This window comes from Phyllobates terribilis, unplaced genomic scaffold (genome assembly GCF_046119375.1).
Source record: "Phyllobates terribilis strain yellow unplaced genomic scaffold, ASM4611937v1 Scaffold_8__6_contigs__length_399053987, whole genome shotgun sequence".
NCBI lineage: Eukaryota > Metazoa > Chordata > Amphibia > Anura > Dendrobatidae > Phyllobates > Phyllobates terribilis.
The window spans coordinates 282,689,512-282,803,563 of NW_027362768.1; the positions used below are offsets into that span (position 1 = coordinate 282,689,512).

A 114,052-nucleotide genomic window follows, 5' to 3' on the forward strand; every position below is an offset into this window, starting at 1 on the left:
TGCATACTGCAAAGAGGACTATGAGGGGCCCATTATACTGTATGGAGGACTATGTGGGGCCCATCATACTGTATGGAGAACTATGTGGGGCCATTATACTGTATAGTAGGCAAGGCTCATTATACTGTATGAAGGACTATGTGTGGCCATTATACTGTATGGAGGACTATGTGGGGCTCATTATACTGTATGGAGGACTATGTGGGGCCCATTATACTGTATGGAGGACTATGTGGGGCCTATTATACTGTATGGTGCACTAGGTGGGGTCCATTATACTGTATGGAGAACTATGTGGGGCCATTATACTGCATAGAGGACTATGTGGGGCCCATTATACTGTATGGAGAACTATGTGGGGCCATTATACTGTATGGAGGACTATGTGGTACCCATTATTTTACACGGTGCACTAGGTGGGGCCCACTATACTGTATGGTTCACTAGGTGGGGCCCATTATACTGTATAGATGACTAAGTGGGGCCCATTATTTTGCATGGTGCACTATGTGGTGCCATTATACTGCATGGTGCACTGGGTGGGGCCCATTATACTGTATGGATGACTATGTGGGGCCCATTATACTGTATGGAGAACTATGTGGGGCCATTATACTGTATAGTAGGCAAGGCAAGGCTCATTATACTGTATGAAGGACTATGTGTGGCCATTATACTGTATGGAGGACTATGTGGGGCCCATTATACTGTATGGACGACTATGTGGGGCCTATTATACTGTATGGTGCACTAGGTGGGGTCCATTATACTGTATGGAGAACTATGTGGGGCCATTATACTGCATAGAGGACTATGTGGGGCCCATTATACTGTATGGAGAACTATGTGGGGCCATTATACTGTATGGAGGACTATGTGGGGCCCATTATACTGAAGGGAGAACTATGTGGGGCCATTATACTGTATAGTAGGCAAGGCAAGGCTCATTATACTGTATGAAGGACTATGTGTGGCCATTATACTGTATGGAGGACTATGTGGGGCTCATTATACTGTATGGAGGACTATGTGGGGCCCATTATACTGTATGGACGACTATGTGGGGCCTATTATACTGTATGGTGCACTAGGTGGGGTCCATTATACTGTATGGAGAACTATGTGGGGCCATTATACTGCATAGAGGACTATGTGGGGCCCATTATACTGTATGGAGAACTATGTGGGGCCATTATACTGTATGGAGGACTATGTGGTACCCATTATTTTGCCTGGTGCACTAGGTGGGGTCCATTATACTGTATGGAGGACTATGTGGGGCTCATTATACTGTATGGAGGACTATGTGGGGCCCATTATACTGTATGGAGGACTATGTGGGGCCATTTTACTGTATAGAGGACTATGTGGGGCCATTATACTGTATGGAAGGCAATGAAAGGCTCATTATACCGTCTTCAATGAAAAAACACAAAAAGAATTGTCCTAAAGCCAAATTGGATATAATTCCACACCAAACCTAAAAAAGGGGGTGGACAAAAGTATTGGCACTGTTTGAAAAATCATGTGATGTTTCTCTAATTCGTGTAATTAACAGCACCTGCAACTTACCTGTGGCACCTAACAGGTGTTGGCAATAACTAAATCACACTTGCAGCCAGTTAACATGGATTAAAGTTGACTCAACCTCTGTCCTGTGTCCTTGTGTGTACCACATTGAGCATGGAAAAAAGAAAGAAGACCAAAGAACTGTCTGAGGACTTGAGAAACCAAATTGTGAGGAAGCATGAGCAATCTGAAGGCTACAAGTCCATCTCCAAAGACCTGAATGTTCCTGTGTCTTCCGTGCGCAGTGTCATCAAGAAGTTTAAAGCCCATGGCACTGTGGCTAACCTCCTAGATGTGGACGGAAAAGAAAAACTGACGAGAGATTTCAACGCAAGATTGTGCGGATGGTGGATAAAGAACCTGCCCTGCAGTCGGAGGGTACAACAGTGTCAACCCGTACTATCCGTCAGCGTCTGAATGAAAAGGGACTGTATGGTAGGATACCCAGAAAGACCCCACTTCTTACCCCGAGACATAAAAAAGCCAGGCTGGAGCTTGCCAAAACTTACCTGAGAAAGCCTAAAACGTTTTGGAAGAATGTTCTCTGGTCAGATGAGACAAAAGTAGAGCTTTTTGGGAAAAAGCATCAGCATAGAGTGTACAGGAAAAAAAAAAGAGGCATTCAAAGAAAAGAACACGGTCCCTACAGTCAAACATGGCGGAGGTTCCCTGATGTTTTGGGGTTGCTTTGCTGCCTCTGGCACTGGACTGCTTGACCGTGTGCATGGCACTATGAAGTCTGAAGACTACCAACAAATTTTGCAGAATAATGTAGGGCCCAGTGTGAGAAAGCTGGGTCTCCCTCGGAGGTCATGGGTCTTCCAGCAGGACAATGACCCAAAACACACTTCCAAAAGCACTATAAAATGGTTTGAGAGAAAGCACTGGAGACTTCTAAGGTGGCCAGCAATGAGTCCAGACCTGAATCCCATAGAACACCTGTGGAGAGATCTCAAAATGGCAGTTTGGAGAAGGCACCCTTCAAATATCAGGGACCTGGAGCAGTTTGCCAAAGAAGAATGGTCTACAATTCCAGCAGAGCATTGTAAGAAACTCATTGATGGTTACCGGAAGCGGTTGTTCGCAGTTATTTTGGCTAAAGGTTGTGCAACCAAGTATTAGGCTGAGGGTGCCAATACTTTTGTCTGGCCCATTTTTGGAGTTTTGTGTGAAATGATCAATGATTTGATTTTTGCTTCATTCTCTTTTGTGTTTTTTCCTTGCAAGCAAATTAAATGAAGATAATAATACCAAAGAATTTGTGATTGCAATCATTTTCAGGAAGAAACTGAGTATTATCTGACAGAATTGCAGGGGTGCCAATACTTTTGGCCACCACTGTATGTGGGGCCATTATACTGTATGGAGGACTATGTGGGGCCATTATACTGTATGGAGGACTATGTGGGGCCCATTATACTGTATGGAGAACTATGTGGGGCCATTATACTGTATGGTACATTAGGTGGGGCCCATTATACTGTATGGTGCACTATGTGGGTCCATTATACTGTATGGTACACTATGTGGGTCCATTATACTGTATGGAGGACTATGTGGAGCCCATTATACTGTATGGTGCACTATGTATGGCCATTAAACTGTATGGAGGACTATGTGGAGCCCATTATACTGTATGGAGCACTATGTGGGGCCCCATTATACTGTATGGAGGACTATGTGGTGCCCATTATACTGTATGGTGCACTATGTGGGTCCATTATACTGTATGGTACACTATATGGAGCCCATTATACTGTATGGTGCACTGTGTGTGGTCATTATACTGTATGGAGGATTATGTAGAGCCAATTATACTGTATGGTGCACTAGGTGGGCCCCATTATACTGTATGGTGCACTAGGTGGGGCCCATTATACTGTATGGTGCACTAGGTGGGACCCATTATACTGTATGGTACATTAGGTGGGGCCCATTATACTGTATGGAGGACTATGTGGGGCCCATTATACTGTATGGTGCACTAGGTGGGGCCCATTATACTGTATGGTACACTATGTGGAGCCCATTATACTGTATGATGCACTATGTGTGGCCATTATACTGTATGGGGGACTATGTGGAGCCCATTATACTGTATGGAGGACTATGTGGAGCTCCATTATACTGTATGGAGGACTATGTGGGGCCCATTATACTGTATGGTGCACTATGTGTGGCCATTATACTGTATGGAGGGCTATGTGGACAGAGCAGGGTTACACATAGTCCTTCATACAGTATAATGGCCACACAAAGTGTTCCATACAGTATAACAGGCCCCACATAGTCCTCCATACAGTATAATGGCCACATATAGTCCTCCATACAGTATAATGGCCACACAAAGTGCTCCATACAATATAACAGGCCCCACATAGACCTCTATACAGTATAATGGGCCCCACATAGTCCTTCATACAGTATAATGAGCCTTGCATTGCCTACTATACAGTATAATGGCCCCAAATAGTCCTCCATACAGTATAATGGGCCCCACATAGTCCTCCATACTGTATAATGGGCCCCACATAGTCCTCCATACAGTATAATGGGCCAGACATAGTCCTCTATGCAGTATAATGGGCCCTGAATTGCCTTCCATACAGTATAATAGCTCCACATTAAAAAAATAAATCATCACCTCTTCCCGCTGCTCCGGTAGCAGCAGTGAACGCCCTGAACCTCAGCACAGCAGCAGGCGCATTGTGGTGACGTTATCGACCCCGGTGCACTGAGATGTCAGAAGCAGAGCGAGAATGATGGCAGAGGGAGCATCAGTGGACGGCTCTCTTTCATCGTTGCTTTCAACTGTATCGGCATTCTGTGTCGCAGGCCAAATACACTCACCCTACAGGCCAGATTTGGCCCGGATCCCAGAGGTTGACATGTGTGCTTTAGCCCATATGAAAGACCAATATTATAAAGCGGTTATCTGGAACATTGCTTATTTTGTCTCTATGGGGCTAAGAACTGACCAGGAGGTTGTTGGCAACTACCTGCCAGTCCTGTCCGGCAACACTCTCTGCCGGTTCACAGCAGTCACGGACCACTTTTGCCAGCGATTCTCCTGCTTCAGGTGACATTACTTCTGCTGCAGAGGCTGCACTGCTAATGTTATGCTGATTGATGGTCCGCTCCCCACAGCCTACTGCGGAGAGCCAGCTATCAATCAGCATGATGTCAGCTGTGACGCCCCATCGACAGAGAACACTGGAAGAGAAAGAGCTGCTTTGTTGACGTTAGGTAAAAGTAAGCTGGTTATCAACCAGCTGCCACAAGTTCTGAACCCCATACAAAATAATAACCAAAGTCCAGATATCCCCTTTAAAGAGTAGTAATAGTTCGAAGACCTATAAAGATTTTGCATTGGGGCCCAGATGCCTCCACTTACGCCACTGGGTATAGTATTTTCTTTTGTCGGTGGAAGCTGAGCAGGTCGCCATCATTGCTTGATCACTGCCCTCTATATGCCAATTGCACGCAGGGCATATGTGAAGACCTGTCTTAGAATGAAGATAAATGTAGGCAATGCAAAAGGATTGACCTGTATCACGGTTTAGCTTTCAAGGGGTGAACACGAGATTATGTAGGTCAGTCTTATGTTTCACCTGGTTGCTCTGGGTTTTTATTACTGGTAATTGCATAAGGCGCACAATATATACACACCAGCACAAGGCAGACCGAGGCATAAAGCATCTGCACAGTGATAATGATGGGCGCTAGATTCAGCTGCCAAGCTTCTCTGTACTATGACATTGTGTCCTGAGACCAAAATCTGTTTTCACATGCCCAATCCTTGTATCTCAGACAGCTGTTTATTCACCTGTAAAATAAAAATGCATCCCCAGCCAAGTATGCATGTTAATGGTGGGGTCAGGTGAAATAGTTATTTCACGTGTATGGCCAACTGTAGGCCTTTATAATGAAACTCTGCATCTACGTACCCCCAGAAGAAGGCACAGCGCCGAAACGCGCGTAGGGGTGACGGTACCTGGACTGACACACTGACAAATACACATGTGAGTAATATGTATCCTCTATTTACTCTTGAATGCTAAATGGATATATTTTCTCTTTCACTTAGTCATGCACTGTGCACCTTAGTGGCTCATTGGAGCTTCTTTGACATTTTACACGTTATCAACTGGGTTATGGTATATGTTTGACATATCCATGCTTGTACCCACCCCATTTAGTGACTCCTAATACAATCTTTGTACCATGTGGTTGTTTCAGTCCTCGGTATTTTTCTTATAGCTTACTACCAATGTATTTGTGCCGTTTTTTCACTATGTATGTCATTTTTTAAACTTTGCAATAATAATAAACTTTGTACTTCTTGCATATTAATATTCTGGTACGTCATTTTTTCTATATGAGCTATCTACGTATATAAGCAGAGTACAAATAAAAAAAAAAAAACACTGAAAACTTGGCCAAGAGCCACCAATCTCCAAATTGCAGAATGCTATAATCAGCACCCAGTAAAGTCTAAGGTTAAATTCCCCTATGATTTTTTGATGCTGTTTATTTTTTCTACTCCAAAAATGCAGCGTCTTAGGCTATGTTGACACGTTGAATTTTTGCTGCGTTTTTTTAATGTAAATTTTAAGCTGCGTTTTCCAGTACCAGCAAAAGCTTTCAGATTTCAGAAATCTCACACATTGGGTTTTTTTCCTGACTGATTCGGAAAATTGCAGCATGTCACTTCTTTCAGAGTTTTTGCAGCGTTTTTTTTTTCACCCATAGAAAGCAACGAGTAAGTGCAAAAACGCAGCAAAAGTTGCATCATGTTTTGTGATAGGGCACTAACCTTTATCAGCATGCGCAAGAGACAAATGTACCTGACAAAAATGCAGCAAAATCTGCTTTTTTTGTAAGAGCTTCTTTAATGCAAAGACAGCAGGTTTTGCTTCAGAAAAAAAACGCAGCAAAAACGCAACGTGTGAACATAGCCTTACACTTCCAGCAAAGTGGATGGGATGTATAGAAATCTCCTGCTCAAAGTGCACTTGTTTTACACTGCGTAAACTGACCTGCAGTGCGTGTTTCAAATCTGCAACATGACAACTTCTCTTGCGAGTTTTATGTGCAGATTTTCCCTATAGAATTGTATTAGATGCCGAAAATCCGCAGGTAAAAAATGAATATCCATTTTTAGTGCATTTCCGCTGCGGAAATCCTCTAAAGATGCATGTGATCTAAATAGGACTGTATCAATACAGTTTTGTCTAAGCCAAATACCAAAAAATATCAAAAATGAAGCAGCTTTATTTAAAATAGGACATACCAAAAAGAGAATAAAAATGCACAGTCAAAAACACGATAAAAATGCAAGTGACCTAGTTTACTCATTGTGGGAGCATAGCCCAAGGGGCCGCTCTGTATACACCTTAATCAAATGTGCAGAAGTTTTCTCTGGTTACATTCTGTGTATAGCTGACAAAAAAAGTTGCTTTTGTGGAAAAATATGTTCAGAATATAGTGCAGTGCGGACGCGCCCAGTGCCGGTGTATGGAGGGACTTCATGTACTTCAATACCGGCTTTCTGCACATTAAGCTTTAGGCAAGGTTCAAACAAGTGCATTTTACGCCATGTGCTGACTGTAGCAAAAGTAATGAATGGGAGAGTTCGGATGAGTCTTTCCTCATATGGAGACAGTGTCCGTGTGGGAAAAAAACAAGCTATGCAGCAGCACTAGTGTCTGTGGTTTTACAGAAGGAACTTGCCAAAAGAACTCAGAGTTTGTAAAAAATAACAAAAGTGGATTCCATACTGACCTGACACCATTTTTATGGCATCCGTTTTTTAACAAATCAATTGCTAAGATTGCATCAGAAACATATTATGTTTTCAATTGCGGAGATAAAAAAAATGGATGGCAACTGTGAAAGTGACATATGGAAGAATAGTAGTCCATTTTTTGGGTTGAAGAACAGATGATTTTTCATACGCTCTTCTCAACTCTGGCTTTGGCAGGAAATAAATCTCGCTTTTTACATCTGGTCATGTTGTGTGGTAATTTGCATTTATTTTGACAGGACAAATAGTTCTCAAAATGGATTAGAAGGGGATACGGTGTCCTTTTTTTCTGGCTGCCAATGTAGGTCACTTGCCAGAGGGATGTGATAGCCCCTTTAAAGCATGCTGACATTGATAATGACCACTGGGAGAATGTTGCTTTATCGCTCCAATTCTGATTTTGGCTTACAAATACTGATGTAAAATTCTCACCAAATACTGAATGTGTAAATGTTGCCTAAGCCCACGGCCCCACTATCAGTATTTGGTCAGTATTTTTTCTCAGGAGTGGGAGCCAAAACCAGGAGTGGGGGATAAATGCAGAGTTGGTGACTTGTTTCTATTATACCTTTTCTCTGATTGTTCCTCACCGGGTTTTGGCTCCCACTCCTGAGAAAAAATACTGACCGAATACTGATCAAATACTGATAGTGGGACCATGGCCTAATACTGCACCTCAGTCTCATCCACATGATAGTGGATTAAATAGCAAGATAAACAATGCAAAAGCACAAAAGGGTCTTATCCAAGTATTAAAGAGAAAACAAAAGGGTATGGGGTGCTCACCTTAAGAGGTTGTGTGAGACACAACACCTAGAAATACATAAATCACAGCCTCTGCAGCTTCCAAAGAATATATATATAATTGTGATAAGGCGATGAAAGTATCCTGCGCTGCTGATAAATGACAAGCCACGATGAAATGAGGAATCGTTGGTTTAATGTCAACGCGTTTTGGAGTCATTCCAACTCCTTCTTCAGGACAAATCACAAATAAAAAAGTTTGTTTATTTGTGATTTGTCCTGAAGGAGGAATTGGAATGACTCCAAAACGTGTTGACATTAAACCAACAATCAGTTATCAACAGCACAGGATACTTTCATCACCCTTGGCACAATTGGATTAAATAGCAGGTATGGACACTACAAAATGTGCGGAGCTGTGTGTTGTGAACAATGAAGAGGCCATAACACATGTTGGGCTGCTACAGCCCCTTCAATCAGCTGATCAGTGGCGTTGATGGGAGTCCGACCTTTACCAATCTGATTTTAAGGACCTGTGGATCATTCATTAATATAAAGTAAACCCTTTTATATTGTGGCCATGGTGCTTTTTTTTTTTTTTTTTTTTTTGCAGCAATGCCACACCATTTTGCCATGATTTACAAGTCGAAACAAAAAGGATTCATTTTACCGTGATCACTGCCACAATGTGTGAATGCAGGCTTAATTACATTTCTTGTGCTTAAGCATAATTATGAAGTATTTTTATTAAACGTAATTATTATTAATACTAACGTACAGTAATCAATGCACTTAGACTGGGAAACAAGCCAAAGACTACATACAAGTAAGCTTTTTGCTTATGTATACATAGGGTAATTATCATTATGAACACTAGTTGATTGATAATCATGTTACCTCAATGGACCAAAATCTGGGCATCAACTTATGACAACTACTTTTCTGGTGGCATCTACCCTGGCGTTGAGCTGATGACCCTCCCTTTTTGGTTTAGCGGTTGGAATTCCCATGGCGCCCTTTGATGTACAGTAAATGGTGGACGAAGCCAAAATGAGAAGTGTTCTGACAAATCGAGGGGCTTTCTAAATTGATGGCCACCCTCTCTGCTGATCAGATCAGATGCCCATACCCAAGATGGATTCCTGGACTCAAAGGTGAGGAGCAGGTCAATAAGTTTCTTAAGAGGTTAATTAGTCATCACAAGCAAGAATGGAGAAACCTTTGCTCCCTTTTCAATAGACACATGTCACCTACACGTGAGGGCGGCACCTAACCCATCCTTCACGACTGATCATACAGCTCGCTGCATATGCCTCCTCTCCGCAGCGTTCATGGATCAAAATTCCACATACATTGCTGTAAATGAACTCGTTCTAATTAATGCATTTCCAGTTAGTAAGTTCCTTGTTTCATGCATCTCATCCAATAAGTGTCAGTTCTCCAGGATTATTCAGAAATACGCACATCTACTGTATATATCTATAGATAAAAAGGCCAACCTTTGAACATTCAGCGCAAAGTGATGACTTTTTTTTTTTCTTTTTTTTTAAAGGTCTACAATGTTTTCTGAAGAACTGTCAGAACGAGGCCTGGCTCACACATTCATTTTTTTAAGCCAAATTAAAGAGTAGATTTAGAAAAAACGTTTCCTTTAAAAATTTTCCCTGCATTTTGAATTCTAAATACAGGGCACACACCCTATAGATCATGTAAAAACATATTTAGACCAGTCCCTGCCTAACCGTATCAGCAAAAGCTCGACGTAAGAATATACCTCAAGGCTGGACTCACATACACATTTTTTTTTGCTTTAGCAAAACAGTGAGAGGCCCAGATGGCCCCTGGGTTCCTGCACTTAGGCCACATGTGTCAAACACTGGCCCGCAGGGTGATTATATTTGGCCTTCGACACCAGAACCACCACCCCCATGTGGTGCCATTATTCTGCATGAAGGACATTGTGGGGCCCATTATTCTGTATGGAGGACTATGTGGGGCCCATTATTCTGTATGGAGGACTATGTGGGGCCCATTATTCTGTATGGAGGACTATGTGGGACCCATTATACTGTATGGAGGACTATGTGGGGCCCATTATACTGTATGGAGGACTATGTGGGGCCCATTATACTGTATGGGGGACTATGTGGGGCCCATTATACTGTATGGAGGACTATGTGGGGCCCATTATACTGTATGGAGGACTATGTGGGGCCCATTATACTGTATGGAGGACTATGTGGGGCCCATTATACTGTATGGAGGACTATGTGGGGCCCATTATACTGTATGGAGGACTATGTGGGGCCCATTATACTGTATGGAGGACTATGTGGGGCCAATTATACTGTATGGAGGACTATATGGGGCCCATTATACTGTATGGAGGACTATGTAGGGCCCATTATACTGTATGGAGGACTATGTGGGGCCATTATACTGTATGGAGGACTATGTTGGGCCCATTATACTGTATGGAGGTCTATGTGGGGCCCATTATACTGTATGGAGGACTATGTGGGGCCATTATACTGTATGGAGGACTATGTTGGGCCCATTATACTGTATGGAGGACTATGTGGGGCCCATTATACTGTATGGAGGACTATGTGGGACCCATTATACTGTATGGAGGACTATGTGGGTGTAACGGGTCTGGGAGGCGGAACCTCTGAGCAACTTATACAAGGGGGCGGTCCTTGTAAGGAAGCGGGTGGCTCCCAGGGAAGACGGGCAGGTAGTCACGGCAAGTGACAGGGACAGTCTCTGGGTAGAAGGGCAGGTAGTCACGGCAAGTGACAGGGACAGTCTCTGGGTACAAGGGCAGGTAGTCACAGCAAGTGACAGGGACAGTCTCTGGGTAGACTAGCAGACAGGTAGCAGGTGGACGCTCCCAGGTGAGCGGGCAAAAGTCTCTGGACGGGCAGGTGGTCACAGCAAGTGACGGCAGAGCCTCCAGGTAGGCTAGCAGGCAGGTAGCAGGTGAGCGCTCCCAGGTGAGCGGGCAAGAGTCTCTGGACTGGCAGGTGGTCACGGCAAGTGACGGCAGAGCCTCCAGGTAGGCTAGCAGGCAGGTAGCAGGTGAGCGCTCCCAGGTGAGCGGGCAAGAGTCTCTGGACTGGCAGGTGGTCACGGCAAGTGACGGCAGAGCCTCCAGGTAGGCTAGCAGGTGAGCGCTCCCAGGTGAGCGGGCAAGAGTCTCTGGACTGGCAGGTGGTCACGGCAAGTGACGGCAGAGCCTCCAGGTAGGCTAGCAGGTGAACGCTCCCATGTGAGCGGGCAAGAGTCTCTGGACTGGCAGGTGGTCACGGCAAGTGACGGCAGAGCCTCCAGGTAGGCTAGCAGGCAGGTGGCAGGTGAGCGCTCCCAGGTGAGCGGGCAGGCTGGTCCATAGACAGACTGACAGGTATCGGAACGCAGACCGTCGGACCGCAGGCTTGCAAGCAGGTAAGCGGATATCAGGCAGGTATCAAGCAGGAATCCGGGCAAGAGTCTCTGGACTGGCAGGTGGTCACGGCAAGTGACGGCAGAGCCTCCAGGTAGGCTAGCAGGCAGGTAGCAGGTGAGCGCTCCCAGGTGAGCGGGCAAGAGTCTCTGGACTGGCAGGTGGTCACGGCAAGTGACGGCAGAGCCTCCAGGTAGGCTAGCAGGCAGGTAGCAGGTGAGCGCTCCCAGGTGAGCGGGCAGGCTGGTCCATAGACAGACTGACAGGTGTCGGAAGGCAGACCGTCGGACCTTAGGCTTGCAAGCAGGTAATCAGATATCAGGCAGGCATCAAGCAGGAATCTGGCAGGTGACTGGCAGGTAACAGGCAGGAATCTGGCAGGTGACTGGCATGTAACAAGCAGGAATCTGGCAGGTGACTGGCAGGTAACTGGTAACGGGACCTGAGGGCTGAAGCAGAGTGAAGGCTTTGCAACAACATTGCTCGGGCACCTCCATTTTGGAGGAGGTGCCTTATATATGGTGAGGTCCTCCGGCCATTGGCCGGGGACTCCTTAGGACGGCGTGCGCGGCCCCTTTAAGAGAGGGAGAGCCAGCAGAGCGGGAGGAGGACGCCGGGAACGGAGCGGAGAGGTGAGGGGAACAGCGTCCCTGCCTAGCAGGAGGCAGGGACGCCGACGCTACAGTGGGGCCCATTATACTGTATGGAGGACTATGTGGGGCCCATTATACTGTATGGAGGACTATGTGGGGCCCATTATACTGTATGGAGGACTATGTGGGGCCCATTATACTGTATGGAGGACTATGTGGGGCCCATTATACTGTATGGAGGACTATGTGGGGCCCATTATACTGTATGGAGGACTATGTGGGGCCCATTATACTGTATGGAGGACTATGTGGGGCCCATTATACTGTATGGAGGACTATGTTATGCCCATAATACTGTATGGAGGACTATGTGTGGCCCATAATACTGTATGGAGGACTATGTGGGGATCATTATACTGTATGGAGGACTATGTGGGGTCATTATACTGTATGGAGGACTATGTGGGACCCATTATACTGTATGGAGGACTATGTGGGACCCATTATACTGTATGGAGGACTATGTGGGATCCATTATTCTATATAGAGGACTTTGTTGGGCTCATTATACTGTATACTGGTTTGTCCAAATTTTTCATTTTGGCACCTCTCTGTGTTTGAGTTTGACATCCCTGACTTAGCCGATCATATACACTGCCGTATATGTTAACACTACCATAGGCCCGCATTCACAAAACCAAGGCCAAAATAGCGACCTTTTGGCTATCTACCAAAAAGTGTATAAAGTGTGGAAGCATTACTTTAGAGTAAAAGTTCCCTATGGTAGATGAGAGGCACAGTACCCATATAGATGGTGGCCACTGCCAGGTGCACTTGTTTTACAATGTCACTAAGAAGATTGTGATGGTAGCCTGAAGAGTAGGGATCAGCGGACCTGTGGAAATTTGGGTTCTGGAACCCGATCAAACTTTTGGTCCAAAGTTCAGTTCTGGTAGCAGTACCCGAACTTCAACCTGAACCCCACTGAAATCAATGGGCACCCGAACTTTGAAGCTGGAAAATATCTTTCATTCTCAAAATTCTCAATTCATGGGTAAAATGTGTATTCAGTGAAGACAAATTGTTACATTACTGAGATAGGAGATGGCAGTTGGTGTTGATAAGATTCTATGTGGGCGGGAGGATGAGGGAGGAGCTAGAGGCATAACCCCTCCTTTCTCCTAGGTCCTCCCTGTACAGAGAACCTTATAAGTACCAACTGTCATCTCCTATAATAGTAAAGGGAATGTGTCTTCACTGAATACAGAATTTACCTGTGAACTGAGAATGAATGGTCAGTCCAGGAGGAGAAAGAAGCCGATTTCTCTAATGAAGTATATGACAAGGTTTCTTATTTTTATGTGGACTATTTATGAAATAAAAATTAAAATGATGGTTACACTTGAAGCTCGTGGATCTCAAAGGATTTAGACCGCATTTGATCAATACACGATAATTAGATATGCACAGTCTGCGATCATTAACACTGACTTATTGATAGTTAATATACAGGCAGCAAGGACATTTCAGTATACATTAATGGCTAATTTAGAAGGGCCAATAACTGGAGAACGAGCGTTCATAGGAACGATCGGCTTGTCTACATCTGACGAAAAGCAAAATTCTTGTTTGTTGGGTGTCATATTTGTACGGATGCAAAAAAAATCATCACTATCAGCAGCACATCAGCCAGTGTAAGCAGTGTATGTGCTGCCACTATCACACTCTATGGGGACAAAATGGTTGTATCTGTGATCTTTCTGCCCCATCACTGTTGCATTGTCCTGTGTAAACACAGCAGTAAATTACAGCCGATCAGTGATGTTTAACCGTTTATATGGGCCTTAGGCTATGTGCCCACGATGCAGAAATGCTCCGGATTTTTCCTGAGCGTTTCTGCATCTCCCTGGCAGAAAAAACGCATGCGGATTGTACGTGCAGATTGTACATGCGGATTGTACATGCGTTTTTCCTGCCAGGGACATGCGGAAGTGAAGCGTTCTTCACTGGCATTTCCGCATGCGGGTTGACAAGCGCTTTCCAAGCAATTTTAGCATCACTTGGAAAGTGCTTGACAACTTGGTCACACTATATAAATCCATGCAACCGGCAACCGGCATGGATTTATATAGTGTGACCATAAAGAATGGTAAAAAATAAATATATACTTACCTTCTGATGGCCCCCGGTGTCCTTGTTTTGGCTTGCCGGCAGCTCGCGGTAGACTAAAAGACCTGCCGAAGTCAGCGGTCGCGTGACCGGTCACATGACTAAATGACGTCACTGCAGGTCCTTTAGTCTACCACGAGCTGCCGGCAAGCCAAGACAAGGACACCGGGAGCCATCAGAAGGTAAGTATAATATTTATTTTTTATTTTATTCTTTTTTTTACAGGTTCTATGGTACCCGGGTCCAGAGGAGAGTCTCCTCTTTTCCAGACCCGGGTACCATCCGCACATTGAAACGCATGGAATCCGCATGTACAGATCCAGTGATGCGGATTCCATGCGTCCCAATGCAAGTCAATGGCAGCAAAAGCGCAGAGATTCCGCAAAATAATTTTTTTCCGCAATGATAATCCACAGCGGAAATTTCCGCAGCATGTGCACAGCACATGCGGATTATCATTGGGGTACATGGCAGGCCTTCTACCATGAGCTTTTTAAGCGTTTCTGCGGCGGAATTGCCTCTGCGGAAACGCTTAAAAAATGCATAGTGGGCACACAGCCTTACAGAGATTATTAAACCAGGGAGGTGATTGAGGGGGGAAAAAAGAACAAAACTATGTTTTGCGAGCAAAAAGAAAAGTAAAAATAAATAAAAAGTAAATAATAAAAGATAAGCAATATGCAGTTTGTGCGCTATTTATTACAGCCATGATCTTGGTTCTTACAGAGTAGACTTCATTAAAAGCAAAAAAAAAAAAAACTTTCAGCATGTCATGGTTTTACGTAAAAAATGTGGAGGTTTGGATGAGAAGACATCCACTGATAGCTGAAAAGGTCAGAAGGGCTCAGCTGTATCAATTTTTGAATGCAAAAATGATGAATAAAATGTCAGAACTTTTGTTTGTTGCCTTTCCTTTCTATTGATGGTTACCTTTACCGGTGGGGCAGCCGAAGGCATGTGGACTACATAGAATTTACTTGTTTTTTAATTAAGAAGTTGAGCATTTCTCTCTTGGATACTATGCAGGTCTGGATTCATTTCAAGGTCTATTTTATACCTAAAGAGTTCGACCATCTTGCTGGTCATATCGCCATACACAACAATTTCCGCCTCTGGCATTTGAGATGTGACAAATACCAGAGCACATAAAGTATGTAGCATTGAATTCTTTTTATTAAGTTTTTTTTGGCTTATTAAATAAAAAAGCTAAATTGAGTTCTTTTTAGATATCATTGGTAAAGACAGAAATAATTAGTCACATGCGTCACTTCTAGAGTTAATGCAAGAAAACCTCTTTTGAGAAGTCCACCCAAAAATGTGTTCGGTCTTTTCGAAGAAGATGGCCATAATATTTCTTGTCAAGCAGAGAATCTGGTGTGGATAAAGAGGTGGGCTTCGCAAGAGGGTTCATTATTAGTGATGAGCGAGCACTAAAATGCTCGGGTACTCGTTGCTCGGGTCGAGCAAATAGGAATACTCGTGTGCTCGACCCGAGCAACGAGCCCAATGTAAGTCTATGGGAAACTCGAGCATTTTTCAGGCGGCTCCCCCCAAGCGGTCTGCAGAGGACCTAAAAATTGCCCAAATCGATGGGAACAGTGCTCAAGTGACATGGGAACAGCATGGGGAAGACCCCTGGCAGCATCTCTGACTCCCAGGTCACTGCTGTCAACAATGTTGTCAGAGTATTATGCCACTTTTACGGACTCACAATAAAACATACAAAAACAAAACCAAAATGGATTTTCCTGGGAAATATGTTAAGGAACATCCTTTCCAGGGTAATGACTTGTATATAAGGCAAAATAAATAACCAAAAATAAAAATACTACTCCACACCTTGGGCTATGTTCACACGTAGTGTTTTTGATGCGTTTTTGCACTTTTGTATTGCTTTCAACCAAGGAAATGCATTCACCAGGAAATGTCATTTTAACATTTTACAGCCTTATCTGGCCATGTGGTGTGTGACACATCATCAGACACATGCATACAGTGCTGAAAAGACATGGGAACAGCATGGGGAAGACCTCTGGAAGCATTTCTGTCTCCCAGGTCACTGCCTAAAAGTGTGCCCATCATAAGTGATCCTTGGCGCATGCGAAAATGCCTCCCGCCATGCACCTGTCATTGCAGACTTGCAGCAATCACCGTCCACGTACTTGTCCCATTGCAGCGTTCAGTTGGCCCTACCCCATTCCTTGGAATGCAAGCGCAAGTATGCAGCCAGCCACCCACCCCCCCACAGGCTGCAATACTATACTGCCAAATTTTTGACAGCTGCTTGCACTTGAAATGTGGCCTTGTAGGCTTGTGGAGGCGGAAGCTTTTCATAACCTCATGCCGGCGGCGGCCGGGTGTCCATACTCGGTCCCCAGCCGCCACTGTTTCTCCCAGTGTCGTCTCCGCCTTCCACAAGCACGGGTCCCACAACATTACCCGTGCCCTCCCCAGTGCACTTACTGGGAAGGACCGCCTAACCACAAAGCTTTTCATAACCTCATGCCGGCGGCGACCGGGTGTCCATACTCGGTCCTCAGCCGCCACTATTTCTCCCGGTATCGTCTCTGCCTTCCCCCACGCTTTTCTTAGCCAGGGCTGCTTCTCGGCAGGGTTGGACCGGCCCACCAGAGAACCGGAGACCCCTCCGGTGGGCCCTGGCTTCTCCTTCAGGAGAGTTCATAGTGCCGAGGTGAGGCCATGATTATGATGGAGGCCACCATCTGCTTAGTTTTCTGTTACTTGGAATGCAAGCACAAGTATGCAGCCAGCCACCAACCCACCCACAGGCTGCAACACTAAACTGCCAGATTTCTGGGCAGCTGCTTGCACTTGAAATGTGGCCTTTTAGGCTCGTGGAGGCAGAAGCTATCCACAATCTTATGGCGGTGGCGACCAGGTATCCATACTCGGTCCCCAGCCGCCATTATTTTTCCCGGTATTGTCTCCGCCTTCCACAAGCACGGGTCCCACAACATTACCCGTGCCCTCCCCAGTGCACTTACTGGGAAGGACCACCTAACCACAAACACGTGGACAGGTGAATGTGGCCAGGGATGGTACAGAGCCAGTCCACAGCTTTTTTTGCTGAGTTGTATTTCATCACAGCCATATTCTTTAGCTTGGTGAAAGGACTTGGGAAACCATATCTACCCAGCTGTCATTTCTCCCAGGAAGTCCTCTAAAGCTGCTTTCACTTGAAATGTGGCCTTTTAGGCTCGTGGAGGTGGAAGCTTTTCATAACCTCATGCCGGCGGCGGCCGGGTGTCCATACTCGGTCCCCAGCCGCCACTATTTCTCCCGGTAGTGTCTCCGCCTTCCACAAGCACGGGTCCCACAACATTACCCGTGCCCGCCCCAGTGCACTTACTGGGAAGGACCGCCTAACCACAAACACGTGGACAGGTGAATGTGGCCAGGGACAGTACGGAGCCAGTCCACAGCTTTTTTTGCTGAGAGTTGTATTTAGCTCGGTGAAACGACTGGCATAGAGGGAAAACGTATCTACCCCGGCTGTCATTTCTCCGTCACCAGGTTCCCCCATTGTCACACACGACCATGCCTGGCTGTATGTTCAGCGGTGAGAGCCACAGATCAGGCTGCTGTGTTACAGCTTTCAACAACTCTGCAGCGCTGGGCGGTTTGTCAATTAAGCATTAAGCATGTTATCTTCAGCACAGCCTGTTGCCGCTTGGCCAAGGCAGTGCTGCAGTGCTGTCATCTTGTTTTTTTACGTTATTTTTTAAGACAAATGCATTCACTGGGAAATGCCATTTTAACATTTTACATCCTTATATGGCAATGTGGTGTGTGACACATCATCAGACACATCCTGTTTTATTTATGATGGAGGGACCCTGAAAGTCATAAAGCCTATTTTTTATAGGGCCATCAGACGGCCCTTACTATTCTTAAAAGGCCAGCAGTCGGCCCTCGCTGTTGTTAGAGAGCCATCAGCTGGCTATGCTTTGTTGTTCCCATTATTAACAAGTGGGTCTATTATACTGTTATTGCGTATCCAGTGACTGCAAGGGCTGTCAAAAATTTGGACGCAACCCAATACCCCTTTGAAGAGACATAGAGGAGGGTCTCAGTAAAAAAAATGTTCCCATTATAAAGGAGCGGGTCTCCTATAGTGGTAATGCCCATGCTGTGACTGCAAGGGCTGCCAAAATTTGGGAAAAACCCCACTAAGAAATTAAAGACACATAGAGCAGGGCCACAGTAACGACAAATTCCATTTAGAAAGGAGAGAGTCTGCTATACAGTTATAGGGTATGCAGTGAGTCCAACGGCTGACCAATTTTAGGAAAAACCCCACTAAGAAATTAAAGACACATAGAGCAGGACCACAGTAACAAGGTACAACATGTTCCCATTAGAAAGGAGAGAGTCTGCTATACAGTTATAGGGTATGCAGGGAGTCCAACGGCTGACCAATTTTAGGAAAAACACCACTAACAATTTAAAGACACACAGAGCAGGGCCACAGTAACAAGGTACGACATGTTCCCATTAGAAAGGAGAGGGTCTGCTATACAGTTATAGGGTATGCAGTGAGTCCAACGGCTGACCAATTTTAGGAAAAACACCACTAAGAATTTAAAGACACATAGAGCAGGGCCACAGTAACAAGGTACGACATGTTCCCATTAGAAAGGAGAGGGTCTGCTATACAGTTATAGGGTATGCAGTGAGTCCAATGGCTGACCAATTTTAGGAAAAACCCCACTAAGAATTTAAAGACACACGGAGCAGGGCCACATTAACAACGTACAACATATTCCCATTAGAAAGGAGAGGGTCTGCTATACAGTTATAGGGTATGCAGTGAGTCCAACGGCTGACCAATTTTAGGAAAAACACCACTAAGAAATTAAAGACACATAGAGCAGGGCCACAGTAACGACAAATTCCATTTAGAAAGGAGAGAGTCTGCTATACAGTTATAGGGTATGCAGTGAGTCCAACGGCTGACCAATTTTAGGAAAAACCCCACTAACAATTTAAAGACACACAGAGCAGGGCCACAGTAACAAGGTACCACATGTTCCCATTAGAAAGGAAAGGGTCTGCTATACAGTTATAGGGTATGCAGTGAGTCCAACGGCTGACCAATTTTAGGAAACACACCACTAAGAATTTAAAGACACATAGAGCAGGGCCACAGTAACAAGATACGACATGTTCCCATTAGAAAGGAGAGGGTCTCCTATACAGTTATAGGGTATGCAGTGAGTCCAAAGGCTGAACAAATTTAGGAAAACCCCCACTAAGAAATTAAAGACACATAGAGCAGGGCCACAGTAACGACAAATTCCATTTAGAAACAAAAGAGTCTGCTATACAGTTATAGGGTATGCAGTGAGTCCAACGGCTGACCAATTTTAAGAAAAACCCCACTAAGAAATTAAAGATACATAGAGCAGGGCCACAGTAACAACAAATTCCCATTAGAAAGGAGAGAGTCTGCTATACAGTTATAGGGTATGCAGTGAGTCCAACGGCTGACCAAATTTAGGAAAAACCCCACTAAGAAATTAAAGACACATAGAGCAGGGCCACAGTAACGACAAATTCCATTTAGAAAGGAGAGAGTCTGCTATACAGTTATAGGGTATGCAGTGAGTCCAACGGCTGACCAATTTTAGGAAAAACCCCACTAACAATTTAAAGACACACAGAGCAGGGCCACAGTAACAAGGTACCACATGTTCCCATTAGAAAGGAAAGGGTCTGCTATACAGTTATAGGGTATGCAGTGAGTCCAACGGCTGACCAATTTTAAGAAAAACCCCACTAAGAAATTAAAGATACATAGAGCAGGGCCACAGTAACAACAAATTCCCATTAGAAAGGAGAGAGTCTGCTATACAGTTATAGGGTATGCAGTGAGTCCAACGGCTGACCAAATTTAGGAAAAACCCCACTAAGAAATTAAAGACACATAGAGCAGGGCCACAGTAACGACAAATTCCATTTAGAAAGGAGAGAGTCTGCTATACAGTTATAGGGTATGCAGTGAGTCCAACGGCTGACCAATTTTAGGAAAAACCCCACTAACAATTTAAAGACACACAGAGCAGGGCCACAGTAACAAGGTACGACATGTTCCCATTAGAAAGGAGAGGGTCTGCTATACAGTTATAGGGTATGCAGTGAGTCCAATGGCTGACCAATTTTAGAAAAAACCCCACTAAGAATTTAAAGACACACGGAGCAGGGCCACATTAACAACGTACGACATATTCCCATTAGAAAGGAGAGGGTCTGCTATACAGTTATAGGGTATGCAGTGAGTCCAACGGCTGACCAATTTTAGGAAACACACCACTAAGAATTTAAAGACACATAGAGCAGGGCCACAGTAACAAGATACGACATGTTCCCATTAGAAAGGAGAGGGTCTCCTATACAGTTATAGGGTATGCAGTGAGTCCAAAGGCTGAACAAATTTAGGAAAACCCCCACTAAGAAATTAAAGACACATAGAGCAGGGCCACAGTAACGACAAATTCCATTTAGAAACAAAAGAGTCTGCTATACAGTTATAGGGTATGCAGTGAGTCCAACGGCTGACCAATTTTAAGAAAAACCCCACTAAGAAATTAAAGATACATAGAGCAGGGCCACAGTAACAACAAATTCCCATTAGAAAGGAGAGAGTCTGCTATACAGTTATAGGGTATGCAGTGAGTCCAACGGCTGACAATTTTAGGAAAAACCCCACTAAGAATTTAAAGACACATAGAGCAGGGCCACAGTAACAAAGTACGCCATACTCCCATTAGAAAGGAGAGGGTCTGCTAAACAGTTATAGGGTATGCAGTGAGTCCAACGGCTGACCAAATTTAGGAAAAACCATACTAAGAATTTAAAGACACATAGAGCAGGGCCACAGTAACGACAAATTCCATTTAGAAAGGAGAGAGTCTGCTATACAGTTATAGGGTATGCAGTGAGTCCAACGGCTGAACAATTTTTAGGAAAAAATCCACTAAGAATTTAAAGACACATAGAGCAGGGCCACAGTAACAAGTACAACATATTCCCATTAGAAAGGAAAGGGTCTGCTATACAGTTATAGGGTATGCAGTGAGTCCAACGGCTGACCAATTTTAGGAAAAACCCCACTAACAATTTAAAGGCACATAGAGCAGGGCAACAGTAACGACAAATTTCCATTAGAAAGGAAAGAGTCTCCCATAGTGTTGGCCTATGCAGTGAATGCAAGGGCTGCCGAAAATTTGGAGACATTTCAATGCCCCTTGGAAGAGACGTGGAGGAGGGCCTTATAAAAAATGTTCCCATTAGAAAGGAGCGGGCCTCCTATACTTGTAATGCCTATGCACTAAGTGTATGGGCTGACAAACATTTACCCCTGGAGGGTATACATGAACATACTGTATACATTTTTTTTTTTACCGGCATCATAAACACCCTTTAAAAAAATGATGTGGCTGTTGCATCACGGACCACGGTTACCCTGGTGTTATGGTGGTGGAGGATGAGGAGAAGGAGGAGGACAAGAGCAAATAGCCAAAATCAGGAAGCGTATACCCATGTGTGGGTGTGAAAAGGTGCATGGGAATACTCGTACACCTCCCAAGAAAAGACACTGGATTTGAGTTTATGTTACGCTGCTATCATTCGGTGGAGTTGAGAAGTCTGGCCCAATCCAGTCCTTGTTCATTTTTATAAGAGTCAGCCTGTCAGCATTTTCAGTTGACAGGCGGATGCGCTTATCAGTTATAATTCCACCAGCGGCACTAAAAACCTGCTGATAAAATGCTGGCGGCAGGGCAAGCCAGGACCGCCAAGGCATTGAGAGCCAGTTCATTCCACGTATCCAGCTTGGATACCCAATAATTATAAGGCACAGTGGAATCACGGAGGACGTTGGTACGGTCTGCAAGGTACTCCCTCAGCATCTTCCCAAACTTTGCACTCCTTGTGAGAGTACCCCGCGCCTCAGGGCCTGTGCGATGGGAGGGTCTGAGAAAACTCTCCCAGAACTTTGACAGTGTTCCTCTACCTCAGCTGGATTGAAGTTGTGTCTCTCTCACCTGTACTCCTTGGTTGTCCAACGAAGTGTGCCCTCTGCCGCCAGCGTTTTCAGATGGGAATTTTTTTAATAGTTCCGCAACAAGGGCCTTCTGGTACAGCCCCATTTTTGTAGACCTGTCCACCTCAGGAATAAGATATAAAATTCTCCTTGTAGCGTGGGTCTAGAAGTGTCACCAACCAGTAATGACTGTCACCCAAAATTTTGAGAATGCGAGGGTCATGGGAAAGGCAGCGTAACATAAACTCAGCCATGCGTGCCAGACTATTAACAGGCAAGACTTCCGTGTCCTCACCAAGAGAATGACTGACCATGCTCTCCTCCTCCTCCTCCTCCTCCTCCTCTCTGTCCTCTGGCCATCCACGCTGAACAGACGGTATGACAGCTGTGCAGGTAGTGCATGAAACTAGCTCCTGTCCTTCCTCCTCCTCCTCTTCCTCCTCCTCCTCTTCCTCCTTGTCACCCATTCCACGTTGGGATGAGATGAGGCTTGGCTGTGTGTAATCACTCTGTATGGTTCCTTGCTCCATCTCATCGTGCTCCGCCTGCAATGCATCCTCTTTGATTGTGAGCAGAGAGCGCTTCAGAAGACAGAGAAGCGGGATGGCGACGCTAATTATGGCATCATCGCCGCTCACCATCTTGGTGGAGTCCTCAAAGTTTTGGAGGATGGTACATATGTCTGACATCCATGTCCACTCCTGAGGTCTTATGTGTGTTGTCTGAACTGAATACCGACGGTCTTGTTGATGCTGGTACTCAACAACTGCCCTCTTCTGCTCACAAATCCTTCCCAACATCTGCAGTGTAGAGTTCAAATGCGTGGGGACATCACACACCAGTCTGTGAGCCGGAAGCTGCAAACGCTGCTGAAACATGGCAAGGGCGGCGGAAATTGAACGCATGGTACGTGTGTGAGCTCGCCTCGCCTCAGAGCCGCCACCAGGTTCCGGCCATTGTCACACATGACCATGCCTGGCTGTAGGTTCAGCGGTGTGAGCCACAGATCTGCCTGCTCTTTCAGAGCTGTCCACAACTCTTCAGCATTGTGCGGTTTGTCACCTAAGAATATTATCTTCAGCACAGCCTGTTGCCGCATGGCCAAGGCAGTGCTGCAGTGCTTCCAGCTTGTGACTGATGTGGTCATTTCAGAGATGGAGGCTGAAGAGGAGGAGGAGGCTGAGGAGCAGGAGCTGTTGACCGCAGGGGCAACCCTGATTGACCTAGGGCCCGTATTCCTAGTGTCGGGAGGACGTGTTCCGTCCCAAGGTCCGACTGGGTCCCGGCTTCCACTATGTTAAACCAGTGTGCCGTCCCTGCCCACAAGCACTTGTCCACATGTCCGTGGTTAGGTGGACTTTCCCGATAACTGCGTTGTTGAGGGCACGGCTAATGTTTTGGGACACGTGCTTGAGTAATGCAGGGACGGCACACTGTGAGAAATAGTGGCAGCTGGGGACCGAGTACCGAGGGACAGCTACCATCAGATTGCGGAATGCTTCCGTCTCCACGAGCCTAAAAGGCAACATTTCGAGCACACGCAGTTGTGAAATGTGAGAATTTAGTAGTGTGGCCTGTGGGGCGTTGGCCGCATATTTGCGCTTGCGTTCCAAGGACTGGGGTATGGACAACTGAATGCTGCGCTGGGACAAGGACATGGACGTGCTTCCTGATGCTGCTACTTGAGAGTGCGCAACGACAGGTGCAGGGCAGGAGGCATATTCGCATGCCCCATGGACAGGGGATTGGCTTGCATGCACACCAGCGGAAGAAGCAATGGTGCCACCTGCAGACACTGTTCCTGGACCCTCGGGTTCAGCCCACAAAGTTGGGTGCTTTGCTGCCATGTGCCTGATCATGCTAGTGGTGGTCAGGCTGGTCGTTTTGTCACCCCTGCTGATGATGGCCTGGCAGGTGGTGCAAATGGCCTTTTTGGGGTTATCGGCAGAGTCTTTAAAAAACAACCAGACTTGGGAAGACCTAACAGTTGTACTGGCAACTTCCTTCGTGTTGGTGTTACGGGGAACGGTTGCCTGCCTTCAGTCTGCGGCCACCACACTGCTTCTTCCTGCCTGTCGGGGTGCTCTGCCTCCCTCCCCGTGTGCTGCTGTCCTCGCTCCGCATGTCCTCCTGCCATGTTGGTCAGTTACTATATCATCCACCACCTCGTCTTCCACTTCTGCATCCTGGTCCTCCTCCTGATTTTCTGGCAATTGTGTCTCATCATCGTCCACCTCTTGTGACACTTTCCCTCCATCGCCTTCGTGTGACCGTGGCTGCTCAAATATTTGGGCATCGCTACACGCGATCTCCTCTTGCCCCACTTCCAGTGGACCAGGCGAGAGTCCCAAATCTATAGATGGAAAAGTGAACAGCTCTTCAGAGTGTCCAAGTGTGGGATCATTTGTCTCCGGGCACTCGGCATGGTGGGAGGAAGGAGGATCAGGGTGAGGAATATGCGGAGTTTCAAATACCTGGCCTGTAGGTAAGTAGTTTGAACAGAAAACGGCTGTGAATTGCTTCATTGACACACTAAAGGAAATTTTTAATGGATGCCAGAAATGGCAGTATTTTCTGACAACGTATATGTGATCCGTGTGATGGAGAAAACAGAGTTTTAAATAGCTGGATTTCTAGCGCTGTAATATGGAAAGGACCTGGCTGCATTCTGCAGTGCCAACAAGCAAATGGCGCAGAAAAACTGTGTTCTCTGGATTGCTTTTGAAGCAAATAATGAGGATTAAGATCCAAAAAAAGTATTCCTGGCCCCTGAGACCTGGGCCTTTGTATAGAAATATCTAACAGCAGCACAAGGCAGAATTGGAATGGAGCCTCTTGTCCTATGTGCACTGCAGTCTGTTATATACTCTGCCTGCCTGATATCTCTGCATATGGATTAGTTAGTCCTCAAAAGGACTGTTTGTTAAGATGGATATGTGTAATGTACGGTTTTTCTCCCTACACTACCTAATACACAAGCAAATCTCTCCCTCACGCAGCAGCAGCTCTCCCTACACTGTCTGATTCCGGAGTGACTGTGACGAGCATGGCTGCGCCAGGTCTGATATATACCTGATGACGCTGTGCGGCCAGCCAATCACTGTAATGCCACAACCAACATGGCTACAGCATTACAGTGCATGGCAGGCAATCCTTGCATGTTGATTTGCGCTCTAAAGAGAGCCAAACATGCAGGGAGGGGACCCGAGCTCCCACCGAGCAACCCAGGAAATACTCGGCGATGGCCGAGCATCTCGAGCAGTGAGATGCTCGGGCGAGCACCGAGCAGTAGCGAGAATGCTCGCTCATCACTATTCATTATAACTGTATGTAGGAAGAATCTGACGTCACACTGAACTATCACTTAAAGGAGTTGTCCAGTCTCTTGATCACTGTATGTGACTGCAGACTTCTGATTCCTTACAGGGCACACACCTCACGCTGTCAGGATTCTCTGGTGCCAGCAACAAGAGCGGAAGTTCACAATCTGAATAGAAGTGCTCAACTTCGCTCAATTCACTTGTATGGAATGAGGCCAGCATGTCTAGTTGGCACGTGACCACATGTATGCAAATCGCCCGCTGTCTCCAGCAACACAGGAGAGTGCTGAGAGCATGCGGTGTGCGCACTGTAAGGATTCAGTAGTCTGCAGAGTTTTATCAGAAGACCAGAGAACCCCTTTAAAGGAAAATGGTCATTAAATATGAAGTCCCTAAAATCCTGCATCACTGGATAACACTTTGTAAAATTAATACCTCCTCTATGATTTATTACTGATAGTGACTTATTAGAAGTTTTAGAAATGTAGTAATCAAAACAATATATTTTTGCAACACTACTACTAGTCTTTGAACCTCTTTGTAATGACGCCCTAAGGTGAACCACTGTTATAAGGAATGGCACATATGGGCAGTTTCAGCCTTTCTGAAAACAATTTAGAACATAGCATGCTTCTGAAAGGCTCAGTCTTGTTAGACCACACGTACAAACATGTTAGAACTGTTTTCTAGACAATCATCCATGACCTAATTATATGGCACTTTGCTGCCCTCAACATCAAAAATTATCAGAATTTTACTGTATAATATCAAACATATACCAGAAATATTCCAAGAACAGAATTCTGGGCAATGGTTTCCCTAGGCAATTGCTAGACACTTCCCAAGCAGTCCATTGTTATGGTCTTTTGTGGGCATTCTTAGGATATTCACGCTGCTGGGAACATCCTGTTCTGCAGGACAGACCCGCTCTTTGATCCAGGCTTTTAAAAGGTACACTAATCTCTCTCTGATCCCTTAAGCTGTAAACAGTTAGTACTGTAGGGGTCAATTAGAAACTAATTTAGAAGGAACCGGTGTTCAATTAGCATGGAGGAGACATTGGACTACAAAAGCAGATCATCAAATTGGGCCATGTGTTCTTTACTACTCATTAGGATATTGTGTTAGAAACAATAAGCATCTTTTTATGTATCTTTGTTGTAGATTTCAGCAGAATTATCAGCATTCTGTGGGAGAATGAATGGTTTTACTTACGACACACAACAACCATTATCTACATCATCAACTTGGAGGTTAACCAAAAAACTAAACAAACCAGAGAAATCAGAAAATACAGTATTAACATGCTCTAACAATGAACACAGCACCAGCTGCTATCTATCCACACAGTCCCTTGCACGGTATAGGTCTGCAGCTGTTGTATACTCTTAACAGCTTATACTTCATCTATTAGGCCCAGATTCTTAAAGAGGTTCTCCAATAATGTAATAAAATGCCCCATTGCGTCATTCAAATGGCGAGCCGTCCTAGTCACGTGTCAGGACAGACTGCAGTGTGAAGAAAACACAGCTCCCGAGAACGGTGTCTCAACTGACAGGGGAAATGTATCAAACACTCCTACTGGATCTACCAATGAACGGATCTGAGAGGAGAAGAAATGTCTTCTCAGCTGATTGACTGTGTTCACCCAGAGGACTGAGGCTGGAGGAAAAATCCTTTGTGCTCAGTCAGTCAAGAATATTTATTTCTTCTCATGTCACAGCCCTTTTCCTCAGATCGTGGAGGTGAGTGTGCTTACGATACAGTTCTATCAAGCTGAGACACAGGTCTCATGAGCTGTGTTTCTTTAGAATGCAGTATTTTAATACGTGACTAGGATGGGCTGCCGTATAGATGAAGTGTCGGGGCAATTACATTCTTCGAGAACCCCTTTAATCAGTCCAGAACTCCTCTATGTAGTCAATGGCTTTGCAAAAATATCCACAGTCGAGTCCTCAGTTAAGCAGTGTACATCCAGAAGTCCTAATTCTTGAAGATCCCTCAGAAAATAAAACTTCACATCATTGAGCTTGGTTCTAGATTTAACTCTTTCTATCTGCGTGAATGTTAGATATCCTGGACTGTCAAACATAGATTCAATTTCTTCCTCTGCAGCCTTCATCAATTTATTTGCTTTCCCTTTTGAGAATAGGAATAAGCCTTCCAAGGATGTGAGGTCATATACATTGATTGTGCTTGCTTTTTATGAAAGACTTACAGGTGGTTTACCTTTGTTTTCTCTTGTTGATGTCTTGGTTCTGGATCTGTATTCAGTTGTAACTGCTCACTTGTACTGTTTGGGCTCACTGATTTCAGTCATTTGCTCAGAAGTAGTCTGATCACTGTCAGTTTTCTCTTCTATTTGCATTTCCAGTGTAATCATCACATTATCTTTCAGTTCTTCAGCAAAAGTAATACTGTTGCTATTAGTAACTCAGGTGGGTTATGGATTTTGTACCCTTTGCTATTGTCACTGTATCTGACAAAGATTCTGTCTACGGCTCTGTTTTGGAGTTTGGTGCATTTTTCTTCTGGAATATGGACATGTTCTGCAGCCAAGAACTCTCCTGTGTTTTGGCTTCTCACCGTACCACATTTCACAACATTTTTTTTCCACAGTTCTGAAAAAGTTTGTTTTGTAAATAAGTTGCCGTCATTGCGACTTCACTCCCTATATTTTTCAGGAAGTACGTTACCTGTCAGCACACATCTGATCTTTTCAGTAAGAGTTCTTCCTTTCAGATGCCCCAATTATCTTTCGTGTGTATAGTGTAGTCTTTTCATGTTCTATCACGTTATTGTAGATAGTCTTTTTGTTTGGAGACCTATGACTTCACCTCCCTTATCATTTTGAAGAATGAGGGGCTACCTCTGAAACTTATTACTTCTCAGTGAAACATGATATTTTAGTTTTTCCAAAACGACACTCTTGTTTTTCATTACATGAAAGTCACTGCCTATCTTGTATAGTCATCTACAAAGGTCAATACATACCTGCTGCCTTCGGGTATAGGCAATTTCTGCTCTGATTCTCTTTAGTAAGTGGTGTCCTTTGTAGAGTTACATTTAATTGAAGCATTCAGATCTTACAATATTAGGACCTGTGGATATTATAAGATCCTTTGTCAGGTTCCGTTTTTAATTTTTTTGCATATTTTCTGGAAATCTTTGGCCCAAATGTCTATACCACATGTGAGTACAGTAATTGTGCTAATCTATGCAAATTCGTCCCTGTTCCTTTTTACACTTGTTGTCTATTAATTGTAAAGTCCTTTAACTGTCAAATGCTTTAGGCTATGTGCCCACGATGCAGAAATGCTCCGGGTTTTTTCCTGAGCGTTTCTGCATCTCCCTGGCAGAAAAAAACGCATGCGGATTGTACATGCGAATTGTACATGCGGATTGTACATGATTTTCCTGCCAGGGACATGCGGATGTGAAGCGTTCTTCACATGCATTTCTGCATGCGGGTTGACAAGCGCTTTCCAAGCGATTTTAGCATCACTTGGAAAGTGCTTGACAACTTGGTCACACTCTATAAATCCATGCAACCGGCATGGATTTATATAGTGTGACCAGAGAGAATGGTTAAAAAATAAATATTATACTTACCTTCTGATGGCCCCCGGAGTCTTCATCCGATGCGTCCTGGCTTGCCGGCAGCTCGTGGTAGACTAAAGGACCTGCCGACGTCAGCGGTCGCGTGACTCGTCACATGACTAAATGACGTCATGGCAGGTCCTCGAGTCCATCGCGAGCTGCTGGCAAGCCAAGACAAGGACACCGGGGGCCATCAGAAGGTAAGTATAATGTATATGTTTCAATGTGCAGATGGTACCCGGGTTTGTAGAAGAGGAGAATATCTTCCGGACTATAGTACCTGTAAAAAAAAAAAAAAAAAAAAAGAATAAAATAAAAAATAAATATTCTACTTACCTTCTGATGGCCCGCGGTGTGCTTGTCTTGGCTTGCCAGCAGCTCACAGCGGACTCAAGGACCTGCCATGACGTCATTTAGTCTTGTGACGGGTCACGCGACCGCTGACGTCGGCAGGTCCTTTAGTCTACCGCGAGCTGCCGGCAAGCCAGAACGCATCGGATAAAGACACCGGGGGCCATCAGAAGGTAAGTATATATTTATTTTTTACCATTCTTTCGGTCACGGTATATAAATCCATGCCGGTTGCATGGATTTATATAGTGTGACCAAATTGTCAAGCACTTTCCAAGTGATGCTAAAATCGCTTGGAAAGCAATACAATGCTATTGTCTCTATACAGTCCCTCCACAGTATAAGCCTACAGCTGCTGTGTATACATCAAGTGCAACTTTGTTCTCTGGACCAGCAATTCCCAATCTTTCCTGAAAGTGAGGAGCCCTCCTAACAGGGATCAGTCATTGATATTACCAGAGCTGTGAAGTTGGTAAGCCAAACCTCCGACTCCAACCTCCGACTGAGCCCAGCCTCACTACTGAGCGTGTACATAAAGCGCAGCACAGATTCATCTCACAGCCTCACTACTGAGCATGTACATAAAGCGCAGCACATATTCATCTCACAGCCTCACTACTGAGCATGTACATAAAGTGCAGCACAGATTCATCTCACAGCCTCACTACTGAGCATGTACATAAAGCGCAGCACATATTCATCTCACTGCCTCACTACTGAGCATGTACATAAAGTGCAGCACATATTCATCTCACAGCCTCACTACTGAGCGTGTACATAAAGCGCAGCACAGATTCATCTCACAGCCTCACTACTGAGCATGTACATAAAGCGCAGCACAGATTCATCTCACTGCCTCACTACTGAGCGTGTACATAAAGTGCAGCACATATTCATCTCACTGCCTCACTACTGAGCATGTACATAAAGTGCAGCACAGATTCATCTCACAGCCTCACTACTGAGCATGTACATAAAGTGCAGCACATATTCATCTCACTGCCTCACTACTGAGCATGTACATAAAGTGCAGCACAGATTCATCTCACAGCCTCACTACTGAGCATGTACATAAAGTGCAGCACAGATTCATCTCACTGCCTCACTACTGAGCATGTACATAAAGTGCAGCACATATTCATCTCACTGCCTCACTACTGAGCGTGTACATAAAGCGCAGCACAGATTCATCTCACAGCCTCACTACTGAGCATGTACATAAAGCGCAGCACATATTCATCTCACTGCCTCACTACTGAGCGTGTACATAAAGCGCAGCACAGATTCATCTCACAGCCGCACTACTGAGCATGTACATAAAGCGCAGCACATATTCATCTCACTGCCTCACTACTGAGCGTGTACATAAAGTGCAGCACATATTCATCTCACGGCCTCACTACTGAGCATGTACATAAAGCGCAGCACAGATTCATCTCACAGCCTCACTACTGAGCATGTACATAAAGCGCAGCACAGATTCATCTCACAGCCTCACTACTGAGCATGTACATAAAGCTCAGCACAGATTCATCTCACAGCCTCACTACTGAGCATGTACATAAAGTGCAGCACAGATTCATCTCACGGCCTCACTACTGAGCATGTACATAAAGTGCAGCACAGATTCATCTCAACTAACAGCCGAGATCCTTAGATCAGGAACTGAACAGACATTTATAGGACATTTCATAACTTTCCCAAATTCTTATGAAAAAATTGACAGCACATCCTGCATTGTACTACTGAACCCAATTTCTTATATATTTAGGAGTCGGAGTTGGTCCATTTTATACCGACTCCAACTCCACAGCCCTGGATATTACACTAAAAACCTGTATACTGAACTCCACTGCACAGACCCTCCTATATGGTTACGTAACAAAGGATGAGACCTAATGAAAATGTAGATTGTGCTATCCTTGTCTCCAGCATTTACAGTCAGGAGATGGTTGACTGTTCATGTCGTCCGGTGAGTTTGACATTTATCCAATTAAGGCTTTGTGAATTTTATTTTGGTCACTGTGTTCTCATCCTTCTCACTTCCCATTGTCTACACTGACAATTTTCATGCATTTTTGCATGAAAATTCAGAAATCCTCACTAACTCAGCATGTATGAAAAACTACTGATGCCCACAGACTATTTAGTCCAAATTCAAATGCTGCATTTTAATATTGGAAAAGTAGAAACAGTTTTCACATCAACCATCTCTCTTCCCCAGGATCTATTTGTACCACTTTAGAAATAATGAAAGAAAAAAAACTTTCAGAAAAGAAAAGTTCAGTTTGAAAACTTTACGTGATGTACACCGCTTTATGGAGCCAAATAGGAGAAAATACTTTGTTTTATTGATGTACAAAGATAAAAAGATTGGGATGATATTTCCATTGTTTATTTAGTAAAGAAACAAAAAAAAAAAAAACCTTTTTCACCAGCAGAATGGTCAATAATGTGCTTTTTAAGGGTACGTTCACATATAGCGTTTTTGATGCCTTTTTTTTCTGTATGAAAATTGCAGGTTATAGTTGAAAAACCAGAGCGGGTATAATGCACAATTTTTCAGTACCAAGCCATTTTGATCTCATTGGGGAAAAGCTGCACTAAAAAAACCTGCAAGAATTGAAATGCCGCATTTAAAAAAAAAAAAGCAAAACAAAAAAAGCACCGGGTAAATGAGATAAAAGAAAGCTCTTATTTTGCTGTGACTGTAAAATACTGTTTTTTTTTTGCATAAATAAAAAAAAAACACCAAACACTATGTGTGAACAAGCCCTAATGTCTCTGCATGAAACAACAAGGGATAGAAATACAGAGAAAAGTAGATCTGAATATATCACACAGAACATGCAGAATCTTCATTACAAAACAGAACAGATATATTATACCCAAGTGCAATTTAAAGGGAATCTGTCAGCAGGTTTTTACTATATAATCTGACAGCAGAATTATGTAGAGACAGAAGCACTGATTCCAGCAATGTGTCACTTAGTATACTGGGTGTAGAAGTTGTGATACAATCCCCATTTTATCTGCTGCAGATCTAGCAAAGCTCTGAATGCTGAGCTCTGTATAACTCCGCCCACACCACTGATTGACTTCTCTACCAGCGCTAATAATAAGTAATGACTTAGAGCCACTGGGAACCAGCGTTGGCAACAATCATAGTTTTATGATGAATTCCTAAAAACGTAAGCAAGTATCTTGGGTATGTAATTACCGGTAACTTACAATTGAAATGCAGTAGAAGGTGGGTTATTGTTTTCTGGAGTCAGGTATCTGAGGCCAAGGTGTGAATTGCTGTCCTTTAACTTGTGCACAGATACAAAGTACAACCTGCACAGTAAACACGCTGACTACACTGAACGGATGCTTGGATGATCAGCTTCCCTGACATGTCCAAGTTATTGTAGTCCCTTATAATATAACCATCCTGGAGGATCTATTCTTAGAGCTTTGTGTTGTGCCATTCCTGTTACTATTAATTGATATTAAAGTGAACGGATCCCACTGTGGCCCAGCAATCTTACATAACATTCCCTGTGTGCATCCAGTAATAAAAACTGTTCAATGACTAAAAGGGGTTGTCCAAGGTTAGGCCGGATTCAAGTCCATGTTTCAAGGACCGTGTTGCCCGGACTGGCCGCTGGTCTCCTGACTTGAACTTCACAGCCTCCTAGGTATATATAGGGCTGACAATGTCAGGTCAGGAGACCTGTGGCCAGTCCGGGCATCATGGTGTGTACTTGGGCCATGATACACGGACGTCGGAATTTGGCTTTACACAAAGGATCTGCTGCATTTCTCCAAAAACAGTACTACTCTTGTCCATTAGATGTATCTGGTATTATAAAAAACAGTTCTTTTCACTTTTTTGGGGAAATAAGCAGCAATACTAAACGCAGCCCATGCACATGGATGGCACTGATTCTGGGGAAAGAAAAACAAAAAAATAAAGAGCTTTATTTTCTAATTCAGTACAATCCTTTAAGCTACTTGGGTACCATAGAATCCTAATTGTTCAAGAGTTCCTATAAAAGTGTGATATGAGTGTTCCCAGGACATGATATGTACACCTTGAAGAGGACCCACAGGCACCATGAATCAGACACTGACAGCGCTATTGCAGCCAAGGATGTCTTACTCTGAAAAGCTGCGGAGTTTCAGATAAAACACATTTAAAAGCCGGCTGTGGACTGTGTCTCGGCTGACTAGTCCAAGGCAGGTCCCCAGATACATTCTGCTGACCTGATCAGTTTGTGCTGCCCATGGTTCTGATAAGTTCTCTTTAATTTTTTAAATGGTTAAAATTAGAAAGTGCTTGTAAAATCAAGCAATTCTGCATTTTACCTAATATTAAAAATCCTTTCCGATCTCAAAAAAGGGGCGATTTTAAACTTTATAAATTATCGGCCACCTCTGAGGTCTTATCAGAAGTGGACGGTTTCCTAGGAAAGGAGCTTGTAAGCACTTTGATATACAGGTTTCAACCGCAGTTCTGCAGCTGATCTCAAAGATGCCTCTACTTGCAGCATGGGAGAATGCACAGATCAGATTCAATCATCAGGGGCGCACCGCCAACCAATGGCAAGCAAGCAGGAAGGCAGGAGAGTCGTGCGCTCCTGAAGAAAGACGACGATTCCTTTATGTACTATGTATGCATACCTCATCCACCGACGTAATGGATGCAAGCAGGCACCACTGTCCATGTAGTCAAGTACCGCAAGATCATCTCTGGGACCGAAATTGCAGTCTAGTGGCCCATTCAGTGGCTTGTCAGTAAACTTTATTCATAAAATACAGAGAACCCAAAAAGTACTTTGCATAGTAAGTACACTCATACCACTAAATGTATAAGAGGCAAAAGTTAGGGTGTTTCATGCTGGCTAAAGGGCTCTCCATCAATAAGACTCTTCCCATAATAAGATTAGCCATTTTTTTCATCAGGTATAAAGATGCCATTATATAGGGTCTACTTGCATGGAAATAGGGGTACTCTATATCAGCTGGGTATTTAAAGCCTGATAGGCCATAAGTGATCCCTTACACATTAAACACAACACAGCGGTCAGCATACATCACCCACATTTCAATACTGCTATAACGGCATAAGCAAGCTGCCAACCAATGGAGTGACCATGCAAACACAGAATATACTGTGACAAGATACAGCAGAGCAGAGGAGTTAGAGGAGAGGGGGAAGGTTGGAGATGTTCAGGCCGGTAGTATAGATGGATCCGTTGCTGCGATTAGAAACCAGTGGGTGCCGTACCTGCTGGTGACTGCAGCTGACAGAGGAAAAAACAAGGGTAGTTTCCAGCACAACCAACTGGATAAAAAAAATATCAGTTTATTGAATCAAGTTATTCTATGACTAAGGTTTTTAATTTTTAATGGACTTTAACGTGATTCAATAAACGTATATTTTTTTATCCAGTTGGTTGTGCCATGAACTACCCTCGTTTTCTCTCATATAGCAGTAGTGGCGCTTTCAGGTCTCCATATCCTGGAAATTTGCAGTACAACAAAGCCCTCGTTGAAAAGGACCAAATCAAACTTTATAAAGGATCTATAATAATAATGTTTGGTCCCAATACAGTTTGCATGTTGTCGGCAGCACATCCGCCTTTTACATGAGGAAGTGTGCTGCCTACGACCATTATTATTAGACCGCAGAATGTCAGTCAACAAGCAAGCATTTCCATAAGCCAACGATCAGGAATGAGCACTCATCAACACTCATTCGGCAGATATCAGTCCATGTAAAAGTGGGGTTTAGCTTTTTTTTTTTTTTTTTTGGGGGGGGGACGGGACGGGACACCACCAATTGGAGGGATAACCCTTTTAAAAAAAGTGATTGTCAGGTAGTGGAGAAGTACCAAGTACGCTGAACCAGAAGGAAAGCAAAAAAGAGACCCTGGGGAAAACAACAGCTATTTGGAGCGGGTGCAAAGGAAAAGTGGAGTAGTCAGGCTCCAACTTTTAATTTTCCAAAAGGCCTCTGAAAAAAATCTATATTGAATCTGACGGGGAGGTACAACTCCATTTTTGGCTGGCACTCATTATGATAAATCCCCCACCATAGTGTTGGTGTGATTAGCATGAAGCCATCAAAAAGTGAACGTTTGAGTCAATGAAGAATGAGCATTTCATACAAGTAACTTTCATAAGCGTTCATCATAGAAATCCCAAAATCTGCCATAATAAAGTAGACTTTCACTACAGTTCACCGCTTCTACATGAACCACCACTCGCCATTCTTTCTTATACTTTGGCACTTCACTTACTGTACCTTAATAATTCATATGATCACTTCCATTTATGTCCCTCATTAACACAAGCAAGAACAAGGACCATACTCCTCTCACACCAATTTTAGGATACCCAAGCCCTTGGCGGTCAGCCAGATATTCCTCTCCACTTCCCATATTCATACATGATCGGCCTAGTGTGCATTTACCTTCAATGGGTAAAAATCGGCTACCAGATAAATTTGGCATCAGTTTATCTCTCGCAGGAACAAAATGCCTGGGCATCTGTAATTTCAGCATTCTCCCCCACCCCCCCGAGTTTCTGTCCCCCAACACTTTGCACTTAGAGGAGAGTCCATACACTATATAGTCGGCAAGTCACATAGAAGTAGACAGGTTCAGCCGACATATCTATGGTGTGTGGATAACCATTCCTAACTGTGCACCTATCAAATTCATAAAAAAAAAAGAGATTATACACCAGAAGAAAAAAATTGTAGAAAAAAAACCCCAAAAAGCATCTTTACGAGTGTGTATTCACATTGTGCAGTAATAAGGTGTTTTTTGTGACTGTACATAGACTTTCTGGCTCTCGCCAACCACATTCCATTGGATTAAATTGGTTGAGAGTCCTGTATAAACCTGATCATTTTGCAGTTTTCGGTAACTGTCACATGCCAAGTGAAGTGTACAGAAGCTACAGCAATTGTCGTTTTTGCTTGTTTGTGTAATTACAGACCAGAAATGAGAAGCTTTAAACTAGTGTAGAAGAAAAGTGAGGACGTTATCCTTTATAGGCCATACACATTAGAGGGAGGTTGCCCAATTCCAGCAGACAATATAATGTGCGCCGGGAAACATCTGACTCTAAAAAGGTCGGCCATGCTGGATTTCAACAAGATCAATTTGTTTGTTGCTAAAGGTGTTTTTGGCAGCAGCTTAAAATCCATTTACACAGGAACGCTTGTTTCCTGATAATCATACAGTCTAAACAGGAGTCCAATCACCTGGTGAACAAGCAAAATGCTCAGTCGTCAGGTGAAATGATCTTTTGTGCTGCTATTGTTCTCGGCAGCACATCGTTCTGTGTAAACAGGACTCGTGCTGTCGAAAACAATGTGCACTTAAAGTGAACCTGTCAGGTCCAATAATTTTATTATCCTGCAGATCCAGGGTTAATCTGCGGGTTAACAGCATTATGAAGGTACCTTGTCGCTGTACGGAAAGTGCGGCACCCTTGAAAAATGTATCTTTGTTTCTCCTGTGAGCTGCCGGCTTTCAGTCGTGCATCCGCGTCTGAAGCAATTACAGTCACCTGTTACCTCTCCTCTTTTCAATTACAACACAGTGACGGACTGACTTATTAGGAGAGTACGGGGGTAACGAATCAGGAGGAATATCTGTTAGCCAAACAAGCCATCTAATTTGTGGCAATGGGGTAAATCTCCACTATAAAATGAAATTATTAGGGAAATGAATACTTACACACACAAAAACAGCAACAAATGGGGCACCCCGTACCACATGTTTGCACTTGCTTACAGTGGGGTTGGTGCCCTCAGACCTCAAAAATCATGTGCAGCTCTGGCCGGGCACATCCATGGGCAACGATGATGATGTACCATTTGTGCCACTCCCTATAAATTCCCCCATACACATTAGCCGTCAGCTGAACGATCGTTCATCCACTAAAACTCTCCCCCCATATAAAGGAACGCTCGGCTCTGGCAAGTGCTCTTGTATTCTCTAAGAGACAACTCAGGCAGCGGCTTTTATCCTGGAGAACAAAATGATCGGCCGTTGGATGTCAGACGTGCCAAACCCTCTTAGACTTGTGTTTTCGGGACTGATGGTTTGATGTGTTGCCCTCATCTATTTAGGGCACACATGTCAATGGAAACAATGTTCTGACCTGATAATGTTGCACTCAAATAACCACCTAGTAAAATGATATTCCACTGAGGTCTATATTCTTTACAATTCCTTCAATATTATTTTTATGTAAATTTGAAAAATGGATGATATTTAGAAGATTTTATCCGAGTGACCAGGCACCGATGTGCAGGATATCAGTATATCGAGTAGATACCACTTCCGAAAACTGAATTGCCCCAATGTGCACATAACTCTCATAACATTATCCCCCGACATAGACCAAATACTGAGGAGCCTTTTAGACCAGTGCAGGAAAAATGTTGACTTTTACTGACAAAGGGATTGTGACACCACTACCTGATCAATCAGGAAAGGAAAAAACAATCGAACAAAGAGAAGAGTAATAGAGCCTTCCAGCGTCAATATAAACCCATGGGAATTTTACAAATATTGAACTCTGTTCACAATCATCTTACATGTTTCAATAAGAGGATTTTTGGTACTCACAGTAAAATGTTTCTCATATCCTTCATTGGGGGACACCGGAAACCATGGAAAATCTGCTGCTACCCAGGACTAAGGGCGGTTTCACACGTCCGTATATTTACAGTACCGGAAAAAACGGTAATGGAGATACCGGTGTCCGAGTGTGTCACACGTGTGGCAACCATGTGCCGCATCAGGATCACACATACCGGCACCTGGGAATCAGTGTACAGTTAGCGCTGTGCCCAAGCGCCGGGTGCTGAACACTGCCCTCATCATTGTCCCTTGCTCATGCTGTGATCAGCACTAGCAGGGACAATGATGAGTAGTATTCTGCTCCCGCAGTGTCCCTGTGTAAAAATAAGAAAAAAAATAATAAAATCCTTACACTCACCTGTCTGGAGATGTCCCCCGCTGTAATCCTCTGACGCTGAGGAGCTGGGGAGAATGAGCGGGGCCCTGCAATGAGCGGAGCTCACTGACTGACAGGACACCGCTCATGAGCTCAGCGCAGCTCCAGGCCCGCTTGCTGGATCGGCTCATTCACCCCGGCTCCTCAGCGTCAGCGGATTACAGCAGGGGACATCTCCGGACAGGTGTGCATAAGGATTTTATTATTTTAATGCTTTTTTTTAAATTTTTTTACTACTCCCAACATTGTCTCTTGCTGGTGCTGATCACAGTGCCGGCAGGGGACAATGATGAAGGCAGCGTTTGGCAGCCGGCGCTTGGGAACAGCGATAACTGTACAATGATTCCCAAGCGCCGGTACGTGTCACACTGATGACATGCGGAGGTCATCCGTTTGTGTTCAGCGTGAGACACTTTTGCGCACCGTGCATCCGGGAAAAATACGGACATGTCAGCGTGTGGAGCACACAAACACATGGTCCGTGGAAACACACTGACATGTACACAAACCCATAGATTTGAATGGGTCTGCGTGTGTCAGTGTCTCCAGTACGTGTGGAAACTGTCACCACACGTAACGAACACACTGACGTGTGAAAGAGCCTTAAGAAAAAAGTCGGCTCCTCACCAAGAAGCTACACCTGGCTTGCCCACACCCAGCTATTCAGACAGTACAAGAAGAATAACAAAGACCACCCGAACAAGTGAGGTTGCCGTGTCCCTCAGTGGAGGCTATGAGAAAGACTTTACGGTGAGTACCAAAAATCCTCTTTTCTCAGACGCTTCTTTGGGGGACACAGGAAACCATGGAAGGTCCCAAAGCAGTTTCTGGGGTGGGAAAGTTAATATGAATAGCTGGGTGTCGGCAGGCGAGGTGTAGCCTGTTGTGAAGGAGCGAACTTTTTTTGTTAAGATGCATTCTTAGTTCCAGCCTCCAAGTGGCCCCAGATTTCCCATGGTTTTCTGTGTCCCCCAGTGAAGTGTCCATGAAAACTTGTTTAACAGTTCAACTGCAGACACCCCAACTAGAATTAAATGGGATTAAGGCTTTTCATTTCAATTTGGCAATCACAGAGTAAACACAGTAGTAAGAAAGTTGTCGAGCTGTTCCACTCCAACAGGTTCACCATATATATAATGCAGTCAGGAAAAAAGTTAAAATTATTTTTCCGTTAATGGGGCCTAAATCTGGAATATATGGAGATGCCGCATTCAAGATAATGCTGCAAACGTCATAATTATCAATACATACATAGAAACTTTTGGATCAGGGAGATTCTTTCTTTGCAATAATGTCTTTGGGCAAATTAATACTTTTATATTCAACATATAAAATGGAGTAACGACCTTTAGTTACTGATATATTGTTTGATGGTAGCTATCCAGCTTTTCGAATCAAAGCTGCATCCCATGTCTTGTATGAGTGACGTGAATACTTCTAGGCTTCACTGTGATCCTGCCAACCCTTATTCTTCAGCGCCTTCTGCCAGATTTTGCATAATGAAGGAGTATTTGCCAAAGTCAGAGTCGCTGGGCTCCAGTAACATGTCTTTACGGGCTTTGGAAACTTTGTATTGCAAAACTTTCCTGCGTTCATGCCACTCCGCCAATTCTTCACTCCCGTGAGCAAAGGGGCAGTTGTTTTCATGTGGGCAACTCTGCGTCTCCTCATACCTAATGGGAGATAAGACACAACCCTCAATACGGACCAAGAAATGTGGTCTTATAGTTCCTGGCAGAAATTTTCGTAAAGGTAAATAATTAGAGATTGGTGGATTGATTTGAAGGACTCTGGTCCATCAGTCAAGGTTAGTAGTCTCTGGCGGATAGAAAGGAGGCTTAGAAAGTCTCTTACCGTCCGTGATCCCCGGTGCGGGTCAAAGTTATCATTACGGCGTGACGCACCAACGACGTCATGCAGGTCCGGCTAATCAAAAGCCATATTGAGGATTCCGGAAGGTAAGAGATTTACGAGCCTACCGTCCAGCGGTCACAGACTACTGACCTGGCCGGTGGACCAAAGCCCTGTTAATTAATTTATTTGCCTTTATTTATCTCTACAAATAATGCTTGCAAAAAAAAATATATTACTTACCCGCTAAAGTCTCTGCTGATCCAGTGCCACCTCTCGGCTGCTCCCCGGAGTTCTTTACTGACATTTTCTCTACAACACATGACCGCTGCAGCCAATCACTGGCCTCAGCGGTCATGCTGCAGTAAACAAAATGAGACTACTGTGGCCTATAGTCCAGGGAGCAGTGGAAAAGGGACGCTGCTCCTTTAACAGGTAAGTAATTCCTACTTGGGCATTTAAAATAATTTTCTTAATTTTTATTTTTTAAATGGACTGTCAGCATAGAATGACTGTTCAAACCAAATACAGGCACTCGGTGCTTCACGGCGGGGCCAAACATTTAACTACACCTTCCCACCGGCTTGTTTTCCCTCTATCCCCCCCCCCTCTTTTTTAAATGACAGCTCTGGCTTCATAGAGCCAGAGAAGGGCGGCAATAGATGGAAGACAAGCAGGTGGGAGGGTGTAGTTAAATCTTTCTCCCCGCCATGATATACCGAGTGCCTGTGCTGGGTTTGAACAGTCATTCTGTTCTGACATGAGTCCCTTTACGTCTTTCCAGAAGGACATGACATCTCCGTTCTTTACTGGAAACTAAGGGCCCCCTCATTTTGGAAACTTCAGGGGCCCCAGAAGGGTAACTCTCATAGCCTGTATGAAAGGCTATAAAAAATAATAAAAAAAATAAACAGCCCCTTTAAATATAGTGACAGTTCTTCATTTTGCTGATCCTGCCATAAAAGTACATTGCTTTGACTACCTCGATATCTAAGTGTGTGGTTATAATACACGGGGCACTATTGCTTCCATAGCATGTGATAGATCATTACCTGTGACAGGAGAGCCAAGTGTAACGTCCCGATATCCAGCACAGCAGATATAATGTAAAGGAGATTTCATTACTGAGCTCTCACTTTTGTTTCAGGGGACATACATTGCAAGAAAATGCAGAAGCTGTGTAAATTTCTAAAAGGCTTCTCCACCGACCTACAAATCCCTCAGGATCTCACACACGTCGCCTCGAGTGCACAGAGTAAGCGCACACTCACCTTTCACAAAGCTTGAACTCCCCAGCTGGAAATCGATATTTCCAGGAACTCTCTTCACCCTCCAAGGTGAACACACGGTCCTTATGCTTCTCAGACTGGATGTGTTTCTGCCATTGCCTCTCGCTGTTGCTGTTCTTGCCGCAGAGATAACAGTGGAAGCCGGCCTGTTAGGAGAAAAGAAGCGGGGAAGACGTGAAGAGCTTCCACCTGTGACATCTCCACTCCGGGCTTTGGTGTGGCACGGGAGACCGTCCCCTGTGTCAGCATGTGGCCAGTGCTTTGTGTGTATGGGCCACGCTGATGGGCTCATTTTAATAGCAAATGTTATTGTCAATGTTGCCTGTGACACAGAAAAGGAACTGGCTAATCTATGACATTGAGCTAATCATTCAGCCCCCTTCTCAGTTATCTGTGCATTACAGATACAGAAGGTGGTTGGCTTAGCTATTGTAATAAGCCCACCATCCAGCCCCCTTCTCAGTTATCAGTGCATTACAGATACAGAAGGTGGTTGGCTTAGCTGTTGTAAAAAGTCCGCCAGCCAGCCCCCTTCTCAGTTATCGGTGTATTACATATAGAGAAGGTGGCTGGCTTAGCTATTGTAATAAGCCCTTCAATATAAGTCAGCCAGCCCCCTTCACACAACACTGGTCACAAGCGGACACTGACCATGCCCTCCTGTGCAGTGCCAGAGCCGGAAGTGGAGAGGTCAGGACTCGGGACTGGAGCTAACATCTTACGATAAGGGGATTTTCACATTTATTAAAGGGAACCTGTAAGTAAAAGCCCAGGTGATAATTAGCATGTGAAGCATGTGTCTGCCACAGGTAGCAGTCATCAGTGAAAGGGGTAAACAATGTTCTAATCCTGCCGCGTCCTGTTCCTTTTCTAGTCATTGGGGCATGGCCCAGCGCGGAGCAGTCCGAGCTGTTCTCCAATCATGCCCACTGTTCAGATGACTGACGTCCTGCTCAGCGGGTTACTGATCTGTGAAGCACCGTGCCCAGCGCCATTATTGACAGACACATGCTCTGGATGCTAATTATCATCTCTGCTTTTACTCACATAGGGAATCCTGACAGGTTCCCTTTAACATACTTGAAGGTGCCCTGATTGCAAGATATCAGCTCCAGTCCCAAGTCCTGACAGACCCAATCCCGGCTTGGACTGTGGACAGGAGAACATTTTCAATGTCATTTCTCGACCAGCATTGTGTGAAGCCAAGTTCAATAGCTAAGCCAGACCCCTTCTCGGTCTATAAAGCAGCTTTCACTTGAGAAGGGGACTTCTTAAAGGGAACCTGTCAAGTCCAGGGATTCCCTATGAAAATAAAAGCAGAGCATGTTAGCAGTGATAATTCTTATCCAGAGCATGCATATGTGTGTCACAGGTTGGGCTTGCTAAGGTATGGATTTATAACCAGCCAGCCCCCTTCTGACTACATGTGGCATACACATATGCATGCTCTGGATAAAAATTATCACCGCTAACAAGCTCCGCTTTTATTTTCATAGGGAATCTCCAAACTTGACAGGTTAGCTTCTATTTTGCACACATTTCCAGATAATAATATCACCCCCCCATCACACTCCCAGGACAGTATTATCAATCCACACTGCATTCCTCATCGTATTCCCTGCAAGCCACCAGCCCGGAAGAAAGATCACATTACCATAAGATCTGCGTAATCTGTTGGCATGACAATCTGCTTCTCGGCTTCTTTGTGCGGTCCGGCTGCTGCTGCTGCAGCCATCTTTCCAGCTTTCTCTGCCGGGGCATTGTTCTTATTACATAAGTCGAAGACCAGCTGTAGATCCAGGACTAAAGAGATTAAAAAAAAAAAAAACAACTCAAAAGGTTAAATGGATTGACTCCCTTTATACGATGCAATAGGAAACGTGTTTTCCCTCTCGGCTGAAGAGCTTACTCTCTCATTTAAAGGGCTAGCACACATTCCCACTCGCTCACCTTTGTTCTCCTTCATAAAAGTCCAGATGTCTTTTTCCTCCGTGTAATGTGCAAACGTGCAGGGTCCATTGTACTGGCACTTCTTGCCGTTTTGCACATGGACGCAGATCTGCGGCACAAACAAGAAGTCTTTGGCACCATGACACAGAGAAGCTTTGTGACAACGGGCAGAGATAAAGCGAAGAGGAGATCAAGACGAGGTTAGCGCTTGCGAAAATACCCCGAGGTAACAGCCATTTTTAATAACCTGGATCAAGGTGTTATTACCTGATCTAAAGCATTTTTGTATATTCCGCCCCAGCCTGCCTAACCGGATGCCAGGCTAGTCATTAACCCCTTCAGGACAGCTCGATTTTGGGCCTTTAGAGTGAAATTTTTTTTTTTTCGTTCTACATTGGCTCTAATGCATCTTTACATTGCGAGGGCGCTAACACTTTTATTTTTCTGCTGATGTAGCTATATGAGGATTTGTTGTATTTTTGTTTTTCAATACTTTTTTATTAAGTTTTAAAATTTTTCAAACAAATGAACAAAGATTTACAAAAAAGAAATAGCTGGGGAAGATGATAGGGGGAAAGGAATTGAAGGGAGAAAGAAAGAAAAATTTTTAATAAGGAAGGAAAAAAAGGGGAGAAAAGGACAAAGGAAAGTCAAGCTACTTGTATTTTTTAATAGCACCATTTTGGGATTCTTTTTCTTTTGAGGTGGGGAGCAGGAAGATGCAAAAAAGAATAGCAAATCTGCAATTTTTGTGATTTGCCTTTAGTGTTTATATCTTAAAACTCGGCAGGACCGCAAACGATTCTGAAAGAAAAGCAGCTGCATGGAGACCGAACCCTGTCAGAGACAACCAGACTCCCCATACAGAAGGCAGAGATGGTTTAGTACGGTCTCTGCCTTCTTGATCGCCAATTATACAGTGCAGAATGAACAAACACCGCATCTGACTGCCTGGAGGGAGCAGCAGCTGCAGGGTCCTAGCAGACTCAGATCAGCTCAGGATGTAGGAGGGGAGGAGGCTGAACGTGCGCTCTAAGAGGCTAATATGTCAGCCCCAATGAAAAAAAAATCTGGACTGAAATCTTGAGATACCCCCAAAAAATTATTTTATGACCTTATGTGGGGTAAGTACACGATGTGTGAAATAAGTTAAAATAAATGAATGAAAAGCAAAATTTTAAAATAAAACTAAATAAAGAAAACCAAAGCCAGTCCAAATTGCTGTTTCTAGACCGGCCCACTGTGGCCCGCTTTGGTCTTTAAAAAAAAAAAAAAAAAAAAAGTTAAAATCAGGCACAAACTTCAATTTGTCTTTTATATCCCAATCGCTATACACAAAAAAAAAAAAAAAGTTATGAATATAAAAAATGAAAAGAAAAATTAGGACCCAAGTATCAGAAAAAAAGAAGGCAAAATAGTAAAATAGTTTGAATAACCCCACCAAGAAACAAAGTGCTCTTAAAACTCAATATACGAAAAAATATGATAAAACAGCCCTGTATTGAACGGATTAAATTTAGTCTGCCGGTTACACAATCAAGGAGGTATCAAATTAATTTAATTTCTTCTTACATTTTGCTACATGGGACATTCTCCATTTTCTGAGATGCAAAACTAATTCTGAGAATGGAGTTGTGCGAGGGCTTGATTTTTGCGGGATAACTAGCTATTTTCATAGGTATAATTATTGGGTACATATGCCTTTTTTAAAGAGTATTACACAAGGTCACATCAAGTATTTAAATCAGATAAGACCTTAAAAATTAACGTTTATTGATATTGCCTAAAAGGTCAAAAAAACTTGACCCACAGAATACCAAGCACACAATACACAAAAAAGAAGAAAAAAAAAAACAGAAAAATGTCATAAGAACATTTCTGGTTGCTGTACATGTGTAGGTCTAGCTGGTAATCTAGACTGTCCCTAGACTCACCCTTCCTACCAGCGGAGGATGGCACCCTAGGGGGAACGTTGTGGCGCCCCCGCTCCTCGATGGCTTACCCTGATTATCCTTGTCATTAAGTGGAATCTATAAAAGAAGACCCCATTTCCATACAGAGATATACCTCAACACTAAAGGGAGAGTGTAGGTTTTGCAGCAATCAGACAGATGCCATAATGATTAAACAGTGAAAAACATTGTGGCCATACAATGATATAGGTGGTCACACCTATCTGAATCAGACTAGATACCCCCAATAACTAATGCATAGTAAAAATAAATAAGGTGCTTATAAAGTGCAAAAGTGAATAAAGTGATAGAGACTACTCTAAAATTCAAGTCTGATCCCAAATGTAATAGGCGGGAGGGGCTGTTACAGACCTCTATTAAAAGGTATCAGACATTTTTAAAAGAAAGGAAACAGATTCAATTCCAAAGAGACTTAAAAGCATTTGGGGACAAACAAGCGTATAGTTTCCAGCAAGATAAACGACAAGAGGTATCATCCTCTGACCTGGACACATCCAACACAGATAGATCGGATCCCCCCCCCCAAAGGGATTAAACAATACAGGGATGGATCCTCAAGACAGAGATGGAGGAACCCCAGGGGCCACTTTGGGAAAAGAGGAGGGTTTAGAAATGTAGAGCAAAATCTGGGTTCAAACTTTCCCAGCTCTATGGGTGCATCATCATCTGGACAGTCTACCTCTTTTTTAGAGTGGAGTGTAAAGACGGGGTACAATCTAAGGACCAAGTTCAACTAGATAGGGGACAGATTGTCAACCTGTCCTCCCATATCATTTCAAGAGAGGAATACAGGATGTTACTCAAGGGATAATCAGGGACCCTAGGGTAAGCCATCGAGGAGTGGGGGCGCCACAAAGTTCCCCCTAGGGTGCCAACCTCCGCTGGTAGGAAGGGTGAGTCTAGGGACAGTCTAGATTACCAGCTAGACCTACACATGTACAGCAACCAGAAATGTTCTTATGACATTTTCTGTGTGATTTTTTTTCTTCTTTTTTGTGTATTGTGTGCTTTGTATTCTGTGGGTCAAGTTTTTTTGACCTTTTAGGCAATATCAATAAACATTAATTTTTAAAGTCTTATATGATTTAAACATATGCCTTTTTGATCACCTTTTATTCCATTTTTTGAGTCATGAGGGCCTAGGTGTACCACCCACCACTTCAGGCCGCTGATCAACTGGATGAAAATGTACTTCATGGTGTGAGAACCAGCTCCTAACCATGATGTACATTTTCGTCATTCGTCAGGAACAGGATAAAAGAGTTATTCCGCCTAAAACGCAGAACTTACCAGACTTCTTAGAGGAGCTGTCCGGTCTTTTGGTAAAAGTCTGCAGTCATTCTATGTGACTGCAGACTTCTGAATCCTCACAGAATGAGCACCACATGCTGTCAGGATTCTCCGGTGTTGGTGGCAAGAGCTGGACCGCAAGTGTCTGATTTGCCAGCTTCTGGCCACTTTCCAACTAGACTTGGGAGGCCTGGCTCAATACAAGTGAATTGAGCAAGGCTGTACACATCTAGTCAGAACGTGTCAGGAAGTATGCAAATCACATACTTGCGGTCACACGACCGTTCGCTCGTCACCGGAGAATCCTGACAGCTTGGGGTGTGCACGCTGTGACAATTCAGGAATCTGCAGTCACATGGAATAACTGCAGACTTTCAGCACTCACCTAATATCTATATTCTCAGTAATAAAAGGGGTATTCCAATATGGACATAGAATAAGCCATAAATATCTGATAGCTGCAGCTTTCTGTAATTTCTGCAGAGAGTCAATACGCCGTGTACTCAGAACAGCACAAAGTGTGCGTGGTGCTTACAACTGAAAGGCACAAGCTTGATTTTCACCAAAATATGAACGGAAAATCAATGCATTAATTCCCATTTACTAAATTGTGCAAAAAAATACCTCATATTGCTGAGGAAAAGAGCGGATGGATGGAAGGGCTCTGATGGGAACCCATTTTTTTTTGGCCTTTGACATCACCAACAACACTCGCTTATCTTTCGTCCAGCTGTAAAATAGCAAAGAAAGAGATCAGTTTTATGGCAGAATTAAAACGGGTTATCCGAGACTTCAAAATTTCTCCGAACAAATGGATAGTAAAAAATAGGTGCAACTTACCTCTCCAATCCTGCCTCCTCTGTAATGGGAAGTCTCGATGTCCCATCTACTCAGTCACATGACTCTGCAGTCAGTCACAGGCCGCAGCGGTCATCCGGTGACTGAATGAATGGGACATCATCACTTCCAGCCCTGTAGGAAACCAAAAGAGCAGTAGGGGATTGGAGTGGTAACTAAAACCTTATTTTTCATTTAGCATGGCCATGTGAGGTCACCCGGCAGATGAATGGGTGTTTGGGTTACCCTTCCAAAAATAATTTACATGTTCTTTGAATGCGATGACAGAGTCATTACTGATTAAAAAGCATAACCCGAATGTCTGTGATGTAACCGCGTCCAATCATTAATTGCAATGGCTCTTGGCATCGTACCTATGTCTCGCTTTGGCGGTGCAATACTTTCCGTCACGATCAGCTTCGATCTCTCGACCGTTGCGCAAGCACTGCCCGCAGACGAACTTCATTTTCATATCCAGTGGTTTGGGAGGAGGCTGCCGAAGAAAGAAGACAATGGCAGCACGGGAACATAATAACACGTCGTGGCGCCAACAGTAAAACTACTGCGTGCCTGACAATACTTGTATAAAAAATACATCAAAGCAGTTTAATGAGAATGAAAGTCAAAAGTAAAAGCACCCGAGGAAACAGAAATTAGGATTTCATTCAAAGTAACGCTCATCACTCCGACTTGTTGTGCTAAATTGTCTGCATGGATTAATTAACCCCCTCCTGACATGGCTAGTTTCTGGTTTTTTTTTTTTTGCATTTTCTATTATTGATCTCCTCTTTCCAAGAGCCATAACTTTTTTTATTTTGTGCGTTAACGATGGCTTATTGACGAGGTTTTTATTGATACTATTTTTGAGGTAGATATGATGTTTTGATCACCTACTATTTTTTAAACGTTATGGCGGCCAAACAAAAAAGTAATTCTGGCGTTTAGATTTTTTTCTTTTTACGCAGTTTTCCGATCGGTTTAATTAACTTTATATGGTCACAGATCAGATTTTTAAGGATATAGCGTGCCAAAATAGAATTTTTTTTTAATGGGGGAAAAGGAGTGTTATTAGAGCTTAAATACATTTTTTTCTCACATTTTTTAAAACCATTTTTTCTTTAAATTGTCACTATTTGTTAGTCCCCTTAGGGAACTTGAACCTGCGATCGCTTGTACTATATACAGCAATACCACAGTACTACTGTTTACAGTAAAAATCACAGTATGAACACCAGCCAGAAGCTAGCATCGTGACAAGCACGTGGTCTTCAGCAGAACCCCGGATGTCATAACAACCCAGACAACTAAGATAATGTCACGGGGACGTCGATGGGTGCACAGAATGACGCACCCCCTTGACAGCGGCATTTAACAGTTAGCCTCGCTCAGCTGTTAGAGGAAGATGATGGCTGAATACAGGGTGGATAAAAATCAATGTTTTTTTTTTAAAAAATCAAAAAAATCAGATTTTTTTGATTTAAATCGGATTTTTTTCAATAAACTGCTTTTTGAGGAAAATATTTTACCATCCAAAGGTTCTTCCATCATGAGATAAAGCTGAGTTGTTTAACTCAGTAGAATAAAGGCTGTATATGTGTAACATTCACAATGCCATGCTCTTCCAGAGGTTTCTGTAGGATTAGTGGGCAGTTTCTCTCCTATATTATCACAGACGCTCGCTTTACTTACGCAGTTCTCAAAACTGAATTTGACTCCGCAGAGGTCCCAGCCTCTTCTTCACGGCAAAAATGTTACAACATGAACAGAGTTGAGAAAAAGACCTTAATCCTATTGTTCTACAAACCTATGAATACAGAATCAACCCCTTCAGTGCCAAGTCCAAGAAGTTAGACAATATGTTTCTGATTGTTTGGAGTGGAATAGATCTGCACAACACAAGAAGAATGTGAATCTAAGTGTGAGGAGGAGGAAGGGCAAGCAGACAAGAAAATGAAAGTGAAACTTTGAGCACAATACTGCAGCATAGTCACAGACAGACAAGTCTGGATCTGTTTGTGTGTACGATCTGAGGTTTATTACATTCTTTCCTTATAATGGCAGCAGGCCGTAAAAGAGACCCAGTTTGGGAATATTTTAATGAAGCTCCTTCGCCTATCGGTAAGGCAGGCATGCGTGCAAAATGCAAACGATGCAACAAAGAGATGCAAGGCCTGGTGGCGCGAATGAGGCAACATCATGAGAAGTGCGGTGATGAAGATGACCAAAGAAACACTTCTGAACAGGCAGGATCTGTTGGCAAACATTTTTATTGAATCCTATTTCTAAAGACTGAACTGTCATGTGTGAGAAAAATTATATTTCTTATTATTACTGCTTGTTACTGTCATTTGGTACAGTTATGAAGAAAAACAAATATTCCTTTTGGGGCAGGGGCAGTGATGTGTTGTGTACAATAAGCAGAAATTGTATAAACAATAAAATAACAGCATTGACTTTTTTTTGTTTAGGGGAATTCATGGATTCTGGAAACTATCCACCTCCAAGATCACCATCATCCTGTTCTACAGTTTCAGAGTTATCCATCCAGGATAATGCTTCATTAGCAGCAGCATCATCATCAGACACCCACAGCCACATATCACCATCACCCAAAAGGAAGAAAAAACCTTTACCTCCTGGAACCACCATAGATAGGTTTGTGATAAGAACTACCTGATTAGAAAAAGAGTTGATTGATGAAAAATTGCCCAGTTTATTTATGCAACGAACTCTTCTTTCCGTCTGACTGAGAACCCACATTTCATTAATATGGTTCAGTCACTGAGACCAGGATACAGTCCACCCAGCAGAGCTGATGTTGCAGGGAAACTGCTGGATCAAGTGTATGACAGAGAAATGGAGCAATGTGCAACAGCTCTGGAGGGTAAAATTGTTAACCTAAGTATTGATGGGTGGAGTAATGTCCACAATGATCCTATTGTATGTGCTTGTATAACAACAGAAGAAGTTAAAGTCTTCCTTGCACAAACAACTGATACGTCAGGAAATGCACACACAGCAGAATACTTACAAGAAGTGGCAGTAAAAGCTATAACAACATGTGAACAAAAATTCAAATGTCTAGTACGCAGTTTGGTCACTGAAAATGCTGCAAACGTATCCAAGATGAGAAGAAATTTAGAAGAGCAGGGAGGGAATACAAAGCTGCTAATAACATATGGTTGCAGTGCTCATTTGCTGCACCTCTTAGCCAAAGACTTAAGTGTTCCAGAAATAAAGGCTAATGTTGTTGAAATTGCTAAATACTTCCATAATAATCATTTTGCTGCAGCAGCTCTGAAAAGGATGGGTGGAACCAAGCTAACGCTCCCACAAGATGTTAGATGGAACTCTGTGGTGGACTGTTTTGAGCAGTATATCAAAAACTGGCCTATTCTGATGACACTTTGTGAAGAAAATCGAGATAAAATAGATGGCACTGTCACAGCCAAAATCCTCAACATTGGGCTTAAGAGAAATGTTGAACATATGCTGAGCTTCCTGAAACCCATCTCTCAAGCTTTAAACAAAATACAGAAAAATAGCTGTTTTATTGCGGATGCTGTTGAAATTTGGAAGGAACTGAGTGAACACTTAAAAACAGAACTACACATGGACAGAATTAAATTACAAGCAGTAAACAAACGAATGGGACAAGCACTGACTCCAGCTCATTTTTTGGCAAATATTGTCAATATCCAATATCAGGGTCAAAACCTAAGTGCTGAGGAAGAGGAGTTAGCTATGACATGGGTATCCAGCAATCATCCATCTTTAATGCCAACTATAATAAACTTCAGAGCTAAGGGGGAACCATTCAAGAAATATATGTTTGCTGAAGATATTTTAAGGAAGGTCACACCAGTAAACTGGTGGAAGTCACTTAAGCTCTTGGATTTAGAGACTGTTCAAGTAATGATTTCACTTTTAACAGCACTAGCTTCTTCTGCAGGCGTTGAAAGAATATTCTCTTCCTTTGGACTCATTCATTCTAAATTGAGAAATCGGTTGGGACCCAATAAAGCAGGAAAGCTTGTTTTTCTTTTCCAGATTATGAATAGGAACAAAGAAGAAGATGATGATGAAGATGACGACGAGTGAGCTACAGAGGACAGCAGGGACAGTAGTATTTAAGTTTTTCATGTGTCGGCTGGGCTGACAGTCTAAGTTTCTTAAAATATATATATATTTTGTTTAGCCAAATTAGTTAACAAACATGGATGTTTGTTTAAGCAAATAACTTATGCTGTAATGTTGTTATTGTTTCAGTTGAATAAATCTATTTAAATTGTTATTAAGGTCAGGATTATTTTTCTCCTTCCTAAGTACAACAGAACAGTGGTGTCCAAATATGAATGATTAACCCATTAAACTGGGGAGAAAAAAGTAATATAAAAAGTGATTCTAAAAATCTTCATCTACTTGCATGTTAAAGTAAAGTAGCAAGAACTAGTTTAGGTAGAAACTTTGATTTAAATCACTGATTTAAATCAAGCCTTACTGACTAGTGATTTAAATCGTGATTTAAATCATGATTTAAATCAGTTAGATTTAAATCAAATCCACCCTGGCTGAATATCACAGCCATCATCTGCCGGCAAAGATGGCAATGTCTGAGAGCCAAAATAGGACATAGCTGTATGTCGGTAAGGGATTAAACATGGATTTAGGGCTTACTTTTTTGAAACATTTAAAATTCATGGAAAAAAAAACATTGTGTCCCAAGCATATATTTTTTTCTAAGGGGGAATGTTTATCCTTGTGGAAGGTGCCTTGATGGCATAAGGAGACTTCTACCATGCAATGATCGTCTGGGAAGTTAAATATGCATAAAGACTCTTCAGAGAAGAAAATGGCAGGATCTCCAATGGCACCTACTGGGGATAGGAATCCTAAAAGACAATATTGACCCTTAAATAAGCTTTGGCACATGACTTTGAATAAAATGTCTGGTTTGGCTTATTATCCTCAGACACTTGTTTTAGGGTTTCGCCCCCTCATCAGTACAAAGCAAGAGATCCACCACCACAGGGTTCGTAAGGATATCCTACCCTTATGATGGACGAGTGATAGCAAAACAACCAGAATTATATCTTCAGTACTGGGTTGATTTTGTATACCATTTAGTATCTGATATGAGGGAGTTGCTACATACCGTACCTTACTGAGCATTAGGCCGGTTAGTTATATTTGTAAGCTTTATTCAATAGGCTTCATAGTCTCCTACCTTAGTGCTCATGTATGAACATAATATATTTCTTGGTGGTGGTCAGTAGTAATTTGCAATTTGTGCACTATTTATTCCATGCAACCTTTTGGTGCTTTCCTTGGCATTATTCAACAGGATCAAGCCAGCTACCCATGCAGTCATCGACAGTCACTACATGGCAAGACTGATACAAGTCACCAATTGTCCAAACAATTCTTTGGCACCAACATTTTTTCCACTTATTGGTTCGTGTAATGTGCCCCAGTGGTCATATAACGCACCATAATTTGCTCATTTGTTGTTAATCTTCTATGCAACCATAAAAATCACTGTTTCTGGGCATTACCTCCGAAAAAAGGAATACGCTGAAAAGGGGAATAACGAAGGATCACTCGTCCCGAATCGTCATTGCCCTATTTGTTAGTAATATGTATTTGTATTTATAGCAATTATTCTATATATTGCACGTTACTGGGTACACATGTACATTTTGGAGGGTATACTTTGACTTATTTACTTCTTGGCTTTCTTTCCAAATATATGTGCGCTTGTTTGCATGCATATATATATATGGTTACTTATTATCATTTTATATTTTACTTATTGCAGATACTCTAATTATTTATAACACGTCAGGTTACCAAGTCTCCCCATTTAATTTTTCCTACCTGTCATGTTTCAACATTAATGTATATGCACTTATTTCAGTTTTTTTTTATGAAATGTATTCTTTTATATTTTAACACAGACAGGTGTAATGGATCGTTCAGAGCGCACAGGCTGCCATTGTTCTCTGCAGCGCGAGTCCTATTAACACAGGACAATGCACTGTCGAGAAGGATAATATTTTGTGTTAATCAAAAGAACATTTCACCTGATGAACAAGTGTTTTTGCTCATTTGTTGTGATTGGCAACTTGTTTAAACTGTAAGATTAGAAAATCTCATTTTCTCCCGGATGCCACTTTCAGTACTGCGGCCGGGCACCTTCATAACATTATTAACCTGCAGATTAACCCCCATATATGCAAATTTAAAAGAATCTGTCAGCAGGTTTTTGCTACCTCATCTGAGTGGAGCCTGATGTAGGAAAAACGACCCTGAATCCAACAATGTATCACATAGATTACTGGGTGCAGCCATTCTGACACAATCAGAGTTTATAGATGTAGCAGAGCTGAGAAAGCTAACCCCGCCCACACCAGACTCTTTATGTACAACGTCTATAGACAGTGAGCTGCTCATCATAGGAGGGGGCGGAGCCAGACTAGCAAGCATGTGCTGCTGTAGTCCAGCAATGATAATCACCAGGTGATAATACCTTCAGTGTAAGTAAACAACAGCACACAGCCTGACATATGACACATCATTGAATTCAGTGCTTTCAGTGCTGTCCTCAGATTCTCTTTAATAGCATCATCTGACCTGATAGGCTCCCTTTAAAACAGTACAGACAGAGAATAAAAATACGATTGATATTTTAATGTTAGGCTGATTTCTGCCCAAAAGGTTAATATGTAATTAAGGTTATAGGTTGAATGTGTCAGCACAGGGTGACCTCTCTGTGCCAGCAGAGATCTGCGCCAGGCAGATAGTTAGTTAGGAACTACCTGCATCTTAGGTCTTAGAAAAAAAAAATTGTATATAGTCCTGGATAAGCCCTTTAAATACGTTTTAATGTGATACGTTGTTTCCTACATAAGCAGTGTCAGAAGGATTAACATGAATTACTTTTATTAAAAAAGCAAAAAAAAAACCAACACATTCTTAAAAGGGGCTCTGTCAGCATAAAATGACTGTTCAAACCAAGCAAAGGCTTTTGGTGCTCCCGTGACATGGCCGCATAGTTCAGTGCTTCTTCCCAACTATGTTTTGCTTCCATCACAGACATTAATAGAAAAACAGTATGTGGGAAGCTGCACTGAACGGTGTGGCCATCCCAAGAGAGTACTGAGATCCTGTGCTTAGTTTGAACAGTCATTTCTATGCTGACAGTGAGCACGTTGTAGATTTGTCGTGTTCTTTTCTGCACAGATTTGTCACAAAACCTGAAGGGTTTCCTGATGCCAGCAAAGTGAATGGGAATCCTGAAGTCTCATGCACACGCTGCTTATTTATGACTTACAGATTTAGATCTGCAGCATGTCAATTCTTTCAGTGTTTTTGCTGCAGATTTCACCCATACTAATAAGTGGGGGAAAATCTGCAACAAAAACGAATGCAAAAAAAAACACATCAAAAAGATGCCTATTTTACGCTGTGTATTTCCTGCCTAGAGATGCAGAAACTTCTTTATATAGAAAAAATCATTGTATTGTGTGTTATTAAACACAAATACAGAGCATATTGTCACGCATCATGAGAATAGCCTGGTCTCAGATTTTGGCACATGTATCATACAGATATGTTGAGCACATATAGTTTTGATTAATTTCTATGGCCTCGTAAGGGTTTTTGCTATTTTGCTACCCTCACTCAAGAATATTCTGATATCCGTTTCCTTGTTTCCTTGCCAGGTGAACCAATATGGGTGTGAAGGAAAGGTGTTCACAGTCCGGAGGGCAGAAATCTGAGAATGAAATGTGTAACTTCCCACCTGGCAGGTGTTACGCTTCATACAATCTGTAATAAGCACTTTCCCTAATAAGTATAACTCAGAAAAATAATACAAAGAGGTAAGGGTGCGGTATTCCGGCAGAATCATACAGGACCGCGATAAGTCAGAGGGGAGGTGTGCAGAGATCCACACAGTGCATTGAAAGAAAAATCAATATATCTATATATATCTGATGCCGATCTGCTTGTCTTAATTGGCTGCAGGTTGGTACAAAATAATTTCCTGGCAGAAGCATTTTTTTCAAGACATTCAATGACACGTATGTATGTATGTATGTAGTGTATGCAAGTGACCATCTATCAATATAAAGGAAATATGATCACATGAGAGGTCTTTCATTGTTCTTTATTTTAGTTCTTTGAAAACTTACCTTGGATTTCGGTTCTGCTACTTTCCACATGCGCTCAGATTCCAGCACTATTTCTTCCTGGGTAACACCTGAAAATCAGGTTAAAAAAATAATAATAAATAAAAACAAAAAACACAACTTTACGGTAATGATCAGAGCTGAAATTTTTAGTTTTTAATTAATTTCTAAGGCTACGTCCCCGCAGTGAGTTTTTCACACTGCATATTTTCGAAAAAGATTAACAAGTAACCTATTTTACTGAATGGGTGTAGAGAATCTACAAAATCAAAAACTCCCCAAAAGCTCATCGTGGGAATGTAGCCATAAAGACAGGATTTTTGTACTGTCACGTAAACTTCCTATCGAGACCTATTTTATAGACTTGCTATCCACCATCCTTTCTTGTAGGACTTTGGTTCACACAAATAAAATATTGTGTGACATCTTCACACATCCATAAACGGATGACAGCAATAATCCACAGGACCCCCGATTGATTGATGCAATAGAGAGAGATTGATTAGAAGTGCAAATAATCATGTCCTCAATATTGCACCTGGAGTTTTTGGTATCATTTGCAATCTAAGATTATGGAGTTTTAAATTAAATCAAGTGAGGGGGAAAGACTGCAAGTCCAAGTAAGATGCTATTGCAAGTAGCGGCCGCCCACAAATATCAAATATGTGGTGATTTATCCTAATTTAAATGGGAATGTTTGGTGATATCAACTTCCTGTTTGTGGCACATTAGTATATGGGAAGGGGAAAACTTTTCCAGATGGGTGGTGACCATGGCGGCCATTTTGAAGTCAGCAATTTTGGATCTAACTTTATTTTTTTCAATGGGAAGAGGGTCATGTGACACATCAAACTTACTGATAATTTCATAAGAAAAACAATGGTGTACTTGGTTTTAACGTAACTTTATTCTTTCATGAGTTTTTTACAAATTTATTACCACTTGTAAAATGTGTTCAAAGTGCAGCCCATTGTGTTGGATTGTCAATGCAACCCTCTTCTCCCACTCTTGACACACTGATAGCAACACCGCAGAAGAAATGCTAGCACAGGCTTCCAGTATCCGTTGTTTCAGATGCTGTGCCCCAAAAGTACACATATTTGGTATCGCCGCGTCCGGAACGACTTGACCTATAAAACTGTCCCACTTGTTAGCCCCTTCAGTGAACACAGTAAAAAAAAAAAAAAAAAAAAAGAAGCAAAAAAATGTTTATCATCATACCGCCAAACAAAAAATTAAATAACACGCGATCAAAAAGACGAATATAAATAGAAATGGTACCGCTGAAAATATCATCTTGTCCCGCAAAAAACAAACCGCCATACAGCTCCATCAGCAGAAAAATAAAAGTTATAGCTCTCAGAATAAAGCGATGCAAAAAAAATATTTTTTTCTATAAAATAGCTTTTATTGTGTAAAACCGCCAAAACATAGAACTATATAAATGTGGTACTGCTATAAACGTACTGACCCGAAGAATAAAGCTGCCTTATCAATTTTACCACATGCGGAACGGCATAAAAAAAATTCTGGAATTGCTGGATTTTGTTTATTCTGCCTCTCAAAAATCAGAATAGAAAGCGATCAAAAGATGTCACCAATAAAAACGTCAACTCATCCTGCAAAAAACAAGCCGTCACATGACTCTGTCGGCCAAAATATGGAAAAATTATAGCTCTTAAAATATGACGATGCAAAAACTAGATTTAGCAAAAAAATGCATCTTTTAGTGTGTGACAGCTGTCAATCATAAAAACCCGATATAATTCTAGTATCACTGTAATCGAACCTACCTGAAGAATAAAGTCGTCTAATCACTTATACCGCACGAGGAAAAGCGTAAAAAATAAATTCTAGGGTTAAGATTGTATTAGGGTTAGGGTTGTGATTTTTTTCAAAAGTAAAAAAAAAAAAAAAGATGACGATATGGCGACTAGTGTTGAGCGCAAGTGCTCGCTACTTGAGTTTGCATCGGGTGCTTGGGTATGCATTGAGTATCGCGGGTGCTCAAGTGACATGCTCGAGTCTCTGCCCCATATGCTTCGTGGCCAAAAAAACCTTGTGGGAATTGCCTGCCATGCACGAGGGATCCCCGCATGTTTTTTTTTGGGTGTCTAATAACCATGAAAAATCCGAGCGAGGACTCGAGCATATCCCTCAAGCACGCGCGATACTTGGTGCATACCCATGTACCTGATGCAAACTCAAGTAGCGAGCACTTGCACTCAAAACTAATGACAACTTATTCAATATGATGACCTGATGTTATCAAATTCTGTGTCGTATCTCTGGATTCAAAATGTTCACTATACCCCTTGATAAAATCCTTGAGGGGTGTAGTTTCCAAAATGGGGTCACTTGTGGGGGGGGGGGGGGTTTCCACTATTTAGGCACATCAGGGGCTCTCCAAAAGCGAAATGGCATCCGCTCTCAATTCCAGCCAATTTTGAGTTCAAAAAGTCACACAGTGCCCCTTCCCTTCTGAACTCTGCTGAGCGCCCAAACACTGTATTTTCCCCACATATGGGGTATTGGTGTACTCAGGAGAAATTGCACAACAGTTTTTGGGGTCCATTTTCTCCTCTTACCCTTGTGAAAATAAAAAAATTGGGGCTAAAACATTTTTGTGGAAAAAGTTTGATTTTTTTATTTCCACGGCTCCATGTTATAAATTTCTGCAAAGCACTTGGGGGTTCAGGGTACTCACCACACATCTAGATAAGTTCCCTGAGGGGTCTAGTTTCCAAAATGGTGTCACTTGTGGGGTATTCCACTGTTTGGGGACATCAGGGGCTCTCCAAACGCAACGTCCGCTAATTATTCAAGCAAATTTTACAATCAAAAAGTCAAATGGCGCTCCTTTCCTTCCGAACCCTGCCGCGCGCCCAAACAGTGGTTTTCCCCCACATATGGGGTATCGGCTTACTCAGAAGAAATTGCACAACAAACTGCATGGTGCAATTTCTCCTGTTACCCTTATGAAAATGCAAAATTGGGGGATGAAAAACATTTTTGTGGGAAAAATGTGAAAATTTTATTTTCACGGCTCAATGTTCTAAACTTCTGTGAAGCACCTGGGGGTTCAAGGTGCTCACCACACATCTAGATAAGTTCCCTGAGGGGTCTAGTTTCCAAAATGGTGTCACTTATGGGGGGTTTTCCACTGTTTAGGCACATCAGGGGCTCTCCAAACGCAACATGGCGTCCGCTAATTATTCAAGCAAATTTTACATTCAAAAGTCAAATGGTGCTCCTTCTCTTCCGAGCCCTGCCATGCGCCCAAACAGTGGTTTTCCCCCACATATGGGGTATCTGCGTGCTCAGGGGAAATTGCACAAGTTTTGCGGTCCATTTTTTCCTGTTACCCCTGCGAAAATAATAAAAAATTGGGTCTAAAGTAACATTTTTGTGAAAAAAGTTAAATGTTAATTTTTTTTCTTCCACATTCCAAAAATTCCTGTGAAGCACCTGAAGGGTTAATAAACTTCTTGAATGTGGTTTTGAGCACCTTGAGGGGTGCAGTTTTTAGAATGGTGTCACTTTTTGGTATTTTCTGTCATAAAGACCCCTCAAAGTGACTTCAAATGTGATGTGGTCCCTAAAAAAATGGTTTTGTAAATTTTGTTGTAAAAATGAGAAATCGCTGGTCATCTTTTAACCCTTATAGCTCCCTAATAAAAAAAAAATTTGGTTCCAAAATTGAGCTGATATAAAGTAGACATGTGGGAAATGTTATTTATTAACTATTTTGTGTGACATATCTCTCTGATTTAAGGGCATAAAAATTAAAATTTTGAAAATTGCAAAATGTTCACCAAATTTCTGTTTTTTTCACAAATAAACGCAAGTGATATCGAAGAAATTTTACCACTATCATGAAGTACAATATGTCACGAAAAAACAATCTCAGAATCAGGGGGATCCATTGAAGCGTTCCAGAGTAATTACCTCATAAAGTGACAGTGGTCAGAATTGTAAAAATTGGCCCGGTCATTAACGTGCAAACCACCCTCGGGGGTAAAGGGGTTAAAGAGGGGAGCTGAAAGGTTTATGTGCCAGGACCCAGGAAGGCATCTAAAACTTTAAATATGGAACTTAAATTAAAGAGAAAAGCGTCGTTCTCGCCTTAAAGGGAACCTGTCATGTGAAAAAAAATGCTATTAACTTGCAGATATGGGGTTAACCTGTAGGTTAATAGCATTCTGATGCCATGCGGCCACTGCACTGTAATCCACACCGCTGGGAGGAAATCAACTTGATCCCTTTCAGAAGCCTCCAGCTTTCAGTCATAGAGGCGTGACTTCAGTCATCACTCAGCACATAGTGAGCAAGTGGCGGAATACACCCGGGCACTGACTGATAGCCGACTGCCCAAGTCATCCATGCAGAGCCAGTTGTCAGTCAGTGGGAGGGGGGGGGGGGGGGGACATGGTTACTGAAGCCACACCTCTATGACTGAAAGCCTGAGGCTGCAGGGAGGAATAAAGTTCATTTCCTCCTGGCAGCAGGCAACTGCACGGCTTCAGAACATAATTAACCTGCAGGTTAATCATGTTTTTTCATGACAGGTTCCCTTTAAAGCCTCATTCAGACGTCCGTGAAACACGGTCCATGTAGACAAATCTGTTTTCCACTAATGGAGGATATTTTGATGAATCCTTTCTGTAAGAGATGAAAACCTTTGGTTAAAAAGTCAGACCCCACATCTACTTTGTGCTAGCTCAAAGAAAATTCTAAAAGGTCAACCTGTGAGAAAGTCAGGGTTACAACAGAACAGGAGGAACTAGGACCATTTCATGGGGATTAAGCCATTACCGTCTGATAAAGTATTCCAAATAAGAGGACTGTCTGAGTTTGGGCGATGCATTAGCCAACAATGCTCGGAGGCTTGTAAGGCTAAAAAAGCCTACATCAACATGTATATTCATGATTATAGACCTGTTGCCCAACCAAGGGCGCATCTCATAACAGCCGCTAAGTTACACACTCATAAATTAGGTTAAATGAAACCTCCCAGGAATTCTGTTTGCTGTAATTGGAATATACTGATTTGACTAATGTACGGACAGAATCAAGAAGAAGTTTTTATCAGACATTTTTTCAATGATTATGGTAAAGTTGGACATAACAAAGGTCTTGGAAATGTTATTTTGACAAGGTCTATCCAGTCCATAAAATAGAGGCATGCAGGATTCCACAACTATTTCCTGGTTAACTTTTGTAATGACTTAAGATATAATAATTATAGGTTTGCCATCAACCTGACTCCTAAATAGGGCAAGGCATCTGTTGTCCAAGTAGAAAGAAGATCATGCCAAACTGGTTAAGCCCCTACATGATACCAAGTGTGGCTTCTGTTGGGTTTGTGATAAGTAAAAGCAAAAGGGAAATTCACACTGACAGATTATGGCGAACAATTGTTCCTAGGATAATCTTGAAGACTAAACAGGCTGCCTATCAAGCGGTGAGCAAGCGAAACGTTCTTTCATCAGGTGAAATGATGTGCTGCACAAAAGATAATCAGTCTCGGCAGCTCATCATCCTGTGGAAACAGTACCTGAGCTGCCGAGAACAATGATATCTTATGTGTATAGAACGATCTGTGTGTAAACAGGTAATTAAAGGTTGCTGATCGGCAGTATGAATAAAATTTAACAAAATGGGTCTGAAAACTCGAAACTTTAGGATCGGGATTATAATTAAATGAGGAGACGCTCCTCTATCAAAAGCTTCATCAGAATCAAGGCTGACAAGGACAAGATGTTTTAATCTTTTTCTGCAATAGTTGCATAATGCCACCATTGCAGATCTAATGTTATGTATGACGGAGAGGCCAAGCGCAAAATTAATCTGGGAGGTTTACAATCTCCGACATTATCGATTAAAGGCTAGTGGCAGCAATTTTAGCTAGAAGCTTAAAAATTAACATTATAGAGAGAGACTGGTCTGTATGTCCAAGGAGGCCGGGGATCTTTCCCTGGCTTGGATAACAAGGAGATGCAGGCTTCATTGAAGCTCTCTGGAATGGTTTTGGTCTTAAAAATCTCAAGAGCGAGAGGAGTTGTTGGGAAACTAAAGGCTTTTTCACATTTTGCCTTGTGTAGTTGTAAACATTTTAAGAGATTATGTCAGCACAGAATGACTGTTCAAACCAAGTACAGGTGCTTGGTGCACCCTTGGAGTGACCAAATATTTAAGTGCACCTTTCCAACTATTTGTTTTCCATCTAACGTCGCCCTTCTCTCGCTCTATAAAGCCAGAGCAGTCAATCAAAGAGGAGTGGGTGTGGGAATACAGAGAAAACAATTAGGTGGGAAGGTGCACTTAAATGTTTGGCCACACCAAGGGTGCACGGAGTGCCTGTACTTGGTTTGAACAGTCAGTCATTCTGTGATGATAGAGTCCCTATAACTGCACTGTGTTATTTACCTCTTCGACTGAGATTGGCTTATTAAGAGTTTTTCTTTGATCAGTAGTTAATCTAGCAGGATTAACCTATTGGAGAAAAGCTACATCATCATTAAGGGAATCTGGTTGAGGGCCATAGAGAGTCCCTCATTTCTGAGCTACATGAATTATCGACTGCAGAAAGCAGCTTACAAAGTGTTACTCTCTGGAGAACCCAGCACAAATACAAAGGCTGCCCATGGATTTCAATGTGCTCAGCATAAAACTTAGTTTCCCGAGTGATATAATTGCAGGGAACTGGAGGGAAAGTCAGGTTCTCCCATTTATCACAGCTGAGGTCCCAGCAGCAGGACACCTTCTGAGCTTTGCAACAAACATGGGATTGTGAAAAGTGGAAAACGACTATTACGGCAAGTACCTGACTGTCTTTGCAGCATCCAAACACACAGCTCAACATGGCTGTGAGCAAAATTGCAGGCGTCTTCTTGATGACAACCATAACGGACTTCGTGACGGCATACATTCATCTGAAAGCGAGAATGATTTGGCCGAATTTTGCTGTATTTTACAGTGCTAGAGTTTAGCACATGGACAAGACACCTGTAAAGGGAAGGCAGAGGGGAAGAAAACACAGTATCATAGCGCAGAACTTCCATTACATACAAAAAAAGGATTTCAAGTTTTGTAAAAATAATCTCAATTTTGGGAATAAGTTAATTACAATTGACATTACTTTCGATTCTTATGAACATTTGTGTTTCTACAGGTGGCCGAGTGTTCATATGGCGCGGGGCGCAGATTTTGAAAATGGTGAGAAATGAAAACTAGTATATTAGAGAGATACCCGGGTATGTTAGTGGGGAGAACTGTGTTTCTATTTTATTACACTTGCTTTATCAGTCCAGGGATCAGGTCTCTTATAAAACTCTCTTATACACAGGCGTCCTGCGATTGTGCAGGCTGAACAATACAAAAGGACGTTTCTTCATGCCATCACTGACTACGCAGGGTATAAGCAGGGTATACCTCCTTTAAGCAGAGATAATGAGAAACTTACTTGTGGTCAGAGAAGCTGTGCTGATTACTGGGATTTGTGCAGACATCTGGGTTCTCTGGATTTCTTTTGCTGATAATTTGAGGTTTGCTGTCAAAACAAGCCTGTGAAAGCAGAGAGCAAGAAGACATCAAAGAAGCAATCTCGACAAAAATGTTCTCTGCTAAACATGTATGCAGTATAAAGTGCTTGTATTAAAATATTTACATATCACCGTCTTCGCCAGTTTCCAGCACAGCTCCGGTCCTCTTCTGGGTCACACGACTCTAAATCAGACTCGCTGGATCACACCAAGTCTATGGAGCCGCTTTCTGAGTCTCCAAAGACTTACACTGATGGAAGTAGCACTGCCCCACACCACAGTCCCTGTATGAGCCAGCAAACAAGAGGTGCGCTCAGATGACCCAGAAGAGTACCGAAGCGGCACAGGAATCCAGAGAAGACAGCGATTGGTAAGCATACTAAAACCACTACACTACATTAAGAATCAGACTATTTTCAAAATTCTTTGTTCTGTGGTCTATATACTGATGAGAATTTTTTTTACCTAAACCACCGGTTAAGCAGTTAGGAGGATTCAATACATATACCACTAATTTTTGTTTAATTCTCCAAGTCAGCTCCGGCATATACAGATATTTTTTTTGTTAACGCAAGGAAGAGGTCTACCACTGATTTCCATTGCGAGATGGTTGGTAGTCTTGATGACGTCCAATGTCTGGCCACACATTTTCAGGCTGTAAATAGGACCTCAGTTAGATAGATTATCCTAAGTCTTTTGGTATTGTTCAGGGTCAACAAACAGTAGAAAAGTCTTAGGGTCACCTGTGATGAGGCTTTCCATGAGGTCGCGTAGGAACTGAACGACTTGGGCACAGTATCCCCTAATCTCTAACCAATTCCACAGAAGTTAAACAAAAAAAGCGTTCCTGGGCCCCTGTGACATTTGGGACACTCATCAGGGAACTCTATACCCTGTGCAATATGGATGTGTATAATACGTATGGTGAAGAATTTATAATTGTGTGGCTCTTTCAGTATAGTCAGGTGAAATATGTTCAGGGACTTCCAAGGCTCTCAGTGATCATAGCATATCCATCCAAAATCTGTCTCCCACTTGCTTTTCATCAGGTTGTGTATTGGGTCCGTGCTCCTTGACAGCAAAGGGCATGTAAACGGGATATAAGCCCAGATCAATGTGGATCCAGTAGCACCTGGACAAAGGGGAAGTCTCGCGCAAGACATGGGGTGGACCCGGGAGCAAGGTCTGAAGGGCATGTCGTAATTGTAGGTAGCGGGAAAGTAATTGTTTAAAAGGTTTAGCTCTTCTTTTAGAGTCTGGAAGGGTTTAAGGACCCCAGCCATAAAGATCTGGCTGAGGTAGATCAATCCTGCCCTTTCCCACGTAGGACCCCATTCCAGAGTTGACAGTTCAGTAAGGGTTTTATTATGCCAAAGTGGGGGGACCAAAGCAACCTCCGTATTACAGACCAGACCATAAGGGCCTTCCTGAGAATCGGGTATTGAGCAGAGTTGACTCATGGGGTCCACGTAGAGAAGCAGAGTAGCACTTGCAGTGGATGTGAGATCTACGGGTTGTAGGGACAGAAGATTTCCACAAGGGCTTGCAACAAATCCCTCACCCACCAAGGACAGATGAGAAAGCTGGGCTGCCCAGTAGTATAATTTATGGTCTGGCAGTGCAGCATCTTCTCACATCAAGGGGTCTGCACTATCAGACTTCAGATCCTGGCCCTATGGCCCTTCCAGATAAAAGGTGAATTAGGGGTTGAGTCTATCAATCATATTAGTGTTTACATATGCTGGTGTTTGTAGAAGGATGTATAGCACCCTTGGCATAACAATTAGGCTGGTGGGGGCCAAAATTGATAAAGGCAGCTTCTCCCATCCCTTTATATTAGTGTGAATAAATGATAGGAAAGGAAGGTTATGCAGGTCATAAAACTCTCCTATATCGCTTTCCCAGGGAGTGCTTCTTTAAACACGTGTAAACTCAATGGCTTCGGTTCATTAAGGGGCTTGCAGGAATAAGATGTGCCGAATTCATTAAGAGGCATACATGTTCTCAGTGGCATGAGCAACCATACGCCTCACCAAAGAAATGCTACTCCAGTCAGGGATTGGGGTCATATTTCTGGATTAAGAAACATCACCACACCACAGCCCACCGCTTACCCAACTCCATCCTGTTATGCTAGAGTAGCTACTCACTCGGGATAATAGGTAATGCTTAAAAAAACTGCAATTGACCCTGCCGGTTCTTGTACACACTAGAGATCCTGACCCCGCAGTCCCTAGTAGTTCCTGCGTGAGCAGAGATTGCCTTAACCAAAGACTAGATGATGGCAACTAGGACCTATGCTGCCTGAAAGGCCGTTGAGGGCTTCATATTCCTCCTAAAGAACCGGAGAGCAGAGAAGAGTGCAAATTACCTACAAAAAGGGAAAGTATGCTGAAAAAAGGAAAAATCCCAGAGTGAGTAAAATAAACCACGATATACAAAATAAAGAACGTACTGTTAGATAATATGCTGCCTACTTCCTAAAAGGAAACAGAAGGTAGGTGCACAGTACAGAACAGAAATAGCAAAGAGTTAAACCCTAGATAGAATTTCACTGAATGGTTTAACTACAGCAGAATGGCTGAACATCCAAAAGAGACTATCACCAGCAGGGTAAAGAATATAAAGCTGCACCCGAAAGGTGATAGGGCAGACAAATGAAAACAACTGTGTAATGCTAAACAGACCGCAGCCTGAATAACAGAACCTAAACACACGAAGAAAAGGTGTGTCTGCATTGGATCGGCAGACAGATAAACCGTCCACAAAACACAGTCTCAAGGGTTCGAACCCAGAATCGTGACATCCATTTTGGTGGAGTTGCTTAAAACTAAATAAATAGTCACATAATTATTTCACGCCAAAGTGTTTTACGTCACTGCTAATTATACTTAGCTATAACTTTGGAGTGGAAGATGTGAAGGCCATTGTTAGGCTTCCATTTGCCACAGCAACCAGCAGCGCACAAACACACAGTCGTGTCACAGGGGTGCCAATAAGGTACTAAGGAAGCCCCCTTCCTCTGTCCACAATCCAAATGCTGCGATAGCTATTGACCGGGGCATCTAGATCGTTAAACGGTTAGGACCATGTGCTGTCACTGGCTCTGGCTCTTGCATCAGTTTTATGAAAGAGTTGACACTCTCTGCCAAGGGGTTAAACAAAAGGACATTTTCTGATGATACTTTCCTTTTAACCCCTTTACCCTCGAGGGTGGTTTGCACATTAATGATCAGGCAAATTTTTACAATTCTGACCACTGTCACTTTATGAAGTAATTACTCTGGAACGCTTCAACGGATCCCCCTGATTCTGAGACTGTTTTTTCGTGACATATTGTACTTCATGATTGTGGTAAAATTTCTTCGATATCACTTGCGTTTATTTGTGAAAAAAAATGGAAATTTGGCAAAAATTTCGCAATTTTCAAAATTTTAATTTTTATGCCCTTAAATCAGAGCGATATGTCACACAAAATAGTTAATAAATAACATTTCCCACATGTCTACTTTATATCAGCACAATTTTGGAACCAAATATTTTTTTTTTTTTTACTAGGGAGCTATAAGGGTTAAAAGTTGACCAGCGATTTCTCATTTTTACAACAAAATTTACAAAACCATTTTTTTAGGGACCACATCACATTTGACATGACTGAGGGGCCTTTATGACAGAAAATACCCAAAAGTGGCACCATTCTAAAAACTGCACCCCTCAAGGTGCTCAAAAGCACATTCAAGAAGTTTATTAACCCTTCAGGTGCGTCACAGGAATTGTTGGAATGGGGAAGAAAATTGTTTTTATTTTCGCAGGGGTAACAGAAAAAATGTACCCTAAAATTTGTTGTGCAATTTCCCCTGAGCACGCAGATACCCCATACGTGGGAAAAAAAAACACTGGGCGCATGGCAGGGCTCAGATGGGAAGGAGCGCCATTTGACTTTTTGAATGTAAAATTTGCTTGAATAATTAGCGGATACCATGTTGCATTTAGAGAGCCCCTGATGTGCCTAAACAGTGGAAACCCCCCATAAGTGACACCATTTTGGAAACTAGACCCCTCAGGGAACTTATCTAGATGTGTGGTGAGCACCTTGAACCCCCAGGTGCTTCACTGAAGTTTATAACATGGAGCCGTAAAAATAACATCTTCACATTTTTACCACAAAAATGTTTTTCAGCCCCCAATTTTGCATTTTTATAAGGGTAACAGGAGAAATTGCACCATGCAACTTGTTGTGCAATCTCTCCTGAGTAAGCAGATACCCCATATGTGGGGGAAAAACACAGTTTGGGAGCACGGCAGGGTTCGGAAGGGAAGGAGCGCCATTTGACATTTTGAATGTAAACTTTGCTTGAATAATTAGCGGACGCCATGTTGCATTTGGGGAGCCCCTGATGTGCCTAAACAGTGGAAACCCCCCATAAGTGACACCATTTTGCAAACTAGACCACTCAGGTAACTTATCTAGATGTGTGGTGAGCACCCTTAACCCCCAGGTACTTCACAGAAGTTTATAACATGGAGCCGTGAAAATAAAAAAATCTAACATTTTCCACAAAAATGATCTTTTAGCCCCAATTTTTTTATTTTCACAAGGGTAAGAGAAGAAAATGGAACCTAAAACTGTTGTGCAATTACTCCTGAGTACACCAATACCCCATATGTGGGGAAAATACACTGTTTTCGCGCACGTCGGGATTCAGAAGGGAAGGAGAACTGTGACTTTTTGAACGCAAAAAGGAGATTTTTGTGTACTTACCGTAAAATCTCTTTCTCTTAGCCTCAAATTGGGGGACACTGGACCATGGGTGTTATGCTGCTGTCCACTAGGAGGCGACACTATGCATAATCTGAAAAAGATTAACTGTGGCTCCTCCTCTGCAGTACACACCCCTGGACGGCGTCAGCCTTCTCCAGTTTTGTGCAAAAGCATTAGGAGGAAAGTAACATGGATAACATAACCATGCCTATAAGAAGGCAACTATGTACGAGCTCAAAAAACAATATGAGAACTCAACATAATGGCCCGGAACGGGCGACAGGGTGGGAGCTGTGTCCCCCAATTAGAGGCTAAGAGAAAGAGATTTTACGGTGAGTACACAAAAATCTCCTTTACTCTGTTGCCTCATTGGGGGACAAAGGACCATGGGACGTCTATTGTGTAGACGGGCCCCTACAATTAGGGTACCACTGCCTGCAGAACACATCTACCCAGGCTCGCGTCTGCTGAGGACTGGGTATGAACCCTGTAGTGTTTGGTAAACTTGTGTAGGCTAGTCCAGGTAGCTGCCTTACACACTTGTTGTGCCGAAGCCTGGTGCCGAATGGCCCAGGAGGCCCCTACCGCACGTGTAGAGTGTGCCGTAATACCTGCTGGAAGAGGAGAATTTTTTAGGCGGTAGGCCTGTTGTATGGTGGATTTGATCCACCTGGCAAGGGTAGCTTTGGAAGCTGGCAGACCCTTGCGGCCGCCTTCCACAAGAAGGAAAAGAGAATCAGACTTCCGGAAGGGTGCAGTCCTAGACACATAGATACGCAATGCCCTGACAAGGTCAAGCGTATGCAGAGCCTTCTCCACTCTATGAACAGGGACCAGACAGAGGGATGGCAGTGAAATTTCCTGATTGAGGTGGAAGTTAGACACAACCTTAGGAAGGAAGGATGGGACCGTACGGAGAACTACCTTGTCCTGGTAAAAAGCCAGGGAGGTCCGTCTGCAGGAGAGTGCTGTCAATTCAGACACCCTGCGTAGCGAGGTGACTGCCACCAGGAAAACCACTTTCTGGGATAGAAGGCGGAGTGGGACTTCCCTAAGGGGTTCAAAGGGTGTTTCCTGCAATGCTGTCAGCACCACATTGAGGTCCCACGTTTCTAGTGGTCATCTGTAGGGGGGGACCAATCGGGAAACCCCCTGAAGAAATGTCCTTACTTGCGGCTTGTTAGCAATGCACCTCTGAAAAAGCACTGAGAGAGTTGACACCTGGCTCTTAAGGGAGGCCAGGGACAGTCTGGCCTCCAGACCCGATTGGAGAAGCCCAAGTACCCTGGGGAGATAAGGGAATGGGGTCTGGCCACGAGATTCGCACCAGGTAAAGAAGGCTTTCCAGGTAAGGTAATAAATCTTAGAAGAGGTTGGTTTCCGTGCCCTGATCATGGTTCCAATGACATCCGGCGAGAACCCTGACTGGGTTAGAACCCAGGTCTCAATGGCCACGCCGTCAAATTGAGGGCCCCTGAGTTCTGGTGGTAGAACGGGCCTTGTGACAGAAGATCCGGGCGGTCGGGGAGACGCCAGGGTACGTCTGCTGTGAGCTGTACGATGTCAGCGTACCATGTACGTCTGGGCCAGTCCGGTGCGATTAGGATGGTTGGAAATACCTCTTGCTTGATCTTCCTCATCACTCTGGATATCAGGGGGAGAGGTGGAAAAATGTACAGGAGCTGGAACTGGGTCCAGTCCTGAACCAGGGCGTCCGCTCCTAGCGACCGCGGGTCGTGAGTTCTGGCCATGAAGTTGGAGACCTTGGTATTGAAGTAGGATGCCATTAGGTCCACGTCCGGAGTCCGTAAGCGATGGCAGATCTGGCGAAAAACTTGGGGATGGAGAGCCCACTCTCCTGAGTCCATTCCTTGCCGGCTGAGGAAGTCTGCTTCCCAGTTGTCCACACCCGGAATGTGGACCACAGAGAGAACCGAACCTGTGTCTTCCGCCCAGTGGAGAATGTGTGTCACTTCTCGCATCGCCTGGGCACTGCGGGTCCCTTCTTGGTGATTCACATATGCCACAGCCGTGGCATTGTCCGACTGTACTCTGATGTGAGAGGCTGCCAGTAAGTGATGGAAGGCTCTCAATGCCAGGAGGATGGCATGAATTTCCAAGATGTTGAAGGGCATGGTCGCTTCCGCTGGGGACCACTTGCCCTGTGCTCTGTGGTGTAGGTGTACCGCACCCCAACCCGTCAGGCTCGCGTCGGTGGTCAGAACCTTCCATTGACCCGTGAGAAAGGATCTCCCCGTTAGTGAGGTTGGCTTGAGCCACCAGTGGAGGGACCTCTTGGTTGACGACGTCAGCTAGAACTCCCTGTCGAGAGAAAAAGGGTTCCTGTCCCATGACTTGAGGATGGCTAGTTGGAGAGGCCTGAGGTGAAGCTGGGAAAATGGGACCGCTTCTATTGCCGCCACCATCCTGCCGAGGACTCTTATGGCAAACCGGAGAGATCGAGGGGGTTTGCTGAGGAGAGTGCAAACGCCTAGACGGAGAGGCAGTGCCTTGTCCTTGGGAAGGAGCACTAGACCCCTGAAGGTGTTGAATAGCATTCCCAGGAAGGTCAGAGACTGGTTTGGGGTTGGTGATGACTTTTGTAGGTTGACTAACCAGCCCAGGCGACTCAGAGTGTCGATTGTGATTGAGACGCTGAGCTCGCAGTCCTTGAAGGTGGGAGCCTTGATAAGGAGATCGTCCAGGTATGGAACGACTACTATGCCTCTGGAGTGCAGGACATCCATAGTGGCTGCCATGACTTTGGTAAACACTCTGGGAGCCGTGGCGAGTCCGAACGGGAGAGCCACGAACTGGTAGTGGTCCTGGTCGATTGCGAACCTGAGAAATCTCTGATGGGCGGGTGCAATTGGTATATGCAGGTATGCGTATGTCTTGTATGTCTATGGAGGCGAGAATTTCGCCCTTTTCCATGGACGCAATGATGGACCGAAGGGACTCCATGCGGAAGGGACGTACCCGTACATATTTGTTGAGCTGTTTTAGGTCCAGTATGGGCCGTACGCAGCCTCCTTTCTTGGGGACTACGAATAAATTGGAGTAGAACCCTCAGAAGCGCTCGGCCGCGGGGACCGGTACTATGACACCTGCTTGAAGACGCGAGAAGACCGCTTGGCGGAAGGCACAAGCTTTGGCTGGCGGTTTTGGGGGAACAGAAAGAGAGTCTGTTTGGTGGGTTGGAAGTGAACTCTATCTTGTATCCCGAAGACACTAGTTCCCTGACCCACCTGTCTTCTGTAATAGGCAGCCAGACTTGATGAAAGAGCAAAAGTCGGCCGCCTACAGGTGGGGTATCTTCCGGAGTCCGTGAGTCATGATGAGGAGGAAGTCTGAGATTTTCCTCCTTTGAACTTTGACTGGCCTGCTTTTGACTGCCAGGTCTTGTCCAACTTTTGCGTCAACCGCGAGTTGTCCCTGCGTAGGGAGCGGTTGCTATTTTGTGCAAGCCGCGAGACGGACCAGCCCGAAGAGTTCCGAAAGGATCGGAATAGAGTTTGGTTACGCTTCTTGTAAGCGCGTTTGGGTTTTAGTTTGGGGAGAGAGGTACTCTTACCGATGGTGGCATTGGATATCATCGTGTCCAACTGTTCACCAAAAAGTCGACTACTGAGGTAGGGGAGGTGCGTGAGGGACTTCTTTGAGGCGGTGTCTGCTTTCCATTCCAGCAGCCAGAGGATACGCCGAATCGTGATGGTGTTTCATGCTATCCCCGCTGCACCCCTTGCAAAATCCAGAGCTGCATGAAGCATGTAATCTGCTACGACTGCTATTTGAACCGCTTGGTCCTACAGCTCAGGAGCAGATACTTGGAGGCCAGCTTGTAAATTTTGGGCCCAAGCCAGGATGGCCTTGGCAGCCCAAACTGAAGCGAACGCTGGAGCCAGGGAGGCCACTGCGGCCTCGAAAATTGAACGAGCCATGCGTTCTACCTGCCGGTCTGCTGTGTTCCTGAGGGTTGAGCTATCTGGCAGTGAAAGGAGTGACTGTGCTGCTAGCCAAGAGACTGGGGGATCCACTTCGGGTGGATCTGTCCATTCCTTGGTGGTCTCCTGTGGGAAGGGGTACCGCGCCTCCAGATATTTGCGATTGGTAAACTTCTTCTCAGGCTGTGAGAACTGCTTTTTAAGGATCGACTTAAACTCTGGGCGGTCAAAGAAGACCTTAGGCGGCTTCAGAAGTCCTTCAAAGGAAATCTTGTGTTGTGGTTCCTCCGGGGGCAGATCAGAAATGTCCAGCACCCGATGGACGAGATTACGTCCTCAACTAGCGCTGTATTGCTAGGGGAGATTGGGATCAGAGACCCTTCAGTTTCCTTGTCTGAGTCGGAATCACAGATGCCTTCCGAATCCTGTGTATCGCTAAGGCGTCTCCTGCTGGGTGAACCAACCAGGGTGGAGGCCTTCTCTGGTCGGGGATCGCTGCGGAGAACTGCATCGTCTGTCCCTGGTAGGGGACGGTCTAGATGACCTGGAACTACTGTGTCTCGCCCTAGAAGGGGATGACCGTGTGCTATGGGATGACGCAGATAAACGTGACCTGTGGGTCCGCTTGCGTCCTGACCTAGACGTGGATGTGCGCGGGTCGTCATGTCCCTGAGTCGAGCCTTCCCTTTGCTGGGTAGTGTTCATAGCCGAGGCATGACTCTGCAGAGCCTGAAGAAATGTGGAGGTTAGGTTATCTATAGACTGCGTCATAGATTGCGACGTCTGAGTGACCCATTCCGGCGTGGCATTAGACACCGAAGCATTGGCAGGGGCTTCTTGGGGCTCTGGCACAGTAGTCTGGATGCAGTCCTGGCAGTGCGGGCACGTGCTGCCACTTGGGAGAGTATTGCTGCAGGCTGTACAGAGTGCATAATAGCAGTCCTGCCTGGTTCTCTTGGACCTTGAGCCCGGCATAGTGCACTGGAGTGGCTATGCAGAGGGTCCTACAGGGGTGGCTATGCAGAGGAGCCTGGACTCACAGCCGAGGAAGAACTCCAGCTGTGATCTTATCCCACCGGTGTGCCCCTAGGTCCAGCGCCGAAGATCCACAGTCCTGTGCCCCCCCGGAGACTGGCTGGCCTTCCCTTATCCTGCAGCAGATAATGGCCGCTGGAGTAAAGTTAAGAAAGAAGGGGGGCGGAGAGCTGAAAAAGGCGGCAGAACTGTGTGAAATTGCGCCCTTTCAGTCTCGATTCGCCCCCTCTATGACACTGTAGAGTGTCATATTTGTCATACGTGGGGCGGGCCGGGGAGAGGAGGAGGCGGCTTCGGCTAGGCCGAAGCCTAAATTAGATGCCTGATGCCCAAAGGGACTGCAGGCCGGCGTGGAAGTCCGGGAGGGGGTCGGATCTGAACCGGACCCCACCGGATTTAAGGGCAGGATAGCGGTGGGGTATAAGCGGAAGGGGGGGCCCTGTGAAGAGTCCCCCTGAGGCACGGTAGAGGTGGTGCTGCCGCAGAAACAGGGCGCAGGGAGGCCTGTGCCTCTGTTGTGTTCTACCTGCGCTCCCCCCGGCCCCGACAGGAGCCCACAGCAGGGCTGGGGTTCCTGGATTCAGCCGTAGTGCTGGCTGCTGGGAGCTGCTGCCTGTACGGGCCCTACCTGAGACGTTTCAACCTAATACCCCCGGGGGGGGGGGGGATTAGGGAGGTGCTGTTGTCACCATCAGGGGGCTATATCCTCGCCTCGACCTCAACCCAGAAACCAAAAGGAATTGAGGAAGGAGGAGGGTCTCGACTTCGAACCAGCACTCGAGGGGCTGGTGAAGGAGCGACATGGGGAATAGCCATCTCAACTTCAACCGTGCACCCCATAATAAGGGGCCGAGGAAGGAGACATGCCGGGAGTTTCGCAGTAGACCCACTTTTCTTCATCTGTAATCCTGTCGGTGAAAAAGGAGTAAAAGTTTTAGGTGTGCCTCCTATGCGACACTAAGCAAAAACTGGAGAAGGCTGACGCCGTCCAGGGGTGTATACTGCAGAGGAGGAGCCACGGTTAATCTTTTTCAGATTATGCATAGTGTCGCCTCCTAGTGGACAGCAGCATAACACCCATGGTCCAGTGTCCCCCAATGAAGCGACAGAGTAAAGAATTTTTTTGTATCGCTTTATTCTGAGAGCTACAACATTTTTATTTTTCGGATGATGGAGCTGTATGGCGGCTTGTTTTTTTGCGGGACAAGAAAGATGACATTTTCAGCGGTACCATTTTTACCGTTACCGTGTTATTACATTTTTTGTTTGACGGTATGATGATAAAGCATAGTTTTTTGCTTCGTTTTTTTTTTTACTGTGTTCATTAAAGTGTGACAGTTTTATAGGTCAGGTCGTTGCGGCCGTGGCGATATCAAATATGTGTACTTTTATTTATTTTTTTTTCATAATAAATAAATATTATAGGTACAATATATTTTAATTTTTACTTTCACTTTTTGCAGCCTGATAGGCTGTATAGCATAGAGAGCAGCAGCTCCCTATGCCGTGTAGCCTGTCAGCGCTGCACACAGGGTAGCCATTACTTAGGTCATGCACTGCGCATGACCAAAGTAACTTCCTGCCTCATGGATGTTGTCATGACGACATTAGGTCGTCATGACAACATCCGGGAGCTGCCGCAGACATTGCTGGATTCTGGAGAGGAAGTGAGTACCGGCGCTCACCTCCCCCTTCGATCACAGCATTGTGGGGGTTAATGTGCTGGGAGCGGTGCGGGACTGCTCCCTCCACATAGCACTGCGTGTCAGCTGTGACAATCAGCTGACACCCGGCGGCGATCGTCCCGCATCGCTTGTGTGTGGGCGCAATTGCATTATGCGTAATAGTATGTAGCTGGTCCATAAGTCCCAGGGCACAGCTACGTACTATTACTTACTTGGTTGGAAAGGGCTTAGGCTATGTGCCCACGATGTAGAAATGCTGCATATTTTTTCCGCTTCTCCCTGGCGGAAAAAACGCATGCGGTTTTTACATGCGTTTTCCCGCCAGGTTGAAGCGTTTGTCAAGCGTTTTTGCATGCGGGTTATCAAGTGATTTTAGCATCACTTGGACAGTGCTTGACAACTTGGTCACACTATATAAATCCATGCAACTGGCATGGATTTATATAGTGTGACCAAGTTAGTTAAAAAAATAGAATAAAAATAGTAAAAAATAAAGATTATTAAAGATTGTAATTACCTTCTGATGTCCTCCCGGTGTTTTCTCTGCTGTGTCCGGTGTCTTGGGCAGCTCGCGGTGGTGTGAAGGACCTGCGGTGACATCATTGAGTCAAGTGTCAGGTCACATGACGTCATGGCAGGTCCTTCACAACACCGGAACCCATACAGCAGACCAGACGGAGGGGAGAAAACACAGGGGGCCATTGGAAGGTGAGTATAATCTTTATTTTTTATTTTAAATTATTTTTTTAACAGGTTCTATGGTACCCAGGTCTTCTCCAGACCTGGGTACCATCCGCACATTGAACCGTGTGATATCCGCATATGCAGATGCAGTGATGCGGATGTCACGCGGTCAAATGCAAGTCAATGGCGGCGATTACGCAGCGTGTCCGCAAAATTAATGGACATGCTGTGTATTTTTCCGCAATGATAATCCGCAGCGGAAATTTTCGCACCATGAGCACAGCACATGCGGATTATCATTGGGGACCATGTGGCATGTATTACCAAGCGTTTAAGCGTTTTCGCTGTGGAAATTCCGCGGCAAAAAACGCTTGAAAAACGCATAGTGAGCACGCAGCCTTAAAGAGCTAAAAACCTTATAAGCTAGCAGTGACCACGTACAAAAACTTTTAAATATAGGTTCAATATTCTACCTGGCATAAAAAGGTGAAGATACCCTTCTGCTCATGCAAAAAGCGAGAAACACTTCCTGGCTTCACCAATCCTGGCAGCTGGAAAAGCTGCTCTCGATGTAGTGCTCCCTTCCGCTCCTCATTCCACACGTCAATCTCTTCTTGATAATATGCAAACGTGCAGTTATCGCCATATTTACAGTCCTGGCGGCTCTGGATGTCTGCAGCAGGGACAGAATCAGTTACTGTTAATGCTTGACATTTTTATATGACGTATAATAGAAAATGTACACTTCTGTGTATTTACTACTTGTAAGTACAAGAGCTAAAACTGCATAATAATTGACCTCCAATCAGAAGAAAATTAATTCAAGGAAATATTTCATTTAAACAGTTTTCCAATATATACCTGTCAATTACTTTTGGTTTTCAAAATCACTGATTACTGACATTTACTTGTAAATGTCATTGTTAAAGAGGACCTGTCACTTGCTTTAAAAAAAAAATTAAAAAAATGGAGTTAAATCCTCGAGCTCTTCAGATTCTGTAGTTTCTTTTTGCTTTGCGCTCCATCAGAGATAGTCACATTTCTTTCTTCTGGACCTCAATATATGAAATCTCTGCTTTGCAGCCCAACCGGGATCTACTAGAAAGTCTGGTCTTGGAGCATGAGCCTTCAGCTCCTTCTTCCAATCATAGCTCAGCAGCTAATCTAGCAATCTCAGACGCTGCCGAGCTGCAATTGCCATAATCTGGGAGGAAGGGGTGAAGACACGCACCCCCAGAGAAGACAGTAAAAATGCCAAGTTTGGCAGCAAAGCAGAGATGTCACATAATGTGCTCCCAAACAAACAAATGTGAATATTTCTGCAATAGAGCGATGCAGTCCCAAACTTTAAAAAAAAAAAAAACAGAATCAGGGGAACCCAGGGATTTTTACAAGTTATTTAAATTTATTTTTTTGTGCAAGTGACAGGTCCTCTATAACTACCAAAGTATACAAATCTGCCTGGATCATAGATGGACACAGCTGTACGGCTCGTTACAAGACATCTGGGCAGATATGAATCTTCTGGAACTGAAGATTTTGGAAATCTTAAAACCATAAGAAATTGATACAGAAAGTATATTCGTTATTCTCATTTGGTTTTTCAAATAATTTTTTGCTATCCATGATACAAGGATTTATTTTTATGTAATTTTAAAATTTATTATTTCTTTTTTTTGTGATCTCTATTTCTCTGGAACTTCATTGGGGAACACAGCAAGCCATGGTTGTGCTGCTGCTGCCACCAGGAGGCTGACACGAAGAAAAAAAAAATGTCAGCTCCTCAGCAGGTTACACCTGCTAATGGCACCAAGTTAAAGAACCACTCCAGCTTTTTCTTTTATATTTCACCCGCTGGAGTAGTGCTGAAAATACAAAGTACCCTCCCCCCCGTCTGATACTCACCTTGCGGAATTTTCATCTGTTTTCGTCGCTGCTCCAGTCGTCTCCTGCAATTTGTGACCTGCCGGCTTCTCCAGTGTTTCATGGAGCAAGCTGGAGGTCACTAACCAATGCAAAGTCTATGAGAGCCTCCTTCTGGCATTGAGAGCTTGTGAAGTAGCTTCTGACTTCCGGCCAGCCAGAAGCTGCGCTCACAAGCTGGTGCGGCAGGACGGGAGCAGCACCGAAAAACGGTTAAGACGCCAGGGGCAGGGGACTTGCGTTTAAAGCATCACTCCAGCGGTAAAAAAAAACAAAACGCTGGAGTGGCGCTGTAAGTTTTAGTTGTGTCAGAAGGAAGCAGACAAAGGCGTGAAATCCAATCCGGTTTCTCCCTTTACACTGTGTTCCAAATTATTATGCAAATAATGTTTTCTCAGATTTTCCCAAATTACCTATATGAATTGCAGTCATTGTAATTTTCCAGTCAAATAACTATTAGAGTACAATTGAAAGGTTTTTGTACAAACTGCCTATGATAACAGTATATTTTTAAAAAAATAAAAAAACTCAAACTGCACTCAAAATGCATGTTCCAAATTATTATGCACAGCAGAGTTTTCAACCTTTTCATTTTAATAAAGAACAAAAAAATGGTCATTTTTGAAATTATAAGCATTAGCAGGTTGAGGCTGTGTGCCCACGTAGCATTTTTCAAGCGTATATGCTGCGGAATTTCCGCAGCGTAAACGCTTGAAAAACGCATGTATATCCGCACCCCATGGTCCCCAATGGGATTCCGCAAGTTCTATGCACATGCTGCGGATTTTTCCGCAGCGTTTATGCCGCGTTCAAAAATCCGCAGCATGTCATTTAATTTTGCGTTTCCGCAAGCGGAATTGCCTTTGTCCAATGCATAAAAAACGCAAGGCAATTCCGCACGTGGAAAACGCGTGATAAACGCGCGAAAAATGCGCGATAAACGCGTGCGGAATTCCGCATGCGTTTTTCCGGGAGAGGACTTGCATTTATGCAGCAGAAATTTTCTGATTCATAAATGCAACGTGGGCACATAGCCTTATTACAAACTGAAATCAAACAGTTTTCAACTCAAAACTTTATTCTAGGTGATGTTACATCTGCACATAGGACCCCTTGTTCGAAAGGAGCTTCTGAACTCTCTCGTCCATTGAATTTGTCAGGTTTTGGATGGTTTCTGCTTCCAATTGTTTTGCATGAGGACAGAATACCCTCCCAGAGCTGTTGCTTAGATGTGAACTGCCTCCTGCCATCATAGACACTCCTTTTGATGATGCTCCAGAGGTTCTCAATGGGGTTGAGGTCAGGGGAGCATGGGGGTCACACCATAAGTTTGTCCCCTTTTATGCCCATAGCAGCCAGAGATGCAGATGTGTTATGTGCAGCATGAGACGGAGCATTATCATGCATGAAAATGATCTTGCTGCGGAATGCACGGTTCTTCTTCTTGAACCATGGAAGGAAGTGCTGTTTGAGAAACTCAACATACATTATGGAGTTCATCTTTACCCCTTCAGGGATCCTAAAAGGGCCGACAATCTCTCTCCCCATGATTCCAGCCCAAAACATTACTCCACCTCCTCCTTGTTAGCGCCGTAGCCGTGTTTGCATGGGGTGTCCATCAACCAGCCATCCTCCACTCCATCCATCTGGACCATCGAGATCATTTCATGCATGATAATGCCCGGTCTCATGCTGCACATAACACATCTGCATCTCTGGCTGCTATGGGCATAAAAGGGGACAAACTTATGGTGTGGCACCCATGCTCCCCTGACCTCAACCCCATTGAGAACCTCTGGAGCATCATCAAAAGGAGTGTCTATGATGGCGGGAGGCAGTTCACATCTAAGCAACAGCTCTGGGAGGGTATTCTGTCCTCATGCAAAACAATTAAAGCAGAAACCATCCGAAACCTGACAAATTCATTCAATGGACGAGAGAGTTCAGAAGCTCCTTTCGAACAAGGGGTCCTATGTGCAAATGTAACATCACCTAGAATAAAGTTTTGAGTTGAAAACTGTTTGATTTCAGTTTGTAATAACCTGCTAATGCTTATAATTTCAAAAATGACCATTTTTTTGTTCTTTATTAAAATGAAAAGGTTGAAAACTCTGCTGTGCATAATAATTTGGAACATGCATTTTGAGTGCAGTTTGAGTGTTTTATTTTTTTTTTTAAATATACTGTTATCATAGGCAGTTTGTACAAAAACCTTTCAATTGTACTCTAATAGTTATTTGGCTGGAAAATTACAATGACTGCAATTCATATAGGTAATTTGGGAAAATCTGAGAAAATATTATTTGCATAATAATTTGGAACACAGTGTATTTTTGTCCTAATTGTTTTCTTTTTTCGTCCTCTCTCTTTTAGGTTGGGAAACAGAGCGGAATGGTCTCTCTGTTACTCCACATAGAGCACAGTGCTGAAAAGGTGACACTGTATCCTGTCTGGTCTGGATGGCATGACCCCATTCCCCTACACAGTCACTTTCAGGTGACCAGTCGGATGGTCATGCCCCGGTTTCCTGCCCACCACAGGGAAGCGAGTTGCATGACATGAAGACAGAGCTCAAGGTCCCAGCTAAGATGGTTCCTGGGACCTCAGAAGACTGTCTCAAAGACTTCTGCGAAGATGGACCCAGAGCCCCCATCTTCAGGGCACAGGTGTATTTCCAAACTACGCATGCATCGCAGCACCGCATAGCATAGGACTCCTCGCTTCCAGGGACTCTTGAATCTGGCAGTTGGAGGTTCCTGGCCCCATCCCTCCTTGTCCACTGGCTTCACCCAGGCTTCCAGTGAGAAATGCGGCGCTCTGTGAACTCCGTTGGGCTTCTGCAATAATTAATCCCTGACTTCTATGCAGCCTAGCCGGCCTCAGCAAGCCACACTTTCTCCATCCAATCAAATTTGCACGAGTTCTTCTCACACGATGAAAGGTTCTCGCCAAGTGAGAACACCCTCTGTACGGTGTCAGCACCTCCAGTCAGGCATTCAGCCGTCTTCAGGACCGAGTAGACTCTGCTGTTCACTGCAGGAACAGAGACTGCTCCGTTTGGTAGATTCTCCCTCCTCCTGGTACCTCTATTTCTATCTCTTCTTCTACCATGCCTAATCCCAGAGTGGACTGTGCACCACAACCTGTCCAGCCTCCCCTAGTCATGCACTCTGCATGTGCCTCTTGCAAGGGCAAATGTTTCCAGTGACCGATGCACACGGAAATTCTATATCAGTTTCCTCAAGAATTTCTCAGCACAATTCTCTTTCAGTGGACCCCACTGGTGTCTCTACTATACAAATACAACTCTTACACTTTCCGCAGGAGCATCTCTCAAGGGCCCTGCAGATAGACATATTGAGCCCTTGATAAGTCTGCCTTTGAAGCCGCAGGCTCAGCACTGTGTCCAACCTTTGCCTATACCTGGGTCTTTAAAGAGGTCACAGCTAAGCCAGAGCATGATTTCAGGCGCCCCATTCACCGAACCGGTTGATCTCACCAACCAGAATGCTCACGCAGGAAAATATCTTTTTTGCTTCTCTCAAAACCACCGACTGCTCTGCTCAAGCGTCAAGCAACATTCTGGCCATTCGCAGGGTTGCAGCTAAGTGAGTGGAATGCGAACTCTGCATCCAGAAAAAAAAAAAAAAAAAAAAAAAAAAAAGGTGGTCAGCAAAAAAGATCCTCCAGACCAAGATCCAACAGACTTTCTGCAGCATGATGGGGCGCACCCACCTGGGAATGCTCTCTGGGTAGGAGGCTTCTGCTTCCGGAATGCATGGGTCTCTGCAGTAAATGCCATCTGGGTCAGACAGCTCGTTTCTCTGGATACAAAATAGAAATTTCCTTTGTCCCACCCAATCGCTTCTTCAAATCTCATCCTCTACGGACTACCTCCTTGGCTAACAGTTTTATTTCCAGGCCATCTCTTCCCTTCACCAATCAGGCATTATTGCTCCTGTTCCAAGAGCACTTCAGAGGATTTTATTCAAATATTTATGTCGTACCCAGGAAGGACTGCTCCGTCCGGCCCATGCTGGACCTATAACTACTAAACAAAGGGGGGGTCCAAAAACGCCACTTTAGGATGGAGTCTCTTCATTTGATCATAGCCTCCTTGGAACCAAGGAATTTCTGTGCTCAGTGGACATTCAGGATGCCTACCTTCACATCTCCATCTTTCCAGGTCACCAAAAGTTTCTCCATTTCACAGTCCATCAATTTTATTTTCAATTCGTAGCTCTTCGCTTTAGGCTGGAGATGGCATCCAGGGTATTCATAAAGATTATGGCCACGGTCATGGCCATCTTGCATGATACAGGGATCAGAGTCATGCACTACCTGGACAATATTCTTATCTCCTACCCTGGAGCACTTGTTTTGGACAGATTGTCTATGAACCAAAGTCATCTCTGATTCTTGTGAAGCATTTAGTTTTTCTGGAGATGTTGTTCACTCAGTCAGAGAAAAATTCTTCCTTCCTGAGGAGAAGAGGTCTGCTCTCCAATATGGCATCCGCTCTCCAAGGTGTCCCTCTCTATTCCTTCTCCGATTCTGCATGAGCGTCCTGGGCAAGATGGTGGCTGACGTCAAGGCAATCCCTTTAGCTCTGTTCTATACCAAACCCCTGCAGCTCATCCTTCTTTCTCTCGAGGACAAAACGGTGTTCTCATTGGATCACCTGATCTTTCTTCCTCCACGAGTCAATCAGTCTCTAGTCTGGTGGAGGAACTCTCCCCTCAATCACTGCAGATGCTCTTTTCTTCCAATTCATTAGTAGATTGCAGTGACTGACACCAGTCTTCTCTGTTGAGGGGCGATCTTTCGGAAGCTTACCGTCCAGGGTGCTGGAAGACTCACGAAGCCCTACTTCCCTCATCAAAGTCCTAGAGCCATTCGCCTGTCCCTCCTCCATTGCCAGGATCAGATGTACAGTGCAACAATGCCACCGCCATATCCTTGCATGGTCGAAACAAAAAGTCCTGGCAATCTCAACAGTCCACATACCTGGAGTGGCCAACTGGCTGCAGACTTCCTAAGGGCTAGTTGTAGGAGTGTGGTCCCTGTACTTGGTTATCTTCAGCCAGATCTGCTTATGTGGAGGGGGTGGGCGTGGGGGACGGGACACTCCAGACATCGACTTGATGGCACCCAAACTGAATCACAAGGTTTCTCGGTTTGTGTCTTTGAGACCCAGCAGCTACCGCAGTTCCCTGGCTTTAATGGACAGGAACGGAGCAAGTAGTGTCATGGCCACTTATCAAACTTTATATGTGGCGATTAGGAAAGCAATAAGCCAAGCCTATGGAGAACATGTCTCTGATGGCGTTCTGCAGCTGTAAGTTTTCTGTGCAGTTGCAGGCTTTGCATAATGCTCAGAAATGCCCTTGCAGGAACACATGTGGGCTGGAAGATTTACATCACTTATTGGTCTGCAAGCTGGCAATGGGTTACTGCTCTAATCACAGGGAAACCCATGCCACAGTATTTTCCAATGGTCCAAAATGGCGATTCCTCAAAATTTGCAGCTAGATGTCACAATCTAGTAAAAACTTGAGACTCATTTAAAAATTCTATGGAACAGACTTCATCTTTGCAGACGCCCCACTTTACTAAGTTGGAAAGAAACATTCTTTTCTTACCTTTGCACAACATGAAGGGACCAGAAAAATTGACTTTCATTGGCCTCTGCCGGATTTTTAACCAGGCATTGTTTTCAGAGCTCTTCATTCGTCCTAATAAAATGTCTTTTTTACATTTGTGCTCTAATTTCTCTTTGTAGGCGAAATCGAGAGCCTTGGGACCTGTGAAGGAAAAAGAAGCATGAAAACGGGCATTAAGATAATCAGAACACGACCCAGCCGTCCTGGAACCTTATCACCTTGTATACAGTCTCAACGTACAAGCAGAAATATCAACGTTATTATTATCAAGAATTCAGGAATAAATGAATAAGTGAGTTAGGCTGTGTAATATAGGCAGAAAAACAATTAAAAACTAGTCAGCATGAGGCCGGGAAAAAAAAAAAAAAAAAAACTTAAGCCCTGATTCATCATTTTTTTCCAGTCATTTTTTGGATCTAGTATTTATTTTTGCACTGGCGGATACAAAATGTGAATATCCCTACAATGTTGTGACGCAGCAAAACGGAAAAAAGCAGCAGAATTATGGGAGCTCACGGATTTTTACAAGATATTTGACTCAATTGTTTTTTTAGCAAAACAATCTCCCATAAGGAGACTTGAACATGTAATACAATGCATTATCCAACTGTCGACAGTCTATCGATAATAGGCTGTCAGCTATCGACTGATAGCCTATTAGACGCTGCCTCCGGTGTGATATTATAGGGTGAGGCATATAGTACCCCGCAATCTCGTTGAGGAGCCGATGGGCAAAGAGTGGGATCCCTCTGTGTATCTTCTGACACTATTGACACCAGCATCTGAAAGGTTGAAGTGCTGGGATCGGAGCAATATCTGATCCTAGCACACAGCAGAAGCTCAGCTCTGAGTAACAGATGGCAACTACTGTGGATCGTAAAGGCACAATTCCTGTGCCCGTGCCACCCCTGCGCCATAACTGTAAGGTCACTATAATGGTAGGAAGCATGGTTAGGCAGTATTTCTGCCTCCTTTAAAGGGGTTGTCCACTATCGGAAGTAGTTCCCCTTGTAAAATAAAAAGAACAGATACTCAACTCCAGCATCGGCGCCTTTCCAGCCATTTAGGTGCAGTCTCCTGGGGTTTGCATGGCATTGTTTTGCCACATGAGCCCTGCAGCAAATCAGCGGCCACTATTGGGCTGCTTCGCTCTCACTTCTTGAGTTTGTCTAACGTTTGTGAGAAAGCAGAAGACCAAAAAGGAGATTTTTGTGTACTCACCGTAAAATCTCTTTCTCTTAGCCTCTAATTGGGGGACACAGGACCTTGGGTGTTATGCTGCTGTCCACTAGGAGGCGACACTATGCTTATCTGAAAAAGATTAAGCGTGGCTCCTCCTCTGCAGTATACACCCCCGGACGGCATCAGCCTACTCCAGTTTTGTGCAAAAGTAGTAGGAGGAACGTAACATGGATAACATAACCATGCCTATAAGAAGGCAACTATGTAAGAACTCAAAGGAAAACCAATACGAGAACTCCACTTAACAGCCCGGAAGGGCAACAGGGTGGGAGCTGTGTCCCCCAATTAGAGGCTAAGAGAAAGAGATTTTACGGTGAGTACACAAAAATCTCCTTTACTCTGTTGCCTCATTGGGGACACAGGACCATGGGACGTCCCAAAGCAGTCCCTGGGTGGGAAGCAATGGACGAATATTGTGTAGACGGGTCCCTACAATTGGGGCACTGCCGCCTGCAGAACACGTCTGCCCAGGCTCGCATCTGCTGAGGACTGGGTATGAACCCTGTAGTGTTTTGTAAACGTGTGTAGGCTAGTCCAGGAGGTTGCCTTACACACTTTTTGTGCCGAAGCCTGGTGCCTAATGGCCCAGGAGGCCCCTACCGCACGTGTAGAGTGTGCCGTAATGCCTGCTGGAAGAGGAGAATTTTTGAGGCGGTAGGCCTGTTGTATGGTGGATTTGATCCACCTGGCAAGAGTAGCCTTAGAAGCTGGCAGACCCTTGTGGCCACCTTCCAGAAGGAGGAAAAGAGAATCAGATTTTCGGAAGGGCGCAGTCCTAGACACAGATACGCAGTGCCCTGACAAGGTCAAGCGTATGCAAAGCCTTTTCCACTCTATGAACCGGAACCGGACAGAGGGATGGTAGTGAAATTTCTTCATTGAGATGAAAGCTGGACACAACCTTGGGGAGGAAGGATGGAACCGTACGGAGGACTACCTTATCCTGGAAAAAAAACAGGAAGGGCTGTCCGCAGGAGAGTCCCGTGAGTTCAGACACTCTGCGTAGTGAGGTGATTGCCACGAGGAAAACCACTTTCTGGGATAGAAGACGGAGTGGGACTTCCCTAAGGGGTTCAAAGGGTGTTTCCTGCAATGCTGTCAGCACCAGGTTGAGGTCCCACGCTTCTAGAGGTCTTCCGTAGGGGGGAACCAATCGGGAAACCCCCTGGAGAAATGTTCTTACTTGCGGTTTATGAGCAATGCATTTTTGAAAAAACACTGAAAGAGCTGACACCTGGCTCTTAAGGGAGGCCAGGGATAGTCTGGCTTCCAGACCCGATTGGAGAAAACCCGAGTACCCTGGGTAGGGAATAAGGGAGTGGGGTCTGGTTACGAGATTCGCACCAGGTAAAGAAGGCTTTCCAGGTACGGTAGCAAATCTTGGCAGAGGTTGGTTTTCGTGCTCTGATCATGGTTTTAATGACGTCTGGTGAAAAACCTGCCTGGGTTAGAACCCAGGTCTCAATTGCCACGCCGTCAAATTGAGGGCCTCGTGACAGAAGATCCGGGCAGTCGGGAAGACGCCAGGGAACGTCTGCTGTGAGTCGTACGATGTCGGCGTACCATGTACGCCTGGGCCAGTCCGATGCGATTAGGATGGTTGGAACTCCCTCCTGTTTGATCTTTCTCACCACTCTGGAAATCAGAGGGAGAGGTGGAAAAATGTACAGGAGCTGGAACTGGGTCCAGTCCTGAACCAGGGAGTCCGCCGCTAGCGCTCTCAGGTTGCGTGTTCTGGCCATGAAGTTGGAGACTTTGGCATTGAGGTGAGACGCCATTAGGTCCACGTCCGGAGTGCCCCAACGATGGCAGATCTGTTGGAAGATTTCGGGATGGAGAGCCCACTCTCCCGAGTCTATTCCTTGTCGGCTGAGGAAGTCTGCTTTCAAGTTGTCTACACCCGGAATGTGGACCGCAGAGATAATGGAGCTCGTTTTCTCCACCCAGTGAAGGATGCGTGTCACCTCTCGCATCGCTCTGGCACTGCGGGTTCCCCCTTGGTGATTGACATATGCCACGGCCGTGGCATTGTCCGACTGTACTCTGATGTGAGAGGCTGCCAGTAAGTGATGGAAGGCTCTCAACGCCAGGAGGATGGCACGAATCTCCAGGATGTTGATGGGCAAGGTTGCTTCCGCTGGGGACCAATTTGCTTGTGCTCTGTGGTGTAGATGTACTGCACCCCAACCAGTCAGGTTTGCGTCGGTGGTCAGGACCTTCCATTGACCTGGGAGAAAAAATTTCCCTTTTGTTAGAGAGGTCCGGTTGAGCCACCAGTGAAGGGACTTCCTGGTTGACGACGTCAGCTGGAACTTCTTGTCGAGAGAAGAAGGGTTCCGGTCTCATGACTTGAGAATGTCTAGTTGGAGAGGTCTGAGGTGAAGCTGGGCAAATGGAACCGCTTCTATTGCCGCCACCATCCTGCCAAGGACTCTCATGGCAAACCGGAGAGATCGAGGGGGTTTGCTGAGAAGGGTGCGAACTTCTAGACGGAGAGACAGTGCCTTGTCTTTTGGGAGAAGCACTAGGCTCTTGGAGGTATTGAATAGCAATCCCAGGAATGTCAGAGACTGGTTTGGGGTTGGTGATGACTTTTATAGGTTGACTAACCAACCCAGGCGACTCAGGGTGTCGATTGTGATTGAGACGCTGAGCTCGCAGTCCTTGAAGGTAGAAGCCTTGACGAGAAGATCGTCCAGGTATGGAAAGACTACTATACCTCTGGAGTGTAGGACGTGCATGGTGGCTGTCATGACTTTGGTAAACACTCTGGGAGCCGTGGCGAGTCCGAACGGGAGAGCCACGAACTGGTAATGGTCCTGGTCGATTGCGAACCTGATGGGCAGGTGCAAGCGGTATATGTAGGTATGCATCTTGTATGTCTATGGAGGAGAGATATTCTCCTTTTTCCATGGATGCAATGATTGACCGGAGGGACTCCATACGGAAGTGACGTACTCATACATATTTGTTGAGTTGTTTTAGGTCTAGTATGGGCCGTTCCCCTCCTCCTTTCTTGGAGACTACGAAAAGATTGATGTAGAACCCTTGGAAGCGCTCGGCTGCGGGGACAGGTATTATGACTCATGCTTGAAGAAGCTATGAGACCGCTTGGTGGAAGGCGCAAGCTTTTACTGGCGGTTTTGGGGGAACAGATATAAGGAGTCTGTTTGGTGGATTGGAAGTGAACTCTATTTTGTATCCTGAAGACACTAGTTCCCTGACCCACCTGTCTTCTGTAATAGGTAGCCAGACTTGATAAAAGAATAAAAGTCGGGCCTCCTACAGGTGGGGTGTCTTCCCGAGTCCGTGAGTCACGATGAGGAGAAATTCTTAGATTTTCCTCCTTTTGATTTTGAGTGGCCTGCCTTTGACTGCCAGGATTTGTCCGACTTTTGTGTCGGCCTCGAGTCTTCCCTGCGTGTGGAGCGGCTGTTATTTTGTGGTGGCCGTGAAACGGACCAGCTGGAAGAGTTCCGAAAGGACCGGAAGCGAGCTTGGTTAAGCTGGTTATAATTGCGCTTGGGTTTCAGTTGGGGAAGAGAGGTACTCTTACCCCCTGTGGCATTGGATATCATCGTGTCCAAGCTTTCACCGAAAAGTCGACCGCTGAGGTATGGAAGGTGCGTGAGGGACTTCGAGGCTGCGTCCGCTTTCCACTCACGCAGCCAAAGGATACGCCGAATTGTGATGGCGTTTGATATTGCCCCCGCTGCACCCCTTGCAGAATCCAGAGCTGCATGAAGCATGTAATCTGCCACAACTGCTATCTGAACTGCTTTGTCGACAGTTCAGGGGCAGAAGCTTGGAGGCCAGTTTGTAGATTTTTTGCCCAAACCAGTATAGCCTTGGCAGCCCAGACTGAGGCGAACGCGGGGGCTAAGGAGGCCCCTGTGGTTTCGCAAATTGAGCGAGCCATACTTTCTACCTGCCGGTCTGCGGCATCCCTAAGGGTTGAGCTATCTGGCAGTGAAAGAAGTGTCGGTGCTGCCAGCCTGGAAACTGGGGGGGTCCACTGCTGGCGGGTCTGTCCATTCTTTGGTGGTTTCCTTTGGAAAGGGGTAACGGGCCTCCAGAAACTTGCGATTGGTAAGCTTCTTGTGACACTGAGAATGGTTTTGTGAGGATAGATTTAAATTCTGGATGATCCAAGAAAACCTTAGGTGGTTTCAGAGCTCCTTCAAATGAAATCTTATTTTGTGGTGTATGGACGAGATTATGTCCTCAACTAGCGCTGCATTGCTAGGTAGGATTGGAGTTAGGGATCCATTAGTTTCCTTGTCTCTTGTCTGAGTCAGAATCGCAGATGCCTTCTCACTCCTGTGTATCACTAAGGTGTCTCCTAGGTGACCCAGAATGGGGGATTTCTCTGGAGGGGGATTGGTGCGGAGAAATATCTCGTCTGTACCTGGTAGGGGACTGTGTAGATGACCTGTGACTACGGTATCTCTCCCTAGACAGGGATGACCGTGTGCTATGGGATGACTCAGATGAGCGTGAGCTATGGGTGCGCTTGCGTCCTGACCTTGACATGGATGTGCCTGGGTCAGTATGTGACGGAGTCCGGCTTTCCCTTTGTTGGGTAGCATTCATAGTCGAGGTATGACTTTGCAGAGCCTGAAGCAATTTGGAGGTCATGTTATCTATGGACTGTGTCATAGATTGTGACATTTGAGTGACCCATTCCGGCGTAGGATTAGACACTGAAGGGTTGGTAGTGGCTACTTGAGACTCCGGCACAGTAGTCTGAGTACAATCCTTGCAATGCGGATATGTGCTGCCGCTGGGAAGAGCATTACTGCAGGCTGTACAGAAAGCGTAAAAGCAGTCCTGCCGGGTTTTCTAAGACTTTGAGCCCGGCATAGTGCACCTGGAGTGGCTATGCAAAAGGGCTAACTGTGCAGAGGAGGATACAGAGTAATAAAATTCACAGCTGAGGTAACTCAAGACTGTGAACTTTCCCCACCAATGTGCCCCTGTGAACAGCGCTGAAAGAGCCCGGTCCTGTGCCTCCCCGGAGACTTGGCTGGCCTGCATGCGTCCTGCAGCTTGATATGGCCGCCGTAGCTCTTCTCCTGCTTGCAGAGATGAAGGAGAAGGGGGGCGGAACGCTGCAAGGGTGGCAGTTGCTATGGAGATGCGAGCCCTGCAGCCTAGATCCGCCCCCTGTGTGACACCGCAGTGAGTAAAAATCGTCATCCGAGGGGAGGGCCGGGGGGGGGCGGGGCGGGAAATGGGCGGTGGCTTCGGCTAGGCCGAAGCCGGGGTGTAAATTTATTTTCTATGCCCAAAAGGGCTCCAGGCCAGCGCGGTAGTCCGGGGGGGGGGGGGGGGCATAAGTGGACCCCCCCCCCGGATTGAAAGGCAGAATGGCGGTGGGGGCATAAGTGGAAGGGGGGCTCTGAAAAGAATCCCCCTTAGGCGCTTAAGATGAAAAGCTGCCGCAGGTACAGAGCCTGTGAAGGCCTGTGCCTGTATGTGCCATGGCTGCCTGCACTCCCCCCGGCTCCTACAGGGTCCCGCAGCAAGGCTGGGGTTCCTGTATTGCTGCTGGTTCTCGGCTGCATTGTGCTGGCTGGTGAGAACCGCAGTTGCTGCCGTCCAGGCCCTACATGATGGTGTCTCAACCTAATACCCCCAGGGGGGGATTAGGGAGGGTGCTGCTGTCACCGTCAGACGGCTTTTTTTCCTCGCCTCAACTTCGACCCAAGACTGGAGGAATTGGGGAAGGAGGGGGGTTTCTCAACTTCAAGCCTGAACCCGAGGGGCCAGAGAAGGAGCAGCATGGTGGCTACGCCATCTTGACTTCAACTGTGCACCCCTAGAAGGTGGCAGCGGAAGGAGCCATGCCGGGAGTCTCTTAAGAGACCCTCTTTTCTTCATCTGTAATCCCGTGCTGAAGCGAGGGACGAGTGAAGGTCTGAGGTGTGCATCCTATGCAACACTAAGCAAAAACTGGAGTAGGCTGATGCCGTCCGGGGGTGTATACTGCGGAGGAGAAGCCACGCTTAATCTTTTTCAGATAAGCATAGTGTCGCCTCCTAGTGGACAGCAGCATAACACCCAAGGTCCTGTGTCCCCCAATGAGGCGACAGAGTAAAGGCCGCTGATTGTCTACAGACCTCACGTGACATAATGCCATGTAAACCCCAGGAGAACCGGCGCCGAAATTACTGGAAAGGTGCCGAAAAGTCAGTATTTGTTATTTTTATTTTACAAGAGGGATTATTTAATGCACAAAAGTGTTATCCAAGTAGTGGACAACACCTTTAAGCCTCAATATAATAGTAAACCATTGGAGTGGTTTAGGTTAAGTTTTTACCATGTCATCTTTATAGGTAAGCAAGACCAGATTATGAAATCCTGCAGGTTTGCTGTATGAGCTGTACCAAGAATTCACAAGAAGTTACCTGCACCGCGCTCAACTTCTACACTATAAAGCGAAACCCAAGAAACATGGAGTCCTCCAATCCACGGGACATCTTACCTGTCCTCACATAGCAGGATAGGCAGCCTTGTTTGAAATCGTAGGTTTGTGCTAGAGGGTTTGGCAATAAGGGCGGCAGCGCAGCAATCTTGCTCAGTCCGGGATCTGTTTTATGTGCAAACAAGTGGTTTACAGAGTTCACAATAGGCTGGAATAGAAGTAAATCATTTACAATTAGAAATTCAATACAAAAGGCAGTTAAAGGAAGACAGCTATCTAGATGTCTCCTCCTATGGGACAGCTAAAATATCTCAAGAGCAGAAAATGTACATATAAGCAATAGAACAGCATCTAGGCACAAGAACAGGGTCTAAAATAAAAAAAAGGATTCTTGTATATGCTACAGCTTTTATAATGCATGAAAGGCAAAAAGTGAGTTGTTTTTTTTTTCTCCGTTTTTTATTTGGCATTTTAACTCTTAATCTTACCACCCTCCACGGAAGCACTCGCAGTGAAAAAGCGAGATCTCACTCTTTCCACTAACCCAGTGCTGCTACACACACTCCCTGACAGAAGTTATGTCGCTTATCCATGTTATGTAAATGAAAGCTTATAACCTGACGTTAAATTCATCTATTGGTTTTATAAATTACTCTTTTGAAAGCTGAAACCCTCCCAAATTTGGTTTAGGTTAAGAAAATAAATTGGCATCAATGCTGAAATATTGATCATTTAATGAACACAGAATGGTCAGATTTTGGTAAGACAAAAGTTTTGTCGCCCACAGAAAGTAATGTGATATTCAAACAAATAATTATCTTAAAATACAAATATATGTTACATAACATTGGTGAATGAAGTTCTGGTGCTATTAGAATCATATTTAATATTTTGTGTGACTTCCATGAGCTTGAAGGACTGCATCCATGCGGTTCAACAATGATTCATACAATTTATTAGTGAAGTCATCAGGAATAGCAGAGAATCCAGTCTTACATGCCTCCCAGAGGTCATCTAGATTCTTTGGTTTTGTCTTCCAAGCTTCCTCTTTCATCCTACCCCAAACATGCTCAATGATGTTCATGTCTGGTGACTGGGCTGACCAGTCCTTGAGCACCTTGATCTTTTTTGCCTGGAGGACCTTTGTTGTAGAGATGGATGTATGAGATAGAGCACCATCCTGCTACAGAATTTGACCCTTTTATGATTTGGAATGTAAGAGGTAGCTAATACTTCTTGATGTTTTAGGCTATTGATATTGCCTTCCCCTTGCAAATGTTTCGCACACCCCCATACTGAATGTAACCCCAGACCATGATCTTTCCACCACCAAATTTAACTGTTTTCTGGGTGTATTTTGGATCCATACGGGCTCCAGTAGGTCTCCTGCAGTATTTGTGGCGGCTGTGGTGTAATTCTACTGAAGATTCATCAGAGAAATCCACCTTCTGCCACTTTTCCAGCGTCCATCTGTTTAGCCAGCTGTGGGACTTTGCATATGCCACACGTTTTTTGTTTGCCTTTTGTTTAGTGCTGGCTCCAGGGCACTGATTCGACCATGGAGGCCATTTCGAGACAGAATCCTACAAACTGTTCTAGTTGACACAGGGACTCGAGGTGACCAGGCCTGTTGGAGCTCTGCTGCAGTGGAAGAGCGGCTTGCTTTGGATTTTCTAACCAACAAACATTCCTCCTGAGCAGTTGTCATCTCCAGTCTCTTCAAATCTTTTTTTAATTCTTTGTAATAGACGCTGAGACACATTAAAGGTGCCAGCTACCTCTGCAGTGGATCTGGTCTTCAGCCTCTTGATAATGAAGGCTTTGGTCGCAGGGTGGATTTTTGGCATGTTGTCAGAGCTCAAGTTGCAGTTCAAGTGAAGGTCTGGGGTGCTGGGTTTCTTTTTATACACACCCACTAATTAACCGATCATTTACTGAGCACTGGTGAGAATGTAAACTAGGATTGGGTGCATTATATGACCAGGCGACAAAACTTTTGTCTTGCCAAAATCTGACCATTCTGTGTTCATTCAATGATCAATATTTCAGCGTTGATGCCAATTTATTTTCTTAACCTAAACCAAATTTGGGAGGGTTTCAGCTTTCAAAAGAGGAACTTATAAAACCAATGGATGAATTTAACGGCAGGTTATAAGCTTTTATTTACATAACATGGATAAGCGACATAACTTCTGTCAGGGAGTGTACTCTACCGTTTGGTAACAGCTCAGTAGAAAGTGGAAAGATCCAGATCTCGCTTGTTCACTGTGAGAGCGGTCATGGAGGGTTTTTCCTGTCTACATGCCGGGATCCCACAACCCGGAAATTCAAGCCAACTTTCAGTCTGGCCCCGTCTCCATAGAGTATTATAAGCTGTGTAAGTCGACATTTCACTGTGCTAGAAGTCTGTCTTTTCTTGACCAAGAGGGAGTTGGGCTGTTTTTTCAGAGTAGATAATAAATTCAGGATGAAATGGAAGAAGAAGTGGCTCATAAGAGGAGAAAGAAGCTGATTTCTCTGATAAGATAAAATACAATGTTTCTTATATTCACCTGTGCTATTGATTTATGTAAAGTTTGTTGAAAAAAGCAGTTCTATTTTAAGGAGTTTTAGCCTGGGCTATTAACATATAAATGTATAATTAGACCTACCTTTTGCTTCTGGGTTGTTTTGACCAATACAGGCTCCGCATGCTTGGTATCTACAACATAGAAAGCCAAATTTTTTCCCCATTATGCGTCAAATAATTTAAATCTACAATTGATGCCATAATGGATATGAGGTCTTACCGTTCACAAATGTGTCCAAACTGTCCAGTGTCTCTCGCATAGTCTCAAAGCTGTCCAGTGCATCTAACGAAGGAGCAAATGAAGGTTTCAGCGGTAATACTGAAGGCTTCCGAGGATCTAGCAAACCAAATGAGGCTGGAGGTAGAGGAGATGGTGCAGGTAAGCCTGTAGTACTCAGGCTGGAGAGAAGTGGGTTTCCAGTGGGAAATACTGGGATCAGCTGGGGAACCTTCTTGGAAGCCTGAAACAAAAAAAGCCAAACCAATGCATAAGATTATAGGAGTCTAACAAGCATACTATGGTCTTCTTATTTATTGCCATACCATCTCAAATTCCAGGAAAGAGTCCAGCTCATCCCCAATAACATCACAGTCCAAGTCATTCACATTGTTGGTTACAGGAGCCACTGACGGAGAACATGTCGCCGTTTCCAAGTTATCGTTTTCATAGGTGATGCCCATACTAGATGGAAATACTTTTGAATTAGGTAGATCTGGAACAGAACAGGGACAAATATCAAAATACATAAGCTTACAGAAATACAATGACAAATAAGCTAATCCAATATTCCACAAGGATGAATCAATAATTTGATCATAAAGGCAAAGAATATTAAAAACTTGGACATAATTGGATGGACTTCCAAAGGTTTGTCCGGCACCGCTCACCTCGGTGTCAGGTGGTGGAAGGCAATGAGAATGTTGTATTTGCACACAACTTGTGAGACGTGATAAGGACTGACAGGTATAGTTCACCTCTCCGGTCCGAAGTGAGCAGAACCGAAAAAAAACTTTTTTTATATACGGAACTAATGAAGAGTGCTGACACTTTCCAGATGTCCTCCAGAATTGCACATTTGCTACCCTAAATAAAATTTGATCTTAGAGGGTACTTGTCAGGTGATGCATGCTTCCCACCCATGGTCAGCAAGGATCAGGCACTGGCTGTAGCATTTCAGCCAGGTATGTTTGACTCTGAAACGCTGAGGTGTTTTAGAGCCACCGGGAACTGAGACCGCGCTGTAGACGAGTCCGACAGGTCCCCAGCGGCTTCTCCCCGCCCGCTGCCAGTGACTGACAGGTCTCTGCCTATATATGCATGTAGGAAAGGATCTGTCAATTCAGAGCAGCGGTCAGGAAAAAGCCACCAGGGACCAGCTAGACTAGTGTTTCCCAACTCCAGCCCTCACGGCCCCCACAGGTCATGGTTTCAGGATTTCCTTAGTATTGCCCAGGTGATGGAATTATTATCAAGACATTATACATTGCCATATAATCTCTCATCTGTACAATACTAAAATCCAGAAAACATGATCTGTGGGGGGCTGTGAGGACTGGGTTTGGGAAAGACTGACCTAGACTATAGGCTTCAGAAAAAGGAGATTTGGGGTACTCACCATAAAATCTCTCTCAGATCCTTCCTTGGGGACACAGGAGACATCCCAGAATTAAGGTACTCTGACACCTTTCACAGTTTAGGGGGGATGTGGGTACTAGCTTCCTATGTATTTTGGGGGGCAGTGTAACACTTGTCTGAATCGAGGTGGGGTTTGAGGAACACCTGTGAAAGGTGTCGGAGTAGCTTAATCCTGAGATGTCCCATGGTTTCCTGTGTCCCATATTGAAGCGATAGAGAAAAGCACATTAGAATACAAAGAGATTCAGACACTGGTTGATTTCCATGCATTTCCATTGCAATACACTGCAATGTTTCCTATCGCAGTGTCCTGTCCTGTCAGTCCTGGCAGCCATTACAACCCACCCTTACAATTTGCGAGGAGACTGATGGTGGGACAGATGGAGTCCCCCAATGTCTAACAGCTTAGCTGCAAAATGCAGTCCACTCCACTCATACAGGAAAAATCCAGAAGTAGCCACGTTTATTCCAATATGCAATAAAAAGGGACATCCGAGAAAGACCAATACCTTTACCGAGCATCATGATGGTTTTTTTTAAGAAATACTTTGGGTTTCATAGTGCTTATATCCACAAAATCCAAATTGCTGCAATGTAATAGTTTAAATATCTTCATTCCCACGGCTATTAGTGAATTGTGAACAAGGACACAGCACTCACCTGAATAAATGTCATCTACCGAACCCATAACATTGGAGCTCTAAGAATAAAAAAAAATAAAATGATAAAACACGCTAATCAAAAAAATAATAAACCAGAACGGAAAGATGACCTAGCAACTAATGACCCTATGGACAGATTTAGCCAATAGAAATTCAGAGGACTCTCCAATGGGCAGCACTTGGCTTGTGCCTCCGAGATTTGACACCCAGTTGCAGATCCAACATACTCTTCACCGCCCCCTATCAGTACCTGTCCACAATGGGGCGCACAATCCAAAAAGAAATTAACCTACTCATTTTTGGAATATGGGAGAAAACCTATGGAAACAAGGAGGGGCAGTCCGTGAAGATGTTCCCTTGATTGGAGGTCAGGAGATGCAACACTGCAAACTATGGAGCCGTTATACTGCTTTTACTGTAAGTCTGAATATTATCTAAGTACTGGGCAAAAGTTAGATTTAATTGCAGGCAAATATCAGCCATTAATATGTTAAATACAGAAAGAAAAAAATAAGTTAAGGCATTACCTTACAGCCGGCAGATGCAGAGACCCCATTAGCCAGCAAGCCAAACTTCTCCAGCTCCTGCTACAGACAGGAAAAAAATTAATAAAACAGAATATACACAGTAAAAAGAATACATCATGTACAGCTTTTTGGTTTTATAAACCACTAATTCACACATCCACAACCTTTACAACAACCCCTCAGTATTTAACAACGCATCTCTTTGCAGATTGCCTTTATTTTACTGCTGCCGAGCCCCATTTTCTATAATTACCTATTGTTTTAATGGAACAGTAAGCCAATCACAGGAAACTAAAGTGGTCCAGATACAAAGCTGGTCTACGGATCCAAGGAGCATTTCAGAAGAACTCCGGAAATCAATTTAAGGGATTTTCCAGGTTTCAGCTATAAATCTGCAATCACTATGCTGAATCCTGACAATGTGTAATATGAACACTGTCAGGACTTCACTCTTTTTGTAATTTGAGCAGCTATGAAGTGGCCGGAGGTATGGGATTTGCATACTTGTGGTCGCGTGCCAAATACCAACTTTTCATGCTAAGCAAAACAGATGAGAAGCTAATTGTCACATTTACAACTATGTAAATCGCACACTTGTAGTCACGTGAACTCCCGCAGCCAACAGAGCAGAATCCTGTTAGTGCACATTATGCACACTGTCAGGATTCAGCAATCTGCAGTCATATAGAGAGATTGCAGAAATGTAGCTGTGGCACGATAAAAACCTTTTGAAATACAGTGAATGAACCTGAAACAAATTTATCAGAAGTGTACCTAATTGCCTTAAAGGGACTATCAGCATAGAATGACTGTTCAAACCAAGTACAGGCGCTCGGTGCATCATGACGTAGGCAAGCATTTACATGCACCTTCCCACCTGTTTGATTTCTCTCAATCTCCTCCCCCCATTTCTATGATTGACAGCTCTGGCTTTATAGAGCCGGAGAAGGACAGAGATAGATGGAAACCAAGTAGGTGGAAGGTGCATTTAAATGTTTGGCCCCGCCATGGAACACCGAGCGGCTGTACTTGGTTTGAACAGTCATTCTGTGCTGATAGAGTCCCTTTACAGTGTTACTCTAAGAAGCAAGGAGCAGACTGCTAGGTTTCAAAATCTATATACAGATCGCGGGTCTCCTGACCCAAAGTTATAGCCTCATATATGCCTATAAGGCTGGAAGTTGGGTTCTGAAGAAAAACAGTCAGTCTGTGCCCCCTTGTGCATATAATGACAGTGAAACAAAGCTGTCTGAGCCTGGCCTAATTTTATCATGCACAAAGTTTAAAAGCTGTCGATGTTACTGCGTGATACCCAATAAGTGTCTTGTGTGCTCTCCTATTGGACTGTTCTGGCTTTGTACAGCATACTTCATCAATCTCTTCAGGGCTAGTGTCAGATTAGGGGTGAGAACAGAATTTAGTTAAAGTTGCACAAAGTTTCAGAGAATAAAATTAATTAAAATGAGAGCTCACAGAAAGACCTCCCCTCAGGATTTATCCAGCTGAAAGGGGTATTCTCAAGTTTGGAAGTTATCCCATAACCCAGGTATAAAGGATAACTTCCCGATTCCTTGGGGTCTGAAAGCTGGGACCCTCCATTGATCCCAACTCTGTGTGAATGAAGCAGAGGTCAATCATGCGCAAAGCCGCTCCATTCCTTCTTATGCGAATGCAACGCTAGTCCCTGGCGGTCACATTAAAGCACTACTCTAGCTTTTTCTTTTTTTACTGCAGTGCTGGAGTGGTGCCACTAATCTAAGTTCACTGTCCCTAGTCTCAGTTACCAGCCGCCGCCATTTTCAGCTCTCCCCGGTGCCATTCCTGTCGGTCTCCAGCAGATTGTGACATGCCGGATGGCTCCAGTGTTTGCTGGGCGAGTCGGAAGTTACAACTCAATGTAAGTCTATGAGAGCTTGTGACTGTCACGTCTGACTTCCGGTCAGTCAAAAATTGTAGTCGCAAGATGGCGTGGTGGTGCAGGACCAAAGAGGCGCTGGGAAGAGCTGAAGACGGTGGCTGGTAGGTAGAAGACCAGACTCAGGGAGCTTAGAGTAGTAGCACCACTCCAGTGTTGGAAAACAAAATGCTGGAGTGATGCTTTAAGAATGAATGGACAGGCAGTATGCACGAGCGATCATTGCTCCATTTACACAGGGCTCTTAAAAGCACCGCTTCTTGAGACCGGTGAGGAGAGCAGGATATCCCATCAGTAGGGGCTAACTTCTAAATTTGAGAATAGCCCTTTAAGCTGGGTAAATGCTGAGGATGCCATTCATTTTAATTACCCTTATTCTCTGAACTCCTTTAAAATTTGTTCACAATGGCTTTGCAGACTCTGTTGCAGGTTTCCTCATTTTAACAGGTAGAAAGAGCAAAGAATTTCTGTTCTATCATTTCTATTAAAAGGAGGGCCAACCTAACAGAAGCCTTAGGTCTCTGTGTCCATCATGCAGATGGATCCATTGACAGACTATAGAGCACACATTTATCATGTTTAGCCAAGAAAAAAAACATATTGCACAAAGAAATAACAAAAATGGTGATCGCCACTGTACTACATGTACTCCACAATAATAATAACTTCTATTTTTGTAGCGCCAACATATTCCAAGTACAGGTACAAAGTGCTACTGAGCGCATAGGAGGGAGAACAGGGAATAGTTTGTTAGACTGAGGGGAGGTGATAGGCCAGACTAAAGAAATGTGTTTTAGGGCACACTTGAGAGTGTGGATATTGGGAATTAGCTGGATTGTCAGCAGTAGTGCATTCCAGAAAACTAGTGCAGCACAAGAGAAGTCCTGGAGATGGTAGTGCAAGGTTCGGATTATAGAAGATGTTTAGTCTTAGTTCATTAGCGATATGGAGAGGATGGGAAGGGTGGTATACAGAGATGAGGGAGGATAGGTAGGGCATTGCAGAACTGTGGAGAATTTTGTGTGTAAGGGTGATAACTTTATATTGGATTTTGTAGCTGATGGCCAACCAGTGCAAAGACTGGCACAGAGTGGAAGCATCAGTGTGATGGTTGGGTATAAATATGATCTTGGCTGTTGCATTCAGGATAGACAGGAAAGGGGAGAGTTTATTAAGAGAGAGACCGATTAGTAGAGAGTTGCAATAGTCCAGGCAAGAATGAATCAGAACAACAGTAAGAGTTTTTGTAGAATCAAAGGTAAGGAAAGGTCAATGTACCTGAGGCCTTTTGTATGCTCTGCGCTGCTTTAGACCCAGCTTTTTCACAAGTTCCTGGGCAAGTTCTGTTACACTATCATCCTAAGGATCAAAGCAAATAACCATGTTAGCTCCTCAAGGTTCAGAGAAACTGCAGGCAACCGCGTTTTCCAGCCTTACCCAGATTTACCTGTACTAATGCCAATATCCGGTGGCTGATACAACCATAGGCTTCCTGGTGCTTCCCTAGCTGGTCCAGAGCTTTAGCTTTACGATACAAAGCCCTCATGTTCTCCTTGTCTAAACTCAAAGCTTTCTCACTGTCTTCCAGCGACTTCTCAAAGAGATCCTGAAGATAAATGTTACACAGAATTGGATTTACCACAGCCATAGCCCAGAATGGACCTACAAGTGTCAGCTTGACATTAACATATAGCCACAATTTAAAAGGCTTGAACATTTTTAGTAATAAAAAGGGTAATTCTTGTCCACCAGCATTGCCTGGTGCAGTTCTTGCAAAATACAGACAATTGAGTACAGTGGGGCCATTACAATAAAAAGGGATCAAGCTCATCTATATATCCAATACAGCACACGCATTTTGGTTTGCACTTACCATTGAAAAATAGCAACAGGATCGATTGACGAAGAGTCTGCACAGCAGCTCCTGGGAGAGGACGAGTTCTTCAGCAGATGCATACTCGGCCACCGTCAGGCCTTCAGTGTACTGCCCCAGAGACAGCTTCATTTTACCTTCACGGTACAGGTCATTGCCCTCTGTAAACAAGTCCTCAACCAGCTTTTGTAGGAAACACTGACGGAAAACACACATTTTCTCTTAAAAAAAATTGTACAACTTAAATAAATTTTATATAATAAAAATCCAACTAGTGAAATTTTATTTTTCTAACAAGTGAAGGAGACAAAGCACTGATGCAATGCTACAACCAAATTCATCGTCAGTATGGGGGGTCCCAGGGCTTGAACACACAGGGATTATTAAAGAGGTTAACTCTTTCAGCAGGAGCGCAGCGCTTCAGACTCCCAGCTTACAGGGAGGGGTGTACCTCCTGTATGATTGACAGTTCTGACAATGCTGCTGACCTGAGCCGTGCGCTCCCCGATGCTGCAAGCAATATTATCCACAACAATGCCGCTGGCCTGAACCATGCGCTCTCCAATGCTGCAAGCAATATTATCCACAACAATGCCGCTGGCCTGAACCGTGCTCTCCCCAACGCTACAAGCAATATTATCCACAACAATGCCGCTGGCCTGAACCGTGCTCTCCCCGATGCTGCAAGCAATATTATCCACAACAATGCCGCTGGCCTGAACCGTGCTCTCCCCGATGCTGCAAGCAATATTATCCACAACAATGCCGCTGGCCTGACCTGTGCGCTCCCCAATGCTACAAGCAATATTATCCACAACAATGCCACTGGCCTGAACCGTGCTCTCCCCGATGCTGCAAGCAATATTATCCACAACAATGCCGCTGGCCTGAACCGTGCTCTCCAATGCTACAAGCAATATTATCCACAACAATGCCGCTTGCCTGAACCGTGCGCTCTCCAATGCTACAAGCAATATTATCCACAACAATGCCGCTGGCCTGAACCATGCGCTCTCCAATGCTGCAAGCAATATTATCCACAACAATGACGTTGGCCTGACCTGTGCGCTCCCCAATGCTACAAGCAATATTATCCACAGCAATGCCGCTGGCCTGAACCGTGTTCTCCCCGATGCTGCAAGCAATATTATTCGCAACAATGCCGCTGGCCTGAACCATGCGCTCTCCAATGCTGCAAGCAATATTATCCACAACAATGCCGCTGGCCTGACCTGTGCACTCCCCAATGCTACAAGCAATATTATCCACAACAATGCCACTGGCCTGACCTGTGCTCTCCCCGATGCTACAAGCAATATTATCCACAACAATGCCACTGGCCTGAACCGTGCTCTCCCCGATGCTGCAAGCAATATTATCCACAACAATGCCACTGGCCTGAACCGTGCTCTCCCCGATGCTGCAAGCAATATTATCCACAACAATGCCGCTGGCCTGAACCATGCGCTCTCCAATGCTGCAAGCAATATTATCCACAACAATGCCGCTGGCCTGACCTGTGCGCTCCCCAATGCTACAAGCAATATTATCCACAACAATGCCGATGGCCTGACCTTTGTGCTCTCCAATGCTGCAAGCAATATTATCCACAACAATGCCGCTGGCCTGACCTGTGCGCTCCCCAATGCTACAAGCAATATTATCCACAACAATGCCGCTGGCCTGACCTGTGCGCTCCCCAATGCTGCAAGCAATATTATCCACAACAATGCTGCTGGCCTGAACCGTGCGCTCTCCAAGGCAGCTTTGCTTCCGCAGCATCAGAGGAACAGTAGCATTAAAGCTGGTCATGATCAAAAACCTACAGTGAACTCCAGTGGTCACAGAGGTTTCAGAGCAGCGCTTACAAGTTCTATAGGAAAGACATTTTTTTAAGTGCTGCACAAAAAGCCCTCTAGTAACCTAAGGGCAATGAGCAATAGACAAAATTAAAAATCATTCTATTCTCCGGATAGGATTTTTGATAATCAAATTACAAAGCTGAACGTTTTGACAAGCACTTTGCTATTTTACCAATGAAAGAACACGGAAATAACCCTTTAAGTGACAGATATCCTAGTGATTTGCCATCATTTACAAAAGAAGGGAATATCCCTTTAACCATGTCGTGAATCTTACCTTGTAATCATCTTGCGTTCCATGAAATGGTATGGTAGATCTGTTAAAAGTAAGAGACAGAGCTGTAAATGGAGCTGAAGCCCAGGGATGACCCCACAGCTGAAGCATCCAACATGGCACTCACTGTATAAAGTGCAAGCCCTTTTCAATATCTTCTCTCCGGATTTGTCTCTCCATAGAAAATCCTGCGGGTGAGAGTCCAGATTAGTACTTTTTAGGATAGGTCTAATGTCTGCAAGTAAAACAGGGGGGGGGGTTTAAGAGTCAGTATATAGTTGTTCAATAAACCTGGCACGGACCCCGGGATGTGCGATAGACAGGATATTCCAGCCGCTACAATGGAATCTCAAGGTCTAAGAAACTATGAGCATTTACGTCATATTTCACAGATAAAGCAGAATCAGACAACATGGGTGCCTGGGATACAGCTAACGCGGGCATACAACCAACGCCAGCGCTCACGACTGCGCATCATAAGCCAACAGAGATAGATGACAGTTGGTGCTTGTGACATTCTATGGAGAGAGGAGCGAGGCAGATACAGATATTCTACTGTAACCACAGTTACATTACTCTATTGAATTTTATGACTATTAAGCTGGGAACTTGTGTCTTCCGTAGTTACATTATGTCCACTTTAAGGAAAAATGCTCCAAAATACATAAAGGCCGTAGTGACCCTGCCAGGGTCTGACACCAGCTCCTCGCTACTGGATCTGTGAGGTCGCATCACCGCTGCAGTTAATCACTGAGCTCAAAGGCTGTGCAGATGTAGATTGTAAGAGCAACTGAGGTCAGGGATTGGCTGCAGCAGTGAAGTGAATAGTTTTTATTTGAAATATAAACTTATTTGCTTAGTGATTTACATAAGGCAACTGAATATTTTTTGTCTTTGTTTTGTTAAAGGGTTTTACTACTTCTGCTCAATATATATCATATACCGTAGATAAAAATCAGCCAATGAGCGTATATCTACTCCCCCAGACCCCTCATATACATGCACGCTTGGCCAAATGTGAGCTCGTGAGCTTGCAAGTGTACCACTGACAAAAACAATTGGCCACATCTCTCCTATGAGGACATGAGAAACAAGTATGTTGAAATTTAGCATGGTGGACCCTTCTCCCAGGCTCGCCCCGGCATCAGCATTCATGGGAGAGCCCTGACACCCCGATACACATTAGATAATCTAGTGTGTTTGGCACAGGACCATAAAAACACATGTGGGATGATCAGTCTACTGAACCACGTGCTCAGAATCGATGGGACCTCCAAATCAAGGTACCACCCATACTGCGACTTTTACCATCCAACCCCAATAAATGTTTGCAGCCTTTGGGTCACCAGTAAGGAAGGTTTAATGAGCGGAGGAGATATCTGCTATGTGCTTCTCTCACCTCTATAAACATCAGATCTCACTTTTATGGCCGGCTCAGGTAATTTTATAACAGGGAACCCAGGCCGACTAGGCGTCTCAACGGTAGGAATTCGATTAGGCTTTATTAATATTCTTCCAAAACTTGCTCTGCTTTCACCCCATATCTGCAGTCTCTGGCCATTCGTTGATCCATGACGTGATTTTATGTCTCCATTTAATATCACTGGCAGGTCTTGTGTAGGGAAAGGCTCAGCCGCAGCTGGAAGCCCCATTGTAGGAGAAGGATATTTACCAGCTAAAAGCCCCTTGGCTGGGAAGAAGTCCTCTGCTGGTGACGGCATCTTGGAATTAAGAGAGTCCTCTGCAGACAAAATCACTCTCACAGGGGGACCACATTTAGCAGTCTGAGGTCCCTCAACAAGAAAACTGTCCTTTGTGACAGGAGATGACTTAGAATGAAAATCGTTCTTCGTGGGGTTAGATTCTTTGGGAGCAGGAGCATTCTTAATGGCAGGGGTGCACTTTGCAGGGGGAGCATCTTTACTGGTGGGGGCAACCTTTGTGGGTGGAACATCCTTGGTGGCAAGGGCACCCTTTATGGGTTGATCTTGAGCGGCAAGGGGAGCATCCTTACTAGTAGGGGAGTCATTTCTAAGGGGGCAAGCCTTATCGGCAGGGGCACCCTTTGCAGAGGGAGAATCTTTACTGGTGGGGGCATCCTTTGTGGGTTCAATATCCTTAGTTGCAAGGGCACCCTTTACGAATGAAGCATCCTTAGCGGCCGGGGCGTCCTTCGGTGGAGGAGCATCCTTAGCGGAAGGAGCGCCCTTTGGTGGGGGAGCATCCTTAGCGGCAGGAGCACCCTTAGCGGCCGGGGCGCCCTTCGGTGGGGGGGCACCCTTAGCGGCCGGGGCGCCCTTCGGTGGGGGGGCACCCTTAGCGGCCGGGGCGCCCTTCAGTGGGGGAGCACCCTTAGCGGCCGGGGCGCCCTTCGGTGGGGGAGCACCCTTAGCTGCAGGAGCATCCATAGTGGCAGGGGCGCACTTCGGAGGGGGAGCATCCATAGTGGCAGGGGAAACATCCTTAGCTGCAAGGGTGCCCTTTGATGGGGCAGCATCCATAGTGGCAGGGGAAACATCCTTAGCTGCAAGGGTGCCCTTTGATGGGGCAGCATCCATAGTGGCAGAGGCAGCGTCCTTAGCGGCAGGGGTGTCCTTTGCAGAGGCAGCGTCCTTAGCGGCAGGGGTGTCCTTTGCAGAGGCAGCGTCCTTAGCGGCAGGGGTGTCCTTTGCAGAGGCAGCGTCCTTAGCGGCAGGGGTGTCCTTTGCAGAGGCAGCGTCCTTAGCGGCAGGGGTGTCCTTTGCAGAGGCAGCGTCCTTAGCGGCAGGGGTGTCCTTTGCAGAGGCAGCGTCCTTAGCGGCAGGGGTGTCCGGCAACAGTAGAGTGTCCGAGGTGGTAGTGGCGTCCTTAGTCAGGGTCCCTTTTGTTGAGTCTGTGGGCTCAATGTTCTCATCCTCCACAGGAGCCACCATTATCCAGTACCCCAGTGGGCTATCCTCACAGGAGATCAGCGTGGGGCAGGCGTTGGTCCCGATGATCCCTTCGGCCTCCACCAGCACTGAGCGATACGTGTGATTTTCGGATTTGGTCGTGTCCACAATTCTCACCAGTCCACGGTTCAGGGCTCTAGCTACCACAGAACATATTACGCCGTCGGGCATGTCTGACGGGACAAAGACCACAATGACGGTCCTTTGCGGATCCGCGTTCTTCCGCAGGCACCATCGGTACGTACCTTTTTCGATACCTCTGGCGAGCAGTTCGCTCATCAGCCCGAACACCACATGCTCGGCGGAGTTCTCGGCAGGCTGCACCGCATGGCTGCGTTTTTTCTTTGCTGCTTTCTTGGAGGACATGGTGAGTACCTATAGAACAAGTGCGGGGAGGCCGGGAGAAGAGCACAGCAGCCGGGCAGTGCGCAGAGCCCGCCCCGGTCACCACACCCGCAGCATCAGCAGCTCTCTGCCAGATGTCATCCGGTACCTGCGCCTCATCCGCCAGGTCGGACCACCAGACTCAATGCGGGGACCACCCGGAGCAAACTCCAGGCGGAAAGTCGCCGTGCTACGGCTGCGGCTCCATCCGCTAGAGAACGTGCGACTTACGCTGAATGTCTCCACTCCTGGCGCCATTTTGGCAGCTCCTACACTGCACGGCTAATGGTCAATGGTCTTCAGCAAAATGGCGGTAAAGCGGAACTTAGAAGAAATCAATCCCGAAAGCCTCCTCTCTGATCAGCTCGACATCTACCTAGCAACAATGCTTTAACCCTGAATGCGCTGGAGCAAAGTAATACAGTACAGGAATAATTCAGAGCTGGTGAGTTCCTGTGCTAGTAATGTGCTGTTAGTAGTGGTGAGAGAAGCTTCATCACTCATGTATGACTGTTTAGTATCTCAGACCACAAGTGACCATTTTTTGGTCTTATTTTATTCCTGCTGTTCCTGGGTATTCAGGACTATTTTAGCCATGCCGTTCCAGAGATATGGATCTATTTTTTGGTGCTCATTTTTATGGTCTTTACTAAGGGGGTGTGGCTCATAGGATCCTCAGGGGCGTGTCTATGCTTCTCTGCATAATTACCCTGTGAGCCACGCCCCCTTACTAAAGGCCATAGACATTAGCCCCAAACAAAACAGCCCCTATCTCTGGGACCGCATGGCGGATGTATATAAAATAAAATATGAGCAACAACAGGCCACTTTGCACCTTGTAACAAGTGTGCTTTAAATCAGCCACCCATGAATGGACTGATCTGCACACTGGCTGTAGGGTCTCCCCACCCAAACTCAGCAGACTCATGAGACCATTGAGTTTGGGTCTGGAGACCCGGGGCCTGTCCATTCAAGGACATCTGAATTTGCACTAAATGGGCAATTCTCATAAGATATTAAAGAATAACCGTTGTTTTAATATTTTATTTCCATAAATCAATAGTAAACTCTAATATATCTTTATCAGAGAAAACTGCTTCTTTCGCCTCCTGTACTGAGGTTTCATTCTCAATATTCTCCATTCATGGGTAATATATGTAGTGAAGATTTTCCCATTACTGAGATGACAGTTGGTGCTCATAAGATTCTATGGAGAAATGTAACTGTGTGGTTTCAGGAGAACTTATAGTAGAATATCTGTATCTGCCTTGCTCCTCTCCATAGAATGTCACAAGCACCAACTGTCATCTCCTATCTCAATAATGGGGAAGTCTGTAATCATGGAATACAGATCAGTCCAGGAGGAAAAAGAAGAAAATATATCTGATAAAATATCACAAAGTTGCTTATTCTCACAGGTACTATGCCTTACAGCATTAATTTTAATACATCAGATCAGAAGTTATTAAAATTTACAAGACCAAATACAGTTTCCCCATGTTAAAGAATTGCAACGTATCCGTAAAAATCACGTTATACAGGTGATCTGCATGGGATCAGATTTATGTGCACACCCACAGATTAGAGTAGGAGAGTTTCATCCAACATACAGGATATAGTAGTGCATGCTGCGGAAATTGTTTTTATGCGCAGATTCCACATCGGATATATTTTTCACCTGCACTCAGACAGAAAATATGGTCAGGAGAACTTGCCTTATCTGTAAGGCCTCATGCAGACATCCGCGCCTCACGTACATGTTCTATTCCTGTTTTCTGTATAGGACACGTACTCATTATGGTCTAGGGAGCTGTTCACATGTCTGTGGGTTTTTTGCAAACTGGGTGTCTACACAAAAAAAATAATAAAATCACGGAGACACCAGATATGAATCATGGATCAAAATGACTCATACAAGTTTATGGAAATAGCGGACTGCACACGGATGGCATCACTCTGCTATCTGTATGGTGTCCGTCAGTAACATTGCAGTGGATAAGAGAAGTTTTGACATTTTTTTTTTTGCATATGAGACAATCACAGATAAAACATTGATGGTAAAAACCGACCCAATCTGCCTGCTTTTTTCACCGCATGTCCATTGACCAACTGTTTTTTCCTGCTTTTAGCTCTGAAATACTCGCTGATCAGCGTGTCAGTCAATGCTCACTGTGTACGGAGCAGTGACTAGCTGCATCGGTATGCCTGAGAGCCTAATACTATAAGATTAACCCCCAGGTTACTAGCGTTATCTGCAATAACAGGTTCCCTTTAAAAGGGTTATCCAGGACTATTATATTTTTTTCTCATGGGGCTAAGAGCTTACAGGCAGGTAGTTGTTAACTACTGGCCTGTTCTGCCCAGCGACAATATCTGCCTGGCTCTCAAAGTGTTGACGGACCACCCCTACCTGATCTCATGTCATCAGAGCAGCTCTTCCTCTTTCTGTCTGCTGATGTCATGCTGATTTGCAGCTGGCTCCCCACAGTTAGGCAGCGGGGAGCCAGCTGTCAATCTGCATGACATTGGCAGTGGCATCCCGTTAACAGAGTAGTGTGGAAGAGAAGGATCTGCTTTGGCGATGTTACGTCACAGGAAGTCTCAGAAACGCAGGTATAGGCGGTCTGTGAGAGCTCTGAACCGGCAGAGATCGGGGCAGGGAGTTCGCAACTATCTGCCAGTGAGTATAATGATTGTAGCATATAGGCCAGGTCTACCTGGTGACATGTGTTGCCCAACAGCAACTCTCAGAAAAGTCTTGCAACTATTTTAGAACTCTGATTTTGCTGTAAATGCAAACATTCAAGATGCAGACAAGTAACATGTCGCGTGCGACTTGCAATGGAGCCTATGATAAGTGTGTCATGGGTAACAGAAAATCCAACACTTTTGGAAATAATTGCGCCTCTGCCGCAGGTCATGGTTACATCTAATGTTGGAAAGTGTTGCGCAACACATGTCGGAGTGTGGCCCTAGCCTTAAAGTATCTGAAAGACGACTTTACCATAGCAGCTAGAAAGGCTTTATAGTGACGATCATTCCAGATCAGAATGATTTTTGCCCTGAGAAAACATCTGTGGGTGTCAAACCCCAATTCAGATCAGATCATCTGTACGACCGGTTAGAGTTGTGTGTAAGTCTAGGCTAAGCAGGGGGCACACTGCGATTTTGGTGGCAACACAGGTTGTGCGGCTAAAGTTCTCTGAATGCCGCTGCGCTCTATGGCCATGCGGCCAAAGGCGCCGTGTCGCCCCGGTCTCCAGGAGCATAAATCTTCAGTGTAAATAGGCATTAGCGGAAAACGTGAGTACTTTTTCCAGCACCGAGCAGTACAGCTCCTTCCATGTGTAGATAGAAGAGAACTGGGGGCATGCAACCTGACGCACAGGACAGGATGTAGTACGCAGCTCTCCTGCCGGTAACAAACTTCCTGCTCCACTATAGTAGTATGGAAAGCGCACACAGCCCCCACAGCAGCCTCTCCTACCTTAGCAGCTGCCCAGAGATAGGCATGGGCTTCTCTGCGGGATCAGCGAGGCTTTTGCACAATATGTGTCCTGTGATGCAGCATATGTTGCTATAGAAGCTGATTTTCTACCCAGTGCCTTTCTCTACTTTCATTTCCAGGCTTGAGAGTGCAGGCTCCACCTATGTCAGCAGCTCTGGGTCCTAGAGAAGCAGGCTATTACTGGCACACTGGGGTCATCCTCCGCTGCCTCATGTTACGCCACCCCAGAGCCAGCTATCATGTATTACTACTCTTTATGGAACGTGAAAGATCTTATAAATACACGTTGTTAAATTATTAATATATTTTTTTCCTTGCAAAGTCACCGGTATCAGGCACGCTTTTGAGATCTGATAAAAATTGTCCTATCCCACCCATTTCGGCTGGTTAGGCTGACTAATGTTATAGGACGCCTCCGGATCTCAGATGTAGAGGGGAAGTAACATTTTGTTTATTGGATACCAGCATAACCGATTCTTTTTTCCCCACAGGAGAGAAAACTGTCCTTGTGCGGCCGGGAGCCGATGGCTCTATGCTCCGGAATAATTTTCAACTAGATGTGCATCAGCAGGAGCCACTGACATGTGGCCAAAATGTGGTGTGAAGCCGGCCTCAAGATGGGAAAATTGCAAGCAAAACGCATTAAATCACACACAGCGTGGAAGCAAAAACCGGCAGTGTACCATCAAGGCATGCAGGCTGCATCGGTGCGGCATTGAAGAGGTGGGCAGTCAGAAGACCTCTATCAGGGTATGTGCACGCGGCGTTCTTTTCAGGCAGATTCTGCCTGCAACTTGTCGAAAAAAGTGCTAAAAACACAAAAAAGAATTACCATATGCAGGACAATGTAAAAACCACTTGCTATGCATATATTCAGTCTTTTTTTAAACTACTATGAAAGTCATAAAGTATCTAAAAGAATTCATCTTCACCTTTTGGAAGCCACCGCTATTTTATACGTAGACGCTGCAAAAGAGAATCAGTCTGGGTGAATCTGTAGGACCCCTCCTGCGGCCTCTATACCGCTGATACAGCTGTGCTGTGCAGCTGATCACATCCGGGTGCTGCGGCATTGGGAACACTTGATTGGCGGGAGGGAGCAGGTGTCGCACCACCACCAATCGGATATTGAGAACCTATCCAAAGGCTAGGCCATCAATATGAAAGTACTGTGTTAAATGTGTTGGTAATCGCACATGTGCACTGCCACTCCAGGGGAGATCTGTGGGACTGATGGGGAGTCCAGCACTCATCTATCTCCAACTGTCCTGTAGGGACTGAATGGAGCAAAGGCGCACAGACATGACCGCCACTCAGTTCTGTCGATCAGGCCATGTTCCCATGTTCAGTATTTTACGTCAGTATCTGTAAGCCAAAACCAGGAGTGGGTGATAAATACAGAAGTGGTGACGTGTTTCTATTATACTTTTCCTCTGATTGTTCCACTCCTGGTTTTGGCTTACAAATACTGAGGTAAAAACTCACCAAATACTGCACACATGAACATAACCTTAGAGTGAGTGGGATTTGTCAGGCGGTGTTTCTGACCATGCTGTCACAGATCCATTTATTAACCTCACTGACAGCAGCCAAGGTGTGTAAGTGCAGGGATTTCTGTGTGTGTTGCTCATACTCGATGCTAAATAAATTGAGATATTTTTGTTTCCATTTTTCCATCATTTGCAGATCAGTAACATGTCTATCCATCCTGTGATTTCCATCATTCCACCACTTTTCCTTCTTATAGTTACATAGATAAAAAAAAAGACCTAGGGCCATCAAGTTCAGCTCTTCTCCACCAATTAGATTCTTGGTGATGTAGGTTCAATGTTGAGTATATAATGAAGGTGTCTCCAACCTTTCTTACCTTGTCAGGTTCTTTTTGAATAAATTGTAGAAGCCCCCTGTTTAAACTAATAGAGCCAGAAATGCCCTGTTATATAGTAGTGCCCCTTTTTATAGGAATGCCACTTTAGTGCCTCCCTTAACTAACAATAAACCATGTGCCCCTTATCAAGTAGTATTGTCCTGAGTCCTCCTTATAAAGTAATATGACCCCTAACAGGCTCCTTAACCCCTTTACCCCCCGAGGGTGGTTTGCACGTTAATGACCAGGCCAATTTTTACAATTCTGACCACTGTCACTTTATGAAGTAATTACTCTGGAACGCTTCAACGGATCCCACTGATTCTGAGACTGTTTTTTCGTGACATATTGTACTCCATGATAGTGGTAAAATTTCTTCAATATCACTTGTGTTTATTTGTGAAAAAAATGGAAATTTAGGGAAAATTTAGAAAATTTTGCAACTTTCGAACTTTGAATTTTTATGCCCTTAAATCAGAGAGATATGTCACACAAAATAGTTGATAAATAACATTTCCCACATGTCTACTTTACATCAGCACAATTTTGAAACTAACATTTTTTTTGTTCAGGAGCTATAAGGGTTAAAAATTGACCAGCGATTTCTCATTTTTCCAACAAAATTTACAAAGCTATTTTTTTAGGGACCACATCACATTTGAAGTGACCTTGAGGGGCCTTTATGACAGAAAATACCCAAAAGTGACACCATTCTAAAAACTGCACCCCTCAAGGTACTCAAAACCACATTCAAGAAGTTTATTAACCCTTCAGGTGCTTCACAGGAATTTTTGGAATGTGGAAGAAAAAAAATTAACATTTTTTTTTTCACAAAAATGTTACTTTAGACCCCAATTTTTATATTTTCGCTAGGGTATCATTAAAAAATGAACCCCAAAATTTGTTGTGCAATTTCTCCTGAGTAAGCAGATACCCCATATTTGGGGGAAAACCACTGGGCACACCGCAGGGTTCGAAATGGAAGGAGCGCCATTTGACTTTCTGAATGTAAAATTTGCTTGAATAATTAGCGGACGCCATGTTGCGTTTGGGGAGCCCCTGATGTGCCTAGACAGTGGAAACCCCCCACAGGTGACTCCATTTTGGAAACTAGACCCCTCAAGGATTTTACCAAGGGGTATAGTTAACATTTTGAACCCAGAGGTACGACACAGAATTTGATAACATTAGGTCATCATATTGAATAAGTTGTCATTAGTCTTGAGTGCAAGTGCTCGCTACTTGAGTTTGCATCATGTACTCGGGTATGCACCATGTATCATGGGTGCTCGAGTGACATGCTCGAGTCCCCGCTCCGCATGTTTCACGGCTGTTGGACACCCAAAAAAAACATGCAGGGATCGCTCGTGCATGGCAGGCTATCCCCGCAAGGTTTTTTTGGCCGCGAAGCATATGGAGCGAAGACTCGAGCATGTCACTCGAACACCTGGGATACTTGGTACATACCCGATGCTAACTCAAGTAGCGAGCACTTGGCCTCAACACTAGTCACCATATCGTCATCGTTTTTTTTTCTCTTTCGAAAAAATCGCAACCCCAACCCTAGCGCAACCCTAACGCCGTTCCTCGTGCGGTATAAGTGATTAGACGACTTTATTCTTCGGGTCGGTGCGATTACAGCGATACCAGATTTATAGCGGGTTTTTATTATTGACAGCTGTCACACACTAAAAGATGTTTTTTTTTTTTTTTTTGCAAAGACTAGTTTTTGCATCGCAATATTTTGAGAGCTATAATTTTTCCATATTTTGGCCGACAGAGTAATGGGATGGCTTGTTTTTTGCGGGACAAGTTGATGTTTTTATTGGTACCATTTTCAGGCGCGTGACATTTTTTGATCGCTTTCTATTCCAATTTTTGGGAGGCAGAATAAACAAAAAACAATTCAGGAATTTTTTCTATGCCGTTCTGCATGTGTTAAGATTGATAAGGCAGCTTTATTCTTCGGGTCAGTACGTTTACAGCGGTTCCACATTTATATCGTTTTTCTATGTTCTGGCGCTTTTATACAATAAAAGCTATTTTATAGCAAAAAGATTTTTTTTTTTGCATCGCTTTATTCTGAGAGCTATAACTTGTTTATTTTTCGGGCTGATCGAGCTGTATGGTGGCTTGTTTTTTTGCGGGACAAGATGACGTTTTCAGTGGTACCATTTTTATTTATATTCGTCTTTTTTTATCGCGTTTTATTCCATTTTTGTTTGGCGGTATAATGATAAAGCATTGTTTTTTGCTTCGTTTTTTATTTTTTACCGTGTTCACTAAAGGGGTTAACTAGTGGGACAGTTTTATAGGTCAGGTCGTTCCGGACGCGGCGATACCAAATATGTGTACTTTTATTGTTTTGTTTTCATAATAATATTTATTGATGGGTGCAATATATTTTGATTTTTTGGGGATTATTTTTTGGATTTTCTTTATATATATATATATATATATATATATATATATATATATATATATATATATATATATATATATATATATATGTTTACAATTTATTTATTTTTTTCTTCATTTTCTAACACTTTTTTTTACTTTTATACTATGGGACTTTCACTTTTTTTACTCTGATCGCCTGTATAGCACAGGGATGCAGCACCGCTCCCAGCACATTGTCACAGCTGACACCCGGTACTATGAGATGACACCTGGCAGCGATCGCGCCCGCACATCCTGTGTGCGGGCGCAATCGCCAGGGTGTATTACTACGTACCTGGCTCTTAAAGCCCAGGGCGCAGGTACATATTAGTACGCCTTGTGCTGTAAATGGATTTAAGGGGACCGGTCATCAGAGTTCTGCTGCCGGAATCACTGTGCTGCAGAGTTTCAAAGAAAACACTTTCAAAAACTGGCGGAGATTATGGGCCTAATTCATTTAGACAGTGTTTTGGTTGTCCATCGTAAGCCACGGCCCCACTATCAGTAGTCGGTCAGTATTTCTTCTCAGGAGTGGGAGCCAAAAGCAGGTGAGGAACAATCAGAGAAAAGGTATAATAGAAACAAGTCACCAATTCTGCATTTATCACCCACTCCTGGTTTTGGCT

At 44.4% G+C, this 114,052-nt stretch overlaps 2 protein-coding genes across 5 annotated transcripts; one reads left to right on the top strand and one right to left on the bottom strand.

Annotated features, from left to right (window-relative positions):
• Positions 1-38,095: 38,095 nt before the first annotated feature.
• Positions 38,096-109,273, bottom strand: ZC3H7B (zinc finger CCCH-type containing 7B). 4 transcript variants are annotated; one of them, XM_073644311.1, is made up of 23 exons: positions 109,097-109,273; positions 102,423-102,483; positions 102,299-102,338; positions 100,160-100,357; positions 99,734-99,892; positions 99,565-99,645; positions 96,372-96,431; positions 95,843-95,882; positions 94,090-94,259; positions 93,767-94,007; positions 93,629-93,678; positions 91,038-91,185; positions 83,288-83,449; positions 76,196-76,395; positions 63,534-63,634; positions 62,895-63,076; positions 56,072-56,139; positions 48,251-48,369; positions 47,664-47,769; positions 43,777-43,885; positions 43,481-43,629; positions 41,809-41,972; positions 38,096-40,359 (listed from the first exon to the last, which is right to left on the bottom strand). In XM_073644311.1, exons 2-23 carry the CDS (start codon positions 102,473-102,475, stop codon positions 40,152-40,154), a joined length of 2,808 nt encoding a protein of 935 aa, XP_073500412.1. In that variant the 5' UTR covers positions 102,476-102,483; positions 109,097-109,273; the 3' UTR covers positions 38,096-40,151. The 4 variants fall into 4 exon arrangements, with proteins under 4 accessions (XP_073500412.1, XP_073500411.1, XP_073500410.1 ...); XM_073644310.1 differs by lacking the exon at positions 109,097-109,273 and adding an exon at positions 105,471-105,845; XM_073644309.1 differs by lacking the exon at positions 109,097-109,273 and adding an exon at positions 103,695-105,445 and having other exon boundaries at positions 96,372-96,428.
• On the top strand, positions 49,357-52,170 carry LOC141157273 (uncharacterized). Its single transcript, XM_073644312.1, has 2 exons — positions 49,357-50,179; positions 50,345-52,170. The coding sequence occupies exon 2, from the start codon at positions 50,646-50,648 to the stop codon at positions 51,975-51,977; it is 1,332 nt and encodes a 443-aa protein (XP_073500413.1). The 5' UTR covers positions 49,357-50,179; positions 50,345-50,645; the 3' UTR covers positions 51,978-52,170.
• Positions 109,274-114,052: the final 4,779 nt, after the last annotated feature.

Excerpts from the sequence above, each read along its gene's own strand:
- LOC141157273 (XM_073644312.1), top strand. The coding sequence starts at position 50,646 with ATGGTTCAGTCACTGAGACCAGGATACAGTCCACCCAGCAGAGCTGAT.
- ZC3H7B (XM_073644307.1), bottom strand. The coding sequence starts at position 105,396 with ATGCCCGACGGCGTAATATGTTCTGTGGTAGCTAGAGCCCTGAACCGT. Across the intron at positions 102,339-102,422 it reads AAGGGCTTGCACTTTATACA|ATCTACCATACCATTTCATG; the intron begins GTGAGTGCCATG and ends TACTTTTAACAG. Across the intron at positions 48,370-56,071 it reads TAGCAGAACCGAAATCCAAG|CCTCCTCCCAAACCACTGGA; the intron begins GTAAGTTTTCAA and ends TTTCTTCGGCAG.